The 117,549-nt window shown below is 34.6% G+C and overlaps 7 protein-coding genes, 2 long non-coding RNA genes and 2 pseudogenes across 16 annotated transcripts; 7 read left to right on the top strand and 4 right to left on the bottom strand.

Annotated features, from left to right (window-relative positions):
* Positions 1–695: 695 nt before the first annotated feature.
* LOC102618528 (integrin-linked protein kinase 1-like) lies at positions 696–79,542 on the top strand. 4 transcript variants are annotated; one of them, XM_052436552.1, is made up of 12 exons: positions 696–1,240; positions 1,693–1,767; positions 1,880–1,984; positions 76,278–76,363; positions 76,623–76,743; positions 76,941–77,020; positions 77,223–77,285; positions 77,403–77,524; positions 77,800–77,885; positions 78,291–78,415; positions 78,644–78,775; positions 79,218–79,542. In XM_052436552.1, the coding sequence occupies exons 1-12, from the start codon at positions 878–880 to the stop codon at positions 79,222–79,224; spliced, it is 1,365 nt and encodes a 454-aa protein (XP_052292512.1). In that variant the 5' UTR covers positions 696–877; the 3' UTR covers positions 79,225–79,542. The 4 variants fall into 4 exon arrangements, with proteins under 4 accessions (XP_052292512.1, XP_052292511.1, XP_052292510.1 ...); XM_052436551.1 differs by lacking the exon at positions 1,880–1,984 and adding an exon at positions 75,412–75,516 and having other exon boundaries at positions 701–1,240; XM_052436550.1 differs by lacking the exons at positions 1,693–1,767; positions 1,880–1,984 and adding exons at positions 75,225–75,299; positions 75,412–75,516 and having other exon boundaries at positions 708–1,240.
* On the top strand, positions 28,239–34,150 carry LOC127901201 (2-alkenal reductase (NADP(+)-dependent)-like). The gene is made up of 4 exons (XM_052437901.1): positions 28,239–28,518; positions 28,557–28,690; positions 28,810–28,892; positions 33,772–34,150. The coding sequence occupies exons 1-4, from the start codon at positions 28,239–28,241 to the stop codon at positions 34,148–34,150; spliced, it is 876 nt and encodes a 291-aa protein (XP_052293861.1).
* LOC102621181 (2-alkenal reductase (NADP(+)-dependent)-like) lies at positions 38,254–41,050 on the top strand. Of its 2 annotated transcripts, none has more exons than XM_052436556.1 (5): positions 38,254–38,742; positions 39,110–39,284; positions 40,138–40,223; positions 40,332–40,414; positions 40,558–41,050. In XM_052436556.1, exons 1-5 carry the CDS (start codon positions 38,518–38,520, stop codon positions 40,934–40,936), a joined length of 948 nt encoding a protein of 315 aa, XP_052292516.1. In that variant the 5' UTR covers positions 38,254–38,517; the 3' UTR covers positions 40,937–41,050. The 2 variants fall into 2 exon arrangements, with proteins under 2 accessions (XP_052292516.1, XP_006494862.2); XM_006494799.4 differs by having other exon boundaries at positions 38,261–38,742; positions 40,057–40,223.
* LOC127900975 (uncharacterized) lies at positions 47,649–49,566 on the top strand. 3 transcript variants are annotated; one of them, XR_008052898.1, is made up of 5 exons: positions 47,665–48,028; positions 48,528–48,700; positions 48,805–49,033; positions 49,181–49,258; positions 49,418–49,566. It is a non-coding gene; the product is annotated as an uncharacterized LOC127900975 (long non-coding RNA). The 3 variants fall into 3 exon arrangements; XR_008052899.1 differs by having other exon boundaries at positions 47,649–48,028; positions 48,446–48,700; positions 48,805–49,258; XR_008052897.1 differs by having other exon boundaries at positions 47,662–48,028; positions 48,805–49,258.
* Positions 49,596–52,162, top strand: LOC127900974 (2-alkenal reductase (NADP(+)-dependent)-like; annotated as a pseudogene).
* LOC127900972 (putative disease resistance RPP13-like protein 1) lies at positions 52,841–54,887 on the top strand (annotated as a pseudogene).
* Positions 59,375–61,048, bottom strand: LOC127900976 (uncharacterized). The gene is made up of 3 exons (XR_008052900.1): positions 60,879–61,048; positions 59,670–59,738; positions 59,375–59,586 (listed from the first exon to the last, which is right to left on the bottom strand). It is a non-coding gene; the product is annotated as an uncharacterized LOC127900976 (long non-coding RNA).
* Positions 79,543–80,314: 772 nt separating the features above from the next.
* LOC102618806 (uncharacterized) lies at positions 80,315–87,977 on the top strand. 2 transcript variants are annotated; one of them, XM_052437643.1, is made up of 15 exons: positions 80,315–80,482; positions 81,156–81,846; positions 81,955–82,267; positions 83,112–83,256; positions 83,345–83,435; positions 83,562–83,654; positions 83,850–83,976; positions 84,668–84,732; positions 84,848–85,022; positions 85,226–85,420; positions 85,549–85,596; positions 85,923–86,069; positions 86,153–86,235; positions 86,958–87,073; positions 87,491–87,977. In XM_052437643.1, exons 2-15 carry the CDS (start codon positions 81,254–81,256, stop codon positions 87,580–87,582), a joined length of 2,283 nt encoding a protein of 760 aa, XP_052293603.1. In that variant the 5' UTR covers positions 80,315–80,482; positions 81,156–81,253; the 3' UTR covers positions 87,583–87,977. The 2 variants fall into 2 exon arrangements, with proteins under 2 accessions (XP_052293603.1, XP_052293604.1); XM_052437644.1 differs by lacking the exon at positions 87,491–87,977 and adding an exon at positions 87,168–87,444.
* Positions 87,978–88,406: 429 nt separating this feature from the next.
* LOC102619313 (malonyl-CoA:anthocyanidin 5-O-glucoside-6''-O-malonyltransferase-like) lies at positions 88,407–89,816 on the bottom strand. Its single transcript, XM_006478490.4, has one exon. It carries the CDS (start codon positions 89,814–89,816, stop codon positions 88,407–88,409), a length of 1,410 nt encoding a protein of 469 aa, XP_006478553.2.
* Positions 89,817–91,427: 1,611 nt separating this feature from the next.
* LOC102619890 (UDP-glycosyltransferase 74F2-like) lies at positions 91,428–93,852 on the bottom strand. The gene is made up of 2 exons (XM_006478492.4): positions 93,123–93,852; positions 91,428–92,234 (listed from the first exon to the last, which is right to left on the bottom strand). Exons 1-2 carry the CDS (start codon positions 93,771–93,773, stop codon positions 91,512–91,514), a joined length of 1,374 nt encoding a protein of 457 aa, XP_006478555.2. The 5' UTR covers positions 93,774–93,852; the 3' UTR covers positions 91,428–91,511.
* A 7,680-nt stretch (positions 93,853–101,532) lies between these two features.
* On the bottom strand, positions 101,533–103,560 carry LOC102624409 (UDP-glycosyltransferase 74F2-like). The gene is made up of 3 exons (XM_052435988.1): positions 102,913–103,560; positions 101,729–102,469; positions 101,533–101,541 (listed from the first exon to the last, which is right to left on the bottom strand). The coding sequence occupies exons 1-3, from the start codon at positions 103,558–103,560 to the stop codon at positions 101,533–101,535; spliced, it is 1,398 nt and encodes a 465-aa protein (XP_052291948.1).
* Between the last annotated feature and the right edge of the window lie 13,989 nt (positions 103,561–117,549).

Consider the following 117,549-nt stretch of genomic DNA (forward strand, 5'->3'; position numbering starts at 1 on the left):
TCATGAACTTTGGATTATTATGGACACGAGAGACAAGCGCAATGTTTCTCATTTATCACTGGATAAGATTTAAGTTATCAACCTAATATCCGAAGCTTCATTTTGCGATTTTTCAATGGTTAAGATTTAAGTAATTAACCTGATATTAATCCAATGAAACTTTTTATGTAATCTAAGTCAAAAATATATTGATAAACCTAAATTAATCTAATTGGACATATTATTTCAACTTGAAAAGGTGAATCTATCATTTTTCAATTAATTTTGAATCAAGCTATGTAAAATATAAGCTTATTAAAGACATATTTTTATCATATTAAAATATTAAAATACTTCTTACTCATTTCGTAATAACATTAACAAACTTTTTGGTAAATTTGACAGTCCAATCAATCCAGTTGATTTTTTGTTATTGAAACTCCAACAAAAATCATAACGATTTTTAAAAACCCATTAAAAAAAATGAAGGTAACTATTTGAAAAATTCTAATTGAATTATTTGACAACTACATTTCAACTAAATTGTGCTGCTAATTAACTTCCTCAACTTAAAATATATTTTTCTCAATTAATTCATAACAAAGAATGTTAGATGTTTTACTCGAATAATAACATTAAACATCCTTATTCTTTATGATTCTTGCATAAAAACATATTTTATCCATTTACGTTAGATATGTTCCTAGATTGTATAAGAAAATCACTAAATTTACTCTTTATAAAGTCTCGGAATGCCATCATGAGGGAGATTCAGTTTCATTTCGTGATAGAATTAGATATATGTCTCCTCAAATATTTGTAGGAGCAGTCGAACAGATGCAGCTATTAAAAATATGGGATTAGTTATCTCGTCAATAATTAACGATATTTTTTATCTATGCTCGATAGGCGTCTGACGAGGCAGATGTCGAGGCAGTCGTCGTTCGATCCGAGGAGGAATAACATGAGGTTTAGCTTCGGGAGGCAGTCGTCGTTGGATCCAATACGCCGGAGTCCAGTTCAGGACGAGTTGACGGTGCCGGAGAACCTTGACTCGACGATGCAGTTGTTGTTTATGGCATGCAGCGGTGACGTCAAGGGAGTCGAGGATTTGCTGAACGAAGGCATTGATGTCAACAGCATTGATCTTGACGGACGGACGGCGTTGCATATCGCCGCTTGTGAAGGACACGTTGAGGTTGTTAAGTTGTTGCTTAGCAAAAAGGCTAATATAGATGCCCGTGATCGCTGGGGCAGTACGGTACATTTTTCTTTCATTTTTTCATTGGTTTGAATTTACTATTGAGCTTCTTAATTGTTTGATACAATTTAAGCGTACTGCATATTACAGAAAATTTATGTAGTGGGAATGTCTCTATACCTAACCTGTTTTTCACTATAGCCAAATATAATATTGTTAGCTTTATCCAATTACATTTTCGTACTGTTGGAACGTCGAATGATAAAGTGACAATGAATGAAATTTTAAACAAAATCTCCATGCAAATCAGCTAATATCAAAGACATCAAATCTGAATATTTTCGAAATTCATCAAGAATTTTTCTAAATTAATGAAATTTACTTATACCTCCCTTTATTTTTTTTCTTTCTTTTTCGTTTGAGGGCAAACGCAGCTAAGTGGGTGAATTTTTTTTTTTTTTGTAATTTTTTATACTTATGCTTGTTGAGCTTTTTAACATTTAATTGGACAGGCAGCTGCGGATGCTAAGTACTACGGAAATGTTGAAGTTTACAACATCTTGAAGGCCCGTGGAGCCAAAGTTCCGGTACAATTTGAACCAGTTCCATTTGAATAGAACTACTTTTTCTGTTTCTGGTTGCAAGTTATTATGCTAATGTTTTGAAGAATGGCATTTTACATATTTTCTTTCATTTTAGAAAACCAAGAGGACACCTATGACTGTGGCAAATCCTCGAGAAGTTCCAGAATATGAACTTAATCCACTAGAGCTTCAGGTCCGGAAGGCTGATGGTATCACAAAGGCATGGCCCGTTCCCTTAATTTTTGTACATTATGTGATCCTATTAAGGTCAGTTGATTTCTACTATCCGCTATAACGAGCTCCTCCTAGTTTTCACAAGTGAGATTGTATGTTGAGGCTATTTACTTTTTCTCGGTGTTTGTTAAGGTAATTAGTGCCTCTTAGGTTGATTAATCACAGTTGAAATTATAACTTTTCATCTTAAAATTTAATACCATGAACAGTTAGACGATTTATAACCCAAAGGTTTTTTATTCAATTCAATTACCATTTTTTTCCAAAGCAGGCAAGCCGGGAGTTTCAATCAAGAATTGGAGTACGTGAATGGGATTTTTGTGCAAACATAACGGTGAACGAACATTTCTTCTCTGATAACGCAGTCAACAGAACTTTATTTACTCATTGACTTTTCAACTCCTGTGGTTATTTTGGGTAAAAGGTAAGGGTAATAACTAATCACAAGAAATTTACAAAATTTGTCAATTTTTAATTCGTAGAATTTGAATCCCTAAAATCTAAATCCCTAATTCTCCTAACTAACTAAAACTAAGCACAAAAAGCACAACAATAGCAGCCCAACAAGCGCAGTGGCAGCCCTTCTCTCTCACGGAACCACGCTCACTCTCAAGTATAGCGCGGCAGTGCGCCCCCGCGCCCCCCCCCCCCCACCACCACCCACACGCAATGATAGGTAATTTCTCAATTTAAAAGGGAAAGTCAGAGAAGTAGAGGAAGAATATAAGTTGATTAGAAGGGAAAAGACAATTATTATTCCAAAAACTTGCTCAGTGCAAGTTTAATAAGGTCTCTTAAATAGACCGATACATATAACAAAAACTAGAAAACTAGAAAAGAGGAAAATCATTTGAAAATAGAAGCAGGATCACTTAAATGGTAAACATACATAATTGCCATGAACTACACTCAACCTAAGTCAAATAATCAATTGAAGAAACTAGATCCCGATGCATATTGAGCACATACCATTCCCCACCCCTTAGAAACACATTGCTGGCATGGTCAAAGTGAGGGTGAGTCTTCGAGAATCGCCAATGGTTCCAATTAGTATCCTCGATTGTTGCTCTTATCCTTTTAAACAGTATCGAGTTGTGCGAATGGCACTTGATCTTCAATCATGAATAGCTGCGGCTTTTAACAACAGTGGCCAAGAACAAGTTTCTCATCACAATAATAACACAACCTTTTTCCACCACGAGCCTGTACTTCTTGGTTGGACAGTTGCTGGATGGGACGAGAAGCGATGTCATCGGCTATTTGATCAACCTTAGGAGGTGGACCTAAGACCCTAACAAAATTATTTAGGGTTGGTTGCTGTGTCACTGAAACAGGGGGTGGTAGAGAAAAGTGACTAGTGCATTTAGAAAGTGAATTCCGCTCCTCAATCAGTCTTGTCACACCAATGGTGTCAGCCAATGTACGAGGCTATTTAATCTTGACATCTAGTTGTATCTCATCCTAAAGACCTAGGATAAAACAACCAACTAAAAAACATTCAAGTATGCCATCAACTTGATGTAAAAGCTTTTTGAAAGTTTCTTTGTAACGCCCACTTTTTCTTTTGTTTCCTCTTTTACCCTTATTAAATTGGGTAGGATAGTTATTATTGAGTGTTTGTGTGCGAGTAAAAATTTATCAAATTGTTTTAAATAAGTTATGTAGGTTATTAGCTTCTTTTTTTTTAAAAAAAGGAATTTTCTTAAAACTCACATTTTCTTGCTTTTTATTTTTTTAAAAAGTATTTATTAATTACCAAGTATTTAAGAGTAAGTCATCTTTTTAAGAGGAAGTTGTCTTTCATTTTTTACAACATGAAAAACAAAAAAAGAAATATAAGCCTTTGGAGAAGAAAAAAGAAAGTTTTATAACTTCTTTGCTTGGTATTTGCCTTAAGGTATTAAGTATTTCTTTGACTTATGTGATTTATTTTTATTAGTTGTTTGCATTTAATTACTTGTGGCATGATTTGGGTAATATATGTGTGTTTGTAATGCTGCGGTGATATGAACAGTATGCATTCTTTGCTTCAAATCGTTTTCTTTATTTAGAATCACATGAATACGTTTACATGTCATGGAACTAGGTATCCTAAGCTTTTCATTGATAGGTTTTGTGTTGAAATCCTGTTGAAATCCTCTAAGTATGCAAATTGTTATGACTTTTCGAATTTGAGTTACTGGTGCTGGAAAATTCCGATTTTCAGCAGCAGTTCTCAATTCTGGAAATTCTTCCGTAAGGTTACACATCGTTAAAAATTATGGAGATTTTTGTATCAACAGATCTGTGCCTCTTATGATTTCATGTTTAATTTCGTAATTTTATTCATTATGATTAAATTATTAAAAATCGTAACATGCGGCTGCTGCAGATTTGGAAACTGTTTTCCAGAAATTGCAGAAGCTGAAATGTGTAATAGTTTGGGCTAATTTCTGAATATTACATGCAATGTTAGGATCTTATAATGAAATTTAAATCTTTCCTCTGTCTTTAAAAACTAGAATCACGATTTTTGGGCATGTAAAATAAAATATATGAATTTTTAAATTCTGTCTTCAAATCTAGAATTTTCTGGACAAGTTAGATGTTCTCGGAAATAAAATGCTTTTAAAATAGTTTCAGGCATCCAAAAATTATGAATTTTAATTACATGCTTTCTGGATGTGTCTAATGTAATTTTAAAAAAAAGAAATGGATTATTTCGTGAATTTCCTAAATGGTAAAGGTTTGTTTTGGTCATTACTGGACAGTTTTGTTACTTTGGTTTAAGGTCAATATTCTGACTTGATTTTCACTTGTGCTGATTTTTATGAAATTTTGCATGCAATGCTATGCATGTTCACAGTACCTCTGTAAATTTTCATGGTTTTCCAACATGAGTATAGGTTATTAAAAATCAGTATGTGCAAGGTACTCATGTTTAAGTTTAGAATATGTATAAGTTTTGAGTTAGTATAAGTGCCTATGATTTAAGGATGATTGCAATTATGTTTAAGGTTAGAAATAATATTGATAAGGATATTTTTATGATTATTGTAGGACGTGGGTGAGCTCATTGGTTTGTTCTTGATGTATTGAATTGATTACTGTGGATCGAGGTAAGTAGATTCATGCATGATGTGCTTTATAATAAATGCAATTTATGTTATAAGAATAATGTTTTAAATTGAAATTTTTACAGAATTCATTTCTAAAATAATTAAATGAATTTTGCAACATAAAAATAGTTTTAAATGAATTTATATAAATGTATTTTAAAATAATTTTTTCTTAAGAAATTAGTTTTCTTAAACAAAATGTTTTCTAAAAGAATTAAATGATCAAAGAAAGGTTATTAAATGTTTTAAAAGACTTAAAATTTATGAAAGGATGTGTGGTGTATTAAAAAATGTTTTGGCTCATAGTCTGCAGTAATGTATAAGATGCAAATGGTATGGTATTGTCTAATGTTATGGCCAGCTTGCTGGTACGATGATGATCTTGTGCACAAGGATGTTATGAAAAATGCGGGGTCTAATACCTTGAATGAGGAATAATGTGGGGTATAGTACCCTGAATGATGAATGACGAATGACGAATGATGATGACTACGTGGCATGAGCTACCAAATGTTTATGTTTTAATGTTTTTTTAATGCTTTGACATGAATCCATCCCTTATGTTAAATGAAGATGTTATTATAAGATGTTATAAAATGTTTAAAGGTAAAATGACAAATGGTTTCAAATATTGTGCATGGATTTGCTTACCGAGTTGACGGCTCACCCTTCATCTCCAACATTTTGCAGATTAACTAGAGATATAGTTTGGGTTCTTAGATAGAGATTTTTTTTAATGGATCTCTGGAGTGGGTTTAAAGATTAAATTTTGCTAGACTTTTTGTTTTGGATTAGAGATTTTTCTTTGGAGATTTTATTTCAGATATTTTTTGTAAGGATTCATTTGGAATATGAATAATAGTTGTTTATCTTGAGGTTTATTAATAAGAATAAATTATGTGAGGTTTCATTCTAATTTTACCCTTGTGTTTTCTAGGTAGATTTTTGGGGTGTTACATTCTTGATATTCAGCTAATATAGAAGTCTATTTTAGGTGCATCAAAGCTTTAAATGGGTCCTCATAATCCGTTAGTCCAAATTGTTGAAGGATTGTGTAACACCCTAGTCCAAAATTCCGAAGGCAAATCTGATCGCAACTCACATACAAATTTAATAACTTTTTACAATCGAAAGTAATTTAAACTTCAAATATAATAGGCAGCATAATAGGTTAAAAATTTAGCAAAACCATCTATCATCCTCAATTTAAGTCTATCTTCTCACTCATCACGAATCAATCATGACTTCTGTAAACTGAATCACAATAAACTATAATGAGTACAAACCTCAATAAGCAAACTAGTTTTTCTTATACGAAAATATATACATACTTATACAGAATGCAACAGATGATATGCCATGATCTTTTCAAAATAATTGGAACAAATTCATCAAAATCTCTTTCTGTCACTTCCAAACTTTCACATTTTCTTTTAATAAAATACATATACTACAATGTGGTACTTTGCGCTTTGCGTGGCACTTTGCACCATGCGTGGCACTTTGCGGTGTTTTGGCCCTCAAAAGGTGGCCCCTGCACAGTCTTAAGAGGTGTCCCCCAATGCAAAATCTCATAAAACAGAAATGCCATTTGTTAAAATCCACTTTCTCATTCATGGAAAACTCAATGCATTTTCATGCTCATGCTAATTAATCCTCACACAACATATGCCCATGTACATAATCACGCACACAACAACACATCATATCAACACATGGGCAGAAACATATAAATCCATATTCGTACCTTTTCAAAAGAATGCTTTTCAACCAAGTCAAACATATGCATATAGTTTATTGTGATTTAGATATGTAACACCCTAGGCGAATCCCACATCGGTAAAGCATGGGAGAGATGCTGGGTTTTAAAAGGGTGATCCATGTTGTGCAAATTTTAATGTACTCGCAAGAGCACGAATCTATTGTAGTATAGACTAATGGTAATGAGTGTCGATCTCACGAGGAGGTGGATTTTAATTATATATAGAATTAATTTTGTAAATGGGTAGTTGGATTTATGGTGGAAATGATTTGGAATATGCTAATAATTAAATTAAAATGGTGAAAATAAATTCTAAAATTGGAATTGCAATTGAGAGAATAATTTGAAGAGAAAATCTATTAAATTGACGTACTTAGGTATCTGGATCCGTATCAACATGCATCATGGGCTAAATATTCCTTATTAATACCAATTAAATCATGAGGGGAGAATCCACACCTCATGAAACCACGCTCTAATCAATATGGTGCTAAGGGCTTATCGTGCCAAATAATAATAACCTTATACTAGAGAGCCGGTGTAACCAAGGCGGTATCTAGACAAGATTATTATTATTTGTCGACGAGAAGTCAAAACATCCACAAAAACTAGAGGGGAAGAGAAAATAAATTTACCAAATTAAGCCCATGACACATGTTGAGACTTCACCTTCAACCCAAGCTTGAAAGAAAATTAGCCACTCATAATTGAACTAGGGGCAAAATGGGAATTTATTAAAATACGAAGAAAATACAAGATGGAGAGGGAATTACAGAAAATGGATCCCAAAAATGGATTCAGAGATATCAAATTAGGGGGGGGAGGCCCCCTTTTTATAGATACATGGAGTAAATCATGGCCATCGGATTAAAAACAGTTTGGACGCTCAGGATTGCGCCACGTCATCAGTCAACAGTCCACGGTTTGACCACGCGGATGAACAGTAACACGGTTTGACCCGACTTTGAACAGTAACGCGGTTTGACCCGGATGAACAGTAACGCGGTTTGGTTGAAAATAATCATGTGTGATGCATGCACCGTATGCGAGATTTTTCGTCCACTGATATGCTGCCACGTCACCATCAACAGTATATAAGAATTTTAGTCCAACAGGATCGTGACACCTCATCAGTCAATGCCACGTCATCGGTCCGTCTATGTGAACAGTGTCGTGAACAGTAACGTATACAGTACCATACACGTGAATAGTACCGTACAAGTGAACAGTGCCATTTTTCCTTTTATGCTCCTCCTAAGGTTTTCGACCGTCCTGAGTTCAAAAGTGATGTCCGTTTTGCCATCTGATTTCTCGTTTATTGTGAAATGACTATGATGCCCCTAAAATACATAAAATACTTAATTAAAATAAAACACATGTAATTAAATAACAAGAAGGTTAAATACATAAAAGTAAGGGTTGTTAGTAAGACTTGAAATGTAAAATGACAATTTTCTCCTTTATAAATATGCATTTTCTAACACTTAACACACCCCCCAACCAGCTTATTGCTAGTCCCTAGCAAATGAAGCGAAAATAAAATTCAAATTCAAAATGATTTTTTTTTTAAAAAAAAAATTTAGAAACACTCGTGTTTATTCAATCAGATTAATGATAGCAATCAAATAAAAGTATAAGCATTATCTCCGGTCTAAAGTAACATCACACCCACATCAACCATCTACATGAATCAGCCCAGTAGACTTTGTTATAGCTACTTTCAAGAATGACATGTCAAACCCCAAAATCTCACTGGAAGTAGTGACACTCTCACAAAGAAATTAAACCCAATAAAAATAGTCACTCCAATGAATGATAATTGAGAGAAAATAATGAAGAAGTGATATCACATGCTCTCACCAAGATGAAATAAATATGCCCTCAGCTTAAAAATAATACGATCTCAAGTCAAATAAAACCTGTTAGTCAACCCAATTTATTTATTTATTTATTTATTTTTTATATGCACCACTACATCGTTTTAGCCCATATAACTAGCTTCTACTTCAGATTATAGTTCTCTAAAATCAGGAAGGACTTTTATTAGGATGTAACGTAGGCTAGGGACATGGTTAATAAAGAAAGGAAATAAGGAAAACAAAGTGTATGTTTGAGAAAAATGCAGAGAAATTTTATTTTTTTTGTTTTTGAAAGTTGCAAGGTGGATTTCACCTATTATTGTTATTTTTATTCTTTTGAAACGACAACTTTTGTTTTGTTGTGTTTTTTTTTTTTTGCTTTTTTTTTTGGTATAACTTCACTGAACAACATAATTATTTACATTTTCTCAAACATAAATAGGTGATGGAACTTATAAGATATCGGGTAATACTCCAAATCGGAGTGGGTCAAGATGATAAGTTGACAAAGAAAATGTTTTTTTTTTTTTTAAAGGCTCAAAAGGGTTAACTATGGATATTTAATAAAAGGGATGGCTAGAAAGGCTCAAACGGATCAAAGATGGCCTTTCCATCGTCTTTTAGGGCTCTAAATAACCTTCCATATCTACTAGTTAGATGGGCCTCCAAATGTAGCAACACACTTTTTTTTTTCTTTTTTCTTTTTTTATTAAGGGCTAACTCAAAAGAAATCTAGAGATCATGTATACAATTATAAACTGTTAAGCTGTATAAAGAATGAGCAAAAGGGTTACTCTCCAAGAAAAATGATAGGCTCAAAAACTCACTTGGTACTTATTATGACATGTTCATTCCTTCAAGCAACTCATATTTGTCTCCAACATCAACATGTAGAGTAGCAAACATAATGTAACATCACTTAAGACCAAAGATAATACAAATACTAAAATTTGAAATTAATCATGTCATCCAATGTTAAAACAAACCACACAAAATTTTTTTTTTTAAACAACATTCTACCCCCCAACCTATTCTAAAAAAAAAAAAATATGCATGCAGAAATGTGAAAATGATGTAGAAAAATTAATTTAGAAAAGTTACATTTAAAATGATAGAAAAAGAAAATGATTTTTTTTTTTTAAAGAAGATGCGTTTCTAGAGGCACTACACTCCATATTCAGCCATCTTCGACTCAAAAGTTGGAAAATGTATATTTATAGAGGAGAAAATAAAAAGAAGAAGAAAAATAAACATAAAAACAGAATAAAGAAAAAGAAAATGTCTGAAATTTTTTTTTTAGTTTTTTTTTAATTTTTTTTTAAACGATGAAAATGCGTTTCTAGAGTCACTACACTCCATATTCAGCCATCTTCAACACAAAAAGTTAGCGACAGTTAGTTTCTACAACAAAAAATTAGTAAAAACTTAACCAAAGTTCCATAATTGTCGACTATTCCCTCCCCCCAACCAGAACGAAACATTGTCCTCAATGTTTGAAATGAAAGAAGTAGAGTTTAGAAGACATCACCTGGGTGGTGCAACACAGAAGAAAATATTTACAGGCGGAGAGTTAAATCTAATTTGTACTTCTTACTGCGGCTACTGTTACCATAATTATTTGGGCGCTCCAACACAAAGGTCCAGGGGTCTGGCTCCGGTTTATAAGCTTGTAACATATCAAGTAGCTCATTAGTAGTGTGAGCACAAATAAAAAGCTTTTTCACATTAGAAGGAATGAAATAGTTTTTTATTGCATGGTTAAGAAATGCGATAAAGCCATCATAAAAATTATTGACATTTAACAAACCGATGGGTTTTTGGTGGATGTGCAGATGGGCCCAAGATGCTAGCGTGATAAGTGCCTCTAGTGTTGCAAGATCTCCTGGAAGGAAAATAAAAGCATCAGCATGATTAAGCATTTCAGTTATTCTTTCTTGCATACCTGAGACGACTAACTCTTCTCCAGTTGATGAGTCAGACGAACTGCCCAATGGTTTTAAGACTCTTGGGATGATGCCTAACACTTGACTTCCTCTGATAAAAGCTGCTTCTGAGACCATTTTTGATAACCCTCGGTTACCTCCTCCATACACCAAGTGTAATTTTCTCGCTGCTATGCTTCGACCAAGATCTATGGCTGCCTTAACGAACTCTTTATGTTTGCCATATGTAAATCCAGAAAGCACACAAATGTTCTTGAATTGTCTATTGGGAGTAGCTGACATTGTGATACTTCTCAAAAACAATTTGTGAGTGCTTGACAAAAAAAGAAATCACATTTAAGAGTCTCGGTGATAGTGGGTCATGGTTGTGTATGAGGTAATATGTCAGTGTCAAATAACGCGTAAAGCACGTGGCTCGCAAGTCAAAAAGAAAACAGTAAAAAGGAAAAAGCAAACAGTAATAAAATTATTAAAGACAATAATGCAAACAATAAGACAATAGTGAAATAAAATAACAATAAAGTAAAAGGATATTTACAGGTAGTTGCGACTGTGGCTCACATCTTCCTCTGGTTTTACGTCCAGAAACGGCTTGAATGCCCTCTATGGGTCGAGGATAGGCTTCCTATCCAGTTTTCTTATAAACTGGCAAACAGGGTCGTTTATAGTCAGATTCCCGAGACTATATCGTGCATGCTCTTTCTGGAATAATGGCCATAACTGGAGAATCGCTCCTTGCACATATCCACTGGGATGCGTTTCAAGAGACAAAAGGATATCATCCAATGACTCCTTATTCAAGCCATCCCTAATGAATTGAATCTTATCTTCCCTGTTATCAGACATCATTCCTAAAGAACATGGGTTTTTATTGCAACTCATTCTGGCACACTTATGACAAGCAAAAGAAATTCTTCGAGCTCGTCGTTTTCTTGCATAATTTCCTTTACCACAACCAGGCATGTATGTAATAAATTTTGGAGGTAACTCACCTGCCGATCGTACTTTAGCCTCGATTAATCAACGGATGTCAGCAGGTATGTTATTCCTCATGAGTAATCGCATGCGTTCGGACCGAGCTTTATATATCGTAAGGAGGGCATTCTGAGGAAGTGAAGGGAATCGCTTGTGAAGTTTCGCTAGAATCTCGTTTCTGTCCATACCTTCGCCTCAGAATATCAGTTATTATGGGAAACTGAAGTAACCGACTTGATTGTCACGGAGTACCGTTATCCGCCACTTCACCGGGGTAACAAACTAAAGCACACAAACAGAAAAACAAATTAAAACACACAAAGAAAATTAAAATCGTCCTCTTATTGAATTTACCTCAAGCTCCAACTGGATGTCGTAAACACTTCTCTCAATGTCTCTGAGTTGGCTTTCTAAACCCTCAACATAGGCTACTAACTCTGGTGGTTGTAGAGCCCAAATGCGATGTGTTTTACAAAATTGAATCTGCCTTTTGAGATGAGTTTTGACACGTTGAAGTGGTTTAAGAATATTCAGGAGGAACGGTCTAAGTAAGGTACTCATGATTAAAAACGATAAAAGAAAACTTAATAGTTAAACAAACACACTTATGCAAAAATAATTTCAATTAGCAGAAGAATAATATAAAGAAAGAAAAAAAAAATCAAATCAACGAAAAGAAAAAAAAAATCAATTCAAATCTGGTGGGTCACTCAAATTTATTTCGGTGTCTTCTCCATGTGGTTGGTATTCTAGATATGGCTTTAATCTTTGACCATTAACTTTAAACGTGACACCATTCTTTGGGTCCTTAATTTCAATTGCCCCATGTGGAAAAACAGTATGAACAATAAAGGGACCAGACCAACGAGAGCGTAACTTACCTGGGAATAGGTGCAAGCGAGAATTGAACAAAAGCACTTTCTGACCTGGAGTGAACGATTTTCTCATAATTTGCTTATCATGGAAGACTTTCATTCGTTGCTTGTAAATCTTAGCATTTTCGTATGCATCATTGCGAATTTCTTCAAGTTCTGCCAGCTGTAATCTTCTTTCTGAGCTGGCTTGCTGCATGTCAAAATTGAATTTCTTGATGGCCCAATATGCACGATGCTCGAGTTCCACAGGTAGGTGGCAAGCTTTTCCATACACTAGCCTGTAGGGTGACATCCCAATCGGGGTCTTGAAAGCCGTTCTATATGCCCATAAGGCATCATTAAGTCTTAATGACCAATCTTTTCTGTCCAGCCTCACCGTTTTTTCTACTATGTGCTTTATTTCTCGATTGGAGATCTCAACTTGGCCACTGGTTTGCGGATGATACGGGGTCGCCACTTTGTGTGTGATTGAATACTTTATCAAAAGAGCTTTGAATGCTTTGTTACAAAAGTGGGCACCACCATCACTGATTATTGCTCGAGGGAATCCAAAGCGTGAAACAATGTTGCTTTTCAAAAATGCTATCACAACCTTGTGATCATTGGTCCTACATGAAATTGCTTCTACCCATTTCGATACGTAGTCAACAGCAACCAATATGTATTGATGGCCAAAAGACGGGGGAAAGGGTCCCATGAAGTCGATACCCCATACGTCAAAAATCTCAACCACTAAAATTAGATTTAGTGGCATCATGTTCCTTCGTGTAATGCTCCCCATTCGTTGACACCTATCACATGAAGAACAGAAAGTGTAAGCGTCTCGAAATATTGATGGCCAATAGAAACCACATTGTAAAACTTTAGTCGCTGTTTTCTTAGCACTGAAATGGCCTCCACAAGCTTGTTCGTGGCAGAATGAAAGGATATTTTGAATTTCACTTTCTGGGACACATCGTATAACAATTTGGTCTGCACAATACTTGAACAAATACGGGTCATCCCAAAAGAAATTCTTTATTTCTGCAAAGAATTTAGCCTTATCTTGCTTGGTCCAATGCTCTGGAAGTTTACCTGTAACAAGATAATTAACTATATCAGCATACCAAGGTAATACTTCCACATTCATTAATTGTTCATCTGGAAATGACTCATTCAATATTAATGGCTCTGTAATTGTGTCAAAATGGAGACGAGAGAGGTGGTCCGCCACAACATTTTCTGTCCCTTTCTTATCTTTGAATTCCAAGTCAAACTCTTCTTTGACTGTTTTGGGTGGAGGAAGATTAGAAATGAGATCCACCTTGGCTTTGTCAACCTCAATACCTTTGCTCGAAATGATGTGACCGAGAACAATACCTTGTTTTACCATAAAATGGCATTTCTCCCAATTTAAGACCAAATTCTTTTCGATACATCTCTGCAGAACTAGTGTTAGATGATGTAAGCATTGATCAAACGAATCACCAAAGACAGAAAAATCATCCATAAAGACTTCAAGGAATCGTTCAACCATATCAGAAAAAATGCTCAACATGCATCGTTGAAATGTAGCAGGTGCATTACATAATCCAAATGGCATTCTCCTATATGCAAATGTGCCAAAATGGCAAGTGAAAGTAGTTTTCTCTTGATCTTTTGGTGCTATGGGAATATGATTATATCCTGAGTAGCCATCTAGAAAGCAATAAAATTCATGGCCTGCTAATCTATCAAGCATTTGATCAATAAATGGTAAAGGAAAATGGTCTTTACGTGTGACAGAATTCAACTTTCTATAATCAATGCATACACGCCATCCTGTAGTCACTCTAGTGGGTATCAATTCATTATCAGCATTCGTAACTACTGTGACTCCTGACTTTTTGGGGACAACTTGTACAGGACTGACCCATGAACTATCAGAAATTGGGTAAATGATACCTGCGTCTAATAGTTTAAGGACTTCTGTTCTAACAACTTCTTTCATATTAGGATTTAACCGACGTTGCATTTCTCTAGTAGATTTAGCATTTTCATCAAGGTGAATGTAATGCATGCAGTCTACTGGGTTTATACCTTTTATGTCCGCTATGGTCCATCCTAATGCTCCTTTGTGCTCTTTTAAAACATCTAACAACTTACCTTTTTGTTCGTCATTTAGGGATGATGAAATGATTACCGGCAGAGTACTTTCTTCTCCCAAAAATGCATATTCCAATGTGTTGGGCAATGGTTTGAGCTCGAGTTTCGGTGGTGATTCTGATGATGGAATGAGTTGCTTCTCTGATGGTGCTAGTTGTTCAACTCTTGACTTCCATTTATTAGTATCCATAGATGGTGCTGAGTCAAGCAGGGCGTTGACCTCATCGACCGATCTGTCAATATCAAAATCCAAACCAAAGTGAGTTAAACATGTTTGTAAAGGATCATCACTAAGGTTTGAAAGAAAAGTGTTATCAACTATTGTTTCAATTAAATCCACATCAACAATTCCATCATCTGCACTGTGAGGTTGTTTGGCAATGTTGAAGATGTTCAGCTCCATAGTCATGTTGCCGAAGGACAACTGCATATTTCCAGTCCTACATTGAATGTGAGCATCCGCAGTTGCCAAGAAAGGTCGGCCTAGAATAATGGGGATGTGCTTCCTTGAATCCTGTATTAGTTGAGTGTCAATTACAATGAAATCAACAGGAAAATAAAACTTGTCTACCTGGATAAGCACGTCCTCCACAATACCACGAGGTATTTTCATGGACCGATCTGCAAGCTGTAACACCACTGGAGTTGGGTGTAATTCTCCCAATCCAAGTTTCACGAATACAGAGTAAGGCAAAAGATTTACACTAGCTCCTAAATCCAACAAAGCATTCTCAATTGTGTGGTTCCCTATGCTACATGAGATAGTGGGGGAGCCTGGGTCTTTGCATTTTAAAGGAATTTTATGTTGGAGTATAGAACTAACGTTTTCTGTTAAAAATGCCTTCTTTTGAACATGCATATTTCTCTTTTTAGTACAAAGGTCTTTAAGAAACTTGGCATAAGATGGAACTTGTTTAATAGCATCAAGCAAAGGGATGTTAACACTTACCTGTTTGAAGATCTCAAGAATCTCACCTGTGGATTTTCCCTTTTTTCCTTTCGCTAACCTCTGAGGAAATGGAGCTTTAGGAATATATTCTCGTGGGTTGGTTTCTTCTTTCTCCTCCGGTGATGAGTCATCAATATTCACAGGTACAATTTGATTTTCTTTTGTCACCGGCATCTCCACTTTGTTGTCGACTTCCTTTCCTTTTCGCAAGGTCATTACTGCTTTGACCTCTCCATGCTGCTGTGGTGAACTGGTACTTGCTTCATGCACTCCTTTAGGGTTAGGTACTGGTTGACTTGGAAACTTACCTTTCTCAACGGTCATTGCCAAGGTCTGAACTGAAGAAGCAAGTTGTCCCACCATCTTCTCGAGGCTTGAAACTGATTGGGCTTGTGAATTGAAGCATGCTCTCAACTCATTTCGTAGTCCATCAATGGTGCGGTTCTGTTGCTCAATCGTGGAGTGAGTAACATTCTTGAAATTTTGGAATGCATCCTCCCATGGTCTGGGTTGAGAGTAGTTCTGGTTCTGATTGTATGGTCTAAATGGGGGCTGAGAGGCTTGAGGAATTTGTGGAATTGGTTGCATTGGTGGAGCTGGAGCTGCTGGTCCATTCTGTTGGAATCCTTGAGACCATGAAAAATTGGGGTGGTCTCTCCATCCAGGATTATATGTGTTGGAGTATGGGTTGTAATTCGATGGTTTTCTTATTACACCTATGGCATTGGCTTGATCTGAGTATGAGTCATGGTCATGTGATTCTGTTGATTTAGCAGTCGATAACGATGCTATTTGTCGAGCGAGACCTTCAACCATCTCCTTGACTTCTTTGATTCCTGAAGTTGATTCGCCAATTTGAACCTCATTTACTCCCTTAATTCTTCTAGTAGTCCTGAGTGATCGACTCCGTTGTTGGGAATTATCCGCTTGTCGCTGGAAGAATTCCCAAATCTCTGATGCACTTTTTGACATTAGCTCTCCTCCACTTGTTGCCATTAGCCATTCTTGCACATTTGGTAGTAATCCCTCCAAAAAGTATTGGCATTGGTGCCATTTCTCGTACCCATGATGTGGACACTTCAAGAGTAGCCCATTAAATCGCTCCCATGTTTCGAAAAACTGCTCGTCCTCTCTCTGGGTAAACTCCGAGATTTCCCTGCGAATAGTGTTGGTTTTATGCACTGGGAAATATTTATTCAAAAATTTTGTAACCATTTGTTCCCATGATGTAATGCTATTAGCAGGCAAAGTATTTAACCATGAACGAGCTCTATCCTTTAAAGAAAATGGGAATAATCTGAGTTTTACATCATCATCTGAAAAATTCTCATATTTAAAAGTTTGACAAATGGCATGAAAATCATTCAGATGATTATATGGATCCTCATTTTCTAGGCCATAAAATGTGGGGAGACAATTTAGCACACTGGGTTTTAATTCAAAACTCCTAGCAGCTACATTTGGGTATCTTATACATGATGTGCTCAAATTTGCTAAAGGACTGAAATAATCTTTAAATGGCCTCTCTTGTGGTGCTTGTAAATCCATTCCAAATTTATTTTTAATTTGTTTGTGTGTGCGAAGTGTTTTTTCTAGTTCAAGGTCTATAGGTTCAAGATTAGGTAATAATGACCTACGACCATGCATGCAAAACAAATAAAATGAAAATAAAGATGGGAACAAAACAAATAAAAATAAATAAGAGGGAGAAATTACGATACTAACCTTATTGCGCTATTAAAACATTTCTATAAAAATACACAAAAAAAAAATACGTGAAATAAATCAACTAAAAATAAATTAATAAGATAAACAAACAAAAAAAGAAATTACAAAGAAAAATAAATTGAAAATTAAATTACAGAATTTTAAAGAAGAGAAAAAGGAAAGAAATACTAACCTTTAAATGTAGATTCACTTTTTTTTTCTTTTCTTTTTTTTTAATAATAATAAAAAAAATACAAGAAAACAAATAAAAGAAATTATTCACAAAAATTAATTCTATGAATTAAAATTACTTACCTCCCCGGCAACGGCGCCAAAAACTTGTTGTGCAAATTTTAATGTACTCGCAAGCGCACGAATCTATTGTAGTATAGACTAATGGTAACGAGTGTCGATCCCACGAGGAGGTGGATTTTAATTATATATAGAATTAATTTTGTAAATGGGTAGTTGGATTTATGGTGGAAATGATTTGGAATATGCTAATAATTAAATTAAAATGGCGAGAATAAATTCTAAAATTGGAATTGCAATTGAGAGAATAATTTGAAGAGAAAATCTATTAAATTGACGTACTTAGGTATCTGGATCCGTATCAACATGCATCATGGGCTAAATATTCCTTATTAATACCAATTAAATCATGAGGGGAGAATCCACACCTCATGAAACCACGCTCTAATCAATATGGTGCTAAGGGCTTATCGTGCCAAATAATAATAACCTTATACTAGAGAGCCGGTGTAACCAAGGCGGTATCTAGACAAGATTATTATTATTTGTCGACGAGAAGTCAAAACATCCACAAAAACTAGAGGGGAAGAGAAAATAAATTTACCAAATTAAGCCCATGACACATGTTGAGACTTCACCTTCAACCCAAGCTTGAAAGAAAATTAGCCACTCATAATTGAACTAGGGGCAAAATGGGAATTTATTAAAATACGAAGAAAATACAAGATGGAGAGGGAATTACAGAAAATGGATCCCAAAAATGGATTCAGAGATATCAAATTAGGGGGGGGAGGCCCCCTTTTTATAGATACATGGAGTAAATCATGGCCATCGGATTAAAAACAGTTTGGACGCTCAGGATTGCGCCACGTCATCAGTCAACAGTCCACGGTTTGACCACGCGGATGAACAGTAACACGGTTTGACCCGACTTTGAACAGTAACGCGGTTTGACCCGGATGAACAGTAACGCGGTTTGGTTGAAAATAATCATGTGTGATGCATGCACCGTATGCGAGATTTTTCGTCCACTGATATGCTGCCACGTCACCATCAACAGTATATAAGAATTTTAGTCCAACAGGATCGTGACACCTCATCAGTCAATGCCACGTCATCGGTCCGTCTATGTGAACAGTGTCGTGAACAGTAACGTATACAGTACCATACACGTGAATAGTACCGTACAAGTGAACAGTGCCATTTTTCCTTTTATGCTCCTCCTAAGGTTTTCGACCGTCCTGAGTTCAAAAGTGATGTCCGTTTTGCCATCTGATTTCTCGTTTATTGTGAAATGACTATGATGCCCCTAAAATACATAAAATACTTAATTAAAATAAAACACATGTAATTAAATAACAAGAAGGTTAAATACATAAAAGTAAGGGTTGTTAGTAAGACTTGAAATGTAAAATGACAATTTTCTCCTTTATAAATATGCATTTTCTAACACTTAACAATCCATACCTTAATTGGAAAGACGCAATTTGAAGTGTAGGGACGCCCCAGAAACAAAACCATGCGGGCCTCGTTAAGGCCTAAAGCGGACAATATCTTCTTAGATCTGGGTTGGCTCATGACAAATGGTATCAGAGCGGCTCTGCCTGTCCTCTAGAGTGATGGTGGGGCAAACCTCAACGAGGACGCTAAGGCCCTAAAGGAGGTGAATGTAACACTTTAGGCGAATTCCATCGGTGAAGCATGGGAGAGACATTGGTTTTATATGGGGTGACCTAACCCAAACCTAGTAAGATGTTGTCCGCTTTGGGACTTAACAAGGCCCACACAGTTTGGTTTTTGGGCTCCCATACACCCCAAAACGTGTCTTACCAATAAAGTATGGAATGTGATGACCCAACTCAGACCTAGCAAGATATTGTCCACTTTAGACTTTAACATGGCCCGAATGATTTTGTTTTTGGGGCGCCCATACACCCCAAAACGTGTCTTGCCAATTAAGGGGTGTATCACATTTTATAAACCCAATATCTCTCTCGTATTTTGCTGATGTGGGATTTGCCTAGAGTGTTACATACACTTGCCCTTAGGGAATCAATATCCTCGCTGAGGTTTACCCCACCACCATTCAAGAGGACATGCGGAGCTGCTTTGATACCATAATGTCATGGCCCAACCCAGACCTAGCAATAAATTGTCCGCTTTGGACCTTAACAAGGCCCTTATGGTTTTATTTCTGGGGCGCCATAATCCCAAAATGCGTCTTGCCAATTAACGTGTGTATCACCTCTTATAAACCCAGTATCTCCCCCATGCTTTGCTGATGTGGGATTCACCTAAAGTGTTATATAAAAATTAAAATTATTGGTCTTCTTTCCTACATTGTGCACGCAACAATCCAGAGCACATCTTATAAACACATGGCTGAAACATATAAATCCATATTCATACATATCAAAAACATGCATTTCAACCAAATTAAACATATACATATTGTTTATTGTTATTCGTTTTGAAGTCTAGTTTACTTACCCCTTGGCATCATCATGTAACAAATGCGTATTGATATCATCGACCTAAAATCATCAATAAAATTCTCATAAGATGTAATCAAGTCTCAATCATAAATCTAATGTCCTCAAATATCTCATTTTAAACAGCTCCTAAACTCACCCTCAAATGTCCTCATTATTCGGCCCTCAGAATAGAACAATTCATGTTCTCCGCTTTTTAATAAATTAATCCCTTATTAGAAAAATCTCAAATTTTTCAGACTATATGCTGACATATTGAAAAGTCTTTGATAAAAATTCCATAACTTAATTCCTTCAAAACAATATTGAAAATAATTTACATTTTAGACATCATCAATACTGTCAAACAGTTTTCGATTTTGAACATACTTGTTTAAAAATACAAAATAATTTATTTTTTTATGATAAAATCATGACAATTTACAGAATCACACTAGACATATATAAAAATCACTGATCAAAATTTCATAATTTTTTTAAAAGTCTAACTATGGTAAAAATAATTTCGTAATTCATGTTATTCACTGAAACCAGAAATTTCCAGGTCTTCAGGCTTAAGTTTAAAACATTGTAATAAATTGAAGTCTTATCCCATTAACTTGAAACAAATTTCAAAACATTATATAAGATGTCTAGTTTAACATATCCAAAAATCAAAACCAAAATCAATTTGTAAAAATTATTATGATTTTCATAATAATGCACTGCCATCATATTTCTTGTAAAATCTTAGGTTTCTACTTCTATTGCAAATATTTAATCATGCTTCTCCATAACGAATTAACAAAGAAAACCAAGAATTAAAACTTACCTCCAAAACATCTCCCAACAGATACAATTCAAACAACACAAATTGATTCCATGTGTTGCCTATGGCAGAAATAAGAAGAAGAATATTTTTCTCTCTTTTCTCTCCATCTCTCTTTCTTTCTCGTCCTTTTTTTTCCTCAACTGATCTCTCCCCCCCCCCCTCTCTGTTATAAAGGGAAAGACATATTATTCTATTTATACTAGGGTAAAAAAGATCACTAAAAACTAAAAAGACTTAAATACCCTTAGGAGAATTGAGGTATTATACTCTTACCCCTTTAGGACAATATATGACATGTAATATATGGATAGAAATACTCAAAATAATTAATAATTAAATATGATCCTCTCCATGCAGTAATGTCATGACCTAACCTAGACCTGGCAAGATATTGTCCGCTTTGCGCCTTAATAAGACCCGCATGATTTTATTTCGGGGGTGCCAATACACCCCAAAATGCGTCTTGCCAATTAAGGGGTGAATCACGCCTTATAAACCCAACATCTCTCTCGTATTTTGTTGATGTGAGATTCGCCTAGAGTGCTACACACCACCCCCTTAGGGACTCATAATGTTCGCTGAGGTTTGCCCCACCATCGTTCAAGAGGACACACGAAACCGCTCTGATAACATAATGTCATGACCCAATCCAGACTTGACAAGATATTGTACCCTTTGCACCTTAACAAGGCCCACATGGTTTTGTTTCTAGGGCGCCCATATACTCCAAAATGCGTCTTGCCAATTAAGGTGTTGATCACCCTTTATAAACATAGCATCTCTCCTGTGCTTTGCCGATGTGAGGTTTGCCTAGGATGTTACATGCACCCCTTTAGGGACTTATAATGTCATAACCCAACCCAAACCTGATGAGATATTATCCGCTTTAGGCCTTAACAAAGCCCGCACAGTTTTGTTTCTGGGGCATCCATACACCTCAAAACATGTCTTTCTAATTAAGGTGTGGATCACCCCTTATAAACCCAACATCTCTCCCATATTTTGTCGATGTGGGATTTGTCTAGAGTGTTACATACACCCCCTTAGGGACTCAGCGTCCTCGCTAAGGTTTGCCCCACCATCGCTCAAAAGGACACGCGGAGCCGCTCTGATACTATAATGTCATGAACCAACCCAAACCTGGTAAGATATTGGCCGTTTGAGGCCTTAATAAGGCCCGCACAGTTTTGTTTATGGGGCGCCCATACAGCCCAAAACGTGTATTTCCAATTAAGGTATGGATCACCCCTTATAAATTCAACATCTCTCCCGTATTTTGCCAATATGGGATTCGCCTGGGGTGTTACAGACTGCCTCTGAAAATTTTACTTAAGTTAGTGGGCCACAAAAATTTTATTAACCATCTATGCAATTATCGAGCAATCCCTTCCAAATAGAATGATGCCAATTGTATTTGTTGTTTGGGTACTACATTCTCAAATCCAAAGAATTGTTCCACCTTATAAATCCAACCTATATGATCTTCTCCGTTGAAATTTGGAAAAGTTAATTTGAGATGGTAGTGAATAGTGATGGTTAGGAAAGTTTAAGGAGGAAGGTTTTGTGGCTTGGTGAGAGAATGCTGCAGGTGCAAAGGGATTAATTTTAAAGGTAGTTGCGTGTGAGGTTTGTGATGCATGAAGAGATTGGAGTTTTGATAATACGGTCTGCAGGGTGGCGTGAACTTGATCTAGGCTACACTAATAACGGCCTACGATTTAACGAACCTCATTATGAAACTCAACATTTGATTGATTTCAGATAGCCATGTTTGGAGAACCTTTCTTTGATACCAGACGATAGGTAATTTTTTAGTTTAGAAAGGAAAGCAAAAAAGTAGAGGAAGAATATAAGTTGATTAGAAGGGAAAAGATAGTTTTTATTCCAAAAACATGCCCAGTTCAAATCCAATAATTTCTCTTAAATAAACTTATACACATACTAAAAACTAGAAAACTAGGAAAGAAGTAAATCACTTGAAAACAAGAACATGATCACTTAAATACGGTGACATGTATAACTGTGACGAGTCAAAATCGATCGATTTTAAATAATATAAATTGAAATCAAACCAAACTAAACCCAACCAAACTAAATCGAACCGAACCCAAATATTAGGTTTGGTTCTAAATTTCAGTTTGATTTTGGTTCAGTTCTAAATTTTTGGTTTGATTCTAACTTGTTGTTTTAACACAACTATTGCTGTTCTTAGAAGTATCTTTTTCATCGCCCAAAATTCATTCCACTTGCAGCTCATGCCCTCATGCAATCCCTCATCTTCCTCACCTACTAACATAAACAAAGCACAGAACAGTTCTAATCTCAAAATTAATATCATACTCAAACAAATCCTTGAGCCCATCAGCGATCTTTTGTCTACTACGAGCTAATTGAGTCTGCCATCTATTGCTAGGTGGTTGAGAGACCATGAGAGTGAGATGGTGACCAGAGATAGAGAGAGTGAGAGTGAGCATGGCTGCGTGAGTGTGGAAGAAAGGGGTTGCTGCTGTATTGTGTTCGAGAGTAAGTGTGGTTGCATATGAGAGAGAGAGAGAGAGAGAGGCTACTACTGTTCTGCACTTGAGAGTGAGCGTGGTTGCATGAGGGAGAGAGAAGGGCTACTGCTATGCTGTGCTTGAGAGTGAGGGTGGTTGCATGATATATGCTCAATATGCATGGGATCAAGTTTCTTCAGTTGGTTATTTCACTTAGTCAAAATAAATTATAGTAGCGGTAGCATGCTTAGAGGTAAGGCTAGAGGCAAACTTCTACATTTATAACTTGTTTCACAACATATTACAGTTACAAAATAAGACTTAATCCAAAGACGGAAAGAAAGAAATCTGCTATACAGTTTAGTATCTATTATTGACAAAAACACCAAAATTAAATTTTATCTTTCCAAAATCACTTTTGAAACTTCTCAAGAGCAATCTCAAATGGGTTCTCAATTTTTTAAAACATTACTTTTGGCAAAACACCCCATCTTCCACTAGAATTTGAAAAGTAGGGAAATAGTAACTTTTTAAAATCTGATTTAGAGAATCAGTTTTATACTTAATACAATTTTATACATATTTTAACATATATTATAAAATCCAAAAATTATCTTTTTTCGTTTAGGAAATAAAATCATTACATTTATGATTGTTGGGTCCATCTCATTTGGGGGCTTAAAAGCCCAAAGTCCAAAGAGGCCTCCTTAATGTGCAATTAACATTAATCTTTGGAATTGGATGAAAATTGCCATGAAATTTGGCTTACTGACCTAATTTGTGAATCTCAAAAAGACGAGAGAAGAAAAGAGGCGTGACATTCAATTTAGGGGGTAAGAGTTTTAATCTTTGATTCGACAGTCGAAAGATGATTTTAACTCAGTTTTCTCCCAAATTTTGAGGATAAGTTTCTGGCATCACCCTCTACAATTCTACTAATCTTGATTTTTATTTTATTCTTTCGTTGACTATTATATGAGATACCCACTTGTTAAAGAGACACATATTAGGCTGTTACTGTAAGCCAAGACTATTAGGATTCTTGATGTTATTAATCTGTAATAATATCTAGAGAAGAATTTGTGCCATAATCCCATTAATATAGTGGAAGATTTTATCGGACTACGGTCCCGTGGTTTTTTCCTGCTTTGGCTTTTCCATGTAAAATCTCTGTCTCTTGTGGTTGGTTTATTGTTTTGGATTTGTTGGTTTATTTTTTACCTATTTATTTGTGGTACACATCCTATTTTAATCATACAAAGAAGAAAAGATTTTTGTTTCTACTTAATTTGTAACTGTTTGTGGTAGTTCTTTTCCCAACAATGATGTATAGGACAGGTAATTTACGGTCCAGTTATGTTTTTGACCATTATTATTACCAATTATATTGAGATAATAAAATAAAAAATAAGATTAAAAATATTTATTTTAGTTATCATTTATTAGATGTACACAATTAAAAAAATATTTTATACACTTATTTATAAATATTTAAGTAAATTTTATTTAACATAATGTCCAATCTAGTCATTTAATATCTTTACAACAGTTTAGCAACTGGTTGTCATTGCTCGGGAAGATGTCTTGGCCATGTGTTTGATACAGGTTATGCTTGTTCGATTAAATTGTACGCAACTACAAGTCAAGGATTCAGTACATGTGCATGTTATTGGTTTCCAGAATCTAGATCAATAAATTCCTTGAAATGTTTTTATTCAATGATTTATTTTCTCATAAGACCAAGTTCCTTGTTAATAAATCAAGATGACTGAATCCTTCTCTAAGCCAAACGTGTTTTCACTTTTGGGTTAGACATTGTCATTAAAAAAGCGTTTGATAAAATATGCTTTCGGAACACTATTCATAATTTATGAGATCAATGGTATTTCATCATATTCGCAACACTCTTCTTTATTGTCTACTCTAAAAAAAGAGTTTTTTTTTTTAATATTTAACAGCTCTTTTATTTTAATTGTAATTTGAGTGGAGTTTTTATGAATTAAAAGGATTATATTTTTGTTTCTATGTAAAAGCTTAAATTTTAAATTTTTAGAAGTAGAGGTGCAAAACTTTCTTTTCATTTTATTTCTTTCATAATATAATTTTAAAACACTTATTTAATAAATTATCTAATTTTTTTAATTAAAATTATCATTAACATTCAAACTACTAGAGTTTTTTTTGGGTTAAACGATAAAATTATGTTAATTATAGATTTACTCGAAAAAAAACTCCATTAAAAAAGATGCAGCAAACAAAGTCCTAGTTATCTTTAGTTAATAGTAATCTTCTAATCCGTCTTACAAAGTACTTTTGATAAGAGTAGTGCTACTTCCACTGCTTCAAAGTCCACTGGACCCCCGTTTTCATTATTTAAAATTTATAGAGTTGAAAAAGATATTTTTCTTTTACTTGACACCCCTCCAAATTCTAAGCTAAGCTTCAATGAAGCGTCGTCATTAGATCTCATTGCCTTCCTCTATTCTTGTTACCTGAGAAGAAGAACCAGAGTCTAGAAGAATCAAAGAAAATTCAGCGAGACAGAAATCTACTAATTTCATCCGATCTTTTTGTCTTAAATTTTTCGGTATTTTGACTCATTCAGTGGACTCTTCCTTCTTTCTAGTTTCTACCATGATTCAGAATTTTTTTCTTAGAAAATCTTATATTCTTGTATATTTTTGAAAAAAAGAAAAGAAAAAGGAAAAACGAAAACAGGGAGACTCTTTGTTTAATGCTTGAACGTTAGAAACAAGAGGTCATGCAGCTGCCTGCAATGAGAGGGATGCATTAGCACTATTTTCTATCTCAATAGCTACCAATCACCAGCCCTAGAAAGGCTGTTGATCAACAAGCCATATCTACTGGTTTCCTTTCTTTAAAAGTTTTAATGGTCCTCCTCAAATCTCAAGAACCTTATATAATGCAACCTTAAATCTATATAGCTTAGTCTTCTCATGATATATCTGATTTTTGCTGAGATGTCTAGTGTTAAGTATATAAGCTGAAGCTGCTGAGCTGACTGATGACGTACTGAGCTGCTGAGCTGGATTGGGTGGTTATATGGTTTGATTAAGTTGTAACGATTTGTCCAGCTGGCATGTTATGATTGGAAGATAAAATAGTTTGTTAATACTGCAGCTTTGAGCTCTGTTTCTGTTATCAGCTTCTCAGTGTAACTATAAATAATAGTTAACACGATTACAATGTATGATTCCAGATTTTAATCAATAAGAATTTTCTCAGTTAAAGTTTTCTTTCACTTTCTCTTATGCCAAACACTTTTATTAATTCTAATATATAGCAAGCGCTTCAGTTATCATAATACATTTTAACTGACTTCAGTGCATGCCTTAAATATAAGATCATTCCTTGTGGCCAAATGAAATGACCCCCTTTAGAGCTGCTGCTACTGTTGCATATTCAGCCTCTGTATTTGACAGAGAAACCAAATGCATGCTAAAGACTTGCTGTTTCCAGTTAATGTATACTCCTAAATCCACATACCCACCCTCCACAACTCCAATCTTGAAACTCCATAGATCAGGCCATAACTTAATGCGCCGGACAACTTGGGATATGCCAGGCCTTTTAAACACCACTGCATACATTTGTCTGAAATTGCTCCAATTAGGATTATTATTATCTTAAAAGAAAAAAACTCAAACTAAGCAACGGGCCTCACCATACAATTTTTATTGACAACTAAAAGTTAATAGTGGGTGGGGGTTGCCCTGGGCTTTGTTTAAAAATTTAAGTAAAAAATTTTGAATTTCAAATTTCTAGTACAAAGAAAATTGATGAGTAAATTAAGTTCTGCAAATTAATTTCTAATATTACATGAAAATATTATCAAGTTAAATGGTAACATCGTTAACCAAAGTTGATTGGTATGAGTGGTTCGGCATTCTCACTCCTTAAGAGAGGTCAGGGGTTCAAACCTCACTCTCGTATGGAGACACCACTTTGGCCAGCACTTTACTCTTTACGGGCCGACCTGGTGCGAGTGGGGATTAGTCTGGATTGTGATACGGGCTTAAAGGTGCCTCCCACAGTTGAGGCCCACTCAGGACCACCTCGTGGTGCAGACAAAAAAAAAAAAATGGTAACATCGTTAATCACTTAATCTTCAATCTAATACGTCATGTAATTGTTACTCTGTCTTAAATCGAAGGTGCTGGTAACTTATTTTTATTTTCACTAATCCGACAAATATGTTAAAGCTGTTTAATTCATAGAAAATGAACCAAAAAAACTCCGATTGGGGGATTATAAATGTAATTAACAATAATTTAATTTTCATTTTGAAAGTCATTATATTGCTTATTCAGGAGAAGCGTTCCTTTATATTTTATAGATATAATGTTTGATAATCCTAATTTAAGCTAAAGCATATGCATTTCCTAATTAATTCTAATATATGCTCATTCAACTGCAATCAATTAATGTTCAATAATACAAATTCCAAATACTATATATTCTAAGAATTTTAATCGTAATGAAAAGGTGATCATTTTAATTATTACCGTTAAATTATATATGTATGGTGGAGAGGAGTCCACACGGTTTTGACGAGAAATCAAAGAATTAAGAGACAATAGTTAGTTAAGCTAATAGTATTTGTTCTGTTTAGTACGTCGTTTTACCAGCAAGCATCCCGGCATTGAACGCATTAATTAAAAAATAATAATTATCTGTTTGGACTGATTGGTAGTGAAAAATTCCACATACTTTATATTAAAAACAATTAAAGAAAACAATTAAAATATTGTTGTTAAAAATCTCCGTTGAGTTGTATTCCCCAGTTGTGAGTATCCGTTGTTTTTGCTATCCAATCAATTCAAATTTCTTTTTGGCGACAAGATTTTGATTCATTTCATCGTTACAAAAACGGAACCATGGTTGATGTGGGAGAGATCTTACCCAACGCCTTCTTTCAGGTGTTTTTTGACAGGTTGGCTTCCCGTGATTTGCTCAGCTTTGTCCGTCAACTTGGAGGGGGGGTCGATTCCGAGCTCAAGAAGTGGGAAAGAAAGCTGAAGATGATTCAGGCGGTGCTCAACGATGCAGAGAAGCAACTGACCGACGAGGCTGTGAAGATGTGGCTGGACGATCTCCAAGACTTGGCTTATGACGCTGAGGACATTCTTGATGAGTTTGCTACTCAAGCTTTGGAAAGCAAGTTGATGGCGAAAAATCAGGATAGCTCTGGCCAGGTTCTCAGTTTTATGAGGTGTGCTCTCCTAAGCAAGGAGAGTGTGTCTTAATATGGGCAAGGGTGCAGTTGGTCAGCTTGTTTGCAAAGTTACTGGGCTGCTATGTTGTCGGAAGTGCTGGAAGCAAAAACAAGGTATACAAACAAACAACCCGTATCAGTTGCTTGATTGTTCCCATTTTGCTTTCAAAATATCCAACTTACATAAGGAAAATTTTCACCATCTCGTCTTTTCTATGATTTTGAAGGCTAAGGTTGATCTACTGAAGAATAGGCTTGGGTTCGATGAGGCGTTCTACTCTAAAGAAGAACCTGATTTGAATGCAGCCTTGATAAGGTTAGTATATCAGCAAACTACAAATTAGAAGACATTTTGTAAAGAATATATTTCAGAATTGAGTTTCTCACCCTTCTCATTAACAAACTCATGCACGTACATATATATACAGATTACATTCCTATAATCAAGGGGTTAATATTCCTACGTATCCCTATAGTATAGGAGTTGTCATTGTTTACAACTAATATTCCAATACCCCCCCTCAAGTGGGAGCATGCAAGTCCTGGATGCCCAACTTGCGAAGGAAGAACTCAAACCGTTGTCTACCCAATGCCTTCGTAAATATATCAGCCAGCTATGCATGGGTCGAGACATAAGCTGTTTGAATGTTACCAAAGCAAACCTCATCACGAACAAAATGACAGTCTATCTCAATATGTTTGGTCCGCTCATGAAACACTGGATTTGCTGCAATGTGTAAGGCTGCCTGATTATCACAGTATAGCCTCATTGGATGTGCTCCACGCCAAGTGTCAATAGTAGCTCTTTTAACCATTTTAATTCGCAAGTGGTTGCTGCCATAGATCGATATTCTGCCTCAGCCGACGACCGAGAGACAGTATGTTGCTTCTTCGTCTTCCAAGAGATTGGTGAATTGCCGAGGAGAATAAACCATCCAGTCAAAGAACGACGAGTTAATGGACAACTTGCCCAATCTGAGTCACACCAAGCTGATAGTTGCAGGTCGCAGTCTGATCTTAGCATTATTCCTTGACCAGGATTCCCTTTCAAGTAACGCACAACGCATAGAGCAGCCGCCCAATGTTCTTCTCGTGGCTGTTGCATGAATTGTGCCAACACATGCACACTGTAAGACAACTTGGGACGTGTAACAGAGAGATAAATAAGTCGGCCCACCAAACGTCTGTAACTTTCAGGTCTAGATAAGAAAGCGCCATCGGCCAAAGCCAAATTATGGTTGGGCTCTAGCGGAAAAGATGCAGGTTTAGCTCCGAGGAGACCAACCTCAGAGATAATATCCAGCGCATATTTACGTTGGCACAAGAAAATTCCTGTAGGGCTTCGGGCTGCTTCGATTCCGAGGAAATATTTCAACATTCCTAGATCCCTCATATGAAAACATCTGCTCAAATATTCCTTGAAAACTTTAATGGTTGCATGATCATTACCTGACACAACAATGTCATCAACATATACAAGGACATTGATTTGTACCTTGCCTTGGCGCAAAGTAAAAAGAGAGGAGTCCGAGTATGATTGTTCGAAACCATAACTCTTCAGAGCAGTAACCAATTTCGCAAACCAACATCGGGGAGCTTGTCGTAATCCATACAAAGACTTCTTTAAATGACATACCATCCCTGGGTTCTCTCAATGAAAACCAGGAGGCATACGCATGTACACCTCTTCTTCTAAATCGCCGTGTAAGAACGCGTTATGCACGTCCATTTGATGAAGTTCCCAGTGCTTAGCTGCTGCTACTGCCAGAAGAGCTCGAACGGTAACCATTTTTGCCACTGGAGCAAACGTCTCATTGTAGTCAATCCCTACAACTTGCTTGTTCCCGAGAATTACCAATCGAGCCTTATAGCGCTCAATGGTTCCATCAGCATTATATTTGATCTTGTATACCCATTTACAATTTATAGCTTGTTTTCCTGGTGGTAATGATTCTACAGTCCATGTCTCATTGTCTTCCAGTGCTTGTATCTCTTTCCTCATTACATCTCTCCATTTTTCATCTTTGACCGCTTCAGTAAAAGAACTGGGCTCAATACCTGCAGTGACAGCTGCCAAGAAAGCACGATGTCGCAATGAAAACTTATCATAGTTCACATAATGTGTTATCGGATAAGGACTACCTAAGGAATGCGTATGGCCAAGTGAGCTTGCAGAGGGGCTCGAGGAGGAGCTCAACCGTTGTACTGTGTGTAAGACATAATCTCGCAATCTGGTGGATTGTTGTCGTTGCCTGCAACCTCGCCCTAGCACAATTTCAGATTGCTCATCGTCCATAGTCTCATTGGCACCCCCCCCTTGCTATAGATATTCCTTGATCTTGTTCATCATATACAGGTGTTTCAGTAGATTGCCCATAATCTATATCCCTTATACCTTCTTGATCCTCTTGCCCATGTGATGCTTCTTGCTCGTTATCTCTTATACCATCTTCCTCTTAGTTTGGCATCCTAGAGTGGTGCTCCATGGCCAAGTTTTCACTCACAGCAGCTCCCCACATAATTTCCTCTTCGGCAACCAAGCTATCTAACTCATTATTTTCCGTTTTGCCTTGCTTACTAGTGCCTTTGTTCACATAAGGAAACACATGTTCTTTGAATACAACATCCCTTGAGACAAAGAGTTCACCCGAGTCTAGATCATACAAGCTCTAGCCTTTCTTTCCATAAGGATACCCAATAAAAATGCATTTCCTACTTCGACTGGCAAATTTATCTACTCCATGCCTTTGATTATGAGCATAAGCCAAACATCCAAACACTCGGATATTTTTATACGAAGGGGTTTCACCAAACAATATTTCATAAGGCGTTTTCCCTTGTAGCAAGTCGGATGGAGTTCGATTGATTAAGTATGCAGCTGTCAATATACACTCTCCCCAAAATTCAATGGGCAAATTTGCTTGGAAACGCAGTGCCCGTGCTATATTGAGTATGTGACGATGTTTTCGTTCTACTCTCCCATTTTGTTGAGGGGTCCCAACGCACGAAGTTTGATGTATTACACCTTTCTCCACAAAATAATCATCCAAGCAAGTGAACTCAGTTCCATTATCACTACGCACTATTTTCACATGTCTATTAAATTGTCTATGAGCCATAGCAAAGAAATTCTGAATCGTTCGTGCTACCTTGCTTTTATTATTTAATAAATAAACCATACTGCTCTAGAGTAATCATCAACAATAGTCAAAAAATAATATGCACCGCAAAAAGTTGGAGTTCTATAAGGACCCCATAAATCACAATGAATCTTCTCAAAAACATTAGATGCCTTATTATCACTTGATACAAACTCTTCTCGACAATGTTTTGCTCGGACACAAACTTCACATTCATCAGTGCACTTATTATTATTTCTATTAACGATGGGTAACAACCTAATGACCTTGTTGGAAGGATGGCCCAACCTTTGATGCCAAAGATCTACTGAGTCGTTTTCTGCTACTTTCATAACTTTGACTGATGTTAAGCTCCGAAAGTAGTAGAGCTCCTCGCGCTGCTCACCCACACCAATCAGCATCCTCGAATTGTGGTCCTGTATCACATAAAATTTATTAGTGAACTGGACTATACAATTCGACTCCTTAATCAACTGCGCTACTGAAATTAAGTTACACTTCAAATTAGGCACATATAACACATTATTTAGTTTTAGATGTTTATCCAAAACTATGGTTCCTTCTTTATCCGCTATTGTTTCCTTCCCATCTGGTAGTCCAACAGGACATGAGAGGATTTTCTTCACATCACTCATCGACTTAAGGCTTCCTGTCATATGATGAGAGGCCCCGCTGTCAATTATCCATTCCATTATTTTATGCTTACCGTTCAACCTTCCTTGATTCCCTTCTTTTTGCCCATTTAATAGATTAAGCAATAAACTACATTGTTCGTTGCTTAGTCCATTCAATCCACTTTTGTCTGCTTCGACTCTCTGTCCTTGAGTCGTGCTTCCTTGTGTTGTGACCTGCGTTGCATTGGCCCGAATCTGTCCACCCCGTCCTCTTCCTCCAGATGTAGCAGGCTGCTTCTGTCCTCCTTGTCCACGACCTGTTCCAAGTCCACCTCCTCTTCGAGGTCTATCCCCCCACCATTCGGGGTACCCAATTAACTGGAAACATGATTCTGCATCGTGTCCTGTTCTCTTGCAATTTGAGCACAGCACGGTTTTGTCTTTACTCTCGGTCCGTCCTTTCAAGCTTGTTGTTGTTTGAACTACAAAAGCCATGGCCTCGACTTGCTGTTCCTTCCCGCGGGTTATACTACAAACTCGCTTTTCCTGGATAATCATAGCATATGCTCGATTCAAGGTTGGCAATGGTTCAGTGCTCAAGATATTGGAACGCACCATCCCATAAATTGAGTCATCCAAGCCTATCAAAAACTGATGTAGCCTTTCCTCTTCACGTCTCCTATCTAATTCCGCGCCGATGTTGCATGCGCATCCTCCACATCGGCACGTCGGGTATTGCTCATAGTTTCCCAATTCTTCCCAGATCATTTTTAATTTGCCATAGTAACTCATAACAGTTATGCCTCGCTGTTTACATTCAGCCAACTCAGATTTAAGCTGATGAATACGTGGTCCGTTTCCTGCCGAGAACCGTTCCTTGATATCATCCCAAAGTTCCTTTGCAACTTCCCTATAAGTTATAGTCGAGCGCAAAGTTGGTTCAATTGTGTTCAAGATCCATGATATCAGCATGGAGTTAACTGTCCACCAATCTTCCTGTGTTATAGATTCATCCAAAGGCTGTATCACGTAACCATCGATGAAGCCAAATTTTTTCTTGGCCCGCAACGCCATTCTCATTGCTCATGCCCATTCATCATAATTGTCACCTTTCAATTGAACTTGCGTGATGATGTTCCCTGGATTGTCGTTGGCCGAGAGAAAATACGGTGATGTTGCGCTCTTCGACGGCCCATCATCGCTGCCGTTCCTAGCCATATTTGTGAGGCTCTGATACCATGTAAAGAATATATTTCAGAATTGAGTTTCTTACCCTTCTCATTAACAAACTCATGCACGTACATATATATACAGATTACATTCCTATAATCAAGGGGTTAATATTCCTACGTATCCCTATAGTATAGGAGTTGTCATTGTTTACAACTAATATTCCAATACATTTTGTCCTGAAAATCAAATAATGTTTCTAATTTGACAGCTGCTTTCCTGAAGGCATTGACATATATTTTGAAAACGTTGGTGGGAAAATGCTCGATGCGGTGCTGATCAACATGAAAATTGGTGGTCAAATTGCTGTGTGTGGGATGATCTCGCAGTACAACCTTGACGAACCCAAAGGCATACACAACTTGACGCGTCTTATTTTGAAACAGGTTCGGATGGAAGGATTCCTTGTTTCGGATTACAATCACCTCTATCCGAAGTTTCTGGAAATGATCATTCCTCACATCAAGTGGGCAAAGATTGTATACATTGAAGACACGGCTGAAGGTCTTGAGAGTGCTCTGGCAGCTCGCGTCGGTCTGTTCTCTGGCCGGAATCTCGGGAAACAGGTGGCTGCAGTTGCTTCTGAATGAATGAAGGATTTGTTTGTTTACATCATGCTTCTACTCGTCCATTTATTTAATAAAATGGTTACGCTCAATGAGTGTAATTTTTATGATATTTGGTAAATTAAATGTGGAATGTGGTTGCTGGTTTGATAATGTTAAAAGTGTTGAAAAATTTCATGTTAGGCTTGGTATGCGTCTGTATATCATTTTTAGGTACGACATTCTCTCTCTCTCTCTCTCTTTTTTAATACAGAGATATTCATAAACCGTATGATTTAAGAGAGAGTTAAAAAAAAAATTTTAACCACATGATTTAAAAAGCATATCCGCATATATTAGTTTTTAGGTCCAGGATATTAAAGTGAGGGAAAAGTCTAAGAAAACTTTAAAACCGCAGGGTTTTAAAAACTTAAAACTTAAAGCGCTTAAATTGCATGATTTATGTGTTTTTTCGCACGATCTATAAAATTCTGAATTGGAACACTTTTCTTTGAGAAAAAAAAATAATAACAACTTCTTTTGGAGACCGTGGGGCTCAGATGCGGATTGAACCCCGAGCTATACATTGGATCTGGTGGGCTGCGTTTGAACCCAAAACAAGCCCCATTCATTACGCGGTTTAGCGGGTTGGTCCATTTGACGCTTCTAACTTAACAATTTAATCAGAATAAATTGAAAAAATAAAATAAAACCCACGTATCTAAATTATTGTATTGAGCTGTTGGTGTAGAGAATAAGTATATATGACAACAAAAATAACACGATGTTCGCTCGTTTTGTCACTTCTAAATTCAAGACTTATGATAGAGTTATAGTGTTAACAGTACATCAATGTATAATTATTTGTAATGAAATTAATTAGGGTTATTTTTAAGGACCTCCCCTAAGGTTTGCCTTATTAACATCTAGATAGAATGTATTAATATAATTACAGACACCTCTCGTGCCGTTAATTATTAGTTAAATTGACTGTTAGTGGACTGTTTAAATTACTAAAATACCCTTCATGCCAAAATAATAAATCATTAAAAAAAGATAATTATTTTGAAAATAACCCCATCCTTGGCAACTCATCACCATCGTTCAAAGATATTGGTTGAAGGAATAAAAGCGAGCAAATATGCCTTCTTCTTCATCTCCAAATGCACAATACGCACATCAAGAATCAAGCTTCTCAGACTCTCTATTTCAGACCTTCCCATGCTCTCTTGCCAGTACATTCAAAAGGGCGTCCTCCTCACAGCCCCTCCATTTTCAATCACTCATTTCATTTCATTGCTCAGGCAATCACTTTCGGTCACTCTTTCCCACTTCCCCACCCTTGCTGGCCGCCTCTCCACCAACTCCGATGACCACATCAGCATCCTCTGCAACGACGCGGGCGTCGACTTCATTCACGCAGAGGCCACTTTCCTTTTCGTCAACAACCTCCTCTCACCCATCGACGTCCCTGATTCTTTCAAGGAGTTCTTCGCTTTTTTGGCTTCCTTCCGGAGTTTCTTCCCGGCCTTCGACTTCTTCTATGCCGCACCTTCATGAAAGACTTGAGCCAACACCAAAATGTAAAGCTAAAATCTTTTCTAATCTTGATTTCTTCACAACTTTACTAAAAAAAGATGAAAATGGTGTTTGGACTTTTGCTTAGCCGAGAAAGAAAGATAAAGTGGATGTAGTTGAAATTTAAGTTTCTTTTGTTCCTTGGTCATTGCCAAGCTCTAGGTTATAGAGTGAAACAGTCAAGATTTCTCGGATATGGAGCTTCACTTTAAATTATTTTGAAATTTAAAAATGTTTTTACATGATTATCCTTTTATACTAACATTATACTTATTCTTATACTAATAACAAGGGAGGTGTCTGTAATTACGTTAATACATTCTATCTAAATGTTAATACGGTAAACTTCAGGGGAGGTCCTTGAAAATAACCCAAATTAATTAATATGGGTTTTATGTTGTCTTTGTCAATAATCAATTAAATTTTTCGATTTCATTTAAATGTTACTGCTCGATGAAACATTTGACTGCGTTCAAGTTATCTTTTAATTTTGTGAGATCCATATTGTTTTTATTTCAAAAACATAATCTTTCATATTATTAAAAAGGTGTTGTTTGGGCCTAGAGAAATTGGATTAATGAAATACCTTATGGGTGTGTTTGACACATTGTATTGTATTATGTTATATTATATTATTTTAATATGAGTGTATTGCATTATACTATACTGCATTAGCACTGTATTATAACAATGTTGTACAATATTTGGTGTTATATTGTATTATATTAATTTTAATTATATTTTATTTGGTGTTGCACTATACTTTACTAATTTTTTTGTAATTAATTTAAATTACATAGTTAGCAAATAATATTTATTAGTGCTTAGAAAAATACTAAATATAGAAGTCTAAAATTTTAGAAATTTAACAAATTGTTTTACTGTAAATGTTAAAAAATATCATAATTCTTCATAAAGATTGAAGCTTACAGCCTTAAAATTTTGGAAGCAGAGCATTTATTTTTCAGTATCTTCTAAATATATAATTTGTGAAATAAAGATATAAGCAAATAATTTAATCAAATAGTCTTAAAAAAATATAACAACACAAATAAATAGTTCAAATGTGCAAGATTAGTTCAAAACTCATTAGTTCAAAACTCATCTTTGGATGAGATAATAAAAGTTTATACATACCACAAGATAATCACAAAATAATAAAGTGATAAAATTATTATAACATATTCACTACCAAAATAAATTATATTAAATAATCCAAGTGAGCGTTCTATAGTTTATGTAATAATATTATTTATGTTATTATTATTAATTTTAAATTAATATTATCCAAATTTATTCATAATTAAATATGTATTATTAGTTATATTAAATTATTTTTACATATTAAATATTGTAATATAATTAAATAATGTAATATTATATTATATTTTTATATACTATTTAAGTATTTATTATTAATTATATTCAATTATAAATTATAGTGCAAAAATAAAAATAAAAATTAATATTGTATAATATTATATTAAATAGCTGATGACCTCGAGAATGCTGTGGCATCTCTTGTCGAACTCTTTGTGAGAAAATGATGCTACAAAAAATCTCAAACGCAAATACATTTCAAAACTGATAATTCAATGCATAAAAATTCAAATCCAATAACGAAATTTAATTAATTTATCATCAACCTTTTAAGAAAAATGCTATTTTCACACAAACGGGTATACAACATTACTCGTTATAAACTTGTCAGCTACTACAAATAAATAACATTTCTGCTCCCAATTTCTGGATTTTAAATTCCAAAAATACTATTCATATTCGCGGCACATTCAAAAATCCAACCTGGGCTTGGAGATTCGATTCATCTTATAGATTAATTTTACAAACTAATGTTTAGTGAAAAATTAACCTTAATGGGTCCTCCTCGCGAGGCCTAATTCTTAATTTTTTTAAAAAAATTTGATCCTACTTAAGTGGCTTCTATCGTTACCGTGTCTTTATTTTGTGCACAGTTGTTTTACTAATTTGTCATTTAGTGCAAATATTTATCCGCCAATAGCGTGAAGTGGCTGGCATAAATTTAAAGGAGTTGGGACATTGTAACTCATCCAAAGATCGTATAACATCTCTTTTTTGCTTTATCATTTTTCTCCATTTGCATAGTTTCTTATCCTACAGCTTTAAAACAATTATTCTTAGAAAATTTCATTTATCTGATGAATTTTAAGAATTTTTTCAGCAAACAATTTTTACTTTTTTTTTTATCATTGATGGATAAAGAAAATATTAATGAAAAATGAGGAGTTATTGGCCGGTTCAACGGATTAATTGCAATGATAAATACAGGGAGGATTGGATTATATGGCAAATTTTTATAGTAAATGTAATATATATGCTAACACTTTTTATTTATGGCAAAATATCTTCCTCTTTTGAGACTTTTCCCACTAAGAAAATTGGAGGATACGACAAAATAAAAAAATAAAAAATATATATATACTAATATTTATCATTTATAGAAAAGTATCTATCCCACTTAAGATTTGCCCCACTAGAAAAGGAAAAACAAATCCCTCAAAATAAAAGAGCGAAACGGAAACAGAACAAAATTTGATTTTGTGGATCTTGTGTTGTGTGATAAGTCCGGCATGCAATTTTGGGCCAGCTTACCGCGCGCATGGGAGCATTCACAAAGTAACTTTTTTGCCTCGTCACTATCGAAAACTTTTAACAGTCAATTCAAACGCTTCCTTTTCATCCCATAAACAAATAAAATTCACATCTGTACCTCTCCTCTGCTTTGCTAGATAGAGTTCCTCTGTATTTCCCATTAACCTAAACAGAAGGAGCAAAGAAAAAAAGAGAACCAGAAAATGGCTGAATTGGTGAGGAACAAGCAAGTGATATTGAAGGACTTTGTGTCTGGTTTCCCAAAAGAAACAGACATGTACATGACCGAAAGCTCCATAGAATTGAAGGTGCCAAAAGGTTCAAATGGGGTTCTTTTAAAGAACCTGTACTTGTCCTGTGATCCGTACATGCGACCAAGAATGACCTACATCGAAGGATCTTACGTTGAATCCTTTAAACCTGGCTTGGTTAGTGCACTCGCTCATGGCCACGCTTTTCATTTCCATGGCTTCTTGCTCTTTTATTATATAAAATTTATTTTTAGTTGCAGTTTGGTTCGACTGCTAAAATCTCGTGCGATAATTGTATAAGACATCTAGAGTTTGAACTTCTTTCACATTAGGGTTCCAGGAAGTTAACTTAAATGATTTTCAAAATTTTTAATGTGTACCAATGAGTTTAATTTCATAGCTTAAACTTATATTTTGATCATACTCTAACTTTGGACAGGAAAATTATATTTTTCCTTTTGTTCTTTGACTTGGTGTATGTTGTGTGAAGTACTTGTGCTTGAAAATGAATTGCTGACACAGAAATTTCTATGAATGCATGCAGCCCATAAGTGGATATGGGGTGGCTAAAGTTTTGGATTCAGAGAATCCAGAGTTCAGCAAAGGTGACTTGGTTTGGGGAATGACTGGATGGGAAGAGTATAGTCTCATTACGGCTCCATACTTGTTTAAAATTCAACACACAGATGTGCCTCTTTCTTACTATACTGGAATCCTTGGTAAACTTTTTGTTTGCACAATTTATGTGAGCAAATTGTGTCTTTTTTTTCATTAGTAAATGTTTTTGATATCTCGATGTGAAGGTAGAAAATTGCATGTTTTGAGTTTTTACATATTTGATGGAAACACAGAACTGTACCTGAATCTTTCAGACCCCCCTTTTCTTTGAAGTTTGAACACTTTTCTTGAATGTATCAACTTTATTTATGGGGTATGTTGCCAAATTGGCAAATCTATTCGTTATAAAACTTTCCTTTGACAGTTAATCTAAGCAGATGTTAATTCTGCAAATAGAGTGTGCCTTAGTTTAGATTGATAGATTTGTCTCCTTCTGTACAGTAAAAACTTTGAGCATTTTCGCCATATTCTGATCAATACACTCCAACTAGTTAGTTCTTGAGGCGTTTTCTGGTTTCGTGGAGTGAGCCAAGATGTATACGTTTGCAAATTGGCAATGTCTTTTGCTTGATGGGTTGTGAGTTGTGAGTGTCAATAGGAAAGTCTCAAAGTGCACAGTGCTCACTTGAGCACCCATATTACTTGGTGACCTGTTGCCTCAGCAAACAAGACCTCTGTTTTATGAACTCCAAAAAGTTATTCTGTTAAAAAGATCGAGACAGAGGCCATACTATATTTATTATTGCTATAAAAGTGTGAAACAATATTCTTTATTTAATATTCTAAACGATTGAGCCATTTAGTTATGATACTCTGCTGTACTGGGGCTAATAATCTAAGTCGGTTCAAAGTGGTAAATTTATAAATTGATAGGTATGCCTGGTATGACCGCTTACGTTGGATTTTATGAGGTCTGCTCTGCTAAGCATGGAGAGTGTGTCTTCATATCAGCAGCATCTGGTGCAGTTGGTCAGCTTGTGGGGCAGTTTGCAAAGTTATTGGGCTGCTATGTCGTCGGAAGTGCTGGAAGCAAAGACAAGGTAGGTTATCTGTGTGAAGTACTTGATTGTTTCCGTGTTACTTTCAAACATTTAAATTAAAAAGGAAATTTTCATAATCTTGCCTTTTCTATGATTTTCAACACCAAGGTTGATCTACTGAAGAACAAGTTTGGGTTCGACGAGGCATTTAACTATAAAGAAGAAGCTGATTTGAATGCAGCATTGAAAAGGTTAGCATCAATAAATGCCTTAGCTTGATGCAGCTTGATGAAGTATGACACACATTTCTGACCAATATACTGCGTTCCCTGATCTCTTAGTTGAAATATCTTGGTTTGAGAATTTCATGCCAATGCCTTTAACATTTTGGCAGGTACTTTCCCGAAGGAATTGATGTATATTTTGAAAACGTTGGTGGAAAAACGCTTGACGCAGTGCTACCCAACATGAAAATCCGTGGTCGAATTGCTGCATGCGGTATGATCTCACAGTACAATCTTGACAAGCCTGAAGGTGTGCACAACTTGATGTATCTTGTTTCGAAGAGGCTTCGAATGGAAGGATTCATTGTTCTCGATCACTATCACCTCTATCCAAAGTTTCTGGAAATGATCATTCCTCACATCAAAGAAGGGAAGCTTGTATACGTCGAAGACATGGCTGAAGGTCTGGAGAGTGCTCCGGCAGCTCTCATCGGTCTATTCTCTGGCCAGAATGTTGGGAAACAGGTGGTTGCTGTTGCTCCTGAATGAAGAACAAGTTAGTGTTGTGTGTTCTTTTACCCTTTGACACAAAACTTCAATGTTAAAGAGAGAATGCTGCTCATACTGCTTTATAAAATAATCAAATGAGTGCAAGTTTCATGATATGTGCTGAATAAAAATATTGGAAATTAAGCAGCTAGCCTAGCTCCTTCTTGTAGTTGCAGTTTGAATGATGCTGCTGCACAACTGCTGCCGAAAAAATCCTTAATAGATGATTAGCAAGGTTTCAAAAATAAAAATAAATGTTTGTGCAATGTGCCGAATATGACAGCCACAAAGAAAGAGCATACAAATTGACTGGTTTTATGTCTTCTCTAGGAGAAAGCTACAATACAAGAAATTGTATTGATGGAGCCATGGACCAAATTTCTTATTTAAACTTTTAATCTTTTTTATTAAATTACTTATGTTATTATGGTTTATATTTTTAGAAATTCTTTAGAAATTAATACAGAACTAGTACCAAGTTGAGAAATCTACTGAATGGTCAAGATATGATCATGTTTATTGAGTTAAATTGACAATCATCATTTTCATAAATTATTGTCAGGATATTTGATTCATGACAGGTGCAAGTAACTAAGAGAGCGTTTGGGGCAGACACCGTAGTTGCTCCCCATGCTCTATTTAAGGAGAATATCCCCTGGAATAATGCATGGGGCGCTGCCCCAATCAGACCCTAAATGTGCTAAAAAAATTAGGCATGTTTGATATTCATTTGTTGTAATTCTTTTAATAATTATTGTGAAAAAAATATGATAAAAAATTTATAATTATAAATAAAAATTAATAATATATAATAAATAAAAATTTTAAATAAAAATTTTAATAAAATAATAAATATATTATCAAATTTTCATTATTAATATTTAAGTCACAACAATAAATATTTATTAAACACTTCCATACTAAAACAAACACCGCAACTTTTGAATTATAACAGTACATTCTAAAGATTGTGGAACAATAGTACAAAAGGTGCTCGTTGTGTAAACAACAAATGGGACCCAACCAATAAATGTTTCTGATCCTCAACTTTCCTCATCACTGTCCCTGCAGGGGTTTTTAATTAAATACCCTTTAATAGTTTTAAAATTATTGAAATACCCCCTCCCTTTTTAGTTTTCATGGATACCCTAACAAATGCGAGTAAAGTCAGAAATACTCTTAATGAATGTATCAAATTCATTCAATAAATTGTCTTCATATTCATTTCCTCATTTCTTTCACCCAACTCCATTTTTGCTGCCGATTCTTTCAAAATCTCTTAGAATCTCTCAAAATCTCTCATAACTTCTTACACAAATACAATTATGTATTCATTTCTTTAACACCCACTCTTTCTTTAAAGGTGCATTGCTTATTAAACAACCCAATAAGGTATGTTAATGTTGTTGGGTTTTAAATTTTTTAATTTTGAGAAAAATTTAGAAATTTTCCTCACATTTCAATGTTTTATTTTCACCATTTTTTCTTATATGTAGAAATATATGCAATGTAGGTTGTTTAATTAATTTTTTCAACAATATAACTTATTTATAGCGAAAATGTTTCGCGCCGTGCATTCTCTTGATACTGTGTACGTCATATAGTTAGTCATGTAGGTCGTGTAAGTAATATAGTCGTGTAAGTCGTGTAGGTCATGTAAGAAATATAGTCGTGTAAGTCGTGTAAGTCGTGTAAGTATTATAGTCGTGTAGGTCGTGTACTTACTTGTATATGAAATTTGATATTATTGTTTTTATTGTATCATCAGAAATGGTTTTGGTACGAGTGCCTATTCTCTTTAATGGTGAATGGATTGAGCAAAATGACGAGTATAAGTTCAAAGGTTCCAAGGCTAAAGGGATAATGATACCACGATCGACAACATATGCCGAATTGGTGGACAAGATAGCTGAAGTTATTGATATAGATACTTCGGAATTCGAAATCACAATGAAGTTCAAACTTAAGACATCTGATCCTATGCCACCAGTTACAATTCAAACCAATGATGATGTGGAATTTTTCTTAGAGGAAGTAGCTAGTGGAATGGAGTTTAGAAACCCGCTCTGCATTACTTTTGAACGTAGATCAATTTCGACAGTTCCGGTGGATAGACAACCTTCACCTCGTCTTTCATGGGAAGAGAGTCATGCTTTCTCCAGCTACGTGCCTCCATCATTTCCTATTCTCAGTTCGAACAATTTTACTGTTGCAGATGAATCACCAATTGAGTGTTTGCCTACTACACAACTGATTGACGAACAAGAAGCAGTTAATGAATTTGTAACTGAAGTTGATTGTTTGGATGAGCCACCATTAGCTGTTGATTTAGCATTAGGAGATAATACTCCAGCTCCTATAAGTTCAAGAACCTCAAACAATGGACATGTGCCCAGAATAAATTTACTTACTAGTAGCAGTAATTTATTATCAACAGAAGTTAGTGGTGATACTGATGTGTCGATGGTGAAAGAGGTGTTTGAGTCAAAGGAGGCATTGCAAGACAGTGCGAACAACTTCAAGTACTGTTTCATGGCCATTGGAAGTTCTTTGAGAGGATTCACTTCATGTATTAGGCCTGTTATTGCAGTTGATGGTACATTCATGAGGGGCAAGTATAAAGGAACATTATTCATTGCAACATCTCTTGATGGCAACAATCAACTTTACCCTGTTGCATTTGGTGTAGGTGACAGTGAGAATGACGCTTCATGGGAATGGTTTTTTATGAAGTTAAGAGAGTCTATTGGTGATGTTCCTAATTTAGTATTCATTTCTGACCGTCATGGAAGTATTAAGAAAGCAGTTGATAAAGTATTTCCTACTGCAGGGTATGGCATATGTACGCATCATCTAAAACAAAATGTAAATGCTCATTTTAAAGAAGTCGATGTGGGTGCTTTATTTGAATTGGCTGCAAAGGCATATCGGCCCATTAAGTTTACTCAATATATGAATGTCATCCGTAGTGTTAGTTTGAATGTTCACCAATACCTGACTGATGCCGGATATGAGAAGTGGGCTCGTTCTCACTTCGAGGGGAGGCGTTATGGGATTATGACGACTAACATTGCAGAAAGTATGAATTCTGTCTTAAAAGAAGCACAAACCTTGCCTATTCATAAGTTAATGGATTGTATCATTGACAAATTACAAGAATGGTTTGCAAAAAGGTGAGATTTGGCAATGGATGCATGTACTTTAATGACTACTTGGGTTGAGAAACAGTTGAAAGGGAAATTGGATAAATCACACACATATCCAGTAATACAGATTAATTTCCATGAGTTTATAGTTAAGGATGGCGACCTTGATGGCCATGTTGACGTGCTACAAAAGACTTGCAGTTGTAATGAGTTTCAAATTGACCAATTTCCCTGTGAACATGTGGTAGCTGTATGTAAGCATATGCGTAACTATTCTGTTTATGATTTATGTGCTCATTATTATTCTGTCAATGCATGGGTTGCAGTATATGCAGAGAGCATTTATCCTGTGGGTCCACAAGAGGAATGGGATGTTTCAGAAGAGGTGCGTGCATATGTGCTGTCACCGCCAATGAAAAAGCGAGAGGTAGGACGACCGCGAACTACTAGAATACCTTCTCAAGGGGAAGACATCGTGCACCGCAAGTGTAGTAGGTGCGGATTGAGGGGGCATAATCGACTAACATGCACTGCAGCAACACCACTTTCAGAGCAAGAGCATGGCCCTATGGCTAACCAAACTGCGGAAGAAGTTCTTTGTTGCTTCATGCATAGGCCACGATAATATTTTACTGTGCAGTAACGAAAAAGAAAATGTGAGTAAAACTTATTGCTTGTTATAGTCAACCAAGAAATATTGTTTCAAATAAAAGTAAGTTTACAAAGAGAAATAAGGAATTACGGTTCCATATTATCCTCCTTCAGCCAATGCTCAAACTGAACTTGCTGTTTTGCTTCATCGACGTTGACATGTCGCGATTTTCGAAATGGGTTAGTATATGGCGTGCGTAAAACAGCTGCATCCTTTCGAGATCGCCTTTTTCTTTCATATTTTTTCACCTCTAGCTGTGTAGACGGAATAATTATTGGATCCTCTTTGACTATGCCTGCATTTGTGGTGAAGCTTGGAAACACAGTCGTAGGTGTGGCAATACTCGGGTTATCATCAAATGTTGTCGGAATCTGCACAGCAGCAAATATTAATAACTTTACACAATTTGCACTTAGTTAAAAATAATAACATACTTAGTTAAAAATAATAATAAAATGAACCTTCACATTGTAGTCCGCTGAATTTAGGAACTCCACTAAGTCTACAATTTTATTGACTTGTTCTCTCATCTCCCTCACATCACCTGTATTCTCCTCCAATGAGTCAATTTTCTGCACCTTCTCTTCGATCTTTTTGAGACGCTTATCCAAACAATTAAACTTGTCCTCGATAAAAGAAATCAAATTATCAATGTAACCAGGACGTTTACCCTTGCAAGCAGAACAAGACAGAGCCTATTAGGCAAATAAAAAAAAAATTGAAAAATGCAATTGTTATTAAAAGATTAAAAAAACTTACAGTTTTTCCTCAACAGAATTTGCATGTTCATAATTCGTTTTGCATTTCATGGACATAACTTGACACTTCGCACGTTTATTAGTCTCTTTAACTTCCATGGCCACAGAATTTTTCTGCACAACACTGCTACTTTTCTGTTCTGAGACTGGAGTGGCTGATTTTTTACTCTTTAAGTCAACACGAAAATCATTTTCAAGTTGTTGCAGCCAATTTGTTTGCCAAAACCATTGTAGATTAGGCTGTGATGCCTCTATTTCATCAGCGACATCCAACTTCTCCAGTACCTTAAGCTGTAATAATTAGGCCAATTAATAAATGTCAAAGATAAATTAAAAAGAAAAAAAGAAAGACACTAACGATCTAGATTGTTTGTTATTACCTTTTTCTTATCAAATATGGAATAGTCAAGCGAATTAGAGCTAACATGTTTAGTGATTGTCCAATTTAGAATTCTTGGATATTTGACATGCTTACATTTCGAGGCAAAAGTTTCACACACTTCACTGAAAATTTGAAGTGCCCATATCTATGCAAGTAAAAGAAATAATTAATATTCCTAATCTTAATAATCTCTACGAAACCAATATTGACAATTTGTTACCTGAACTGCAAATGGACAACCATGAAGACTGTATGCCTCATTTTCAGGGACATAGTCTGGATTTGCCCTTTCTTTATTCTGTCTAATTGCAATCACATTCTTCATACTTTCTAATGTGTTCTCAAAACAGACACGACCCTAAGGATATTTATTGAAATCTTCAAAGTTGTCAATGTGGAGAATGTGATCCCTAATTATAGATGATCTATATTCTTTTCCAAGTAATACAACCTCCAAAAAGTACAACATGGCAAATTTAACCATTTTCATATCATCCTTGGACTTAGTTGCTTCAAATATCTGACCTAGCGTTGTGTTAGTGAACTTTGTGCAACCGTCCAACAAAACATCACATACACGACCACCGTCATCAACAATGTCCAAGTTAGGTTTATAAATTTCTTCACAATTCAGTCCAGTAACTAATGCAAATTCAAACATTGAAAATCGACAAACTTTTTTCCCTATCTTAAAATACATTGCCTTATCGGATGAATGCATATGCCTTAATACCAACTTGTGCAACAACTGGGCACAAAACAGAAACTCATTCAAGTCCAAAAAGTGCCCAAAACATGATTTGCGAAAAATCTCCAATTGTACGTCACTAAGGTTATTTTTTATTATTCTTATTGGTTCCAACGATGACAAATTAGTAATTTTCACTTTCGGTTTGCCTCGTTTCATTTTTTCCTGAATACTTTTCATTGACATTTTCTGCATAGCAACAAATATAAATTCTTAGCAAAAATTAAGTCTTTAAACAACTAAGTTATTATAATGAATTAACAACAGTGAAAAAAGTCGTGTAATTTTGAGGTCGTGTAATACATGAGGTCGTGTAATATATGAAGGTCGTGTAATACATGAAGGTCGTGTAATACATGAAGGTCGTGTAATACATGAAGTCGTGTAAGTGCAATACATGAAGGTCGTGTAATACACAACCTTGAATCCTACATAACCTTACACGACCAAATTGTGTGTTACATGACAAAATTATAATCGGCATAATCCATCAATTGTTCACAATTTGCATGTAGTAAAACAACTAGAAATTTGTTTTTGAACATGTAATGAGAGACCCGCAACTAATTAATCTATTTTTTCTATATAAACCCTAACTTTTTGTTTTTTTTTTCCCTGAATATCAACAAGAAAACTATTTATAGAGAATTACTTACCTTAACTAGTTAAATTATGACTATTTTGCAGTAAAGGATCAGCTTTCGCCGGCGATTATGTAGCGACGAACTAGGCTTCTCTTTCTCAGTTGTGGCAGCTTCCCCTTCTCAAGCTTAGTTTGCTCGTGTTGAAGTTCGATTTACCATGTATGGAGAATGAATATTTGTTTCGGTAGAGGTGATGCCGGTGAGGGAATTGCAGAGGTGATGCCGGTGAGGGAATTGCAGTGTTTGTTTGTTTGAGTTTGATAATGGAGGGAATTGCAGCAGATGAGTGTTTGTTTGCTTCAGTAGAGAAGGGAGAGGTGCTGTCCGTTGAGTTTAAATGTTTTAAAATGAGGATAGCTTAGTAATTTCCTATCTGTTTTTAAAGGGTATTGATGAAAATTTCGGCAAAAATAAATTTTAGGGTATTGAGATAATTTTTGAAGTATGGAGGTGTACCGGGCGCAATCGGCTCGTCCCTGCAAACAATTCTGATTATCTTGTCTGATAAAAAACTGAGAAACAATGGCGGCCGAACAAGAAGCTGTGAGCAATAAGCGGGTGATTCTAAGCAACTATGTGACAGGTTTTCCAAACGAATCAGACATGAAGATAACAAGTGGATCAATAAAGCTGAAGGTAGCAGACGGTTCAAAAGACACGGTGCTTTTGAAGAATCTTTATCTTTCTTGTGGTCCTTACATGCGAGAGCGTATGAGCAAGCTTGATAGACCTTCTTTTGTTGATTCATTCCATCCTGGTGGGGTTAGTTCATCACGACCCATCTCTTGATTTTTTTTTTTTCATTTGCTTCAAGTTTTGATGAGTTTCTGAGGTCATTTGTACGGTTTTGGAATGTAAACATAATTTGTGATTTTGGGGCTGTAACTGTCATTAATGATATGTAGTAATTCAATCAGAATTTGGATTTAGTGCTGATATGATCTCTGCTCATTTTTTAAATCTTGTGTCCACATGCATTTTTGAAATCTTGTACGGTTGAGATTGTATGTAGATTAATCTACGTACAGTATTCTTGTCTAATGACTACTAACCACAACCTTATGAGACGATCGAAACCAAGCTCAGATCAATAATCCAATCGAGAGAGGGTCCTAACTCAACCTTATCGTGTGTAGGAATATTTCGGTTAAATTGTAATCATGATCATGAATCATGCAGGGAAAAGGGAAGTTGAGGTCAATTTATGCACTTGATGGAATTAAAGAACCAATATTTGATTTTGGTTTACATTATTTCTCAGTAATGGTGACCGGGTGGCCAAAGTTTTGGATTCTACACATCCCAATTATGCAAAAGATGACTTGGTTTGGGGCTTTACCGGGTGGGAGGAGTACAGTCTCGTTACAGCTCCGCAGCTTTTGATTAAAATTCATCATACAGATGTGCCACTTTCATACTATGCCGGGATCCTCGGTAATGATTTTTGTTACACATTAAGCTTTGCTTATAGTAATATCAATACATATGCTGCTTAAATGCTTTCTGATTTTTTGCCGGCCATTGTCCATTTTGCCCAGGAGTCTATAATTGAAGGAATTTACTGAAGGAATGCTGATTGTTGGGAATTTGATTATTCTAGGTATGCCTCGTGTAACTGCATACGCTGGTTTATACTAAGTTTGCTCTCCGAAGAAAGGAGAGTATGTCTATGTATCTGCAGCATCTGGAGCTGTTGGTCAGCTTGTTGGACAGTTTGCAAAATTAGCTGGTTGCTATGTTGTTGGAAGTGCTGGAAGCAAAGAAAAGGTGCTGTTATAACATTCTTAAGTAGTAAATATAGCACTGTGCCTTCTAGCAGAATTTTACATGCTTTATGTTCCAACTAAGCATCCATATTTGATCGTGATAATTAGCAAGGTCAATAAATTTTTTTGACCATTTTTTCAACGTAAGGTCGATTTGTTGAAGAACAAGTTTGGACGATGCTTTTAACTACAAGGAAGAGCCAGACTTGGATGCAGCACTCAAAAGGTCAGCTGCAACAAACGTTTCAACTCTAATATTTCATTTTAATATTACAGAGCTTTGGTTGAAGTGTGTGAGTTGGTCCCAGAAACGTAACTTCAGCAGTGTCTCTGTTTTCAAAAAACAGGACAAATAGAAATCTGATTTTGCTTTAAAATTTCCCAGATGGTTCCCTCAAGGAATCGACATATATTTCGAAAATGTTGGGGGAAAGATGCTGGACGCAGTGCTACTCAACATGAGGCTCCGGGGCCGCATTGCGGTAAGCAGTATAATCTCTCAGTACAACCTGGAAAAACCCGAAGGCGTACACAACTTAGAGCAACTGATCGGGAAACGGATTCGCCTGGAAGGATTTCTAGCTGGTGATTACTATCACCTCTATCTGAAATTCTTGGAACTGGTCATTCCTGCAATCAGAGAAGGAAAGATGGTGTATGTGGAAGACATAGCCGAAGGACTCGAGAAAATTTCTCGTAACTGCTACACATTAAAATGGCGGGTGAAGAAGGAGTGAGCAACAAGCAGGTGATTCTGAGCAACTACGTGACAGGGTTTCCCAAAGAATCAGACATGAAGATAATAACAGGCTCAATAAACCTCAGGTGCCAGAGGGTTCAAAAGACACAGTGCTTTTGAAGAATCTTTATCTTTCCTGTGATCCTTACATGAGAGGACGTATGAGCGAGCTTGATAAGCCTTCGTTTGTTGCCTCGTTCGAGTCTGGCGAGGTCAGTAACTTCAATTCCCATCTCTTGGTTTCATAATCTTTTATGGTTTTAGAAGGTGTTTTAGGGAAACATTGTGGCTTTGGTTAGTGGGCATGAGTCTTTGAATAGATTATAATGTGTAGGACTATGTATGCAATAATAAGTATAGGGGATCTTGTTAGGAGAAGATTCTCTTAGCAAAATAAAAACTTTTATCTTATCAAAACATATGCAGGGAACTTAGTTATGATGTCATGTTAGCATTGTCTCTGAGGATTTGATTTCTTGATGGGGAAAGGGGAATTTAAGGTTACATTATTCAGCAATGGTTTTTTTTTTTTTTTAATTATGTTCAAATTATGCAGCCTTTGAGCGGATATGGAGTGTCCAAAGTGTTGGATTCCACGCATCCAAATTATAAGAAAGATGACTTGGTCTGGGGCTTAACCAGTTGGGAGGAGTTCAGTCTCATCCAATCACCACAACTTCTGATTAAAATTCTGGATACAAGTGTGCCTCTGCCATACTATACTGGGATTCTTGGTAAGTTGTTACTAAATTTATCAATGTCCAGTTCGCATGAGCTGAAAATCATGTTTTATTCAATGCAATGAGAGAGGGATATAGTATGCTGCTTGAACATCTAGCATTTTGACTTTTCAATGATTGTACCCTACGTATTGGCATGTAACTGAAGGATTTCTCTTGAGGAATTTACTATTGTTTCTGATTGTCGGGTATTTTTCTGTTGACTCTAGGTATGCCTGGTTTGACTGCATATGGTGGTTTACATGAGCTTTGCTCTCCTAAGAAAGGAGAGTATGTCTATGTATCTGCAGCATCTGGAGCTGTTGGTCAGCTTGTTGGGCAATTTGTGAAGTTGGTAGGTTGCTATGTTGTTGGAAGTGCCAGAAGCAAAGAAAAGGTGAGTTTGCACCCTTAACCCTTACACTCTAAATAAAAACATAACACCTTCTGAAAGAATTGTGCATAGAGAATTTTGCATGGCACATTATTTGTGTTCTAACTAATCATGGATATTTGATCATTAGTCTAACTAAAACTGACTTATTACCACCTAGTTGATTGGTCTTTGAGAAATGTTAGTTGATATATGCTTGAAATCATACTTTTTTTTATTAGATGATTATATTAACCTGCTTCTTTTTCTTTGTGCTGTTTCTCGTTTGATTACAATTTCAACATTAGGTCGATCTGTTGAAGCACAAGTTTGGGTTTGATGATGCTTTTAACTATAAGGAAGAGCCTGACTTGGATGCAGCTCTTAATAGGTTAGCACGAATGAATGCTTTAACCATTTTTCTCACTTCATTATTACAATGAACTGATTGAAGTTATCTGCGTTGGTCCTGAAAATGTAATGGATACTTCTCTGTTTTCATAAAACAGGACAAACAGAGATTACTAATCTCATTCGTTACATTGATATTTTCTACCATTGCCATACATAGTATAAACTAGGAATTCAGCTGCTTAATTGATATTCATTTCAGAGGGAAATTTTCACTTGCAGCTAACAGTGATGTATGTTTATTTGGGAAATGAAAGGATTTGCTGCATTATTTTATTCCAAGTTTGCTGAAATCATATTTGTTTTCCCAGGTGCTTTCCTGAAGGTATTGACATCTATTTCGAAAATGTTGGGGGTAAGATGCTTGATGCAGTGCTACTCAACATGAGAATTTGTGGCCACATCGCTGTATGCGGAATGATCTCACAGTACAACATTGAGAAGCCTGAAGGTGTACACAACTTGATGCAAGTAGTTGGAAAACGAATTTGCATGGAAGGATTTCTTGCCGGTGATTTCTACCACCAATATCCAAAATTCTTGGAACTGGTTATGCTGGCAATCAAAGAAGGAAAGTTAGTATATGTCGAGGACATAGCTGAAGGCCTTGAGAAAGCTCCATCTGCTCTAGTTGGGATATTCACTGGGCAGAATGTTGGAAAACAACTGGTTGCAGTTGCTCGGGAATGATATGATTACTATATGACCATGCACTTTAAAAGCTTAGTGAAGATGCCTCTGTCTTATTTGTGATACATGTTATGTTTGTTTCAGATACATGTTATGTTTGTTTGATCAAGTTGTACTCAGCTATAAATCAAAGATTCAGAACATGTGTATGATACTGGTTTCTAAATCAATGAACGCTTTGAAATGTTAGTGTTTTCACAGGAGAATGCAATTTAATTCATCAACAATGCCCCAACAAGACCCTCAGAGCTGTAGCTTGTAAAGTTAATTACCATATTTTTTTTAAAAGTTAATTACCATATTTTTTTTCTTTCCAATATATTGCTTATTTCATAGAAAGTTCACATTAAAGTCTCATGTTTCTTTGAAAGGTAAGCAAGTGTGAACGTTTCAATCTAGAGCTGGAAAATGCATTTCCGGGCAACTTACTTGATAAATGAAGTTTTCATCTCTGACCTTGATGTTTCCCACAGGTGCATTCATTTCAGCTGATCTATTTAATTTTGTTTTCGAAGGAGTGACACAAAATCTCCTTTGTTAAGGGGAGAATTTGGAGTGGCTTTGACTGTTAACAAATAGCCTAATGTAAGACTTAACCAACTTCCTGCCCTGTTGTATGCTTATGAATTCTGATAGAGCTAAGAGTTTGCAGAAGCTACTGTATTATATGTCGTTAGAGGCTGTAAAAATCAAACACATTTAAATTTCAATGAAAATTTACTGGAAGTAAATTTCCTATGATCCTACAGGTGACTAATTAATGAGAACTTGACAATGACAAAAGAAAATGTATGAACTTTGCAGGCTGGCATGCCAATATTGACTGGGTGGCACATCCACCATCTGCAAGTGAATATCACTGTTGTTTAATCAACATGGTGGAGTCCACTGGGACCACACCACATCGTCAGCCTTATCTCTATTCCTCAATTTTCAGTATTCCATACATCAAACCAATTTCAGTTTTGTTATCAATTATAATTTTATTGTTGGTGACGATTCTGATTCCTTTCTGACAAAAGGGAACCATGGCTGCTGCTGGAGAGATCTTACTCAACGCCTTCTTTCAGGTACTGTTCGGCAGGTTGGCTTCTCGTAATTTGCTCAGCTTTGTGCGTCAACTCCAAGGCGGGGTTGATTCGGAGCTCAAAAATTGGGAGAAAAAGCTGAAGATGATTCGGGCTGTGCTCTGCGATGCAGAGGAGAAGCAACTGACTGACGAGGCTGTGAAGATGTGGCTGGACGAACTCCAAGACTTGGCTTATGACACCGAGGACATTCTTGATGAGTTTGCTACTCAAGCTTTGGAAAGCAAGTTGATGGCGCAAAATCACGATAGTTCTGGCGAGGTTCTCAGTTTCATCCCGGCTGGTTTGAATCCGAATGCTATTATGTTCAATTATAGCATGGGGTCCAAGATTAAAGATATTACTAGCCGGCTGGAGCAACTCTGCCAAGAAAGAATTGAACTTGGACTGCAACGGATTACCGGAGAGGCATCATCAACTGCTGCTGCTGCACACCTGAGGCCACCCAGTTCGAGTGTCCCAACAGAACGTGAAGTATTTGGAAGAGAAGAAGATAAGGCCAAAATTCTTGATATGGTATTGGCCGATGCCCCAAGTGATCATGCCAACTTTGTTGTAATACCCATTGTTGGCATGGGCGGAATCGGAAAAACAACTCTCGCTCGGGAGGTTTACAATGACAAAGCCGTTGGAGGTTCCAAGTTTGATGTAAAAGCATGGGTTTGTGTATCTGATGTCATTGACGTTTTGGGCATCTCAAAGGCGCTTCTCGAGTCAATCACCCGCAGGCCTTGTCTTCTAAACAGTTTAAACGAAGTGCAGGTTGAATTGAAAGTAGCTGTGGATAAAAAAAAGATTCTTGCTGGTCTTAGATGATGTTTGGAACGAGGACTACAGCTTGTGGGTAGACTTAAAAGCTCCGTTCCTGGCTGCTGCACCAAACAGTAAGATGATCGTCACCACACGCAATTCAAATGTTGCATCAACAATGGGACCAATTGAACATTACAATCTCAAGAGTCTGTCAGATGATGATTGCTGGTCCATTTTCATAAAGCAAGCATTTGAATCTAGAGATCTTAACGCACATCAAATTTCAGAATCATTCCGCAAGAAAGTTGTTGCCAAGTGTGGAGGCTTGGCCCTGGCAGCAAAAACACTCGGAGGCCTTCTGCGTACGACGAGGCATGATGCGTGGGATGATATATTAGAGAGCAAAATATGGGATTTACCTCGACAAAGTGGGGTTCTCCCAGTATTAAGATTGAGTTACCATCATCTTCCTTCTCATTTGAAAAGATGTTTCGCTTACTGTGCAATCTTTCCAAAAGATTATGAATTCAATGAGAAGGAGGTGACTTTTTTATGGATGGCCGGAGGTATTATTCGACAGTCAGGAAGCAAAGAGCGGCTAGAAGATTGGGGCAGCAAGTGCTTCTATGATCTGGTGTCAAGGTCAATTTTTCAGCAAACAGCAATCTCTGATAGTTCTAAATTTGTAATGCATGACCTTATTCATGATCTTGCTGAATTGGTCTCTGGAGAAACCATATTCAGGTTAGAGGAGGCCAATACTCTGTCAAGAAGATTTGAAAGGGTTCGCCATTCTTCCAGTATTCCAGTAAAACCCAGAAAACAGAGCTTGAAGAATCACGCACAAAGCAGTAAATTTGTAAAACCAGAATTGGAGCTTCACTTCTCAAGATAGACGAAAGAGGATACAATCTAGCTTTGGTCAACTTCGTTTGGCCACGTCATAAAGTCTTCCCCCACAGTCTTTCCCGCCAAAACAGAAAAGCTTTAAAAGCCATTTACCTTCCTGAGTTACTTGCTCCTATTACATCAAGGCCCTGTAAGTCTATATTTATTATTACAAAAGCACCCTTAAACTGAGATTTGAGATATTTTTTCAAAGATCGAAGCGCATGATTTCACGGCTATGTTGCATAGTGAATTTTAGTGCTTTACAGTTAAGGGATAGTTTAAATTCATTACAAAGCATTCGCAAAGAAATTGTTTTTAAATGAAACTCCTTGTCTTGACCAGATTATTTATTATTATTTTAAAAAAAATGTTCAAAACTTAGCCAAAGTGATAAACTCGTAATTATTCTACAAAGGGAACAATTTTGAACGGTGGGAAATTCCATAATTATGCTTTTCGGTGAATTATTTTAAATAAAATTATAAAAACCAATATAAAATTATTACCCAATAAAAACTTTAGAGAGACAAGTGCCCCCAACAGAATCAAGTGAATATGCCCCACAAAGATCACATGATCAAGTGAGTGGAGCCAACACGGTTTTGAAAAAAGTGCAAAAAAGGGTTTTTAAAAAAAAACGCGGTTTGTATAGGAAATAAAAGCTTTTCATTGAATTACGACCACTACACTCAAATACTCAGGGTTTTTAATTAAATATGTCTTAAAAATAGGGTATTTAGTTAAATATATCTAATATTTGAAAATTATCTAAATATATCTTTTTATGTGGTATATTGTCTAAAATGTCCCTAAAGAAAAATATAAAATACACACAACTCACAACACTCTTTACTTCACTCTTTAACTCCACACAACAAAAACTCACACTACACTCAAAATCACTCACAAACAGCTAATGCACTGAGATTTTTGTTTACAGCTGGGTGTATTATTCATCTCATGATTAAGGTATTTAAAACTTTTTATTTTTTATTTTGGGCTATCTATTCAATTTGTTGACATTATATTATTTTTAGGGTTTTGTTTGGTTTGTGATAAACACTAAAGCAACTCATATTTTCATTACATTTGCATCATATGACTTTTATTTGATGGATTTTATAACTACATTCGTTAAAACCTGAAGTTGTTATCAAATTTTTTTTCTGCACCCGACATACACGACAGCAGTCGTGTATGTATGTATTTACACGACTGTAGTCGTGTAAATGTGCAAAAAAAATTCAATTATTATGATACCTTGTCATTCTATTGGTTCAAAAAATATATATTTTTCACTATATATATCATTTTACTATTACTGGACTATAGTCGTGTGTGTTAATAAGTTACACGACTACTAGCGTGTACGTATAAACTTACATACTATAATTGTGTATATATGTAAAATGTTCCAATTGGTATGAGATCCCAACATTTTTTTAAGAAGAAATATGTCCTTTGATTATTTACTGAGTCGTATTTTTACAACTTACACGACTTCTGTCATGTATGTATGAATTTACACGACAACAATCGTTCAAGTTTGAAAAATATAGTAGTTGTTATGACACTTAGCATTCTGTTAGTACAAAGATTACAGTTATATTTTATTAAATATATCATCTGACTATTTACAGAACTATAGTTGTGTATTTTAGCTAGTTACACAACTATTGTCGTGTAAACTATCAATTACACGACGTCAGTCGTGTAAATAGGCAGACAGATCCACACTTCATTATCAATCTTGTTTGATTTTATTTTTGTATTTGTTGTATAATCAACTGTTGTATTATTACAGGAAATGACTTCAGTACGTGTGCCTATTATGTTTTGTGGTGAATGGATTGAGCAAAACAGCCATTATAGATTTAATGGTACAGAGGCAAGAGGGATCATGGTGCCCCGTTCTACAACGTATGCACAATTGATAGAAAAAGTTTCTCGGGTTATTTGTATTGATATTTCTGAATTTAATATTGAAATGAAGTTCAAGCTCAAAACATTTGACCCAATGTCGCCCGTCCCAATTATGAATGATGATGATGTAGATTATTTTCTAGAGGAAACAATTAGTGGAGTTGAGTTGAAGATTCCTCTTTGCATTACCTACAAAAAAAAAACAGATTTTGATGACCCCTATTACTCATGTGGACCCTAATTTTGGGCCAGATAGCTGTCCAGAAGAACCTGTTGAGCCATATGTCGAAGGTGAATGTTTAAGCCCAAACAATTTTGTTGCTGAAGATCAGTCAATATTCGAATTTGTTCCTGAAACACAACCCAATGATAGAAGGTCAAATGAGGAAAATGTGAATGTTATTGTTGTTAGAGTGCAATTTATGCACTAGTTTTGCATTGTTTACTTCCCTTAATATCGATGTTTTGCACTTAATAATAATGTTTTACTTGTGTTTTACTTTTGTTGGTGCAATTCTATTGATTGATGATAAAATTGAGCTAAAAGATGATGTTTAAGGAGGATTGTTCTCTTAGAGAAATTTCTGAGCGTCAGAAGAACTTTGTTGATAAGGCGTGGGCGCGTGCTGTCAACTGCGGACCTGCAGTTTTTAGTTTAACGTGTTTTGTATTTTTGGTTATTTTTGTAATTACGAATTTAATATTTCAGATATTAGTATTTTATTTTAAATAGAACTCTAAAAGAGAAGAGAGAGAGAGTATTTAAAGGAGGAATCTATTGTGAAAAAGGAGGGATTTTTGGATTGGAGAAAAAGAAACCCTAGATCTAATTTTTCTCTTCTCTCTATGAGGAACTAAACCGATTTTTCTGGTTGAAGGTTAATGAAGCTTTGATTCATCACTACTGTGAGATCTTTCTTGTGCTTTAATTGTTTTATTACTTTTTGGGTATTTGTTTATTCTCTGAATTAGTTTCATGATTATGTTTGTTAATTAGGTAATTGGCCACTATTTTATTATCAACTTAATCTATTGTCAATTAAAGGATTCATCGTATGAAGAATTTAATGTTTGTGACAAATAACATAGCAGAGAGTTGTGTTGTGAGAATAAACAATCTAATTTAAATGAATCATCATATGTGTTGATTAGGATTTGGGTCTCTCTGGTTTTTCAGGCTGTCAATTGATTAAATTCTATGATCGTATCTAGGGTTGTCTATTGATTAGGGAAATAACCAACGGTCGTACCTTGGTTATCGACTAGTTAAGGAGAGATTGGCTATTAGAGGGTCTCAGTAGCTATAACCGGTCTATTCATGAGTAATAATAATCTATATTTGAATCAATGATCAGTAGTCGAATCAAGCTGAGTTAATTCCTTCAACCAGAGCTTTCTCCAATTTGAATTACAACTTTAATTTGAATTCTTGTTATTTTAATTTGATTTTTATTATTGTCAACAATTCCCTTATTTTACGTTTTACGTTTCAAAAGGATTTAATTAATTACCGATCTCTGTGGACACGACCCTGTTCAATCACTATACACAATTTATTTAGAGTAGGAATTTATTTTTGTTGGCTTCGACACCCATCAATTGTTCATGATAATGTTGATGGGATAACAGTTAGTGATCCAACACTGGGGAATGTAGCACATTCCAATAATAGATATATGCCTAAAGTTAATTTGTTTGCATGCAGCAGTTCATTCGACACTAATAACTCGTATTCTAATACTATTAACTTGCCATCTACGGAAGTTGTTGGCGATAGTGATTGGTTAATGGGAAAAAAGTTGTTTAGTTCGAAAGAAGAATTGCAACAAGTGCTTTTTATGGAAGCTCTAAGGAAAAATTTTGAGTTTAAAACCTTCAAGTCGGGGAAGAATATTCTTGTTGTTAAGTGTGTTGACGATACTTGTAAGTGGCGACTTCGTGCTATGAAGTTTGGAAGTTTGAATATGTTTAAAATCTATATTGATTGTGTCATCAATATAATGAATGATTAAAAAGAGTTTTTATTCTATGCACATATCCAAGTACAATCGTGTATTTTGGCTGTTACAAAACTGATCATGTTTATTTCTAAATAAACGACTATAGTCGTGTATCTGTGCATAAATACTCGACCATAGTCGTGTATCTGTGCAAATACCCGACTGCAGTCGAGTATTTTGTCACAGATACCCAAGTACAATCGTGTATTTTGGCTGTTACAGAACTGGTCATGTTTATTTCTAAATAAACGACTATAGTCGTGTATTTGTGCATAAATACTCGACCATAGTCGTGTATCTGTGCAAATACCCGACTGCAGTCGAGTATTTTGTCACAGAGAGCTTGTCATGTTTATTTCTAAATACCCGACTGCAGTCGAGTATTTTGTCACAAAGAGCTTGTCATGTTTATTTTTAAATACTCGACCATAGTCGTGTATCTGTGTAAATACCCAATTGCAGTCGAGTATTTTGTCATGTTTATTTCTAAATACCTGACTGCAGTCGTGTATCTGTGCAAATACCCGACTGCAGTCGAGTATTTTGTCACAGAGCTTGGCATGTTTATTTCTAAATACCCGACTGCAGTCGTGTATCTGTGCAAATACCCGACTGCAGTCGTATATTTTCTTACAGTGTATTCCCTGTGCATATATGGCAATCCTGTTATATCACATAGATTGTACAAACTATCTTATCTATCATTAATATAATTAACAAAGAAATAAAATATATTAATGCTGTCAATTGTCTTTAATGAAATCAACAACATTCTCATCATAACTATTACATCTCATAGTCCAAAAAATGACACTACAAAGTTTTTTTCCATGACCTATGCCCAAATAATTTTACAGCCAAGACTTGTCGAAATTGTGTAACATGATCTTGTTGGCAATATGAATTGACATCAAGTCCATGGGCTAGGACCTCCAAGTACCGCAATAAAAATGCTCTACAGTCACCGCTAAAAAAATTCATATAAATCAATTGTTAAAAATCATCATTCTTATTATTATGTTCAAAACACATTATATATATAGTACATACCCTGATTTTTGTTTCGGGATGTCACGCACTCGCACGATGGGAAATTGAGCTGCAAATCACAACCATAGACTACATATAGTAGAATACAATTAATTAAACAAAATCAATAAAAAAATAGAAACAAATTAATTAGTAAGATGTATCAACAATGAATTGTTCAACTCCTGAATCAACTTTAGTTATGGCTATTTTATGTGATTTCAGCATTGAAGTATTTGCAGGTACTATATAGAGGCATCTCAGTTCTCAGATTGTGATTTCAGCATTGAAGTACTTCCCAGTTTCAAAATACTGGTAACAGAAACACATTTTGGCAGTAACATATTTTTCCTGACAAATTTGTAAACCACAAGTTATTCCTCTTTTTCTCTTTTCAATCTAACATTATTAATCAAATAAAATACAATTAATTTGTTCAATGACTTTATCACAGCTTCATGAACTAATTGTCAAAAACTAAAAACAAGTCTAGGACAAGTGTATTAAAGGGCAATTCTCCAATAGTTAACTAGTTGGAAATATATACAACAACATTTGCTGCACAATAATATCAAATCCTAAATGCTATGTGACTTCTTCAGTCAATAGCCTCACAGTGAAACAAATTAATAAAATGATCCAACATTGTTTCAAAATTCACAAGTCGTTCAAAACACATTTATTAATAGTGTACTATCAATAGTTTTATGCTGAAACAAATAGCAAATTGTTAATAAATTAGAATTGCAAAATAAAGGTTCTATAGCAAATAATAGAGAAAACCTAGATTGTAGCATAATGAATGCATACGCAGCTGAAGAAAATTGATATATAATTCCATGGATGAAGTTCAACTACAAACAAGAAGTAAAATTATATAAAGATCTAATGCATAAACTAGTGTAGCCATAACCGAAAATTCATAAGGATAATATTTGTTTTATCCAATTTTCTATGAATATTTAATTAGGAACTCCCACAACCATTATTAAAGAGCCATGAAATCACTCTCTTCAATTTCAAATCCACAAGTTAAAGAAGCTTCATTACATTACCAGCAAGAAAGATTATCAGTAAATAAGCAAGATAATGACCAAAATCATGTGGGTAATTTGTTTTTTAAAACCCTAATGCATATAACCCTAACAATTATACACCATAAATTCTCTTTATAAAGTAAAAAATAATTGTAAATGTGGTTAATGACCTTTAGTTCGGTGAATTTCCAACCTTTAATTCAGTGATTTTGTAGCCTTTAATGTGGTGGATGAACTTGCAGCAGCAAGAGCATGAACTTGCAGCAGCAGGCGTTGTGTATGGTAGCTCGTGAAGGTAGATTTTGAAATTTGAAGAATTAAATTGGGGTAATTCTGTAATTACACATTGAAAAAGGTAGATAAAGAAATTTTGAATTATGGGAGTGTAGTTGGATAAATACCTAACCTTTAGGGTATAGCGGGGACAAATCCCTGCAAATACTCTATTATCGTTTGTTTGCTTGCTTGTGGAAATAAAAGTCTCATGTTTCTTTGAAAGGTAAGCAAGTGTGAATGTTTCTATCTAGAGCTGGAAAATGCATTTCCGTGCAACTTACTTGATGAATGAAGTTTTCATCTCTGACCTTGATGTTTCCCTGAGCTGCATTCATTGCAGCTGATGTATTTCATTTTGTTTTCGAAGGAGTGACACAAAATCTCCTTTGTTAAGGTGAGAATTTAGAGTGGGTTTAACTGTTAACAAATAGCCTAATGTAAGACTTAATCAACTTCCTGCCCTGTTGTATGCTTATGAATTTTGATAGAGTTATGAGTTTGCAGAAGCTACTGTATTATATGTTGCTAGAGGCTGTAAAAATGAGGCAGATCAAACACACATTTAAATTTCAGTGACAATTTACTGGAAGTAAATTTCCTATGACCCTACATGTGACTAATTGATGAGAAGTTGACAAATGACAAAAGAAAGTGTATGAGCTTTGCAGGCTGGCATGCCGATATTGACTGTGTGGCACCATCCGCCATTTGGAAGTGAATATCATTATTCTTTAATCAACATGGTGGAGTCCACTGGGACCACACCACATGGTCAGTCTTATCTCTATTTCTCAATTTTCAGTATTCCATACATCAAAACAATTTCAGTTTTGTTATCAATTATAATTTCATTGTTGGTGACGATTCTGATTCCTTTCTTTCTGACAAAACGGAACCATGGTTGCTGTGGGAGAGATCTTACTCAACGCCTTCTTTCAGGTGTTGTTTGACAGGTTGGCTTCCCGTGATTTGCTCAGCTTTGTCCGTCAACTTGGAGGCGGGGTCGATTCCGAGCTCAAGAAGTGGGAAAGAAAGCTGAGGATGATTCAGGCGGTGCTCAACGATGCAGAGGAGAAGCAACTGACTGACGAGGCTGTGAAGATGTGGCTGGACGATCTCCAAGACTTGGCTTATGACGCTGAGGACATTCTTGATGAGTTTGCTACTCAAGCTTTGGAAAGCAAGTTGATGGCGCAAAATCACGATAGTTCTGGCGAGGTTCTCAGTTTCATCCCGGCTAGTTTGAAACCGAATGCTATTATGTTCAATTATAGCATGGGGTCCAAGATTAAAGATATCACTAGCCGGCTGGAGCAACTCTGCCAAGAAAGAATTGAACTTGGACTGCAACGGATTCCTGAAGGGGCGTCATCAACTGCTGCTGCTGCTCACCAGAGGCCACCCAGTTCAAGCGTCCCACCAGAACGTGAAGTTTTTGGTAGAGAAGAAGATAAGGCCAAAATTCTTGATATGGTATTGGCCGATAGCCCAAGTGATCATGCCAACTTTGCTGTAATACCCATTGTTGGCATGGGCGGGATAGGAAAAACAACTCTCGCTCGGGAGGTCTACAATGACAAGGCTGTTGAACATTCCAAGTTTGATGTAAAAGCATGGGTTTGTGTATCTGACGTCTTTGACATTTTGGGCATCTCAAAGGCACTTCTCGAGTCAATCTGCTGCGCAGCTAGTGGTCTCAAGACTTTAAATGAAGTGCAGGTTCAACTGAAAAAAGCAGTGGACGGAAAAAGATTCTTGCTGGTCTTAGATGATGTTTGGAACGAGGACTACAGCTTGTGGGTAGACTTAAAAGCTCCATTCTTGGCTGCTGCACCAAATAGTAAGATGATTATCACCACACGCAATTTACATGTTGCATCTACAATGGGTCCCATTGACCATTATAACCTCAAGCATCTGTTAGACGATGATTGCTGGTCTATTTTCAAAACGCATGCATTGGAGGGTAGAGATCATAATGCACCTGAAATCTCAGAATCATTCCGCAAGAAAGTTGTTGGAAAATGTGGAGGCTTGCCCCTTGCTGCAAAAACACTCGGAGGCCTTTTGCGTACGACGAGGCATGATGCGTGGGATGATATATTAGAGAGCAAAATATGGGATTTACCTCAATTAAGTGGGGTTCTCCCAGTATTAAGATTGAGTTACCATCATCTTCCTTCTCATTTGAAAAGATGCTTCGCTTACTGTGCAATCTTTCCAAAAGATTATGAATTCAATCAGAAGGAGCTGACTTTCTTATGGATGGCTGGAGGAATTATTCAACAGTCGCGAAACAGTGAGCAGCTGGAAGATTTGGGCAGCAAGTGCTTCTATGATCTAGTGTCAAGGTCAATTTTTCAACAAACCAGCCCTGGTAGTTCTAAATTTTTAATGCACGACCTTATCCATGATCTTGCTGAATTGGTTTCTAGGGGGACCATTTTCAGGTTAGAGGAGTCCGCCAACTTGTCGTCAAGGAGATTTGAAAGAGTTCGCCATTCTTCCTATGCCCGCAGTTTTTATGATGGTAAAAATAAGTTTGAAGTTTTCAATGAAATGGAACATCTACGACTACGAACATTCTTGCCATTCCACAGAAGAGGTGGCTCTAATACTAGTTACATAACTAGAACGGTTCTATCTGATTTGCTGCCAAAGTTCAAAAAATTGAGGATGCTATCTTTAGAAGGATACTGTATTGGTGAGTTACCGATTCCATTTGAAGATCTCAGACTTTTAAGGTTCCTCAACCTTGCTGACACTGACATAAGAAGTTTACCCGAGTCAACATGCAAATTGCTGAACTTGGAAATTTTTATATTAAGAAATTGTTCTCGTTTGATAAAGCTTCCACCCAAAATGAGGAATTTGATCAATTTACGCCATCTGGATATAAGAGGTGCGAAGTTGCTGAAGGAGATGCCAGTCGGAATGAAAGAGCTGAAGAAGCTTCAAACATTGTACAATTTCATTGTGGGCAAGGGTGAAACTGCATCCGGTTTGGAAGAATTAAAAAGTTTAAACTTTCTTTGTGATGAACTTTGCATTGCTGGATTAGAGAATGTGAATAATCCACAGAATGCAAGAGAAGCCGCATTATGTGAGAAGCTCAATCTTGAAGCATTGACTCTAGAATGGGGGTCTCAATTTGACAATTCTCGAGATGTAGCAGTAGAAGAGCACGTGCTTGACATTCTACAGCCTCATAAATGTATAAAAAAGGTGGCAATCAGGAACTATGGTGGTGCAAGATTTCCACATTGGATAGGAGATCCTTTGTTCTCCAAAATAGAGTTCCTTGAATTGGAGAACTGTGACAATTGCGTATCTTTGCCATCGCTTGGCCGTTTGAGTTCACTTAAACACCTTGCTGTTAAAGGGCTGAAGAAACTAAAAAGCATAGAGTCTGAGGTTTATGGGGAGGGTTTGTCAATGCCTTTTCCATCATTGGAGGTTCTAAGTTTTGAGAATTTGCCTGAATGGGAGCATTGGGACACCAATATCAGAGGAAATGTGCTCGTTGAAATATTTCCTTGTCTCTATAAACTTTCCATTGTGGAATGTCCCAAACTGTCTGGAGAACTGCCTGAGCTCCTGCCCTCCTTGGAGAAACTTGTTGTTAGTAAATGTGAAAAGTTGGTAGTTCCAATGTCTTGCTATCCGATGCTCTGCAGATTAAAAGTTGATGAGTGCAAAGAACTGGTCTGCTGGACTCCAATTGATTTTAAGTTGATAAAGTCTGTGACTATTTCAAATTGTTCACTAGACATGTATGGATGCAAGGGGATGCTATACAATGGTCCAGCTGGCTCTTCACTGCCGAAATCCATGACTATTACAAATGTTTTGGCGTTTGGAAAATTATTGAACCCTGGATTTCAGATATTAGAAACTTTGGTAATTGACAATTCTGAACAGCTCAAGTCATGGAGGCAGCATGGGAATTTCCGAGAAGAATATTTGGCCGTTCGCCACAGGCTTATCAAACAATTACAAGGGCTAAATATTCTCGCTTTCCCAGAAGAGGTAACAATTGAAGAAAGTTGTGTGAGTTTTGTTTTATTTCCAGAGATCAATTTCTTTCCCAGAAATCTGCGCTCTCTTCTAATTTGCAACAGCACAGCTTTAAAATCCTTACCTGATGAAATGATGGACAACAGTTCACAACTCGAAAGGTTGTATATCAGAGATTGCAATTCTCTAACATTCATCACAAGACGCAAGCTACCTTCATCTCTAAAAATTATAGAGATTGAGAATTGTGAGAAACTGCAACATTTGTTCGATGATAAAGAGGATGCTTCTTCTTCTTCTTCTTCTCCTTCATCCTCGTCCTCCCCAGGGATGCTGAAACACCTGAGTATAAAGAATTGCCCAGAGCTCACCAGTTTATCAACAGGAATCCAATTACTTGAGGCGCTTGAACTCCTCGACATACAGGATTGTCGAAAGCTGGAGTCATTACCAGATGGCCTTCACAATCTTAACTGTTTACAGGAGATTACTCTAGGGAGGTGTCCAAGTCTTGTTTCCTTCCCAGAAAGAGGGCTTCCCAACGCCATTTCAACGGTTCGCATTCGAGCTTGTCGAAGTTTTGTTTCCTTCCCACAAAGAGGGCTTCCCCACACCATTTCAAGATTTTACATTCAAGGTTGTCCAAGTTTTGTTTCCTTCCCAGAAAGAGGGCTTCCCCACACCATTTCAGAGGTTGACATTTTTGATTGTGAGAAGCTTGAAGCCCTGCCCAACGACATGCACAAACTCAACTCTCTCGAAACTTTAGACATAGGGAATTGTCCAAATCTTGTATCGTTTCCAAAGGAAGGTTTTCCTACCAGTCTAGAATCACTTGCAATTGGAGATTTCAAAATGTATAAGTCACTCGTCCAGTGGGGGTTGCACAGGTTTACCTCTCTTAGAGACCTCGAGATTGTTGCATGTGATGATGAAGCAGAGTGTTTTCCAGACGAGGAGATAGGAATGACGCTGCCCACCTCTCTCACTCGTCTGGACCTTTCGGGATTCAAAAATTTGATATCTCTGTCTTCGACGGGTTTTCAGAGCCTCACCTCTCTTCAAAGTTTGTGGATCTGGGATTGCCCAAATCTCACATCATTTCCAGAGGTGGGCCTTCCATCCTCACTTTTGGAATTACACATTTACGGTTGTCCAAATCTTAAAAAAGCATGCAAAAGAGATCAAGGAAAAGAGTGGCCCAAAATTGCTCACATCCCTTTCGTTGGGATAGACAGAAAATTCATATACGATCCAGAAGCAGAGGAGTAGATTCTACTATTAAGGTCAGTTGATTTGTATTATCCGCTATAACAAACTCCTCCTTTTTTTTTTTTTTTTTAAATAATAATTTTACAGTCACTCACGTGATTCCGTTTTCACAAGTCAGATTGTATGTTGAGGCTATTTGCCTTTTAATCGCAGATTAAATTATAACACTTATCTTAAAATTTAATACCATAGACAGATAGACGATTTTTTAATCCAAAGTTTTTTTTATTTTGGAGCAAGCATACTTGAAATTTCTGTCTTCAATATTTTGATGCTTTTTTAATTTTTGATCTAGTAAAAATACATAGCCTTCACCGGCAGGATTCTAGTCTTGGCTTTCACCTCTCTAACTCATCTGTCCCCATTGGGATTCCAGAAATTGAAATTTCTGTCTTCAATGGGTTTTCAAAGCCTCGCCTCTCTTCGATTTTGGTGGATCGGGAATTGCACAAATCTCACATCATTTCCAAAGGTCGAGGAAAAGAGCGGCCCAAACTTGCTCGCATCCCTTGGGTTATGATAGATGGAAAATTCATATACGATCCAGAGTCAGAGGTGTTGATTCTCTTATTAAGGTCAGCTGATTTCTATTATCCACTCTGACAATCTCCTATTCGTGTTTTTGTATTTTTGATCTAGTAAAAATACTGGTCTGATTCAAAACAGCACCTGTCCCAGAAAATATGATACAAGGCAAAGGCATGTTCTGAAGCAGAAATGATGCATTTCAAATTTTGAAATGAAGCAGAAATGATACAGCAGTTGCAGTATCCGAGGTACCTTTTGCATTTAACTTGCCTTTATTTGTTTTGCTTGTGACTTAAGAACACATCATTTCCCAGAGATTTGGAGAAGCATCTCAAGATGCTTAACAAACTTGACAAGCTTCAAGATGCACTTGCTCCCAAGCCTTGATTCTTCACAATGGAAGACCTGTGAGTACACTTATGCCCGCAATTATTGTTAAGTGTTAGCAATTTTGATGCAGCGAAATGGTTTGTGGATGCAAAGCTTTAAAACTGTTAAGAACTACCCTGCAGGCTTGTTGGATGCTGTATACTTCAAAAGCCACCAACACCAAGAACTACAACAGCAAGACTAGGTTTGCGTCACTTCAATCAGCTGAAATAATGATGCAAATGACACTATCAAGCTGGACTTAGAGACTAGTCAGGTCAATCATCCATTTCATCAACAGTTAATGTCATGATGGTGGCTATCAGAGGAAACAAAAGATCTGTTGGAATCAATTCAAACAGTGAGAAGCATGAGAGGAGCTTTGATTATAAATAGGCTCAATGAGCTCATGTTGGTAAGTGGTAATTAAGAAATTTGTGAGCTTAGTATAGTTTCAATTTTTTTCTGTTTGGGATATAGTTGATAAGTTGATACTCTGATTAAGAAGCCTGATTATAGTAGCTGACTGTGCTAACTGCGTTCTTTTATTTTTTATTTTTTTGGTTTGCTGTCGTTTTTTCTTTTGATTATTTGTTTAACATTAGATTGATCTGTTGAAGACTATGAGGAAGATCCAGACTTGGATGCAGGCGTGCAGCTCTTAATAGGTGAGACCAAATGAATGCTTTAACCATGTTTCTCACTTATGACAATGCACGGATCGAAGGCATCTGAGTTGATCCTGAAAATGTGATGGAAATACGTCTCTGTTTTCATAAAACAGAACAAATAGAGATCTGATCACGCCTGAGAATTCGTTGCATTGAAATTTCTACCATTGCCAAACATAGAATAAACTAGGGATACATTAGCTTTAGACTCAATTTTGAGGAGGAAGTTTGTACTTGCAGCCTATAAAATCATGTCCCTGTTGTATGTTTCTTTGGGAAATGAAAGATTCTGTGTGTTCTTTTATTTCAAGTTTGCTGAAATCGCATTTGTTTTCTAAGATGCTTTACAGAAGGCACCAACATCATTTTCAAAAATGCTGGGGTAAGATACATCGTGCAGTGCTCCTCAACATGAGAATTCCTGGCCGCATTACCCATATGTGGAATGATCTGAGAGTACAACCGTGAGAATGTTGTAAGGAGTACACAACCAGATGTGAGTAGTTTGAAAATGAATTCGCATGGAATGATTTCTTGCCAGTGCAGAAATGGCTTGGTTCAAAATATGCTCAGCTTCATTGACACTCTTCGGTAGGCCTCTCCGTCCTTCCATTCTTAACTACAATACTACTCTTGTCTGTCTAGTTATGGAATCTCTCTTTTAATCCTCAAAGTTTGAATTATATTATATTGCCTCTGTGTTTCCGCAGAAACTGAGTCGGTGATCCTTCAAAACAAGAAAAACCAAAAACAGATGCAGCGCGCGATAAGATAATGAGACAGATGGCTCCCGTTGCTGCATGCCACTTGCTTGTGTGCGTATTGGGACCATCATCAACAACATTGACGTAAACCCAGCTCAAGGTGGGAAGCTAGTTCGAGCTGCAGGGATGTTAACCAAGATTTTGAGAAAGAACCCACTTCAAGGTATTGCTTAGTTAGGCTACGTTGTGGAAATGAGAGAGTGATCGACCCTAGATGTCGCGCCACCATTGGTACAGTGTCTAACCCCAGCCATGGAGCTAAAAAGCTTAGTAAGGCAGGTCAGAGAAGTTGGTTGGGTCGAAGAGCTGTGGTTAGAGGAGTAGCCATGATTCCAGTTGATCACCCTCATGTTGAACGAAGCAAAAGTAGCGGTAACAATGGAAGGTGTTCACTCACACCTTGGGGCAAGCCTTGTAAGTCTGGGAATTAAACTGCATCTCGTAAGAAGAAAGAGAAATCAGCTGTCTGATAATATTGTCCTTTTCTGCTATTTGGTCTTTTTAACATTGTTACACTGTTTTTACATCTTTGAGGTTAGTTTTAGACCAATTTTTAACTGATCCATAATGAAACTGAAGTTTAATTTTTTATTAAACTTTCACTGGTTTTACTCTTCTGTCACTTCAATTTAGCATTGATTTAAGATGCTGAATTCTGTGCTTGGAGCTTGTAAATTGGAAAGAGATATTTTGGGATAGAATGTAGATTTTGTGTTTTGCTTTCTCAAGCTAGTTGTGACTTCTTAAAAGAGTCAATCCATGTCTTTCTATATTTTTCTTTTGTCTTGATTCTGTTTCTTCATACAGATTCTTATTTTATGCTTCACATACCACATGAAAGATGAAAACCTTTTCTGTGATTAGAATTGACTTGCATCACACATGAAAGATGAAAACCTTTTCTGTGATTAGAATTGACTTGCATCATAGTAACTTTAAACCACTGTGACATTTTTATAATAGCAGTATGAGATCTCTTGAAGGATTCAAAAGCATTTCATTTGATAGTCTTGGCTAGAGCTGGCAAAACGGGTTATCGGATCGTGTTCGTGTTGTGTCAAATTTAGGTCGACCCAAACCCAATTCATTTAATAGTCGTGTCAAAATATTGAGACCCAAACCCGACACGGAAAAATAATCGGGTTACCCAATAACCCGTTTAATATTTATATATTGAATAAAATTTACATCAAATATTTACATATTATCATACATACGTATGTACATAAATACATACATACATATATACATAATTTATCAATATTATAAAAATATACATATCTACCAATATATTACACATGTACACTATTGAGGTTTTAATTTTATATATATATATATAATATTATATATCAATATTATAAAATATACATGTCTATCAATTTTTACACATTTACACTATTGAAGCTCTAAATGTATGTAAAATTTTATAAATAAAACATTGTGTTTATATTCACCTTTTTAAAGAATTAAAAAAAAAAGAAAATCATCTCTAATATTTGAGTTTTAATTATAAGAATATGTAAATTATTTTAAAATAGAAAATATAATCGGGTCATTGATCGGGTAAACGGGTCAAGAATTTTAACCCAAACCCGACACGGAAAAAAATCGTGTTAACCCGGACCCGACCCATTTAATAATCGTGTTAAATTTGACAACTCATACCCATTTATTTATGTCGTGTTCGTGTCGGGTAATCGGGTCGTGTCAAATTTTGCCAGCTCTAGTCTTGGCTTCCATTATAAACTCCTTTATATAGATTGGTTGGTCTCTTTTAAAGCAATGTCTGTTTTATGTAATCAAAATTTTGATTTGGAAGTGTGTTTTAACACTACTAAAACTTCCTTGAGTATCAAAACGATATTGAGTCTTCTGTATCATCTGACTGAAATACATGAAAGCACACTTGGCTACAAAAATACATTTGGGGTTATTTCTGAAGTCTTCAACAGCACCTTTTTCCCCTTTTTCCCCATGGTGGTTTTTTTTAGTTCTCTTTATAGGTTTCTGAAAGTAATTCTAACATAGCATTTTTTTCAGAAACACTTTAGATGTGTGGCATTTAGAAAATCTCATTCCAGCGTTCACACAGTATATAGCGTTCACACAGTATATAGCATAGAGAGTTGGATTCATTTTATTTTTACGTGCATGTGGTAGTGCCCACTGGCATCCACTTTACTTGTATCGGTCAAAAGTTTTGTGCAATACAATATTAGCTTGACTGTAGCGTAGAGGAGAACAGGTTGGTGTTGGTCTGAATTCTGATATTTGAATAAATATAACAGCTCATGTGACTCCACCACTTTTTACTTGTTCTGTAGTCTGTACCCACCTCCATTGTCGGCACTGCCCATACAAGGTCTTTTAGCTTTTAAAAAAGTTTCATGATATTCCTTCGTTCACATGGATTTCTACAGTTTGTAGAAAACCTAATTAGGGCACATTTAATTAATATGCAGAAGATTCTTTTTTCTTGCTCACCAATAATTCTTTGTACTTATTTGAAAGATGTGTTTCAAAAAAATTAAAAAAAAAATTATTTGAAAGATGAGAAATCCCTTAGCCGAACGACAAACTCATCTATCAGTCCTAGCAAAAAAAAAAAAAAAAAAAAAACTCATGTTTTAGTAGTTTTTTTTTTCACTTGTATTCAGTCGCACAAGTGAAAATTGTGGGCAATTTTTCCCTTCAGTAAAATTGGAATAGATGTTTTTATTGACACAAATTTTCGAGCTATGTTTGGGAAACCCTTAGACTTAAGACTTTGTTACGATGATATGTATCTAAGCTTTCAACAGACCGTTGAGGTCTTATTATCAAAATACTAGAAATTTACAATTCTATTTTGGTAAGGACCAATTTAATAATGTTGTAATTTTTAAAATAATTACCATTAACTGCGTTATAAAAATAATCAATTATGAAGAAAATTAATTAAACATTTGGTAAACTTTATTTTTACAAGTGCTTTGAGTTTTAAAAATAGTCATATGTGTTCAGAAAATCTCACTTCTAAAATAGTATAAGAATAGAAAAAACTTAAAAAGACAAATGTATAAAATTTATTTATACATGCATTTATAAACATGTGTATATAATAACATTTTATGTGTACATATAATAATTGATAACTAAAATAAATATTTTTATTTATTAATTATTTTTTTGTCTCAATGTAATTGGTAATACTTTTTTTAATCTTCTCATCCTAAGTTTTTTATTGTTTTGTACAAAATTAAAGGTTTGGATTTTATAAAATGTCCACTCAAAAATAAATTGTTTTCTAACTAAGATTTGTTGCTAATGTATAACTCGAAGCAATACTAGATATTTGTAATTTTATTTCAAAAATTTTATTCAAATGATATGCCAAGCAATGAACAATAGTTGATAGCAATTTTTTTTTTTTACAATGTTCAAATCAATCAGTTGCATCATCTCACCATTTTTATTATGTCATGTTATTTTAAATGATTTATATATATATATATATAAAACATACTATGTGTTAACATCATTTGCATAACTTGACCCTTTTTTTTTTCTGCAAATACTAAGTCAAATTTACTCATCCCATTTCTACCTAAAATCTACCTGAAACTCATGCATCATTGGAAAGCAAATCCAAAGAATGCGGTGCGTTTTTCTTGGTAACAAATCAATAATTAGGTCAAGTAATACTACTAAGCGTGCTCAATTAATTCTAAAATATTACGGTGATCAAACTCATACTTGACGCAAGAGGATAAGGACTAAACTTCAATTAGGCATTATTCATCCAAAATTCATTGACTCGGCATTCTTTGCAAGTTGTAGCATGGGACAGCTAAGATAATTAGCAAATGATATGGACCATATGCACCCATACATTTGTGACATGTGAAACTTGGCATTAAAGAAAAGGTAATGTGTTAAAATTTAATAGAGGCCAACTCTTCATTGAATGATTATCAGATCCAATGAGCATCCTTTTATTGGATTAATTTAAGTCAATTATTGGTGGATTGGGGCCCACTTTACTCTACCAAATCGGGCTCCACCATATCACCTATTAACGACCACCTGTCCTTATCATAAATAGCAAATGTCACTTGTTTTATTTTGTATTTTACCAAAAGCAAAGTCACTATGAACCCAAATGAAAGTGACCCCAATTTTGGGGGTCATGAGCTTTGGATTATTATGGACACAAGAGACAAGCGCAATGTTTGTCATTTATCACTGGATAAGATTTAAGTTATCAACCCAATATTAGTAAATTCTGCTTGAAAAGTAAAGTTTGAAGCTTCATTTTGCGAATATTCAATGGTTAACATTTAAGTAATTAACCTGATATTAATCCAATTAAACTTTTTATGTAATCCAAGTCAATAATATATCGATAAACCTAAATTAATCTAATTGGACCTATTATTTCAACTTGAAAAGGTGAATCTATCATTTTTCAATTAATTTTGAATCAAGCTATGTAAAATATAAGCTTATTAAAGACATATTTTTATCATGTTAAAATATCGAAATACTTCTTACTCATTTCGTAATAACATTAACAAACCTTTTGGTAAATTTGACAGTCCAATTCAGTTGGGTTTTTGTTATTGAAACTCCAACAAAATTCATCACGATTATTAAAAACCCATTAAAAAAAATGAAGGTAACTATTTGAAAAATTCTAATTGAATTATTTAACGACTACATTTCAATAAATTGTGTTGCTAATTAACTTCCTCAACTTAAACTATATTTTTGTCAAGTAATTCATAACAAAGAATGTTAGATATTTTATTCGAATAATAACATTCAACATCCTTATTCTTTATGATTATTGCATAAAAACATATTTTATCCATTTACGTCACATATGTTCTTAAATTGTATAAGAAAATCACCAAATTTACTCTTGTAAGTTACTATATCAATGAACATGAAATTAACTAATCATTAAAGTCTCGGAATGACATCATGAGGGGGATTCAGTTACATTTATTGATATGATTAGATATATGTTTTCTCAAATATTAGTAGGAGGCTAGGAGCAATTGAACAGATGCAGCTATTAAAAATATATAATTACTTATCTCGTCAATAACTAACGATATTTTTTTATCTATGCTCAATAGGCGTCTGAGTTATATTATAAATTGTAATATTTGTAGATTGTAACAATTATTAAAAAAAAAAAGCTCCCTAAGACTAAATGACAAAAGGACTTTTTTGAAATAGATAGATAACGTATGCCCTTATTTGAGAAAAGGTAAAACATTAGGGATCTAAATGTTATTATAATCCCATGCACAAAAATACCAAAAAAAACTAATAACAACTAACCGAAAATCCCAGGCGTCATATTCCTTTTTACCGCGTTTTAAAATGCCCTCTCATTCATTCACAGTCAGAAGCTGTCGGCATGTCTCTTCCCTCTTCTCTCTCTCTCTCTCTCTCCACGTATTAAAACAATAAAACATATGCACACTACTTCGTATAACGGCTTTGCGCTTAAAATCTGCGCCTAACAAACTCACGAAATCACTCCTCATTTTTCTCTCTCCCTCTCCTCTTTCTCCTCCTCTCATTTCTTTTCAAATCCTTCCACCACCTCCCCCGCCTCTCTCTCTCTCTCTCCTCACCACCACAGCTCAACTTTTCCATGTAAACCTCCGCGGACGCCGTCGTTTCGACCTCCCACTCATCCGACGTCGTTTTGTGTGAATAAGATAACGATTTAAATTAAAATACGAAAATGGAGAACTTAACGGCGCAGTTAAAGCGAGGGATATCGCGGCAGTTCTCGACGGGATCGCTGCGTCGGAGCCTGACGAGGCAGATGTCGAGGCAGTCGTCGTTCGATCCGAGGAGGAATAACATGAGGTTTAGTTTCGGGAGGCAGTCGTCGTTGGATCCGATACGCCGGAGTCCGGTCCAGGACGAGTTGACGGTGCCGGAGAACCTTGACTCGACGATGCAGCTGTTGTTTATGGCATGCAGAGGTGACGTCAAGGGAGTCGAGGATTTGCTGAACGAAGGCAGTGATGTCAACAGCATTGATCTTGACGGACGGACGGCGTTGCATATCGCCGCTTGTGAAGGACACGTGGAGGTTGTTAAGTTGTTGCTTAGCAAAAAGGCTAATATCGATGCCCGTGATCGCTGGGGCAGTACGGTACATTTTTCTTTCATTTTTACATTGGTTTGAATTTACTATTGGTGCTCGAGCTTCTTAATTGTTTGATGCAATTTAAGCGCCTAATTGCTGAGAATCGTTTTATTTTGTGAAATAGAAACGTGCGTATTACAGAAAATTTATGCAGTGGGGATGTCCCTATACCTAACCTGTTTTTCATTATAGCCTAATAATATTGTTAGCTTTATCCAATTACATTTTCGTACTGTTGGAACGTCGAATGATAAAGTGACAATGACCAAATTTTAAACAAAATCTCCATGCAAATCAGCTAATATCAAAGAGATCAAATCCGAATATTTTCGAAATTTATCAAGATTTTTTTCTAAATTCATGAAATTTACTTTTACCTCCCTTTTTTTTTTCTTTTTCGTTTGAAGGCAAACGCAGCTAAGTGGGTGGATTTTTTTTATTTTATTTTTTATACTTGTTGAGCTTTTTAACATTTAATTGGACAGGCAGCTGCGGATGCTAAGTACTACGGAAATGTTGAAGTTTACAATATCTTGAAGGCCCGTGGAGCCAAAGTTCCGGTACAATTTGAACTAGTTCGATTTGAATAGAACTACTTTTTCTGTTTCTAGTTGCTAGTTATTATGTTAATGTTTTGAAGGATGGCATTTTACATATTTTCTTTCATTTTAGAAAACCAAGAGGACACCTATGACTGTGGCAAATCCTCGAGAAGTTCCAGAATATGAGCTTAATCCACTAGAGCTTCAGGTCCGGAAGGCTGATGGTATCACAAAGGCATGGCCCGTTCCCTTAATTTTTGTACATTATGTGATCCTTTACCATTCGTGTATTGTTTAAGATGTAATACCTGTGATGATATTCAATCTACTGCACATAACTATTTGTCCTAGCCCCCTTTTAAACTTATTTTAGTTGGCAATGTCCTTCTGAAGATGCCGTTAGCTACAGTTCTACTATCTATCATTAGCATACATTCATGTTTCCAAACATTGGAATGTGATAGAATAGAATGGCAGTTCTTTGTATGGCCAACTAATGGCCTTCTCCACAAAATTTTCTTTTTGTTATTAGCTTACATATGCATCATGTTGAAACATATTGGATGTACCATGTAGATCATTGACTGGATGGCTAACCTTATGTGCTTGATAATAACATATTTTTATTTTATTCTTGAGAAGAGTTGCCCAATTCAACCACGTAAATATGTCCAGAAGGTAGACACAGCACAATCTAATTCTCATTAATTAAAACTTACAGATTGCGTTGGCCTTTATTTTGGGGTGGAACTACATGATTAATTCCTTTGGGGTGGAACTATTTTAGCTTCCATTTGGCTTCTCTTGAATAACTGCCGCGCTTTTGGTCTTCCTAGCTCAGTTTGCATTTGAGTTTTTTTTTTTAAATGGTTGTTCTGGGAATCATAATGCATGGACTTCTGGGATTGAATAATAAAGCAGTTCTAAGTATCTATGAAAAATCTTTGATCAATTTGGTCGGTTGTTGGTGGATTTCTTTCCAATACTTCTGTGCAGGGATCATATCAAGTTGCTAAATGGAACGGTACAAAGGTTTGGGTAAAGATACTTGATAAAGAAAGCCATAAAGACCCAGAACGCATGTAAGCCTCTATTTTTTAGCTGCAAATTTTATCATCTTTCTGTTAAAGAGCGATCTATAAGAAAAATAATTACTTTTAGGAGCTGATTTTCAGAAATTTTCCCAAAATAATCAAATGTGGTTGCTTGTTACTGCAAACTTCGGTAGTTAGTGAAACTCTGTAGATTAACTATATCATGATCTTCATGATATTTTCAAGTCATTCTAAGACTGTATTTGCGACCTAACCCTGTATCCTAATTTCTTATCTTTTCAAACAGAAATGCTTTCACGCATGAGCTAACTATAGTAGAAAAAGCTCGGCATCCTAATGTGGTTCAGTTTGTTGGAGCTGTCACCCAGAACATACCAATGATGATTGTTTTAGAATATCATGCAAAAGTAAGCATGCCTATCACTCCCTTCCTCACTCTCTCTTTCCATAAACAGACGCACACGTCTGGAGGCAAGCATAAATAATATTATTATTTCTATAAGTTCACTCTCACTTGAGAAGGATAACTGCACTGATTTGATAGTATTTGTTTCTTTCGCAAATTGCGACTTAACCATTTGTTATATTGACGGTGATCTTTCAGGGTGACTTGGCAAGCTATCTTCAAAAGAAAGGGCGTCTTTCTCCATCAAAAGTTCTGAGATTTGCTCTTGACCTTGCTAGGTATGTGTAATTTTCACTTATATCTACTGATACTGTGTGTATTATGAATTTAAACAAGATATGCAACTCTCATTTTTTAACACTTGTAAAGTATTCTTTGTCAATTTGCCTTCATATTGTTTCTCATTGTGCATTCAGATGTTTGATAATTCTACTGAATTCCCTCATAATAGTTAAATCTTGTTTGATTTCTTGTTGTCAGGGGTATGAATTATCTTCATGAATGTAAACCAGATCCAATCATCCATTGTGATTTAAAGCCAAAGTAAGAGAAAAAATGCAGAGGTTATTCTGATATGCGCTGAAATTTCATATTGAATTTTTATCCTTACTCCTGGAGATCTGCTGTTCTTTAATATTTGAAATTTTCGTAAGGTGCCAGAAATATTTTGCTGGATAATGGAGGCCAGTTGAAGATATCTGGATTTGGTCTGCTGAGATTGCAATATATTTCACCAGAAAAAGCAAAAATAGTGTTTCCAGTGTCGCACATAGATCCTGCAAGTAAGTTTCTTACTATGCCCGACCCTTGGCTTAATTTGTGGTTTCATGTATTTATATATATGCCATGATTGATGCAAGTAACTGGTGCAATCTAAATTGACTTTTTTCTTTATAGGAAATGATACTGAAGCTCTAGTCTATGTAGAATGAACACTTTTATACATGCAATTATTATTTATTAATTAACTATACTTTGGCCAAAATAGGCATTAGAACAAATACTATAGAAACCTTGATTTGAGTTCAATTGATGATTGTGCTTTTTCTGATTGTAGATTTATACGTGGCACCTGAGATTTATAAAAATGAAGAATTTGATAGAAGTGTGGATGCCTACTCTTTCGGTCTTATTCTCTATGAGGTATTTTCCTACTGGCCAAATCCATAAACATATTATCATAGCTCCACACAATCCAATTCAAATGGTTTCAAAATATAGGGGCAATTTAAAATTTTAAATTGCTCACTAATTTTGCACTTGTCAGAATAACTTGAACCTTCCGAACATGTACTCCCTTACCACATGAAGCATTTGATCTATTCTGCAATAATCTTTTTTTTTTTTTCCCCAAAAAGAAGATTAGTGCTAAAATGCACAAAGGATGAAATTTTGATGCATCTGATGCACTTCCCCTTCTCCTTGTTTATCAGTTTTGGAGCAGTTTGTATCTTATTCATTTATTTCTCTGCACATTCTATTACGTCATTCATAGAAGGATTTAATGTTTTAACACCTCGCTTCTCTGTTTCTTTCTACATGGCTCAGATGATTGAGGGAGTACAGCCCTTCCATCCCAAGCCCCCTGAAGAGGTGGTAAAATTGATGTGTTGTGAAGGAAAAAGACCGCCATTGAAAATCAAGGCCCGAAGTTATCCTCCAGATTTAAAAGAGTAAGTAATATATTTTTGTCAAGAACACGATTTGCTGAATTCCAAAAAAGCTAATTTTGTAAGGTTGCAGATAGCTCTGAATCATTGTTTATGTTTACTTTGCTCATCTGAAATAAAGTTCTTAAGGTCACTTAATTGAAGGCTGCTAGTATTAAAAATGTTGTATCTTGAAGACACCCAAGCATTCTGAAAATGTTTTATGCCTAAGACTGGTTGACCTATATGCAGGTTGATTGAGGAATGTTGGGATCCAAAACCAGTTATTAGGCCAAATTTTAACGAGATCATTGCACGGTTGGATAGAATAGTTTGTAATTGCTCAAAACAGGGTTGGTGGAAAGATACTTTCAAGCTTCCATGGTATGCTTCCGTCACCAAATCTTTGCAGTTTTCTGTTATATATTACTCGAATTGAATACTTGACACGCACCTTGCATGTAGAGCGGTAGAGATATCGGACAGCTAGGTGTTTTTGCTCATTTGCCTTCTGATGGGCATAAATGATGAAAATTTGTACAAATTAGGATTAAGTACAAGCTAGGATTAAGTAAGGGTATAGATGATGAAAATTTGTACAAGTTAGGATTAAGTATAATATATGTAAGGGTTAAAGGATATCAGATCATAATTATAGGCAGAGCTGGGAACTGAAGAACAGACTGGATCAAATGACGGACCATAATGTTATCGCATAACATTGTTGATGATTCAGCTTGATTCCATGGGACTTAAATCCCGCTAACCTGTTATTTGTTTTTTCTACTTTTCGTTTGCATTTCTAATAAAAAATTGGGATGTGCAGGAAATAGCAAGGAGTTCCTTTCAAAAGTTGGAAAGATTTTCGACTGGGGGATGTTCAGTCTGGAGATTTTAGAGTTTCGTTTTCTACTTTTTGAGTTTCTTAAACATGCCAGTAAAAGAAAGAAAAGAGAAAGATGTTTTCCCTCATTCTTCTCTGCTCTCTAATGGAGCTGGAACAGTTCCTTGTTATGTATAACTTGTGAAAGTGTTTTGTATTTGTAAAGTCAGATATAAGTTACACGCAGAGGTAAACGTTTCATGTAATTTATTATCATATTTTGGATTCTGTTCTCGACTGAATAGAGAAAAATTAATTATTCGAACTATGTAACTCTAATTTATATGACCAACTTAAATATAATACTCAAGATCGAGCCGCGGCAAGCCAATACCTAACAAATGTATGTAATAAATTTAATTTTTTATAGTTGAAAGAAAAAAATGATTTCACACGCTAAGATATAATCTTAAATGTTTACTCTATTCATGTATTTGTAACTGCAATGCTCTTTAAAACCATGAACAAAAAAAAAAAAAAAAAATAAAATATCCTTCCACTAAAGTATGATTTTTGACCAAGGGGCATGTTAATTGTTACCTAACAATATATTCAATTTCATTGTTGCAAATTGTTGGTTCCATTTTTCTTTCCCCTTTTTTTTGTGTGTGCTGGGGTGGGGGGGGGGGGGGGGGGGGGGTTGTTACACGACTAAATTTGACAATGCAAAAAATAATTTTGGATGTGTCACGAAAAATTTAAAAGATTTAACAACATGAGTTTAATAAAAATTTGGAGAAATTCAACACTATCAGAGAGCCAAAAGAAATAAATTTATAAGAGATGCTGTAAAATGATCAATAGATTTGACTACGCCATCAGTCATCCACTCATTCATCTTCCACGTGCACAGTAATAAGGAATACTGTGCGTGCAATTTCTTTGCTTGTTACTCAAGAGTCAAGAAGTCAACGTACAGAATCGAGTATTACTCCTCCAATATACGGACGCGTAACAATTTATAAGCCAATAATTATTATTCTTCCACCGACCAATCAAAAACTCATCCAACGATTCAAATCACGTGCCATCATACACCAGCGTCACAGCCTAACTTAATCTCTTCTCATACCTCTCTTAAACCCTGCCTTCCCCTTCGTTTCGTCTTGTGCACTCTCTGTTTCTCGTTCAGTCTGAAAAATAATAAACATTTATAACAAACTAAAATAAAAACAATAACCATTAAAAGAGCATATTTTTGAGTCACTGTAAGTTCATACTTTTCTCTCTTCTTCATCAAAGCAATTCAATTTCACTGTTTCCGTTATACATATTTCCTTTTTTTTATTTTTATTTTCATTTTTCCAATATTATCGTTTGACTACATGTGTTTCTGAATTATTAAATCGCCTAAACATGGTAATATTTGATTGAATATCTATTAATGGCTATCTTTCATATTGTGGTGTTCTTACTTCTGTCTGCTGCTTTCTGGTTTCTGGGAAATTGCTTCGGAAAAGAAAAATGTAAAGTATTATAACGACAATTTAGATTGTTATGAAACCTAATTTTATTTCTTTTCTAAATAATGAACTTTAATAACAATGTTTGTTTACTTTTTTTTTTAATTTTAGCAGATTTTCATTAATTTTATCAAAGTTTTTTTCGGTAAAAATGAGATAAGGTTAGGGTTAGTCAGTTAAATAACTTGGTTTATTCTTTAGTACTCAGTAAGCGATGACAAATGATGTGATTGAGCTCGGTAACGAGTCTCCTTATAAGTCAATCATAAGTTGAACTTGAGCAGCTTTGAGTTGTTTTATTGTTCTGGCTTTTGCGTTACTAAATATGATGTCATAGAAGTTTGGGATATTTTGGTACTGTCTTTTGTACATGATATGGTGGTTTTGTGGTGAATAAGCTTCTTTGATTTCTCTGCAGTGACGGGTTGTGAGTATCATCTTTGCCAGTTTGACTGAGTGGCATTTTGAGAAATGTGCGTGTGTTTCTCTTCGTAAAGAGAGAAACGATATCTGATAATGGCTTCTAGAGCTATTTGGAGAAGGAAGAGATTAATTTCTGATCACCTGGGTGCCTTTGCTCGGGTGAGACAAAGCTTCCAATGTTTAGGGCATACTGGTGGGAATTTTGATTCATGTGCTTATAGCACCTCCCCAAACCAGTCCACTATAGACTTCAATCAGACAAAGGAAACAGATGCTATTTCGGTGACAAGAAGGGAATTGCTCGGTTTCTCTGGGTTAAGACACATTGGATATAATTATAATAGAGTCACAGTACTTGGTCTTGGGAATGGAAGATTCGCATTCACCTCTCCAGTGGGATTGAGGTTGATGTCAAGCTTAGTTCGAAACGCTTCCACGGCTACTGCTAAACAGCCCGAAATAGGCAGCGATGATGAGGAAAATGAAGAGCTGGCCAGAAAAAAGAGGAAGGAGGCATCACCAGAAGAATGTGATCAAGCTGTTGTAGGTTTGAGTAGTGCAAAAGCCAAAGCCAAAGCTAAAAAGTTACAGGAATCACAAAAGGTTGCTAAATCCATTTTTCAAAGAACATGGGCCATGCTTCTGGGGATTGGTCCTGCTTTCAGAGCAGTTGCTTCTATGAGCAGGTTGAACTCCCTTGAATATTCTATTTTATTTTCTTATGAACCAATTACATTAATTTGACATGGTTTTGAAGATAAGTTGCTTGGTTGGCTTGCTATTTCTTCCTGCAGGGAAGATTGGGCCAAGAAACTTGTCCATTGGAAACATGAATTTGTGTCCGCATTGCAACATTATTGGTTGGGTTCTAAGTTACTGTGGGCTGATGTGAGAATCAGTTCAAGGTTGCTGTTAAAACTAGCTGATGGGAAGAGTCTCTCTAGAAGGGAAAGACAACAGCTAACTCGGACCACTGCAGATATTTTTAGGCTAGTTCCTTTTGCAGTTTTTATCATAGTTCCATTCATGGAATTTCTTTTGCCAGTGTTCCTGAAGTTGTTTCCTAACATGTTGCCTTCAACCTTTCAAGACAAGATGAAAGAGCAGGTAGAAGTTCTATCTATTTGCTTTACTATGTAAATATTCATTAAGGGGTTTCCTGATGAGTAAATGAATGTGAATTGACGTGATATTTTTGTATGGCACGTATGAATGCGAAACATATGAAGATGGTATTTTGATCTTAGTTCCTTGGATCTCTTATATGGGGAAGCATCAATCCGACCTTGAAATCTTAAGCTGTGGGAGCTGACCTCTTCAGAGGTTGGCACATGCATCAATTTTTTTAGGAAAGAAAAAAACGTGTTGACTTTCAAAGATTATTAAATCATTAGTACAATTTTCCTTGCAACCTTTGATTAACAGTTGTAATAACTGGTAATGGTTATAAAAACATTTGGAGTAGACTTCGCAAAATGTATCATAAGACACTAGCAAACCAGCTGATGCTCTTGCAGATCATGGGCAGTCCTGAAACAATAATTATATTTGTTTTTTTCAATTTCGTAGTCATATTGATTTTGGTATTGCAAAATTTAGGAGGGTGTTTTACATATACTACAGTTTCTTATATAAAAAAGAGGAAGTTGAAAGTGGGGGATAAGTACGTTTATACTTTTTATCAATCTGTTATAGGAAGAGTGGAAGAATTGGATGATTGTTTTCTTGCTGATTGAGTGTGTCTTTTTCTTCTTAAAGCTGCATGAACGTCTCTTGCTGTGTGTGTTTGCTATTACACCTCTACTTTTCCCATTTTATTTACAGAACATTCAGAATGGAAAAAACCATTGCGACTAATAACAGCGTATACAGTGAATATGAATCCCTAGAAATTGGTCTCTCTTTCTCTCTCCTGTTCTTTTCTTTTTCACCTTAATTGCTTTATGTGTAGGAAGCTCTGAAAAGGAAGTTGCAAGCAAGAATAGAATATGCTAAGTTTCTTCAGGACACAGTCAAAGAAATGGCAAAAGATCTTCAAAATTCGCGGAGTGGGGAAATTAAGAAAACTGCAAAAGATCTTGATGAATTTCTGAACAAGGAAAGTATTCGATTACCATGATAAATCCTTTTTTCTCTTAATTTGATTTTATGTATATTAGTGACTCGGACTATCTTGTATCATGCAGGTTAGAAGGGGCTCTGGAGTCTCAAATGAGGAGATTTTGGCCTTTGCCAAATTATTCAATGATGAACTTACTCTGGATAACATCAGCAGGTTGGTGACTGTTACTGTTGTTTTGGTATTTGAATTGAATACATTTTAACTTTAAATCCAAAATATTATATGTCCTCGCTGGTTTTCAATGTATGACAACTTTTTGACATTTCGCTCTGTTCTCAGGCCTAGATTAGTGAATATGTGCAAATATATGGGAATCAGTCCATTTGGAACAGATTCATATTTGCGTTATATGCTCCGGAAAAGACTGCAATGGTGAGATAAATCTTTTATCCAGTCTGAGCAATTGAACAGTTTTTCCAGTGTCCTGTAGTTTCTTAGACAAAGACTTGATAACATGGCATGGTATGAATTGGAATCTTTCCATACTTTATAGGAGATGATACGTTGATTAATGAATTATTTATTGTGTTTGTCTGTGTTATGTATATTTCTACTTTGTGTTTATAGGATAAAGAATGATGATAAGTTGATTCAAGCTGAGGGCGTGGAGTCTCTCTCAGAAGCTGAACTTCGTGAAGATTGTAGGGAAAGAGGCATGCTTGGATTGCTCTCGGTGGAGGAAATGCGCCAACAGGTTTTTGGCAACAACCTCCTGCATGTTTCTGTTTTTGATGTGTCATTACACATGCATACAGGGCTTTGTTTTCTTTAAGGCTGCATGGAAATTTGGCTTATTTTTCATTCACCATGTTGTATTTCCTTGTCTATTTTTGTTGAGTAACCATTAATGCTAAAAGTTGAAATTGTAAGTTGATAAGAAGTGATAAACAAGAGTATTTGAAAGGTAACATAATTGGAACATTAATCTAAGCGTTTTTGAATGCACACATGGATTGGATCAAAAGTCCACCTTGATCTTGTAATAATTTAATTAATTGAATGGAAGATTAAAAACACAAGACTTATTGGTCCAATAAGCTCCATGGTTGTCTAATTATTTATCCCAGAAGCTTTTGTTAATGAGAGGGAGCCCGGTTATTTGAACCCAGCATATGTAGTATAAGTTTGTACTTGTAAATTCATTACACTTTTTCTTGTCATTTGTTAGTTTTTTAATTTTGGAATATGTCATGCACACATCAAAAGATTGAATCACAGTTTGTATCCTGTTATTTGAAGCAATGTACTCATAATATGAATGTGTATGTATTTAAAGTCTTGAGTATTAGAATTTCACTTTTTGTTGCAGTGAAACTCTTATTAATTTGGTAATTTAAATATAAATTTGGTATGATAATTTGTTATGATTGTTAACTTTTTCGCAGCTTCGTGATTGGCTGGATTTGTCTCTTAACCACTCTGTGCCATCTTCCCTCTTGATCCTTTCAAGGTGATTTAAAACCCCTCATTTTCATTCTTCCTTTCTGCCTTATCTTTTGCATCAGGCTGTCAGTTAACAGATGCTTAGTGTATATGAGTTGATTCTCGTCTGATACAATCTGCAGGGCCTTTACTGTGTCTGGAAAGCTGAGGCCAGAGGAAGCTGTTCAGGCTACACTTTCTTCTCTCCCTGATGAGGTTGTGGGTACCGTTGGTGTTACAGCTTTGCCATCTGAAGATTCTGTTTCAGAAAGGAGAAGGAAACTGGAGTACCTTGCAATGCAGGAAGAATTGATCAAGGTGAAAATTAGACAGGCTTGGTTTATGATTTTGCTATTTTTTAAGCTTTATTAAAAACATGATGTGCGACAGAACATGTGATTGAAGTCCTAAATCTAAGCTGATCCATGCACATTTCAGGCTTCAGTAACTGGGGAAAGAGCATCATAGCATCTTGATAAACCAAATTTTCTTTTGAGTAATTTCAATTTAATATGTTGCAGGAGGAGGAAGAGAAAGAAGAGAAAGAGCTGGCCAGGATGAAGGAATCCAAAGCTACTGAAGAGGATGTTGCATTGAAAGAGATGACCATCCCAACAGCAAGGGAAGCACAAGAACAAGCACGAGCAAGAGCATTGGAAAAGCAGGAGCATCTCTGTAAACTCAGTCAAGCATTGGCTGTTTTAGCTTCAGCATCTGTAAGGCTATATAAAACTTCTAATTATCAAGATTTGGCTGATTGTTAGCTTTTTCTTTTTCACCTTTAATACTGCTCTTTCAAGTGTGATCATCTGGTTTTTTGATTTTGGCTTCTCTAATCTCGCAGTCGGTGAGCAGCGAGCGTGAAGAGTTCCTGAGGCTTGTCAATAAGGAGGTATATGCAAACCTAGGATATATTTGGGATGCAAAGGCTTTTAGATTTGCTGATCTTAATTAAAGATTTGTTTGTGCATAATGTCAACTTGATATTTTTGTCAATCTGCGTTGGGCCATTTGCAGTTAACAAATTTTTTTGATTAGGCAGAAATTTGTTATCTATTCTTTGTTTCAAATTGAAGCACTCATTTGTAGCTAAAACTTATCTTTTTGCAAATAACAGAGAATCATTAAGAATTTCGTAACTTTTGCCTTTAAATCTTGTATCTGTTGGATTCCTTATTACTTTCTCTTCTTTGATTTTATTGCCTTGATGTTTTCCAGATAGAACTCTACAATAGCTTGGTAGAAAAAGAGGGTACCGATGGTGAGAAGGATGCCATAAAGGCATATATAGCAGCTCGAGAGGAAAGTGATCATGCTACTGAAGTTGCTGAAGGTGACGAAGTTTCTTCAGCACTTGTAGAAAAGGTAAGCTCATCAGATGCTCCTCTATTTCTGTTACATCAGCTTCAGATGTTGGTTGCTCTTTTAAATGTTTGGTGATGCTTCAGGTTGATGCAATGCTTCAAAATCTTGAGAAAGAAATTGATGATGTGGATGCTATAATTGGTGATCGTTGGAAATTACTTGACAGGTATATCATTGGTTTTCAGGAATCAGGATGAAGCTTCTCTTTGTGGTTAGCTATTTTATGATAATGTGCGGTAGTGATAGTTTTTGGTTCTTAGAATAGTCGATCTTGTTTGTAGTAACTGATGTTCAGACATCAAAGTGGTGCATGTGCCAGATTTATGGGTGCTAAGGTATAAATTTTAATATGGAGTAAGAAATGTGAGGCGTGCTTGTTAAGGAAATTAGATATTTTTTCTATGGTATCTTGGTGATAGTTCGACATTCTCAGATATGAAAAGAGGTTGAAAGAATCATCTTTTGGATGGTTAATGTTCTTTGAATGTTTCCTATAAAATAAAAGGTGCTTAATATGTGCTGCCAAAAAAGTAAGTGCAATGAGTTAATTTGAATTAGAGATTGGGAAGATGATTACAATGAGAAGCACCGGATATGCACTGAAATCAGTTGAAGTTTTAGATAAGGAACAGACCCCCATATAGGCCCTTTGTTAAATGTCAACTTCTGTGGAGTTAGCAGCCTTCTATGTTTTAGACACTGTTTAATTGAGATCAGCACAGATTTTGCTTGTTCTCATTTAGCCTCCTCTATGTACGCTTTCTGTGTTTATTATTTTTTTCCACAATTAGATTTTTTACAAATGGTTTGATTAGTTTCAATCTTATACTTTGAATGTTTGGCCTTCATTTCATGTAATTAATATATCAACTTGCTTTATATCCACAGCGATCATGACGGGAAAGTTACTCCTGAAGAGGTGGCTAGTGCTGCTTTGTATTTGAAGGATACATTAGGAAAGCAGGGTGTCCAAGAACTGATCAGCAACCTTTCAAAAGATATAGGTGAGCTGATGAATTATGTTTGTGTATTTGACTCGGTTACGGATATAGATGTACTTTATGTTGTGTTAACTGAATTATCGCCTATTCTCTTCAGAAGGTTGGCATTTAGTCACTACCTGATTTAACAATGGATGAAAGTTGCTTCTTATATTAATTACCTGCTAACTGGGGAAAGAGATAAGTGGGCTGAATGTGAGTGCATGTGTTCAGTCTGGAACTAGTGACATTTCCATTAGAACTTGAAAATATAACCAAGGCCCAAACTATGTCAAAGATAATTTTCTTTGGCTGAAATCATGTAAATTTTCAGTCATTTTAAATAATGAATTTCTTGTTTGTGTTCCATCATGCCTTTTTGTTCATGCATCAAGTATTAAATTAGTTCAGAAACATGACTGCATGACTTAAATTTAACAGACGGGAAGATTCTTGTTGAAGACATTGTCAGATTGGGCAGCCGGACCGAACATACCACTTCAGCCGAAGAGAGGGGGAAATGTGGAGGGTAAATGCCTGATTGATTTGTTTTACCTCAATAAATTCATTGTACTATGCATAGTTAGTTGGTTAGGTTACTGGTCATATTTTGAGGTGGCCAGAGCTCCCTAGAAATTGTTGAGCCATTTGATAATGTTTCAAGTTCCGATGTATAATTTTTATACACGTTGGATTTTTCCTTTGTACTATAGATAGGTGATCTATTTCAAGATCATATACAATATACAAAGAAGTACTCCTTTTCCTCTGAATGCAGATGGAGGGAAGGAATTAGGTGGTGCTGTAAAAAGTAATGCCGACTGACTAGAACATAAATGTGCACAGAAAACAACGTTGAAGCGTTCTTGCTGGGCTTTCCTGTTATCTTTTTGTATTCGAGTTCTAAAAGTAGTGACCTTTGAAATTAGTGGTTTGGTGTTTACTATGAGCTTCAAATTCCACGATTTGTGAAGGAATTTGCCTTTGAAATTACTGGTGCGGTGTCTACTATTGGCGTCGGTTTCCACTATTTGTGAAGAAATTTGAGAAGCTTTATGTATAGGAAATGAAACGCATTATGGCAACACGATGAAATTCTGATCGTCTGTCCGAAGAAAAAATAAAATGAATGGGCCTTTGTAGTATTTCAAAAAGTTCTTTCGATTTGTTCAGGAAGCATATGCTTATTCATCTGACTTGCACGTTTTGTGAATAACTGGGACATTGTGGAATATCCCAGAAAATGAAGGGGGAAAAACAATTCCGCATTTGCAACGCAGAAACATAGTTTTATAACAATATTAGTACATAGATATAATGCTAAATTTATTTTAAAAATGTGGATGATGCATTAAAATTATTTTTTAAGTCCATTAGTAAACAGAGAAGCGAAAACCTCCATTTCTTGTTTCTCCAAAACAACACCAATCTCAACGCCTCCGCCTCCATCTTTACTCTCCGCAAAAGAGACGGCGCCTGTCCTGTCTATTGACACGATCTCCACCTTCCTCGGCCTCCCCCACCCGAAATCTGACCCGTAAACATCAAAACGGGTGGACCCGGCGACGGAAAGCATAAATGCTCCTTGTTTCGCATGTTCTACTATTTTTGCAATCTTCACATCTGATCCTTCATCAGCAACATTCGCATCTATCCGTTGGATCAAATCGCTTATCATTTCCGCAGCAAAAGCAACCCCATTTTCTTGCTTTACTTCACTAGCTTCTGTAACTGCACCATGTATCCCATTACAATTACCGAAGTAATTATCCGGAACCGGAGGATCCAAGCGGGTCCTGTAATCCGCAGTGAACCCAACAAGAGCATTTCTATTACCTTGAGCTTTACCCGTTTTGGCTTTAAACATGCAAACAAATACATAAGCTAATGTAAGTACGAAACTCGATAAGTGAAGTTGTCTTGATTTTTTCACATCACTTGCCGTAACAATTTCATTAACCTTGTCCCTAAGCTTCTTTATATCTTCACGGCTCAGCTTAAATGTGGCACGTACCAATTTGCTCAGATCCACTGAGACTGCGAATGGCAAGACCTTCAAACTTTGTTTGTGATCAAACCAATTATTTAACTCCACCATGTCTCGACCTTCCGGATCTTTGATGACATTCCGGTCCAAAAATGGAGTTAGTTCAGGTGGCAAACAAGTGGGGTTTTGTTGCAAGTGTTTGCACAAATAAGCCCAAGATTTTACGAACAAAGTTGAGCTTTTGCCGTCAAGAACCGCATGGTGAGATGTGATACCGATGGAATAACCTTCTTTGAGGAACAGAGTTATTTGGACAGTAATTATCTCAGCTTTATCGTCGGATATCGACAAATTGGGCACCAAAGGATGAAATTCAACAGCTTTGCGGATTCCATTGCCGGAGAGGAGACTGAAGAGATCGGTACTGTCGGACGAGGACTCAGCAACTGTGACTGAAACGCCGTCGTTGTTGTCAGGGAAGAAGTAAACGGCTGGTTTTTGGGTACCTTCGAGCCACATGATGTTGCCGGCGAGCGGAAGATAATGGAGGAGAGTGAGGGAAAGAGAGTGCTTCAGCTTTGGGAGGATCACAGAGTCGAAGAAATCGCGAGTTAAGTCAGTGACTTGGTAGAAGAATAGGCGTTCGACAGGAAGAACCTTGAACCAGTAAATGTCCAAGTAGGTGAGAGGAAGAGTGAACGGCGCCGTTTTGGTTGAGCTAGGGTCGGCGAGAGGGGTCACTCTGGTAACCTCATTTACTTTAACAATGTTTTCTGCCATGAGAGTGAATCAATAGCAAAAGCTAAAACGTAACTGGCTAGCTGGTTTGTGAAGAATCTTGTACTCTGTTTTTGGCTTTGTTGCATGCATGGATCTTCTGCTATTCGAAAGTGTTTGTATAGCCTTTTAATATGATTTCTTTCCCTACATTACTTGACCCACAAAACAAGATGCGTGTACGAAGAAACAATGAGCACATGGGAATTTAATGGAGAAGAAATTTTATGATACATATCAACTATTAAAAAAAAGAAAATAATATTACGATATGTATGTATTTATATTAAAATTATATCAAAATTTAATTACATATATTATTTACGTATGTGTTAATTGTATTAGTTTCCATGTATTCTAAAACTTTAAAAATTTTAGATACTGATTGAGCGGCAGATGGAATATGATTTTTTTGTTTGGGTCAATTAATACAAATCTGATCGAATCAATAGACTTGCAGCCAGCCCGTGAAAAAATAATAAGTTGGTGATTTTAAAATTTTAACTCCCATGTGCGTGTGTGTGTAAAGTCTGAACTCCCCAGGCCCTGAGGCCTCAACTCATGGGATGTAACAAATAATCTTTTGTAATCTGGAAACGTGCCAACGTGCAGCTTCCAGACAATACCAAAGGGGCATGTAAGAGAATTACTGCACAAAGTTTAGCTGTTTTTTTTTGTCACTTTATGTTTTCAAAATTTAAAGATAGCTGCCAGCCACAAGACAATCCGTTGACGTTTTACTTTGAATCGATTCATCACCTTTTACCTTTTACTGGAAAGTGTCATATGATTAACTATGCTATCACCACGGATATGTGGTTCAAATTACTTAGAAACCTGAGATTTAGATGAAATGAGGAGTATTTTATTCGAAGCTGATGGAATTTTTGTTAAGAGTACAAGACCATTTGGTTACTTCATTTATAACCCTCAAAATAAGGATGGAATTAATCATCTGTTGATAATTGTGGTATTGGATTTAAGTACGTAACCCAAAAAAGTTATTGTTAGCATCGTCATCGCTTATGTCAAGAAGAAGAAAAATCGAATGAGAACAACCGCACCAATATTCTTGGTCCCATGAACTTTTGTTTTATTTGTTTAGTAGTATTTGTCATGACTGCTGGACAAAGACATATATTTATGATCGTTCATTTTTGGGTACCATTTTAATTATTCTTGAACAACTACAAAATAGAGAAAACAGAAAAATACTTGCCAAATTTGAAGGCTTCCATATAAACAACACTTATTAAAAAAAAGAATATTCGATCGAAAATGTTATAGGGCTTGTTTATCTTGGTCATTGATGAAATTAGTACATTAAAAATATAAAAGCGGTTAAATTCTACCAGCACAATATCACTAATAGACACGTAACATAAAATTTTTAAAAGTTTTAGAGGGCTTAAGTTATCTTAAATCCAATTTATAACCCTCAAACTCAGCATGGAACATGTACAAACCAAAAGCTAAAAACTAACTAATGACATAATTAACTTGATGAATATATTTTGCAATTCAAAATAAGTATGAAATTATTTTTATATTTTTATCTATTAACTACTACACTCATATATTTTGGTCGGAAAAAAATTAGTTATGGAAGGAATCTTAATCAGTAGCATCGTCTGCTTATTATCAAATATGAATTTTCCAAAATTAAAGACAGAGAAATGACAATGAAATCAAGATATTCTAATTTGTAAACTTAGATATAAATTCATCAATATTTTTATCTGAAGTGCCACCCTCACTAACTGCCTCAATAGCCAAGTCGCTCCATTTCTTAGCATTCATTCTCATTTCTCTCCCACTTTGACCCTCCATCAATTCTCTTATGCACCTCTCAATCTCATCTCTTCTCACAATCCCATCTTCATCAACCCTAACCCTAACTCCAACCTTCCACACATCTTCAACAAACTTCGCATCCGTCGGCTGATCTGTCCACTGTGGCATCACCACCATTGGCACCGCCAAGCTCAAAGCTTCAATAGTTGAATTCCACCCAGCATGCGAGAAAAAGCAACCAAGTGCTTTATTTGAAAGCACTTCTAGCTGAGGGCTCCAATTCACAATCAAGCCCTTATCTCCAATCCCATCAACAAACCCTTTTGGGAGCTTGTTTGTTTCCTCTGTATCTCTTATTACCCACAGGAAATAAAAAGAACTTTTCTTCAAGCCCCACGCCAGTTCTTCCACTTGTTCATTGGCTAAACAAGCCATGCTTCCGAATGATACATAAACGACTGATCCTTCGGGCTTTGTGTTGAGCCAATTCATGGTGATGGATTTGTCCAATGTAAAGAGATTGAGATCATAATCATTGTCATTAACGATTCTGTTGTCTAGGTAGAAAGATGGAAGCGTTGGACCGATTGTGACCATTGGACAAAATTTAGACATTGAATCTGCCACCTGTAATAGATAAAAAATTGTCCAATACTTTCTGGAGTGATGATCTCAACATTAATTGTGGCTAAAATTTATATACAAGAGGAAAAAAAATAGAAACATTACAAAGTTGCATAAATAAATAAAACAAGGCAAGGTAAAATTAAAGCGTAGAACTTATCATTCAATATTTTATTATAAGATTTATAATTCAGAATATCGACTAGTGGATTTCACAATTTCAACAAATTTTTATGTGTTTGAGAGTATTATTGACACTTTGAAATAATTTAAGGGAGAATAGCGCACTTTCGACCCTTTCAAATGTTGCTTTAATTTAAATGTCAGTTTTAACAACGAAAGAGGTATTAAAAAGTTTCTCGAGAGGCAAGTGATAAAATCAAATTATTAGATGAACGAAAGTGTCATGCGTTCTTCCAATTAAAAGTCATCTTACAAACAGTAATATAGAAAAGTACTTTTTGAAAAATGGATCTTTGGATGCAAAATACAGTTAAAAATACGTTTTATAAAAATGACAACTAAAGTAAATATTTATCATTAGATTTAAAATTAGGATTGGGACCTCTCTTAATTCTTCTCTCCCCTAAGTTCTCCTATTTTTTCGCATCTAGTGAAAATAATTGACATAATTGTAGATAAAAGTAAAAAAAAAAAAAAAGAGAGAGAGAAAAAAGTTGACTTAATTGCTAACTTCAAAATTCAAAATCAATTTTCTAAGCTCAGTCAAGCCTGCATGTGTGACATGTCGTGCCGTATATCCTACAAAAAAGTGTCATGCCGCCGTAAAGACATATACCGTGCCCCGTGACCTGCACGGCAGTCGGCCATCTATATAGAAAAGTAATAACGCAAAGTCAAAATTTACCATTAGCCGTAAAATTAACTAACCTGACTTTCCAACTTGTAGTAAGTATTGACAAGCACAAGATCAGCTCTATCTGCGTTGGAGAATTGATTCAACACCATCTCAAAGTAAGCTGGATATTGCCCTTGAACACCAATGAAGGATGGCATGTCTTGAAGCTCAAGTAACGGCATCCCGGGAATCGAAACCGGCGTTGTAGAAACGGGAAGCTTCAGCAATCCATGATGAACAAGATAATATATAAAGTTAACAGCACAAGTTTGAGTGAAAAAAGCGGCAGCAAACAAACCGAAACCTTTTGCAACATCAAGAGCCCAATAAAGAAAAGCGTCGTAGACTACACAATCAATAGGATTTGAAGAGCTTTTGTATTTTGTGATGAGTTCAGCTAGGGTTTTTGAGCCTGCAACTTCCATGTTTTGCAAATAAGCATCGATGCTTTCTGCTTCCGAGAAGCCACCGTCGTCATAGCCGTCCGATATGGTGTCGATTTGAACTGAATCGGAGGGCTGAGATGGTTTTTTGGTTTTGTAAATGAAGTTTGTTATGGCTAAAGTGATTTTCAGACCTTTAGAAGCTAATCGTTTGGCAAATTGGAAAGTGGGGTTTATGTGACCTTGGCTTGGATATGGAACTATCAAAACATGAGCTCTGTGAATTTTTTTCTCTTCCATTTTCTCTTTTTTTTTTTTTACTAATTTTTTTGTGAAGTGATAGAGCTACTCTTGCTTACTATTTGTTCAGTCTCTTATTTTGGATAAGCTCTTTATAGGGAAGGAAGTCGGGAAGGCAAAACATGTCACGAGATTTGCACGTGAGTATTTGGATCACGTGGCTAAATAAATTATTGCGATTAATTATCTTCAATACCTAGGTATCTGTTGAGTGTTGAATGCATGCATGATCTCAAGTTAATTGTTGTTTAAGCGAAGTTTTTCTGAAGTTTATATGAAAAATTCATTTAGTCAACAAGCAAATGGAATCAAATCCAGCACGCACAGTCTTTATTATTGCTTGCACTATTTTTTAAGAATAATTTACAATATTCTATGAGAAACGAAGTGTGGATGAAAGACGAGTTATTGAACTAAGTGTGCTTGCGAAACAAGAATTGAATTCATAAACTTGCAAAGGTTAAATAATAAACTTAATATATATTTTTTATTTGAATTCACAAGATATTGCATCCCCTATCAATTAATCGCCATTCGTCGTTGTCGTTTTCATGATTTGTAAATTACATACTGTCGGCATGCGAATCATAAAAATTGGGAAATATGAAAATGTCTCACCCCAACCATGTATGATGATCGTGAAATGACCTACCTTAAGAATCAGCGAAGAAGATATATGGTGTATTCTTCATAACAACAAGGTAGTCTTCAAAGTCTAGGTCTTCCATCTAATTCTCTCGTAATACTATAAATTTCAACCTCCTTTCATAAAATCAATTTGATTGTCTCTATTTTTATTTTTAATTTGTTGGATGGAAGACCCTTAGGTCTCTAACGTTTCTCACTTTTACTAATTAGGTTCTAACTTTTTCTAATACCCATATATTTTGGGGCTCTTTTATTATTAAAATCGTACTTTCAGTCTAATTTAATGTGTTTGTCAAAAGGTTGGAAGGGGTATCCATGTTGAAAAATTACGATTATCATTCAAATGTAAATTGGAATATTAAAATTTAAAGGCGGTGATATTTTCATTCTACTAATTTTGTAAACCCTCCCCACTTCTAGAAAATAATTACAAAAATTTTACATTATTTTAAAAAATTTCAAATAAAGAATAATTTTGGAGAATTGATTAATTAAATCCATCTTTTTTTTTGGGATCTAAATTTTTTTATTATGTTTAACTACTGAGATTGCCTTATCCTAAATTTACAAAAAAAAAATTAAAAAAAATATTTCAACTTAATTTTATACAAAATACATTGTTTCTAAGTTATGTGCCAATTCTACTTTAATAGTATGACTGTTAATCTTTAATTAAATTTACATAATGTCTTTAAAGTACCATGCTCATCCAAATTATCGAGCTGCGAAATTTATATCATTTGTCATGTAAGATATTGAAAAATTTCATTTAAAAAAGTTAGATTATAGGTCACAAAATTAAATATATAAACTATTAAATACAAGACCACGTATTTCTTGGGTAACTGGGGTCATTTTTTGTCACAAGGGTAAAATAATCAAATAAAACTTGTGTTAAAGCAATCTTAATAGCCTAAGATTGTCAAAAAAACTTAAGTGAGAAAAAAATCATAAGGAGGATGTAATCAATTAATAGTATAATCTTTTTGCTGATTTATATGTTACCAAAAATAGTGTGAATGTGTGGTATGTCTACAAAAATAGTAGGGTAGAAATATCCCACCCCGCGGTGATAATTCCACCCCACAATTTCTGTAAACCCACCTTAATAGTAGAAAATAATTGCAAAAAGTGCACATTATTTTTAAAATTTTAAATAAAGAATAATTTTGGAGAATTAATTAATTAAATCAATATTAACTTTTTTTCGTGACTTAATTTTTTATTATATTTGATTGCTTTAATATAAGTTTAGATTAACTATTTTACCCTTATAAGATAAAAGTGCAAAACGTACTTTAACATTAATTTTTTTTTCAATCTTATACAAAATTCATTGTTTCCAAATGATGTATTATCTAAACAAACATAATATCTTTATAGCATAATACCTAAGTAAACTACTAGCTTGTCCAATTTAGGTCCTTTACATCGGAGCAAAGACAAAGTTACAAACTTTTGTTCAAATTTGTTTTGTGCAAACTAACATAACATAATTCAATTACTTGGATTAAATAGCTCTTTGTTCACATGATTTATTTTTATTATTTCATATTTTTGTCTAACCAATGAATTTATACCATATCAGTTTGTACAAAGTAAATTAATAAAAAATTTGTTACTCTAGCATCACTCTTCATTAGGGTATTGAAAACAATTATTAAATTTTATTTTAAAAAATTAGATTATTAGTAAAAAAAACTTAAATATCTAAACTATTAGATACAATAACTCATGTTTTTGTGCAATTTGGTCATTTTATATCATAAGAGTGAAAGAGTCAAATAAAGCCTATATCAAAGCAACAATTATAGTCAAAGATGGTTAAAGAAACCTAAATAAGAAAAGTTATGAAAAGGATTTAATTGATTAATTTTATAAACTTTTGTTAATTTCTATTTGTTAGAAATAATATGAATTCATTGTAATTATTTTCTAAAAGTGGGGTGCAAATATCTCCACCATTAAGAAAATACAAAATTTGATTGTAGATATGTGAGACGGGTGAGTATAATGTCACACAAGAGCCTTTTTGTTGAAGTGATTTTTCTGTAATCCTCGATCTATTTGTCTTCTTAATTTTCTTCAGTTTGAGCAATAAATGCTTTTGTTGACTATTGGATCTAATTAATTCCTATTTTCACGATGTGAAATTAAACGTTAATAGTGTTTTGGGAAGCATTTATTTATTGCAACATGACAATACGTTGCGTGCAAACTACATGTGCTTATGGTTCTACGCCATTTTGTTGATTCGATCTTTTGGAGCGTTGGAGGCAGTCAAGCACCATAAATCAGTCTTGGGATGTAGTTTGTTAATGACAAGCACCATTGACCCAAGAAATTTGTTCACATGTTTTAGTTGCCATATTACTGTCGAATTAGTGGTTCCCAAAGGCTCCCAAATGTAGCTTAAGTTGATTATTTTATTGCTGTTATAAGATAAAAGTATCAAAATACCCATAAATTTTTTTAAACTTCAATAAATTTTTTAATATAATTTAATTTATAATTTTTTCGAATGATTTATTATTATTACTTTATTAAATGATTATTAATTTTTAATGAAACTAATAAAAAATCTTTTTAACATAATATTTTAAGGAATCTATTGGCTGTCAAATTATGTGCTATATACACATAGGAGTATTGAAAATTTCAATTCAAAATGTTAGATTAGATAGGTTATAAAACTAAATATTAAATTAACTCCATGCTTTCTGCACAACTTTTTTTTCAAACTTCATATGGCAAATTTGTCAAAGACACTTTAGTGGCCAAAGAGAATAAAAAAGTAACGTGATTTTTTTAAAATGAGGATTTTAATTGGTTAATTGTCAAAATGTCTTCTTTATTTGAAATTATAAAAAAATAACATGAATTTTTTGTAATTATTTTTTGAAGTGGGGTACATTTACAGAATTTTAGGAGGTGAGCGGTTATTACTACATAATTTTAAATAAACGCAATATAATTACTGATCCCATCAAATTTTGATTTTTTTTTTTGTATTGGGTAGAAAATCAGATAAAACTTAGCTATTCCTTAAGGAATACATGTTCTGTAAGCTTAGATGGATTTTATAATTTATCAAAATTGAAATGGCAAAAACAAATTTAAGAAACTGTTTGTTCTCTGCAGCTGATGTGAGGCCTGTTATTTGGATGAAATATTTTTCCTTTAACGAAAAGTCATGCTTAATAAATTAAATTTACAAAATTTTAATATATAGCAAACTAACTTTGTGAATGTTTTAATCACAAATTCCCTGTTTTTTTGTAGTGAAAGAAAAATATAAAATAAAAAAGATCCATTTCCAGTCTTTTGATTTCCGAATTAATTTTTTTCGTTTCGTTTCTTTGTGTTTTCACTAAGCATTACTTGACGCCTTGACTTCAAATCGATATCCAGTCCCGAATAGTTATGTTTCTCTTGTATAGTTTCAATAAATTTAATTCCCATTGTGGTTGTTTTCCGAACCAATGTTCCATTTCAATGCCAATGAATACAGTAGTTTTTCTTTTCCAAAAAAAAAAAAAGAATACAGTAGTTTTTGTTTTCTTGATCTATTTTTTGCGTTAAATTTTTCTAAAATAGAAAGCGAACCTTCAAAGCCATAACCGATCTCTCCTTCCATCCTGGATTAATACCACCACCAATTTTTCATAAAATAAAAAGCCTGTGTGCTCGATCCAGAATCAGTTGCAATGACGCCGGAAGAGTCATCACCAATTTTTCTTGATCTATTTTTTGCGTTAAATTTTTCTAAAATAGAAAGCGAACCTTCAAAGCCATAACCGATCTCTCCTTCCATCCTGGATTAATGCCACCACCAATTTTTCATAAAATAAAAAACCTGTGTGCTCGATCCAGAATCAGTTGCAATGACGCCGGAAGAGTCATCAACATCAGCCTTACAAATACAGGATTAAGTGGTACATTTCATGAGTTTTCAGTCTCATTGTTTCCTCATCTTTTCTTGATCTTGGCTTTATTGAATTATATGGTATCATCCCGCCTCAAACCGGTAATCTCTCCAAGGTTCTGTTCCTTTCTCTATATGATAAAAATGATTCAGCAAAAGTACCTCCCGAAATTTGCCCACTAACTCATTTGAAAGTTCTTTCTCTTGCACTCCAACAATTTGAACCGTTCAATTCCTTCTTCTTTAGGTGTCCTGAACAACTTGGTTCAGTTGTTTCTTAATGAAAATTCGCTTTCTAGTTCTATTCTTCCTAACATGAGAAACTTGAAGTCTCTCTCAGAATTAAATTTGAGCATTAATCAACTTAGCGGTTCAATACCTCCTTCCTCTGGTAACTTGAGAAACTTGAATGGATTGTGCCTCTTTCGTAGTTCACTTTCAGTTTTCTATTCCACTGGAATGGATTGCACCTCTTTCGTAGAGTTTCTGTTCTAAGGGAAATATGGAACTTGAGGTCTCTTATTGCCACAAAATCAATTTAGAGGTTTTGTTCCTCCATCTGTAGCTAATTTTACTAATTAAAGAATTACAATTGCAACTATACAAAATCACAATATTACAGTTGAAACAATAATAATATTAATAGAGAGATATCAAGATTAAATACCTATAAGAATGCTAGCGCAAACCTTAAGGCTTGTGAGATACCACAGTTTTTTGCACCTCCTACTGTTGTGCTTTAGAATTGCATGGCGTCTGTCCCAAGATACAAGAGAGTCAAATAACTCTAGTGCACCATCAGGCTATTCTTAGTAACTTCCATTGTGTCTGAATTCTGTCGTATCTGGACTCTATCAAATTGAATTAATGCATATAAAGGAGGAGGGGAAGTGTTTGCCATAGCAATTTGCATTTGCCTTGTGCTGTCTCTTGTTATATATTGTCGTGTCACTTGAAATGAAGAGAAATATGACAATTCATAGCCATTCGTGTGAGGGCAATATTGTTCAAATTAACTGTATTCAAATCAGTAATGGAAATATTCAATTCCTAATTTCAAATCATATGATACAGCCACAAACTCTTGTACAAACTGACGTGACATTAATTCATTGGTTGAATGAAAATATAAATTAATAAAAACAAATCATGTGGGCCAAGTGATATTTAATTCAACCAATCTTATCATGCCACATCAGTTTGTACAAAATAAATTTGTACAAGAGTTTGTGGCTGTATCATTACTCTTGTGAAAGAGTAATGATACAACCACAAACTCTTGTACAAACTTATTTTTTCACAAGAGTAATGATACAGCCACAAACTCTTGTACAAACTTATTTTGTACAAACTGACGTGGCATTAATTCATTGGTTGAATGAAAATATAAATTAATAAAAACAAATCAATAGATTAAGGGTATTTTAATCTTTTCCCATCTCTTAACTAAGGTGGCGTTTGTTTTTTTGTCTGAAATCTGAATAGACCTGAATTAGTCTGAATTCTGAATAGATCTGAATATCTAAATCTGAATAATATGTTTGTTTTTTCGTCTGAATCTCAGAAAATAAGTATTAAGTTATTTGTTTTTTTCAACTTAAAAAGCTGAAAATATATACTTTTACATTTGTATCCTTATTAAATTTGAATGTCAAATAAATAATATATTAAATATCACAATATTTTAACATTTATAAGTAAAACTATATTCAAGTGAATACATAATTATTTTATAATTTTAATATATAAAAAACCATAAATTTCAAATTTTATCGTATATAATATAAGAAAGAAAAAACATGGATATTTTTATGTGAGATAAATATCAATGGGTGAGTTTTGGGATAAACATGAAAAATAAATTATAAAGCAGGGATATTTTTGACATTAACAAGTAATTGACTTAATTAAGATTTATCCATTAAGTAAAAAGCCAAAAAAATTGGCTTATTTTATTAAGTTAAAATTATCAAAAAAGTCCCATTAAGTTATAAAAACAAACACCTCTAATTAACTCAATTAATTAATTTAAGTCACTTTAAGTCATTAAGTTAAAAAACAAACGCCACCTAAGCTAGCCCTTAAGAATAAAAAGAAAAATATGCCACATTCATTTTACAAGAAAGAGAGAGAGAGAGAGAGATCTGCAAAGAGACGAAGAAAGATGAAGAAAAGAGCGAGAAGAGAGGAAGAAGAAAGAAAGAAGAAAAAGAGAGAAAAGACAGAAAAGAAGCGAAGAAGACAAGAAGAAGAAACTCTTCTTCATAGACGAGTAAAATAGGGGAAAGAAACGTGAGATCAAAGTGGTAGTAGTTGCAATAATAGATTTTGTAAGAAAATATCCTGACAGTGGGTAGTTTTGAAATTATAGTAATTAGTACAAAAGTTTTGTATATTAAATTGGGGAAACCTGTGGTGCAACTGTGGTACTGTGCCACAGTTGCATCCAGCCGTTGGATGCCAGTGTATTCTACCAATTCAAGTGCATTCAACGGACGGATGCAACTGTAGCACGGTACCACAGTTGCACCGTAGCCTAATCCTATTAAATTATACATTTTCAAGAATGTTTTCAAATTTGTTTCAAGTTAATCAAATAAGAATTAAATTTATATGATTTTTCAAACATAAGTATGGAAACCTAAAAATCTCTTTTTCCAATATCATAAATTGTGAAATTATTTTATCGTACTATACCTAAACTTCTTCAAAAATTATGAAATTTGGAACAGTAATTTGAATATATGTCCAGTATGATTTAAACATTCTCATGATTTTATGATTAAAGGATAAATTGTTTTATATTTTCAAAATAAGTATGTTCAAAGCAGAAAATGATTTGGTAGGTTTGACATTGTCTGAAAGTAAAATATTTTCAAGAGATTTTGAAGGAATTTAGTTATGAAAGAATTTTCAGTACATCAGCATGTCCTCTGCAAAATTGGAGATTTTTTCAATGACGGAATAATTTATTAAAAATTAGAGAACAAGTGCTGTTCTGTTTTGTAACGAATTCTGAGATGATTTGAGGTTGGGTTTAAGAGGTGTTTATAATGAGGAATTTAATGATTGGAGAATTTTATGTATATTGCATAGACATTTTGTAATTTATGCTTTTAGTATTAGCAGTTAAACAGTCAAAATAAAAAAATTAAAGAGAAATGTTAGATCAAATTGGGCTGGGATTTACAGTTCCTGCCCACTTAACATGAAGGATATATTTTGCAGTTCAAAATTTTTTATATTTTTATCTATTAACCGCCACACTTATGTATTTTGCAAGGAAAAAAAAAAGATATAAATGGAAGTAATATTTAATATTGATCATTAGCAACATATGTTCATCATCAAATATAAATTTTCCGAAATTAAAGACGAAGACGTGAGAAATAAAGATATTCGAAGTGGTAAACTTAGATATAAATTCATCAATATTTTTATCTGAAGTATCACCTTCACTAACCGCCTCAATAGCCAAGTCCCTCCATTTCTTAGCATTCATTTTCATTTCTCTCCCACTTTCACCCTCCATCACTTCTCTAATACAACTCTCAATATCATCTCTTCTCACAATCCCATCTCCATCAACCCCAACCCTAACTCCAACCTTCCAAACATCTTCAATAAACTTCGCGTCCATTGGCTGATCCGTCCATTGTGGCATCGCCACCATAGGCACCTCCAAGCTCAATGCCTCAATAGTTGAATTCCACCCAGCATGTGTTAAAAAGCAACCAAGTGCTTTATTTGAAAGGACTTCTATCTGAGGGCTCCAATTGACAATCAAACCTTTATCGCCAATCTCATCAACAAACCCTTTTGGGAGCTTGTTTGTTTCCTCTGTCTCTCTTATTACCCACACGAAATAAAAAGAACTTTTCTTCAAGCCCCACGCCAGTTCTTCCACTTGTTTATTGGCTAAACAAGCCATGCTTCCGAATGCCACATAAACAACAGATCGTTCGGGCTTTTTGTTGAGCCAATTGATGCAGATGGATTTGTCTAATGTGAAGAGATTGAGGTCGTAACCGCTGTCGTTTTGGATTCTGCTGTCTAGGTAGAAAGATGGAATCGTTGGACCAATTGTGAGCATTGGACAGAATTTAGCCATTGAATCCGCCACCTGGTTAGATAAAAGTTTGTGAAAATGTTTTAGTGATCTCAAAATTGCCTAGAGCTTATCATTCAATATTTTTTTTCAACTATTTATAATTCACAAAATCGATTATTGGATTTCACACTTCCCGCATATTTTTTATGGGTAAGTGAAAATATCACATTTATTTTCTCAAAGTTTCAACGCCAGAAGCGACATGAAGAATAAAAATTTGTTCGGAACCAAAATGATATAACAAATTTTAGATGAATGAAAGTGTCATTCTCCCTAATTTAAAATCATCTTAGAAACATTTAGAAAAGCACTTACTTTTTAGAAATAACTAATTAGCGCTGGCATTTTTAAAAAAGGGTCTTTGGATGCAAATATACTACAAAATCCGTTTTAGAAAAAATAAAATAAAAATAACACTAAGTTAAAAGTTATCATTAGATGTAAAATTAACCTACCTCACTTTCCAACTCATAGAACGTATTGACAAGCAAAAGATCATCTCTATCAGCGTTGGAGAATTGATTCAAAACCATCTCAAAGTAAGCAGAATATTTCCCTTGAACACCACTGAAAGATGGCATGTCTTGAAGCTCCAGTAACGGCAACCCCGGAATCGAAACCGGCGTCGAAGAAACGGGAAGCTTCAACAATCCATGATGAACAAGATAATATATAAAGTTAACAGCACAAGTTTGAGTGAAAAAAGCGGCAGCAAACAAACCGAAAACTTTTGCAACATCAAGAGCCCAATAAAGAAAAGCGTCATAGACTACACAATCAATAGGGTTTGAAGTGCTTTTGTATTTTGTAATGAGTTCAGATAGGGTTTTTGAGCCTGCAGCTTCCATATTTTGGAAAAATGCATGGATGCTTTCAGCTTTCGTTAAGTCGCCATCATCATAGCCGTCCGATATGGTGTCGATTTGAACTGAACCGGCGGGCTGTGATGGCTTTGTGGATTTGTAAATGAAGTTTGTTAGGGCTAAAGTGATTTTCAGACCTTTAGAAGCTAAGCGTTTGGCAAATTGGAAAGTGGGGTTTATGTGACCTTGGCTTGGATATGGAACTATCAAGACATGAGCTCTGTGAATTTTCTCTTCCATTTCTCTTTGTTTTTCACTAATTTTTTTGTGTAGTGATGGTTTTTTGTCTTGCTTATTATTTGTTCAATCTTTTATTTTGGAAAAGCTTTTTATAGGGGAAGAGTGGGGAAGGCAAAGAATATCACGTGATTTGCATGTGTGGTATTTGGCTCTTGGGGCTAAATAAATTGTTGTGATTAATTGCTTGCTTCATGACTTAATTATCTGTTGAGTATTGAATGCACGCACGACCTCAAGTAAATTTATTGTAAAAATATTGTTAAAAATTTTATTTAGTAACAAACGAATGGAAATCAAATCTTCCACGTACTGTCTTATTGCTTTCGTTATCTTTTACGAATAGTTTACAATATCCTATATATGACAAGTTTAGAACCAGGTTTACTTACCAAACAAGAATTGAATTCACAAACCTGTAAAAGTTGACTTATATAAATTTAATATTTTTATGGTTGAATTTTAGATATGTTTTATCCCTACCAATCGTCATCGTTGTTTTTAAAATTTAATTACATATCGTTAGCATGTGGAGAAATTAAAAAAACTGCGAAATTATACTTTGCGTAGCTTAGCACATGACCAACAAAAATATTTTAGTTATTAAATATAAATGAAAATGTCAAATGTCACACCCCAACCAGATATGATGATATGATCTAACTTAACAATGAGCACAAAAATATTATATGGTGGTTTAGTTCATGATAAATTGATAACAAGCTAATCTTCACGGTTTAGTCGATTTTGCTTATCTAATTCTCTCGCAACACTATAAATTTTAAGGCAAATACTTGTTAGTCACTATATCTTGGGTTAAATACTCCTTTATTCCTTATATTTTGAAAAATACTTTAAGACATCTTTTTGTTGAATATGTAATGCTCATACCCTTTTTTTTTTCCTTTTCATTTGCAATATAATCCTTAATACAATTTTAAACAATGTTTAATACCTTTGCAATAATTTTACAGATAAAAATTAATTCATCAAATTAATTCTAGAATTAAAATACTAAAAAAATTTACATTTATTTTTATTTTACCTTTAGGGTTACTTTGTTAATTAATTATTCTTATAGATAAATTAATTAATATTACCAAGAATATTGCTGCAATGGTATTATTAAAAAAGCAAAGAAAAATAAGAGTATGAGTGTCACATATTTAACAATAAGAATACTTTGAGACATTTTTCAAAGTAAGACTGGCCTAACAGGTCGTCCAAAATATAGGGATTAAATGAATATTTTCCGTAAATTTTAACCTTCCTCTATAATCATATCAATTGTTTCTATTGTCAATCCTCTTAACTGATTGGAAGGAAGACACTTGGGTTCCCAAAAAAATTAATTTATTTTGTTTATTCTTTTCCAAATATAACCATTACATCCTTGATCTTAAAATTGTGACAGAAAAATATAATTTTAATTTGTATTCTCTTATTATCATGACATTACTTTCAGACTAATTCAATGTGTTTATCAAGATTGAGTTCTATGAGTCACTAAGATTGAGTAGCCAAAATTGAGTTTATGTATCTAATTTTTAATCCCCCCCCCCCCCCCCCCCCCCCCCCAAATTGCCTCGCTTTGCATAATGTAAGTGGCCAAGATTAAGCTTTGTATTTTATGTTGACAATCAAGCAAACTTTTTCACTTTATTTACAATCTATTGGAAAATTACAACTGAAATTAAACAGTACTATTTTAACATTAAAATTATAGCATCAAGAATAGAATAAATGCTCTTTTAATTAATATCTATATTTTAAGTCATTTATTCAATTAGTCCTTATATTTTTTAAAATTTCCAAAACACCGTCTTAATTATTTTCGTAACTGTCTATTTCACTTTTTAAGGGTAAAATAATATAACTTTAAACAAATCTGACTGCCACAAGTGCAAAATAGATAATAAATCAGTAAGTTTTAGTACGAATAGAGACAAGAAGGCTCTTTTGACAATCTTTTATAATATAAATACTAGTAGGATAAGCGCATTGGCACACTCATGAGTCCCAGTGATGCTAGCGTTGAGACTCGACTCCCCTATATAATAGGAGTTTATTTGTCTCTTCACATTGGGATAGAATCGATCTCCTTCCAATACTAACAGTGAGGTAGATCTCCCTCCAATTTTAAGTGAGGATTGACATTCGGACTATGCTGTAATAGGATTATTCAGGAGAGTCCCGATTGATCTTTAATTGTAAAAATCAATAGAGTTTTGATTGTAATATATCAATGTATCCAAAAGAAAAATGACTAGTAGGATAATTGATTTAGACTGTAGAGATCAAAGGAACAATTGGTTAGAAATATATAAGTAATTTAAAAACCAAGGAACCAAGTGAAAAAGAAAAAAAAGGGGAGAGAAAATATATTACTAAACGTCACTCTACATAATTTTATTACTCAAATTCAAGTGTACCAATCATCGAACCAGGAACGTCAAGCAAATTTGCCCATGATAAATCTATTCTCCAATTATTTTATGCCTCTTCCTTTCAGGATTTATATTTTGCATGCAGGTGTACTTGGTGATTGGGGAAACACCCCCTTTGAAATCCTCGTAAACTCCCTCAATTACGTATGACCCATTAAGATTACACGTACAGGCAACTCATACTTGATTAAGATGTTTCAGTAATGGGTGTAACTACTACCATTTTGTAGTGTTTCAGTAATGGCATTATTTGTCCATTTCATTTTAGACTTGGACCACAACCGTTTTGTGATATGATTAATTATATTATGGGGAATGAGAGAATTATTCATGTGATCATGAAAGTACCATTGAATACAACCCATCCCCACAGACTATAATCATAGAATACCAAAATTTGATGGGAAGAAGTAATTATATTGCGTATATTTAAAGGATTATGTTCCTTTTCTTGTTTTTTTTCCCTCGTAATCTTTCTTTGTTTTTTAAATCTATTTTAAAAAAATAGCTTAATTGTAAATAAAGTAAAAAAAATTGACTTGATTGTTAACATTAAAATTTAAAACTCAATTTTAGTCACTTATTTAACAAGAAAAGACTATTAGAGAGAGTTGGAAAAAAAAAAAAAAACAAAGAAAGAAAGAATCCTCATCCATATTTAAAAGTGTGGTGACTAATCTAATCTACCCCACACTTCAAAAAAAAAATTATAATAATTCACATTACTTAATTTTAATAATTCCAAATAAAGAAGAAATTTGGATAATTAGACAAATAAAATCCTCTTTAATTTCTTTTTTTTTCTTTTTTTGTAAATCAATTTGCAAGGTCTCGTGACTATCTCTGACTGCTAAGGTGCTTTTAATATATGTTTAATTAATTTGATTACTTTAGTCTTATTATAAGGTAAAAATACTAAAATACCACAAAATTATTTTAACTTCAATTATTTTTAATAAAAAATCAAAATTATGCTATTTACACTATTCGAATTGGGTGTTACATCGTGAAAATAGGAATTAATTTGAGCCAATAGTCAACAGCAACATGTTTATTGTTCAAATTAAATTGAAGAAAATTAAGGAGATAAGAGCCTTTATATTTTGCCGTCTCACATAGGCTACATTCAAATTTTTTATTTTCTTATTGCTAGCTAACAAAAGAAAATGTGGAGACATGTGGCAGAATCTAAAACTTTCATCAGTCGGAAAAGAAAGAGATGCGGATTGCATCTTAATTTCTTAATACTACCAAGTGTCTAACTCAGACGGGGAAAAAAAACGAAATTGTCTAATGCCTGGAAAAGAATGAATGCATAATTTGTGTGTGGGAGAAAAATTTAATTAATAAGGTAAGTGATGTGGAAATAGGCATAAACTCACATTAAACATATATACCATACCATGTGCGTCGCCTTGCAAAAATAGAACTAGTTTTTTTCAAACACAAATGTGTAGTGGATAAATGTTCGTTTATTACCTATATTTTAACTTAACTATTCGTTTAGTTTTTGTATTTTAAAAAGTACCTTAATATACTCTTATTATTAAATATATTATATTCTTACTCTTACTTTTTCTTTTCTTTTATAATAATATCCTAACAACAATATTCTTGACATTAATGAATTTATCCCTAAAAAAAATTAAATAGTAAATTAACAAATAATTATCTATTAGTAAATTAACTATTATATATTAGTATGAAATAACTAGTATTTTTTGTATCTTTAATTTGCAACAATCTTGCTAATAAATGTTTATAAATAAATTAATAATAGCCAACTTAAACTAATTTTTAATATCTTTTCAACAATCTTACTAATAATCGTATTTAAAATTTTAATTTACTAAACTAATCCTAAAAGTAAAACAATAACATAAAAACATAAATTCATTTTTATTTTATTTTTAAGGCTAATTTCATGAATTAACTTTTTTTCATTAATATCCCCAAGAATATTATTGCAAGTGTATTACTATAGAAATAAAGAAAAAATAAGTTTAGAAATGTAATATATTTCAGAGTAGCGGTGTCTTGAGATATTTTAAAAAAATATAAGAATTGAGAGAGTTTTTAATTTAAAATATAGAGATTAAATGAACATTTACCATGCAGCAATATAAAAAAGCACACTTCCTATTTGAACCATGTCTTTTTTATTTTCTCCATTTACCTTTACCTTAAGTCCATCCCACCCTATGAAACGAAAATGAAAGCTTCCTAGTGTGAGGGGAATCGATCCCAACTAAGCAATTCTCGAAGGAATATATGTAATGTGAGCTTAAATGGACTACAATTTTTGCCCTTCAACTGAGTGTTTTGTAAAAGATTGAACATCAATCAATGGTGGAATCGGGTTTAAAAATTTATCGAGGATTATATTGAAGTGATAAAAATGAATTCAAGGAGCGGTGTGTTTTCTGTATCTACCGTAGGATCCTAACAGGTAAGTTGGATGAAATTTTTTTTTCTAATTTTAAAGAAAAGCCATGTATTATAATAAATTGAATTTACAAAATTTTAGTAAAATAATAATTTTTAATATTTTAATAACTTAAATTTGTGAATATTTTAACAAATTTTCGCAGGTACCCTGTTTTGTTGTAGTGAATAACAGTATAACACAATAAAAAGACCCAGTTGTAGTACAGTGTTTTCCCGAATTTTCTTCGTTTCGCTTCTTTGTTGTTTCACTAAGCTTTACTTGACGCCTTGACTTGTTGACTTCAAATCGATATCCAATCCTGAATCGCTTTAATTCTCTTGTATTGTTTCTATAAATTTAGCTCCCAGTGTGCATGTTTCTGAGCCATTGTTCCATTTCAATACAAAGGGGGGTCACCCACTCTTGAATCTTGATACAATAGTTGCTTTACCTGTCTTCTTGATCCTATCTTTTAGATTAAATTTTTCACTTCCTGGTTCTTCTGATTCGGTTGAAGAGGCTCAAGCTCTTCTAAAATGGAAAGCCAGCCTTCAAAGCCATAACCGATCTCTCCTTCCGTCCGGGATTAACCTCACCACTAAATGTTCCATCCAATAAGTTAAGCCCGTGTGCTTGGTCCAGAATCAGTTCCAATGACGCTGGAAGAGTCACCAACATCAGCCTCACAAATACAAGATTAAGGGTACGTTTAGAGTGAGGTGCTGTAATTTTTAAGACTATTGAGTAAAAGCCATCATTGTGGACTAAAATTGAAAAAAATGCCTGTTGAACTGCCAAAACCTAGCTGTAAGGTGTTATCAAACACCTTGAGAACTGGGCTTTGGCAACCCAGCTGCCACACATCATTACCAAACGCACCCCAAGTGATACGCTTCGTGAGTTCTCATTCTCATCGCTTCCTCATCTTGCTTTTCTTGATCTCAGCTTTAAGGATTATTTGTTATAATCCCGCCTCAAATCGGTAGTCTCTCCAAGCTCCAGTTCCTTTCTCTACATGCTAATGATTTTTCTGGAATAATACCTTCTGAGATTTGCCTTCTGACTCGTTTGGAGGTTCTTTTCTTGCACTCCAACTATTTGAATGACACAATCCCTCCTTCTTTATGTAAACTGAACAATTCGGTTCGGTTGTTCTTATTGATAATTCACTTTCTGGTTATTTACCCCCACAACATTTGTCGAGGTGGAGCACTAGAGTTTTTTGGTGTCAATGAAAACCATCTTCGCGGAACAATTCCTAAAAGCTTGAGAAATTGCACAAGCTTAGTCAGAGTATGCCTTGATGGAGATAATCTAAGTGGAAATATATCAGAAGCTTTGGATATTTATCCTAACCTCAATTTCGTAGATCTCAGCTGCAACAATTTTTATGGTGAAATCTCATCTATTTGGAGTAAATGCCCAAAATTAGGCACTCTCAATGTTTCGATGAATAACAGTACTGGAGATATACCATGTGAGATTGGAAAATCATCTCACTTACATGCATTTGATCTTTTGTTTAATCATTTATTTGTGGAGATTCCAAATGACCTTGGAAAATTAAATTCTCTAACCAAGCTCATTCTGAAATGGAATCAATTTACTGGACGTCTACCTCCAGAAATCAGCTCATTCATTAAACTTGAGGACATCGGCTTATCTATAAATAGATTCATCAGTTCAATCCCAGAAAGTCTAGGCAAATTGCTGAAATTGCACTATTTGGACTTGAGCAAGAACCAGTTTTTTCAAGAATTGCCAAAGGAATTGGAGAAGGTAGTTCAACTTTCAGAATAAGATTTGAGTCACAACTTTCTTAGAAGAGAAATGCCGTATCCGATCTGCAATGTGGAAACTTTCTTAAAAGATGAAGGGTAATTTTAGAAACTTTAATTTCTAATATAAGAAGAATTTAAATTCTTCACTACTTAGTGTGGAATTCGAATTCTACATTATGATAGATATTAAATTTTAATGGAAATTAAATTCTTATACATTTTGTCAAACCAAACAATAAAAATAAAAAGAGAATTTAAATTACTTTCCTCTCCTATATTCTCTCCTCCCAACCAAACACCACCTAAAGACTTGCCTTAGTAACAATGGAAAATTCTTCCCTACGTTAAAGGTCTTGATCAGGCATTGACTCGTTCACCTCTCAACTAATTGCTTTTGTAAGCTATTTTGAGTACTCAAGATCTGAGCAATAAGGCCTTGAGCAAGGCATATGCTTTTTTGGCATATTTTATTTGGCTCCCCTGTATGATTCTTTATTTACAACATACCTGATTTTTTAACATTTTATTTTCAAAATTTAAGGAGAGCCGTTAGCCTCAAGACAATCCGTTGACCTTCTTACTTTGGATCGATTCTGTTGAAACTAAACCAGATTAAGCACTGATTTAGATTCCCCAAGATCCACCTTTATAAACTCAAGATTCCAGAATATACTTAGCTTTAATGGCTGATGAATTAATTGTAACTCAAACAAGAAACTCAAAGAAAAACAGAGACAAGATACACAAACACTTGACACCAATGATTTATAGTGGTTCGGCCACAGAGTGAGCCTACATCCACTGTGAAGGAGAAGAAGAATTTCACTATCTGAGCTTATTGAAGATACAAGTTCTTGAGAAAGTGTTACAGAATCACACACACTCGAGATCTCACTATAAAGGCATATATATAGCAAGGTAAGGATCTAGAAAGACCCTGCACCAGTCAGCTGCTAACGCCACCTGGGTTTGTTGTGAAGAAACCCAGTTTTTGTCCGCGTGATAATAGCCTTCAACGGCCTTTTGAACCTCTGGTAGCCACGTGTTATGCCTCCATTAGTTCTTGAGCACAAAACGGCACAAGCCCCTGTCGTTTTGAATAAGTAATACACGTGTTGCATCACGTGTGTTACTTATTTGTTTTACTGACAGATCAAGAATGTCATCCAGCTCCCTGAACCTCTATGACTGACATGTCATATTCAATCCAACGATTAATATGACGTGTCATATGTGTTATAGAGTTTCCGATTTGAGCTTCATTTCTAACAGATTTCTTACCTTCTACCATTTTTACTGTAAGGCTCATATGATCAGCTAGGATATCACCAAGGAGATGTAGTTCAAATGACTTAGAAACATGAGATTTTGGATGAAATTTTCCTAAGAGAAAAATATAAAGATTATTGTAATTCAAAACTGATGAAATTTATTAAAGATTACAAGACCATTTGATTCCTTAATTTTGGCATATTGATTCAAGACTATTTTTCTAATCAAAGCTACTGATAAGAGCTAGATGAATTAAGAATAAAAGTTGGTTAGGACTAGGATTCAATGTTGAACTACTATGCATGACAACCATTAATTCAAGACTATAAGGCTATTATGACTTGCATATATGTGAAGAATTAATATTATTATGCCATAAGTACATGTACTAAAAACCACGACTATTATACACATTTTAAAATAAAAAGAATCCAAAGGTATTGTATTTAATCATTTAATGTTTTTATTATATTTTTGTTCTCTTGCACAAATACATCTTTGGGCCACATTGAATATAAGAGTGAAAGTTTATTTTCTCCTTTATTATTACTATTTTTTTAACATAGAGAAAATTTGTTGGTGCCCGACGAATATCAAAGAACTTCTAAATTGAAACACGGGTGGAACACAACACTACCTTTTCACATTACATTAGTCAGACGAAAAAAATTTATTTAACTTGCGCGTGATGATGGAGGAGTTAGTAAAGAGATTTCTCCAACATCATTTGGTAATTGGCATTGGCTTTAAGTATCTAACTTTGATATTTTGGAAGGGATATTATCATTTTATTATTAAAGTTATTCTGACATATCATGTTAGTATCATAGTTTGCTGAAAAGTACATTTTACTACCAAACGTTTGCGTCATTATTAATTCACTATCATTTCGTTAAGAACGTTAAAAATTTGCTGATATCTTGCTGATATCATAAGGGTATCAAAGATATTTTTAGTTGTAAAAGTAAAATTATTTGTTAATTTGATAGATAAATTATCATTTTACTACCAAGGTTTTAGGGGAATTATCATTTTATTACCAAACTCTTGGGGGTAAAATCAACTTTTAATTCAATTTCCGTTAAATATTAACGTTTCCTTACCGGAATAGTAGAGAATTGATAATGACGCAAACGTTTGGTACTAAAATATACTTTTTGGCCAACTATAATACTGACACGATATGTCATAATAATTTTAATAGTGAAATGATAATTTTCCTTTTTAGAAAAATTTTGTTATTGTCGTCATTGCTTATGTGAAGAAGAAGAAAAAGCAAAGAACACCCCATAAATATTCTTGGTCCCATGATCTATTGTTTTCTTTGTTTCGTAGTATTTGTCAATTGTCATTAGGCTAACACTATGTTACGTTGAATGTAACATACACTCAAGAGAGACAATATCCATTAATACCCCTAAACTTTATGGAAACTACACTAATTGAACTTAAAGAAATATTATTAAACCTTAAAGAAGAAATAAGAGAAATTAAACAAGAAATAGGAAAAATAAAGATAGAATTAGTTGCAATACAGATAAGTCAGAAGAAAAATAAGAAAGTTGAGAAACTTGAAATAATAAAATCAGGAATAATCGGGACAAGTTTTGAAAAACCTATAATAAAACCTCAATTAGGAAGTTCTGATGACTGGTTTATAAAAACCCAATACCCAAAAATATTAGAGGAATCAGAAAAAATAAAAGCAGAATTAAAAACAAAAGAAAAAGGGAAAGAAAAATTAGAAATAAAGGAAACCACACCTAGTGATACAGAATAATGGAAAATACGATAGAAGAGTTAACAAAAAAATTTAGCGATATTAACCTTAGTGACCTAGAAGAATTTGAGAAAGAATATTGTGTGAAAATGAATGTAGCCGGAGGTCCAGAACTAAAACCTGATACAGGAGAATCAAGTTATAGATATGAAACAAATAAAAAGAAAAATCGACCGTTTTTTGAGTACTATCCACCCGTTAAAAATACCCCTTGGAAAAAACAATACCAGCCTAATAATGATCACTTAATACCAATAAGTAATGTAGGTACATTTTTAGATTTAGACTGTAAAATAGATCCCCGAAAAGCTTTGGTAGAATGGGGAATGCAAATGAAGTTATTTTTTATCTTTAACGGATCTAGAGATGATTGGAATGTAGATATGGAAGAAGAAAAAATAAATATATTTGCTGACATCTTAATAGCAAGTTTCACAGGAAATGTATTTAATTGGTGGAAAGGATTAAGTGAAGATACACAGAAATTAATAAGAGATTCAACCAAAATAGCATTAGGAAGAGATAAAGGACTGGGTATTGAAAGAATAATTGAATAGATAGCTAATGAATTCCTAGGAGAAGATTGGTTACAAAATACAGAAAATGAAGCAAAACATGACAATTTAGACGCTAGAATGAAATTAATAAATCTGACAATTTGTAATATGTGTTTTGTAAAAGAATATACATGTGAATTTAGTAAATATTATTATACACAATTTATGAGTCATGAAGACCAAAATATTTATAAGAATTTGTATTACTCAAAATTACCATATCCATGGAATGGATATTTCATCAATGAATATGAAAAATACACTAGTAATAGTGATAATAGACTCCCAGATACATTAGGAGCTAGGATAAGATTTTTAAATACAAGATTAAGTGAAATATGCATCCAAAGAAGTTTAATAAAAAAGAGTAAAAATATAACAAAAATATGTTGTGAAAAAACGGAAATGCCTACCCAATGGGGATGTTATACACCTCACAAGAAATGTAGAAAGTTTCATCATAAAGAAAAAAAGATATAAAAAATACAATAACTTTAAAAGAAAATACAAAAAATCAGGAAAGAAATATTATAAAAGAAAATTTAAAAATCAAAGAAAAACATTAGATAAATCCAAGTGTAAATGCTGGAATTGTGGAGAAATAGGGCACATAAGTACAGATTGTACAAAAAAGAAAGTTAGACTCCTTAAAGAAGACTTTGAAGACATAAAAAATGATTTAGAAGAAATAAAAAATTTATCAGATTATGAAGGAGAGGAAGTTTATATGGCAGATGATTCAGAATATGAATCTGGATAAAGAAGGATTGTCAGAAAAAGAAGAAATAGAAGAAATAGAAAAAGAAGAAAATAAAAATGGATATAGCCTTGTAGCTACATTCAATAAAGAAAAATACAACAAACTTTTAAAATTAAATATGGAAAAACCAGAATATGGAATAATCCATAAATTTAGAGATATGTTTAAAAGAAATAGAATAATATTACACGAATACTATGAACAAGAAAAAGCTGTAACTATTACACAAGCAGAAGGGAATATTAGATTTAGCCTAATAAATAAAAGATCAATAGATTTAGCATTAAGAAAAATAAAAAGCGAGTCAACCAAAGAAAAAATTCAATATGTATATCTGGCAGAAATCCAAATCTTAATAAAATCTCTCTTCAAAGAAGGAATAGATAGCCCCATAGTTTTATCATTACACGATCAAAGGTTTACAGACCCTAGCATAGGACATTTAGGAACAATAGAAGGAAATTTATGTTATACTAAATTATTATTTACTTGTCATCTAAGATATTGTGTACAAATAAAAGATAAAAACATAGACGAAACTTTAAGCTTACATTTTAAATTGTTAAAAAAGAATTTAATGAAAGAAGGTAATAGAATAATGACAATACATTACTCAGCTTTATATAGTTTTTGTAATTCAAATTATGGAGAAATATATGGCAATAAACCTTACATCGAGATAAATAAAGATTGTGAAGATATTGCAACATTTATAGAACCAGTAATCCAAGATTATAAAATCCCTATTAACTATGAATTAAATATAGATGATAAAAAACAATTTTTGGACAATAGTAATGAAAACTCTATTATCCCTATAAGCTTTGCTGGAAGAACCTTAATAAGAGGAAGTTCTTCTAAAAGATTAAGTACTGATAGACAAATAATTAAATCTGTACCAATAAATAATGTAGTAAAAATACTAGGACAATATTTCGATGGAATAAACTATACGGAAAAAATACCCATACTATTAGATACGGGAACAAGTCATAATTATATGAATCATACAAAAAATAAAGGACTTTTGGTAAAAGAAAAAGAAATCCCTTATGAATATACTGATTTCAATGGAAATAAACATACATGTAAAAAGGAAGTTAAAGTCCCAATAATAATAGAAGGGCTTAGAATAATAGTAGCCTGTTATATAGATTCATTTATGACCACAGATCCAAAAAAACATATAGTATTAGGAAATAATTTTTTTAAATGATTTAGAATATTATAAAATTGAACCAAATAAAATAACTTTCTTAATACAAGGCCAAAAGATAGTTTGTGAAACATGTTAAGACAAGCTTACATAAAATACCCCATGTCTGTTTATATACAAATAAATGTACCCGCAAAAGATATAGATACTTGTGCCTTAATTGACACAGGTAGTGAAATTACTATCATGAAATCCTTTATATCCAATCAATGGAAATTAAATGGAAATTTAAAAATTATTGGTATCACTGGAGATAAACAACAGGTAAATCAGTCCATATTAAACTATGAAATATTATTAGGAAGTAAAATAGTTCGTATTAACCAAATCTTCCAATATAATTCTATGGATTGTGATATCCTCTTAGGTAATGATTTCCTCCAACAATTTCAATATTATCAGCAGACCCCTTACATGATTACTCTTAAAACTCCTTGTAATCATATCCTTCGTATTCCTCGCGAATTTATACCTTATAGAGTTCAGCCAGCTCAGCGTGGTGATCAATATATTTATGAAAAACATTATTTAGTACAAAAAGGACAGAGTTATAATATACAATTAGAAACAATAAAATCACAACTTGAAAAAGTTTATAAAGAAAATCCGTTAGCATTATGGAAACCAGATCATCCTAAAGCAAAAATAGAATTAATTGAAAATAGAATAATAAGATTAAGACCCATGATGTATACAGAATAGGATAGAGAAGAATTTAAAATTCAAATAAAAGAACTACTAAACTTAAAACTCATTAGAAATAGTAATAGTCCACATAACAGTCCTGCTTTTATGGTAAGAAAAAGAGCAGAACAAGTTAGAGGAAAAGCAAGAATGGTAATAAATTATAAAGAACTAAATAAATATACAAAATTTGATGGATATTTTCTCTCTAATAAAGAAGTATTAATAAATCTTGTAAAAAATAGAACTTATTATTCAAAGTTTGACTGCAAGTCAGGATTTTGGCAGATAAAAATGGAAGAAAATAGTATTCCGTATACAGCCTTTAGTACCCCTCAAGGACATTATGAATGGCTCGTAATGCCTTTTGGATTAAAAAATGCCCCTCAAATTTTTCAAAGTAGGATGGATAAAATATTTAGAAATTACAATTATATAATAGTCTATGTTGATGACATATTAATAGCATCATAAACATTAGAAGAACATAGAAGTCATTTAAAAGAATTTGTCAATATATGCATAAAAGAAGGCATAGTTTTATCCAGTAAAAAAGCAGTTATAGAACATAAGAAAATAGAATTCTTAGGTATGATTCTTGATAAACAAGGAATAAGACTCCAGAGCCATATAGGAAGAAAAATAACTGAGTTTCCGGATAAATTAGAAAATAAACAACAAATACAGAAATTTTTAGGATGCTTAAATTATGCTGAAGGATTTATAAAAGATCTAGCAAAAAAGAAAAATATTCTTCAGAAATTATTAAGAAAAAACAATACGAGAGGTTGGGGTGAGGAACATACAGAAACTGTAAAAAATTTAAAACAAGAATGTAAAAGTCTTCCTGCTTTAAGATTACCAAATGAAAAAGATGAACTTATAATACAAACAGATGCATCTGATTTATATTGGGGAGCAATTCTTAAAACTGATATAAATGAAATTTGTCGATATACCAGCGGAACGTTTAACCAAGCACAAATAAATTATCCTGTACATGAAAAAGAACTCCTTGCAATATACAAGGGAATTAAAAAGTTCTCATTATTTTTACTTCAGAAACA

This window comes from Citrus sinensis, chromosome 3 (assembly GCF_022201045.2).
Source record: "Citrus sinensis cultivar Valencia sweet orange chromosome 3, DVS_A1.0, whole genome shotgun sequence".
Lineage (NCBI taxonomy): Eukaryota > Viridiplantae > Streptophyta > Magnoliopsida > Sapindales > Rutaceae > Citrus > Citrus sinensis.

Excerpts from the sequence above, each read along its gene's own strand:
- LOC102624409 (XM_052435988.1), bottom strand. The coding sequence starts at position 103,560 with ATGGAAGAGAAAATTCACAGAGCTCATGTCTTGATAGTTCCATATCCA. Across the intron at positions 102,470-102,912 it reads TCTATGAGTTGGAAAGTGAG|GTGGCGGATTCAATGGCTAA; the intron begins GTAGGTTAATTT and ends TTATCTAACCAG.
- LOC102619313 (XM_006478490.4), bottom strand. The coding sequence starts at position 89,816 with ATGGCAGAAAACATTGTTAAAGTAAATGAGGTTACCAGAGTGACCCCT.
- LOC102618528 (XM_006478487.4), top strand. The coding sequence starts at position 74,326 with ATGGAGAACTTAACGGCGCAGTTAAAGCGAGGGATATCGCGGCAGTTC. Across the intron at positions 77,286-77,402 it reads CATTGTGATTTAAAGCCAAA|AAATATTTTGCTGGATAATG; the intron begins GTAAGAGAAAAA and ends GTAAGGTGCCAG. Across the intron at positions 77,525-77,799 it reads GTCGCACATAGATCCTGCAA|ATTTATACGTGGCACCTGAG; the intron begins GTAAGTTTCTTA and ends TTCTGATTGTAG.
- LOC102618806 (XM_052437643.1), top strand. The coding sequence starts at position 81,254 with ATGGCTTCTAGAGCTATTTGGAGAAGGAAGAGATTAATTTCTGATCAC. Across the intron at positions 84,733-84,847 it reads TCCCTCTTGATCCTTTCAAG|GGCCTTTACTGTGTCTGGAA; the intron begins GTGATTTAAAAC and ends TACAATCTGCAG. Across the intron at positions 87,074-87,490 it reads CAACCTTTCAAAAGATATAG|ACGGGAAGATTCTTGTTGAA; the intron begins GTGAGCTGATGA and ends TAAATTTAACAG.
- LOC102621181 (XM_006494799.4), top strand. The coding sequence starts at position 38,518 with ATGGCTGAATTGGTGAGGAACAAGCAAGTGATATTGAAGGACTTTGTG. Across the intron at positions 39,285-40,056 it reads TTACTATACTGGAATCCTTG|GTATGCCTGGTATGACCGCT; the intron begins GTAAACTTTTTG and ends ATAAATTGATAG. Across the intron at positions 40,224-40,331 it reads GTGCTGGAAGCAAAGACAAG|GTTGATCTACTGAAGAACAA; the intron begins GTAGGTTATCTG and ends TTCAACACCAAG.
- LOC127901201 (XM_052437901.1), top strand. The coding sequence starts at position 28,239 with ATGGTTGATGTGGGAGAGATCTTACCCAACGCCTTCTTTCAGGTGTTT. Across the intron at positions 28,691-28,809 it reads GTGCTGGAAGCAAAAACAAG|GTTGATCTACTGAAGAATAG; the intron begins GTATACAAACAA and ends TTGAAGGCTAAG. Across the intron at positions 28,893-33,771 it reads TTGAATGCAGCCTTGATAAG|CTGCTTTCCTGAAGGCATTG; the intron begins GTTAGTATATCA and ends CTAATTTGACAG.
- LOC102619890 (XM_006478492.4), bottom strand. The coding sequence starts at position 93,773 with ATGGAAGAGAAAAAAATTCACAGAGCTCATGTTTTGATAGTTCCATAT. Across the intron at positions 92,235-93,122 it reads ACTACAAGTTGGAAAGTCAG|GTGGCAGATTCAATGTCTAA; the intron begins GTTAGTTAATTT and ends TATCTATTACAG.